At 55.5% G+C, this 126,529-nt stretch overlaps 5 protein-coding genes across 9 annotated transcripts; 3 read left to right on the forward strand and 2 right to left on the reverse strand.

Moving 5' to 3' along the window:
• Nucleotides 1–83: 83 nt before the first annotated feature.
• Nucleotides 84–20,035, forward strand: PIP5K1A (phosphatidylinositol-4-phosphate 5-kinase type 1 alpha). Of its 4 annotated transcripts, XM_072114414.1 has the most exons (17): nucleotides 84–366; nucleotides 8,067–8,114; nucleotides 8,464–8,510; nucleotides 12,210–12,302; nucleotides 12,377–12,507; nucleotides 12,589–12,706; nucleotides 12,781–12,933; nucleotides 13,020–13,319; nucleotides 13,440–13,645; nucleotides 13,985–14,068; nucleotides 14,142–14,190; nucleotides 14,261–14,345; nucleotides 18,501–18,632; nucleotides 18,710–18,839; nucleotides 18,913–18,972; nucleotides 19,058–19,142; nucleotides 19,225–20,035. In XM_072114414.1, exons 1-17 carry the CDS (start codon nucleotides 324–326, stop codon nucleotides 19,225–19,227), a joined length of 1,767 nt encoding a protein of 588 aa, XP_071970515.1. In that variant the 5' UTR covers nucleotides 84–323; the 3' UTR covers nucleotides 19,228–20,035. The 4 variants fall into 4 exon arrangements, with proteins under 4 accessions (XP_071970515.1, XP_071970517.1, XP_071970518.1 ...); XM_072114416.1 differs by lacking the exon at nucleotides 12,210–12,302; XM_072114415.1 differs by lacking the exon at nucleotides 8,067–8,114 and having other exon boundaries at nucleotides 86–366.
• A 23,833-nt stretch (nucleotides 20,036–43,868) lies between these two features.
• Nucleotides 43,869–47,256, forward strand: PSMD4 (proteasome 26S subunit ubiquitin receptor, non-ATPase 4). The gene is made up of 10 exons (XM_072114418.1): nucleotides 43,869–44,025; nucleotides 45,117–45,257; nucleotides 45,399–45,513; nucleotides 45,592–45,678; nucleotides 45,787–45,855; nucleotides 45,929–46,144; nucleotides 46,216–46,324; nucleotides 46,401–46,532; nucleotides 46,621–46,685; nucleotides 46,797–47,256. Exons 1-10 carry the CDS (start codon nucleotides 44,000–44,002, stop codon nucleotides 46,965–46,967), a joined length of 1,131 nt encoding a protein of 376 aa, XP_071970519.1. The 5' UTR covers nucleotides 43,869–43,999; the 3' UTR covers nucleotides 46,968–47,256.
• A 7,923-nt stretch (nucleotides 47,257–55,179) lies between these two features.
• LOC140068638 (uncharacterized) lies at nucleotides 55,180–65,614 on the reverse strand. Its single transcript, XM_072114021.1, has 6 exons — nucleotides 65,377–65,614; nucleotides 65,157–65,306; nucleotides 64,216–64,338; nucleotides 64,033–64,143; nucleotides 55,653–55,770; nucleotides 55,180–55,576 (listed from the first exon to the last, which is right to left on the reverse strand). The coding sequence occupies exons 1-6, from the start codon at nucleotides 65,440–65,442 to the stop codon at nucleotides 55,542–55,544; spliced, it is 603 nt and encodes a 200-aa protein (XP_071970122.1). The 5' UTR covers nucleotides 65,443–65,614; the 3' UTR covers nucleotides 55,180–55,541.
• A 2,829-nt stretch (nucleotides 65,615–68,443) lies between these two features.
• ZNF687 (zinc finger protein 687) lies at nucleotides 68,444–94,145 on the forward strand. 2 transcript variants are annotated; one of them, XM_072114420.1, is made up of 9 exons: nucleotides 68,444–68,600; nucleotides 89,315–91,485; nucleotides 91,581–91,759; nucleotides 91,846–92,022; nucleotides 92,097–92,274; nucleotides 92,345–92,650; nucleotides 92,740–92,852; nucleotides 92,931–93,069; nucleotides 93,178–94,145. In XM_072114420.1, the coding sequence occupies exons 2-9, from the start codon at nucleotides 89,335–89,337 to the stop codon at nucleotides 93,613–93,615; spliced, it is 3,681 nt and encodes a 1,226-aa protein (XP_071970521.1). In that variant the 5' UTR covers nucleotides 68,444–68,600; nucleotides 89,315–89,334; the 3' UTR covers nucleotides 93,616–94,145. The 2 variants fall into 2 exon arrangements, with proteins under 2 accessions (XP_071970521.1, XP_071970522.1); XM_072114421.1 differs by lacking the exon at nucleotides 68,444–68,600 and adding an exon at nucleotides 76,830–77,187.
• A 4,381-nt stretch (nucleotides 94,146–98,526) lies between these two features.
• LOC140069095 (unconventional myosin-Ie-like) lies at nucleotides 98,527–121,445 on the reverse strand. The gene is made up of 26 exons (XM_072114422.1): nucleotides 121,362–121,445; nucleotides 118,667–118,761; nucleotides 117,104–117,191; nucleotides 116,662–116,751; nucleotides 116,197–116,328; nucleotides 115,049–115,183; nucleotides 114,848–114,980; nucleotides 114,578–114,774; nucleotides 105,673–105,753; nucleotides 103,921–104,007; nucleotides 102,675–102,761; nucleotides 102,432–102,599; nucleotides 102,178–102,263; nucleotides 101,992–102,073; nucleotides 101,170–101,276; nucleotides 100,997–101,095; nucleotides 100,771–100,915; nucleotides 100,584–100,698; nucleotides 100,336–100,505; nucleotides 100,117–100,262; nucleotides 99,903–100,049; nucleotides 99,669–99,826; nucleotides 99,525–99,590; nucleotides 99,254–99,443; nucleotides 98,966–99,147; nucleotides 98,527–98,801 (listed from the first exon to the last, which is right to left on the reverse strand). The coding sequence occupies exons 1-26, from the start codon at nucleotides 121,374–121,376 to the stop codon at nucleotides 98,725–98,727; spliced, it is 3,078 nt and encodes a 1,025-aa protein (XP_071970523.1). The 5' UTR covers nucleotides 121,377–121,445; the 3' UTR covers nucleotides 98,527–98,724.
• Between the last annotated feature and the right edge of the window lie 5,084 nt (nucleotides 121,446–126,529).

Below are 126,529 nucleotides of genomic sequence, written 5' to 3' on the forward strand. Positions count from 1 at the left end.
TGCGGTGTAATAACATGGGGGCGGGGCACTCGTAGCCACGTGCGGCTTCACGGCGTCTTTTCTGGGTCACGTGCCCCGCTGCTATGACGTCACGGGGGTGCGGCCTCTCTCGGCACGTCGTGCGTCACCGATGCCCCGCCTCCCCGGGAATTCGCTCTGCGCACGCGCCGGTGACAGAAACCGCGACCGACGGAATTGTTCGTTAGCGACACCGGGATCTCCCAGAGTGCACCGCGCCCGCAGCACCACCGCACCGACAGCCCGGGCATTGCAGGGGCCCCGGCCTGTGTATGGGCCCCTGAGTGCGGCCCTGCACCACTGACATGGCAACAGCAGAAGCGGAGCCCGAGGGGGGCCCCAGCCCAGGTAAGTGTCCGCGCCCGGGAGGGGAAGTCATAACCGAGGCCCCGGGGTAACTCCTAGCGGGGTCAGTACAGTCCTCAGGGCCCCGGGGGTATCTCCTAGCGGGGTCAGTACAGTCCTCAGGGCCCCGGGGGTAACTCCTAGCGGGGTCAGTACAGTCCTCAGGGCCCCGGGGTAACTCCTAGCGGGGTCAGTACAGTCCTCAGGGCCCCGGGGTAACTCCTAGCGGGGTCAGTACAGTCCTCAGGGCCCCGGGGGTATCTCCTAGCGGGGTCAGTACAGTCCTCAGAGCCCCGGGGGTAACTCCTAGCGGGGTCAGTACAGTCCTCAGGGCCCCGGGGTAACTCCTAGCGGGGTCAGTACAGTCCTCAGGGCCCCGGGGTAACTCCTAGCGGGGTCAGTACAGTCCTCAGGGCCCCGGGGTAACTCCTAGCGGGGTCAGTACAGTCCTCAGGGCCCCGGGGTAACTCCTAGCGGGGTCAGTACAGTCCTCAGGGCCCCGGGGTAACTCCTAGCGGGGTCAGTACAGTCCTCAGGGCCCCGGGGTAACTCCTAGCGGGGTCAGTACAGTCCTCAGGGCCCCGGGGTAACTCCTAGCTGGGTCAGTACAGTCCTCAGGGCCCCGGGGTAACTCCTAGCGGGGTCAGTACAGTCCTCAGGGCCCCGGGGTAACTCCTAGCGGGGTCAGTACAGTCCTCAGGGCCCCGGGGTAACTCCTAGCGGGGTCAGTACAGTCCTCAGGGCCCCGGGGTAACTCCTAGCGGGGTCAGTACAGTCCTCAGGGCCCCGGGGTAACTCCTAGCGGGGTCAGTACAGTCCTCAGGGCCCCGGGGTAACTCCTAGCGGGGTCAGTACAGTCCTTAGGGCCCCGGGGTAACTCCTAGCGGGGTCAGTACAGTCCTCAGGGCCCCGGGGGTATCTCCTAGCGGGGTCAGTACAGTCCTCAGGGCCCCGGGGGTATCTCCTAGCGGGGTCAGTACAGTCCTCAGGGCCCCGGGGTAACTCCTAGCGGGGTCAGTACAGTCCTCAGGGCCCCGGGGGTATCTCCTAGCGGGGTCAGTACAGTCCTCAGGGCCCCGGGGGTATCTCCTAGCGGGGTCAGTACAGTCCTCAGGGCCCCGGGGTAACTCCTAGCGGGGTCAGTACAGTCCTCAGGGCCCCGGGGTAACTCCTAGCGGGGTCAGTACAGTCCTCAGGGCCCCGGGGGTAACTCCTAGCGGGGTCAGTACAGTCCGTACAGTACAGGGTAGTTTGGTTGTGGGTGGGTCCTGCCCTCTGGGGCCCGGGGGTAGGTTAGTTGTGGCTGGGTCCTGCCGTCTGCGGCCTGGGGTAGGTTGGTTATAGGTGGGTCCTGCCCTCTGGGCCCCGGGGTAGGTTGGTTATAGGTGGGTCCTGCCCTCTGGGCCCCGGGGTAGGTTGGTTGTGGCTGGGTCCTGCCCTCTGGGGCCCGGGGTAGGTTGGTTGTGGCTGGGTCCTGCCCTCTGGGGCCCGGGGTAGGTTGGTTGTGGCTGGGTCCTGCCCTCTGGGGCCCGGGGTAGGTTGGTTGTGGCTGGGTCCTGCCCTCTGGGGCCCGGGGTAGGTTGGTTGTGGCTGGGTCCTGCCCTCTGGGGCCCGGGGTAGGTTGGTTGTGGCTGGGTCCTGCCCTCTGGGGCCCGGGGTAGGTTGGTTGTGGCTGGGTCCTGCCCTCTGGGGCCCGGGGTAGGTTGGTTGTGGCTGGGTCCTGCCCTCTGGGGCCCGGGGTAGGTTGGTTGTGGCTGGGTCCTGTCCTCTGGGGCCCGGGGTAGGTTGGTTGTGGCTGGGTCCTGCCCTCTAGGGCCCGGGGGTAGATTGGTTGTGGCTGGGTCCTGTCCTCTGGGGCCCGGGGTAGGTTGGTTGTGGCTGGGTCCTGTCCTCTGGGGCCCGGGGTAGGTTGGTTGTGGCTGGGTCCTGTCCTCTGGGGCCCGGGGTAGGTTGGTTGTGGCTGGGCCCTGTCCTCTGGGGCCCGGGGTAGGTTGGTTGTGGCTGGGTCCTGTCCTCTGGGGCCCGGGGTAGGTTGGTTGTGGCTGGGTCCTGTCCTCTGGGGCCCGGGGGTAGGTTAGTTGTGGGTGGGTCCTGTCCTCTGGGGCCCGGGGTAGGTTGGTTGTGGCTGGGTCCTGCCCTCTGGGGCCCGGGGTAGGTTGGTTGTGGCTGGGTCCTGCCCTCTGGGGCCCGGGGTAGGTTGGTTGTGGCTGGGTCCTGCCCTCTGGGGCCCGGGGTAGGTTGGTTGTGGCTGGGTCCTGCCCTCTGGGGCCCGGGGTAGGTTGGTTGTGGCTGGGTCCTGCCCTCTGGGGCCCGGGGTAGGTTGGTTGTGGCTGGGTCCTGCCCGCTGGGGCCCGGGGTAGGTTGGTTGTGGGTGGGTTTTGCCCTCTGGGGCCCGGGGTAGGTTGGTTGTGGGTGGGTTTTGCCCTCTGGGGCCCGGGGTAGGTTGGTTGTGGGTGGGTCCTGCCCTCTGGGGCCCGGGGGTAGGTTGGTTGTGGCTGGGTCCTGCCCTCTGGGGCCCGGGGGTAGGTTGGTTGTGGCTGGGTCCTGCCCTCTGGGGCCCGGGGTGTTGGTAATGAGGTTGTTTTCCTCCGTCGTCTCCTTCCTGTTATGATCTCATCACCTGGAATCCTCAGACGACTTCTGGTTCAGCGCTGGACGTTACACGGGGCCCCACAACCTCTGCCCCGCCCATGTCACCGCTCAGCCCTGTGTGGGGGTAGTGCAGGAGGGGGGCAGCAGCGAGGGGAGGCAAACAGAAGGGGGGAGGGAGTGTAGGGCAGGATGGAGGGGGGCGTGGGGCAGTACAGTGGCCCCGGGCTTGGAGGGGGGCGTGGGGCAGTACAGTGGCTCCGGGCAGGATGGAGGGGGACGTGGGGGCAGTACAGTGGCCCCTGGAAGGATGGAGGGGGACGTGGGGGCAGTACAGTGGCCCCGGGCAGGATGGAGGGGGGTGTGGGGGTAATACAGTGGCCCCGGGCAGGATGGAGGGGGGCGTGGGGGCAGTACAGTGGCCCCGGGCAGGATGGAGGGGGGCGTGGGGGCAGTACAGTGGCCCCGGGCAGGATGGAGGGGGGCGTGGGGGCAGTACAGTGGCTCCGGGCAGGATGGAGGGGGGCGTGGGGGCAGTACAGTGGCCCCGGGCAGGATGGAGGGTGGCGTGGGGGCAGTACAGTGGCCCCGGGCAGGATGGAGGGTGGCGTGGGGGCAGTACAGTGGCCCCGGGCAGGATGGAGGGGGGCGTGGGGGTAGTACAGTGGCCCCGGGCAGGATGGAGGGGGGCGTGGGGGCAGTACAGTGGCCCCGGGCAGGATGGAGGGGGGCGTGGGGGCAGTACAGTGGCTCCGGGCAGGATGGAGGGTGGCGTGGGGGCAGTACAGTGGCCCTGGGCAGGATGGAGGGTGGCGTGGGGGTAGTACAGTGGCCCCGGGCAGGATGGAGGGGGGCGTGGGGGTAGTACAGTGGCCCCGGGCAGGATGGAGGGGGACGTGGGGGCAGTACAGTGGCCCCGGGCAGGATGGAGGGGGGCGTGGGGGCAGTACAGTGGCTCCGGGCAGGATGGAGGGGGGCGTGGGGGCAGTACAGTGGCCCCGGGCAGGATGGAGGGGGCGTGGGTGCAGTACAGTGGCTCCGGGCAGGATGGAGGGGGGCGTGGGGGCAGTACAGTGGCTCCGGGCAGGATGGAGGGGGGCGTGGGGGCAGTACAGTGGCCCCGGGCAGGATGGAGGGGGCGTGGGTGCAGTACAGTGGCTCCGGGCAGGATGGAGGGGGGCGTGGGGGTAGTACAGTGGCCCCGGGCAGGATGGAGGGTGGCGTGGGGGTAGTACAGTGGCCCCGGGCAGGATGGAGGGGGGCGTGGGGGTAGTACAGTGGCCCCGGGCAGGATGGAGGGGGACGTGGGGGCAGTACAGTGGCCCCGGGCAGGATGGAGGGTGGCGTGGGGGTAGTACAGTGGCCCCGGGCAGGATGGAGGGGGACGTGGGGGCAGTACAGTGGCCCCGGGCAGGATGGAGGGGGGCGTGGGGGCAGTACAGTGGCTCCGGGCAGGATGGAGGGGGGCGTGGGGGCAGTACAGTGGCCCCGGGCAGGATGGAGGGGGCGTGGGTGCAGTACAGTGGCTCCGGGCAGGATGGAGGGGGGCGTGGGGGCAGTACAGTGGCTCCGGGCAGGATGGAGGGGGGCGTGGGGGCAGTACAGTGGCTCCGGGCAGGATGGAGGGGGGCGTGGGGGCAGTACAGTGGCCCCGGGCAGGATGGAGGGGGGCGTGGGGGCAGTACAGTGGCCCCGGGCAGGATGGAGGGGGGCGTGGGGGCAGTACAGTGGCCCCGGGCAGGATGGAGGGGGGCGTGGGGGCAGTACAGTGACCCCGGGCAGGATGGAGGGGGGCGTGGGGGCAGTACAGTGGCCCCGGGCAGGATGGAGGGGGGCGTGGGGGCAGTACATGGATATTAGTACAGGACTAATCGTGTATCAAATATTAACTGCAGCCAGAGTTGTGAACTTGCCCGGGCCCCTGTACTGCCATATGCCCCCCTCTATCCTGCCAGGGCCCCTGTACTGCCATATGCCCCTCTCTATCCTGCCCGGGGCACCTGTACTGCCATATGCCCCCCTCTATCCTGCCAGGGCCCCTGTACTGCCATATGCCCCCCTCTATCCTGCCCGGGGGCCCTGTACTGCCATATGCCCCCCCTCTATCCTGCCCGGGCCCCTGTACTGCCGTATGCCTCCCTCTATCCTGCCCGGGGCCCCTGTACTGCCATATGCCCCTCTCTATCCTGCCCGGGGCCCCTGTACTGCCATATGCCCCCCTCTATCCTGCCCGGGGCCCCTGTACTGCCATATGCCTCCCTCTATCCTGCCCGGGGCCCCTGTACTGCCATATGCCCCTCTCTATCCTGCCCCGGGGCCCCTGTACTGCCATATGCCCCCCTCTATCCTGCCCCGGGGCCCCTGTACTGCCATATGCCCCTCTCTATCCTGCCCGGGGCCCCTGTACTGCCATATGCCCCCCTCTATACTGCCCGGGGCCCCAGTACTGCCATATGCCCCCCTCTATCCTGCCCGGGCCCCTGTACTGCCATATGCCCCCCTCTATCCTGCCCGGGGCCCCTGTACTGCCATATGCCCCCCTCTATCCTGCACCGGGCCCCTGTACTGCCGTATGCCCCCCTCTATCCTGCCCGGGGCCCCTGTACTGCCATATGCCCCCCCTCTATCCTGCCCGGGGCCCCTGTACTGCCATATGCCCCCCTCTATCCTGCCCCGGGCACCCCTGTACTGCCATATGCCCCCCCTCTATCCTGCCCGGGGCCCCTGTACTGCCATATGCCTCCCTCTATCCTGCCCCGGGCACCTGTACTGCCATATGCCCCTCTCTATCCTGCCCGGGGCCCCAGTACTGCCATATGCCCCCCTCTATCCTGCCCGGGGCCCCTGTACTGCCATATGCCCCCCTCTATCCTGCCCCGGGCACCTGTACTGCCATATGCCCCCCCTCTATCCTGCCCGGGCCCCTGTACTGCCATATGCCCCCCTCTATCCTGCCCGGGGCCCCTGTACTGCCATATGCCCCCCTCTATCCTGCCCCGGGGCCCCTGTACTGCCATATGCCCCCCTCTATCCTGCCCCGGGGCCCCTGTACTGCCATATGCCCCTCTCTATCCTGCCCCGGGCACCTGTACTGCCATATGCCCCCCTCTATCCTGCCCCGGGCACCTGTACTGCCATATGCCCCCCTCTATCCTGCCCCGGGCACCCCTGTACTGCCATATGCCCCCCTCTATCCTGCACCGGGCCCCTGTACTGCCGTATGCCCCCCTCTATCCTGCCCGGGGCCCCTGTACTGCCATATGCCCCCCTCTATCCTGCCCCGGGCACCCCTGTACTGCTCTCACCCCCTCCCTCCTACCTGGGCAGGCTCTAGTTAATATGTGCTGCACGGGCTCCGGGGCGGGCTCCTGCCGCATACTTCACATTCTTTCCCTGTTTGGCAGCGCCTGAGACTCGTGTTTCCCGTGACAGCGATGACATCACCGGGTCACATGTCAGGTCTGAGCCTCGTGTCACCTGTACATCAGGTTCTGCAAGTGTCCTGCACCCACACACCCCAATACAGCCGGGTACCGGAGATCCTCCAGGTCCTGTCACCACCCTGCTCCTCCCCTCCGATGGTCTGCGGGGACCTGTCACCACCCTGCTCCTCCCCTCCGATGGTCTGCGGGGTCCTGTCACCACCCTGCTCCTCCCCTCCGATGGTCTGCGGGGACCTGTCACCACCCTGCTCCTCCCCCTCCGATGCTCTGCGGGGTCCTGTCACCACCCTGCTCCTCCCCCTCCGATGGTCTGGGGGGTCCTGTCACCACCCTGCTCCTCCCCCTCCGATGGTCTGGGGGGTCCTGTGGCCACTCTGCTCCTCCCCCTCCGATGGTCTGCGGGGTCCTGTGGCCACTCTGCTCCTCCCCCTCCGATGCTCTGCGGGGTCCTGTGGCCACTCTGCTCCTCCCCCTCCGGTGCTCTGCGGGGTCCTGTGACCACCCTGCTTCTCCCCCTCCGATGCTCTGCGGGGTCCTGTGACCACCCTGCTCCTCCCCCTCCGATGGTCTGCGGGGTCCTGTGACCACCCTGCTCCTCCCCCTCCGATGGTCTGCCGGGTCCTGTGACCACCCTGCTCCTCCCCCTCCGATGGTCTGCGGGGTCCTGTGACCACCCTGCTCCTCCCCCTCCGATGGTCTGCGGGGTCCTGTGGCCACTCTGCTCCTCCCCCTCCAATGGTCTGGGGGGTCCTGTGACCACCCTGCTCCTCCCCCTCCGATGCTCTGCGGGGTCCTGTGGCCACTCTGCTCCTCCCCCTCCAATGGTCTGGGGGGTCCTGTCACCACCAAGCTCCTCCCCTCCGATGGTCTGCGGAGTCCTGTGGCCACTCTGCTCCTCCCCCTCCAATGCCCTGCGGGGTCCTGTCGCCACCCTGCTCCTCCCCCTCCGATGGTCTGCGGGGTCCTGTGGCCACCTTGCTCCTCCCCCTCCAATGGTCTGGGGGGTCCTGTCATCACCCTGCTCCTCCCCCTCCGATGGTCTGCGGGGTCCTGTGGCCACCTTGCTCCTCCCCCTCCAATGGTCTGGGGGGTCCTGTCATCACCCTGCTCCTCCCCCTCCGATGGTCTGCGGGGTCCTGTGGCCACTCTGCTCCTCCCCCTCCGATGCTCTGCGGGGTCCTGTCACCACCCTGCTCCTCCCCCTCCGATGGTCTGCGGGGTCCTGTGACCACCCTGCTCCTCCCATCCGATGGTCTGCGGGGTCCTGTGACCACCCTGCTCCTCCCCCTCCGATGGTCTGCGGGGTCCTGTGGCCACTCTGCTCCTCCCCCTCCGATGCTCTGCGGGGTCCTGTCACCACCCTGCTCCTCCCCTCCGATGCTCTGCGGGGTCCTGTCGCCACCCACCTCCTCCCCCTCCGATGCTCTGCGGGGTCCTGTCACCACCCTGCTCCTCCCCTCCGATGCTCTGCGGGGTCCTGTGACCACCCAGCTCCTCCCCCTCCGATGGTCTGGGGGGTCCTGTCACCACCCTGCTCCTCCCCCTCCGATGGGGGGGGTCCTGTGATATTGTATAGCTTGCAGTTCTCTGGTATCACACCTGGTGGGGTATCATCTCTTGGGCCCAGTCTGATGATGATGATGGTGGTTGTCCTCCTCTGTCTCCCCCCAGCTCGGTGCGGTCTCTGCTGTGGTCTGGGCGGTCTCATCCCCCGCAGAGGTACCCCCTCCCCCCCCCCCCCCCCCCGCATGCTGCATGTCCTGTGCTCCACTAGGGGGCAGTGCTGGCAGTGTGGATCTAGTGCCTCCTGGTGGTATTAGGGGGTAGTACACGACTATTGCCCCGTGTGTGCAGTATGGTGTGACCTCCGGGGGGCGCTATGCCTGGCTGAGGTGCAGCCATTAACCATTTGTGTTCTGCACATAGGATGAGGCTTAACCTGCTGTGATTGGTGGATTAACAGCTCTGCTGGAGGTGTGTTGTCATTAGCATAATAGAAGGCGGAGTTATGTACATGAATGAATCCTGTGAGTGTTTTATATTATAATAATCTACTTGTCTATTACAGGAGCCCCCACCATGAAGAGGAGCATACAGCTGGAGGGCAACATAGGGGTAAGTACCTGCCCTGCACAACCTCTGCTCCACCTGATAGTGGCGCTGTCTATATAATCTGCAGGGGTTTACTGGTACGACATGTCAATAGTGAGTGCAGCTCTGGGGTATAATACAGGATAAGTAATGTCATGTATGTACACAGTGACTGCACCAGCAGCAGAATAGTGAGTGCAGCTCTGGGGTATAATACAGGATGTAACTCAGGATCAGTACAGGATAAGTAATGTCATGTATGTACACAGTGACTGCACCAGCAGCAGAATAGTGAGTGCAGCTCTGGGGTATAATACAGGATGTAACTCAGGATCAGTACAGGATAAGTAATGTCATGTATGTACAGTGACTGCACCAGCAGCAGAATAGTGAGTGCAGCTCTGGAGTATAATACAGGATGTAACTCAGGATCAGTACAGGATAAGTAATGTCATGTATGTACACAGTGACTGCACCAGCAGCAGAATAGTGAGTGCAGCTCTGGGGTATAATACAGGATGTAACTCAGGATCAGTACAGGATAAGTAATGTCATGTATGTACACAGTGACTGCACCAGCAGCAGAATAGTGAGTGCAGCTCTGGGGTATAATACAGGATGTAACTCAGGATCAGTACAGGATAAGTAATGTCATGTATGTACACAGTGACTGCACCAGCAGCAGAATAGTGAGTGCAGCTCTGGGGTATAATACAGGATGTAACTCAGGATCAGTACAGGATAAGTAATGTCATGTATGTACACAGTGACTGCACCAGCAGCAGAATAGTGAGTGCAGCTCTGGGGTATAATACAGGATGTAACTCAGGATCAGTACAGGATAAGTAATGTCATGTATGTACACAGTGACTGCACCAGCAGCAGAATAGTGAGTGCAGCTCTGGGGTATAATACAGGATGTAACTCAGGATCAGTACAGGATAAGTAATGTCATGTATGTACACAGTGACTGCACCAGCAGCAGAATAGTGAGTGCAGCTCTGGAGTATAATACAGGATGTAACTCAGGATCAGTACAGGATAAGTAATGTCATGTATGTACACAGTGACTGCACCAGCAGCAGAATAGTGAGTGCAGCTCTGGGGTATAATACAGGATGTAACTCAGGATCAGTACAGGATAAGTAATGTCATGTATGTACACAGTGACTGCACCAGCAGCAGAATAGTGAGTGCAGCTCTGGGGTATAATACAGGATGTAACTCAGGATCAGTACAGGATAAGTAATGTCATGTATGTACACAGTGACTGCACCAGCAGCAGAATAGTGAGTGCAGCTCTGGGGTATAATACAGGATGTAACTCAGGATCAGTACAGGATAAGTAATGTCATGTATGTACACAGTGACTGCACCAGCAGCAGAATAGTGAGTGCAGCTCTGGAGTATAATACAGGATGTAACTCAGGATCAGTACAGGATAAGTAATGTCATGTATGTACACAGTGACTGCACCAGCAGCAGAATAGTGAGTGCAGCTCTGCAGTATAATACAGGATGTAACTCAGGATCAGTACAGGATAAGTAATGTCATGTATGTACACAGTGACTGCACCAGCAGCAGAATAGTGAGTGCAGCTCTGGGGTATAATACAGGATGTAACTCAGGATCAGTACAGGATAAGTAATGTCATGTATGTACACAGTGACTGCACCTGCAGCAGAATAGTGAGTGCAGCTCTGGGGTATAATACAGGATGTAACTCAGGATCAGTACAGGATAAGTAATGTCATGTATGTACACAGTGACTGCACCAGCAGCAGAATAGTGAGTGCAGCTCTGGGGTATAATACAGGATGTAACTCAGGATCAGTACAGGATAAGTAATGTCATGTATGTACACAGTGACTGCACCTGCAGCAGAATAGTGAGTGCAGCTCTGGGGTATAATACAGGATGTTACTCAGGATCAGTACAGGATAAGTAATGTCATGTATGTACAGTGACTGCACCAGCAGCAGAATAGTGAGTGCAGCTCTGGGGTATAATACAGGATGTAACTCAGGATCAGTACAGGATAAGTAATGTCATGTATGTACACAGTGACTGCACCAGCAGCAGAATAGTGAGTGCAGCTCTGGGGTATATACAGGATGTAACTCAGGATCAGTACAGGATAAGTAATGTCATGTATGTACACAGTGACTGCACCAGCAGCAGAATAGTGAGTGCAGCTCTGGAATATAATACAGGATGTAACTCAGGATCAGTACAGGATAAGTAATGTCATGTATGTACACAGTGACTGCACCAGCAGCAGAATAGTGAGTGCAGCTCTGGGGTATAATACAGGATGTAACTCAGGATCAGTACAGGATAAGTAATGTCATGTATGTACACAGTGACTGCAGCAGCAGCAGAATAGTGAGTGCAGCTCTGGGGTATAATACAGGATGTAACTCAGGATCAATACAGGATAAGTAATGTCATGTATGTACACAGTGACTGCACCAGCAGCAGAATAGTGAGTGCAGCTCTGGAATATAATACAGGATGTAACTCAGGATCAGTACAGGATAAGTAATGTCATGTATGTACACAGTGACTGCACCAGCAGCAGAATAGTGAGTGCAGCTCTGGGGTATAATACAGGATGTAACTCAGGATCAGTACAGGATAAGTAATGTCATGTATGTACACAGTGACTGCACCAGCAGCAGAATAGTGAGTGCAGCTCTGGGGTATAATACAGGATGTAACTCAGGATCAGTACAGGATAAGTAATGTCATGTATGTACACAGTGACTGCACCAGCAGGAGAATAGTGAGTGCAGCTCTGGGGTATAATACAGGATGTAACTCAGGATCAGTACAGGATAAGTAATGTCATGTATGTACACAGTGACTGCACCAGCAGCAGAATAGTGAGTGCAGCTCTGGGGTATAATACAGGATGTAACTCAGGATCAGTACAGGATAAGTAATGTCATGTATGTACACAGTGACTGCACCAGCAGCAGAATAGTGAGTGCAGCTCTGGGGTATAATACAGGATGTAACTCAGGATCAGTACAGGATAAGTAATGTCATGTATGTACACAGTGACTGCACCAGCAGCAGAATAGTGAGTGCAGCTCTGGGGTATAATACAGGGTGTAACTCAGGATCAGTACAGGATAAGTAATGTCATGTATGTACACAGTGACTGCACCAGCAGCAGAATAGTGAGTGCAGCTCTGGGGTATAATACAGGATGTAACTCAGGATCAGTACAGGATAAGTAATGTCATGTATGTATACAGTGACTGCACCAGCAGCAGAATAGTGAGTGCAGCTCTGGAGTATAATACAGGATGTAACTCAGGATCAGTACAGGATAAGTAATGTCATGTATGTACACAGTGACTGCACCAGCAGCAGAATAGTGAGTGCAGCTCTGGAGTATAATACAGGATGTAACTCAGGATCAGTACAGGATAAGTAATGTCATGTATGTACACAGTGACTGCACCAGCAGCAGAATAGTGAGTGCAGCTCTGGAGTATAATACAGGATGTAACTCAGGATCAGTACAGGATAAGTAATGTCATGTATGTACACAGTGACTGCACCCGCAGCAGAATAGTGAGTGCAGCTCTGTGGTGGGGTCCTCTTGTAGTGTAGAGTGGTCTCCCTGCGTCTGAGGGTCTCAGCTGTTTGGGAAGTTTCGGTCCCATAGATGGAGGTATTCGGGTGACCCTGGGTCTGTCTGTCCTTCCCAGATCCCCGATCCCTCGGCTCAGGCTGGAGCACCCACCATGAAGAAGATTGGGCACAGAGGTGTGAACCCTACAGGGGAGACCACATATAAGAAGGTGGGTGCAGAGGCTGTGGCCCCCCACTTTCTGCATGTCTTGAGTAGTAATGTGATCCCCCTCCTCTTCCTCAGACTACGTCGTCAGCTCTTAAAGGGGCGATCCAGCTGGGCATCACGCACACGGTGGGCAGCCTCAGCACCAAGCCCGAGAGGGACGTCCTCATGCAGGATTTCTACGTGGTCGAGAGCATATTTTTTCCGGGGTAAGTGTGCGGCTCCTCCCACATGACTTGACCCCCCCCAGTGCCCGCCCCCTTGTATAATCTTGTGTCGTCTTCCTGCAGCGAGGGCAGTAACCTGACGCCCGCCCATCACTACAACGACTTCCGCTTTAAGACTTACGCCCCGGTGGCTTTCCGATACTTCAGGGAGCTCTTCGGCATCCGGCCTGATGATTACTTGGTGAGTGTGAGCCCCCCGGAGCTGGCACATGGGGGGGCGCTGGAGGTCTGAGCTCTGTCCCTCTCTCCCCGCAGTATTCGCTGTGTAACGAGTCCCTCATCGAGCTCTCCAACTCCGGGGCCAGCGGCTCCATCTTCTACGTCTCCGCAGACGACGAGTTCATCATCAAGACGGTGCAGCACAAGGAGGCCGAGTTCTTACAGAAGCTGCTGCCCGGGTATTACATGGTAAGGAGGGGGCACCCCCAGCCGATGGACCTGGACCCCCCCCCAATCCCTCCACTTACTCCCTACTCTCCTGCCTCCTCCTCCAGAATCTGAACCAGAACCCTCGCACCCTTCTACCCAAGTTCTATGGACTCTACTGCGTCCAAGCCGGCGGAAAGAACATCCGGATCGTGGTGATGAACAACCTGCTCCCGCGATCGGTCAAGATGCACCTGAAGTACGACCTGAAGGGGTCCACCTACAAGAGGCGCGCCTCCCCCAAAGAGCGGGAGAAGAGCTTCCCCACCTACAAGGACCTGGACTTCATGCAGGACATACCCGAGGGGCTCTTCCTGGACCCGGACATGTTCAGCGCCCTGTGCAAGACCATCCAGAGAGACTGTCTGGTGAGAGGGCACCTCAAGATCTCTGCATGCTGTCACTGACTGTTCACTCCTTCCCACAGTGCTGGTGGTTTGTTGCTGTGTGTCGCCCTCAGTCTTGTCTTCCCTGTGTTTCTGGTGCAGGTTCTTCAGAGCTTCAAGATCATGGACTACAGCTTACTGGTGGGCATCCACAACATGGACCATGCCCAAAAGGAGATGACCGTGGTGGACGGCCACACGCAGACCGACACCCGAAAACCGGTGGCGCAGAAAGCACTCTACTCCACCGCCATGGAGTCCATCCAGGGCGAGGCTCGGCGAGGGGGCCCCATAGAGACGGATGATCAGTAGGTCCCCAGTCCTTGTCTCCTCCTCCAGAGGTCGTAATAACGCCTGTATAGATGTCATAGATGCTTGTGCAGGCAGTATGCGTTATAAATAAGCACTGGGCCTTTCTGCGGCTGCAGCCTTGCGCCCTGATGTTTGGTCACGTGACCCGCAGCAGTGTTCTGGTCACATGACCTTACACAGCCGTATCAGGGAGAAGCCATTAGATGTGTTATATGGCATCTATAATAATAAATAAACTAAAAGTAATCAAATAAATGGAGCTGCCCCTGCCTGGCCTGCGGAGGGGGCGTCCGGTGCGAGCTCCGCCTCTATAACGCTGGCGTCTCTGTCCGTAGGATGGGCGGCATTCCTGCTCGTAACGCCAAAGGGGAGCGTCTCCTGCTGTACATCGGGATCATCGACGTCCTGCAGTCCTATAGGTCAGTCCCTCTGCTCCGGGGCGCCCCGGCCTCCCGATGATCCGGGCTCACTCTGTCTTGTGTCTTTTCACAGGTTCATAAAGAAGCTGGAGCACTCCTGGAAGGCGCTGGTGCACGATGGGGTGAGTAGTCCCCGGGGCGATGGGTTCTGTGGTTCTCATGTCCTTGTGGTAACCTGATGTCTCTGTTTAGGACACGGTTTCGGTTCACAGACCGGGTTTCTATGCAGAACGGTTCCAGAAGTTTATGTGTAACACAGTCTTCAAGAAAATACCACGTGAGTATCGGGGGGAGGGGGGTCCCTGAGCCAAAATGTGAGCCCCCCATTCTCTGTACTGGGGGGAGGGGGGTCCCTGAGCCAAAATGTGAGCCCCCCATTCTCTGTACTGGGGGGAGGGGGTCCTGGAGACAAGATGTGAGTGCCCCCCATTCTCTGTACTGGGGGGAGGGGGTCCTGGAGACAAGATGTGAGCCCCCCATTCTCTGTACTGGGGAGAGGGGGTCCTGGAGCCAGGATGTGAGCGCCCCCCATTCTCTGTACTGGGGGAAGGGGGTCCTGGAGCCAAAATGTGAGCCCCCCATTCTCTGTATTGGGGGGAGGGGGTCCTGGAGCCAGGATGTGAGCGCCCCCCATTCTCTGTACTGGGGGGAGGGGGTCCTGGAGCCAGGATGTGAGTGCCCTCCATTCTCTGTACTGGGGGGAGGGGGTCCTGGAGCCAGGATGTGAGCGCCCTCCATTCTCTGTACTGGGGGAAGGGGGTCCTGGAGCCAGGATGTGAGCGCCCCCCATTCTCTGTACTGGGGGGAGGGGGTCCTGCAGCCAAAATGTGAGCCCCCCCCATTCTCTGTACTGGGGGGAGGGGGTCCTGGAGCCAGGATGTGAGTGCCCTCCATTCTCTGTACTGGGGGGAGGGGGTCCTGGAGCCAGGATGTGAGCGCCCTCCATTCTCTGTACTGGGGGAAGGGGGTCCTGGAGCCAAAATGTGAGCCCCCCATTCTCTGTACTGGGGGGTGGGGGTCCTGGAGCCAGGATGTGAGCGCCCTCCATTCTCTGTACTGGGGGAAGGGGGTCCTGGAGCCAAAATGTGAGCCCCCCATTCTCTGTACTGGGGGAAGGGGGTCCTGGAGCCAGGATGTGAGTGCCCTCCATTCTCTGTACTGGGGGGAGGGGGTCCTGGAGCCAGGATGTGAGCGCCCTCCATTCTCTGTACTGGGGGGAGGGGGTCCTGGAGCCAAAATGTGAGCCCCCCATTCTCTGTACTGGGGGGTGGGGGTCCTGGAGCCAGGATGTGAGCGCCCTCCATTCTCTGTACTGGGGGGAGGGGGTCCTGGAGCCAGGATGTGAGCGCCCTCCATTCTCTGTACTGGGGGGAGGGGGTCCTGGAGCCAAAATGTGAGCGCCCCCCATTCTCTGTACTGGGGGGAGGGGGTCCCTGAGCCAAAATGTGAGCGCCCCCCATTCTCTGTACTGGGGGAAGGGGGTCCTGGAGCCAGGATGTGAGCGCCCCCCATTCTCTGTACTGGGGGAAGGGGGTCCTGGAGCCAGGATGTGAGCGCCCCCCATTCTCTGTACTGGGGGAAGGGGGTCCTGGAGCCAAAATGTGAGCGCCCCCCATTCTCTGTACTGGGGGAAGGGGGTCCTGGAGCCAGGATGTGAGCCCCCCATTCTCTGTACTGGGGGAAGGGGGTCCTGGAGCCAGGATGTGAGTGCCCTCCATTCTCTGTACTGGGGGAAGGGGGTCCTGGAGCCAGGATGTGAGTGCCCTCCATTCTCTGTACTGGGGGGAGGGGGTCCTGGAGACAAGATGTGTGCGCCCTCCATTCTCTGTACTGGGGGAAGGGGGTCCTGGAGCCAGGATGTGAGCGCCCCCCATTCTCTGTACTGGGAGAAGGGGGTCCTGGAGCCAGGATGTGAGTGCCCTCCATTCTCTGTACTGGGGGGAGGGGGTCCTGGAGCCAAAATGTGAGCCCCCCATTCTCTGTACTGGGGGAAGGGGGTCCTGGAGCCAAAATGTGAGCGCCCCCCATTCTCTGTACTGGGGGAAGGGGGTCCTGGAGCCAGGATGTGAGCCCCCCATTCTCTGTACTGGGGGGAGGGGGTCCTGGAGCCAGGATGTGAGCGCCCCCCATTCTCTGTACTGGGGGAAGGGGGTCCTGGAGCCTGGATGTGAGCGCCCCCCATTCTCTGTACTGGGAGAAGGGGGTCCTGGAGCCAGGATGTGAGTGCCCTCCATTCTCTGTACTGGGGGAAGGGGGTCCTGGAGCCAGGATGTGAGCGCCCCCCATTCTCTGTACTGGGGGGAGGGGGTCCTGGAGCCAGGATGTGAGCGCCCCCCATTCTCTGTACTGGGGGAAGGGGGTCCTGGAGCCAGGATGTGAGCGCCCCCCATTCTCTGTACTGGGGGGAGGGGGTCCTGGAGCCAGGATGTGAGTGCCCTCCATTCTCTGTACTGGGGGGAGGGGGTCCTGGAGCCAGGATGTGAGCGCCCCCCATTCTTTGTACTGGGGGGAGGGGGTCCTGGAGCCAGGATGTGAGTGCCCTCCATTCTCTGTACTGGGGGGAGGGGGTCCTGGAGCCAGGATGTGAGCGCCCCCCATTCTCTGTACTGGGGGGAGGGGGTCCTGGAGCCTGGATGTGAGCGCCCTCCATTCTCTGTACTGGGGGAAGGGGGTCCTGGAGCCAGGATGTGAGTGCCCTCCATTCTCTGTACTGGGGGGAGGGGGTCCTGGAGCCAGGATGTGAGCGCCCTCCATTCTCTGTACTGGGGGAAGGGGGTCCTGGAGCCAGGATGTGAGCGCCCCCCATTCTCTGTACTGGGGGAAGGGGGTCCTGGAGCCAGGATGTGAGCGCCCCCATTCTCTGTACTGGGGGGAGGGGGTCCTGGAGCCAGGATGTGAGTGCCCCCCATTCTCTGTACTGGGGGAAGGGGGTCCTGGAGCCAGGATGTGAGCCCCCCATTCTCTGTACTGGGAGAAGGGGGTCCTGGAGCCAGGATGTGAGCCCCCCATTCTCTGTACTGGGGGGAGGGGGTCCTGGAGCCAGGATGTGAGCGCCCCCCATTCTCTGTACTGGGGGAAGGGGGTCCTGGAGCCGAGATGTGAGCGCCCCCCATTCTCTGTACTGGGGGGAGGGGGTCCTGGAGCCAGGATGTGAGTGCCCTCCATTCTCTGTACTGGGGGGAGGGGGTCCTGGAGCCAAGATGTGAGCCCCCCATTCTCTGTACTGGGGGGAGGGGGTCCTGGAGCCAGGATGTGAGCGCCCCCCATTCTCTGTACTGGGGGAAGGGGGTCCTGGAGCCGAGATGTGAGCGCCCCCCATTCTCTGTACTGGAGGGAGGGGGTCCTGGAGCCAAGATGTGAGCCCCCCATTCTCTGTACTGGGGGGAGGGGGTCCTGGAGCCAGGATGTGAGTGCCCTCCATTCTCTGTACTGGGGGAAGGGGGTCCTGGAGCCGAGATGTGAGCGCCCCCCATTCTCTGTACTGGGGGGAGGGGGTCCTGGAGCCAGGATGTGAGCGCCCTCCATTCTCTGTACTGGGGGAAGGGGGTCCTGGAGCCAGGATGTGAGCGCCCCCCATTCTCTGTACTGGGGGAAGGGGGTCCTGGAGCCAGGATGTGAGCGCCCCCATTCTCTGTACTGGGGGGAGGGGGTCCTGGAGCCAGGATGTGAGTGCCCCCCATTCTCTGTACTGGGGGAAGGGGGTCCTGGAGCCAGGATGTGAGCCCCCCATTCTCTGTACTGGGAGAAGGGGGTCCTGGAGCCAGGATGTGAGCCCCCCATTCTCTGTACTGGGGGGAGGGGGTCCTGGAGCCAGGATGTGAGCGCCCCCCATTCTCTGTACTGGGGGAAGGGGGTCCTGGAGCCGAGATGTGAGCGCCCCCCATTCTCTGTACTGGGGGGAGGGGGTCCTGGAGCCAGGATGTGAGCCCCCCATTCTCTGTACTGGGGGGAGGGGGTCCTGGAGCCAGGATGTGAGCGCCCCCCATTCTCTGTACTGGGGGAAGGGGGTCCTGGAGCCGAGATGTGAGCGCCCCCCATTCTCTGTACTGGAGGGAGGGGGTCCTGGAGCCAGGATGTGAGTGCCCTCCATTCTCTGTACTGGGGGGTGGGGGTCCTGGAGCCAGGATGTGAGCGCCCCCCATTCTCTGTACTGGGGGAAGGGGGTCCTGGAGCCGAGATGTGAGCGCCCCCCATTCTCTGTACTGGGGGGAGGGGGTCCTGGAGCCAGGATGTCAGTGCCCTCCATTCTCTGTACTGGGGGGTGGGGGTCCTGGAGCCAGGATGTGAGCGCCCCCCATTCTCTGTACTGGGGGGAGGGGGTCCTGGAGCCAGGATGTGAGGGCCCCCATTCTCTGTACTGGGGGAAGGGGGTCCTGGAGCCTGGATGTGAGCGCCCCCCATTCTCTGTACTGACCGTGTGTCCTCTCCACAGTAAAAGCCTCGCCCTCTAAGAAGAGCCGGATCATGCCGGGCATCGTCCGCAGGGCCACGCAGGCCACGGTGCCCACGCAGCTACAACTGACAGGAGAGAACAAGCCGTATCTGAGCCCGGAGGCCGATCAGGGTGAGTGTGCCCCTCGCATCGCCCTCTTTTGGGGGTCGCCTTTCAGTCCTCCAATTGACTGATATCTGTTATCGCAGGAGGGTCGTACGGCCGCCCTGACGTGCTCCCCCGAACCCCTCCAGTGGATGAAGCCGCCAGCGACTCGCTGGCCACCACTCTGTCCACTTCGTCTTTAGGCAGCGGAGGGTTAAACTCGCCAGCACATAGGTAGGTGCTCGCCCCACGGAGCTGCGGGGTTCTGTGCGGCCGCTGAATACTCAGCTTCTGTTTCTGTTTGCAGGGCGGTTGGCGTAGAAGTTCACAAATCTGACACGATGGACGACACAAACGCACGGGAGAGGTGAGTAGCTGCACCACTGGATACTGGTCCTGGGGGTGGTCCTGGTGTGTGGGGTCTGCTGTAATGGTGGGATTCCTCTCTCCAGGGTGGAGGACGCTCACACACAACAGGAGGAGGAGGACGAGGAGCCTGCGCTGGATGCCAGTCAGATAGAGACAGAGATCTGCTTTGTAAGTGGTTCGCAGTCCTCTAGGGGGCGCCACGCTCTCAAGTCTTCTGCTCTGCTCTGATTTGTTATCTTTGTCTTGACAGTGATGGGATCCTCTGCCACCTACTTACCTGGAGCCTAGGAGCCTCTCCTGAGCGAGCCTCTGGGACACTGTATTATTGGACATAATGAGGTGGTGGGCCTGGAGCCCCCCCAACCTCTGCCAGGACCCTGGTGAATGTTACAAACGCGGGGGGGATCAGCTCCTCACGTCCGCCTTATCTGCAGCCCCTCGAGAGGAGTCTCTCCCCCTATTTAATATATTTTTGGAGTAGACTGACGGCTGCAATGACTTTGTGCTGTTCTGGATGCTGCGTTGAGTAAACTTGGACCAAAAAAAAATGATACAAAACTGAAGCATTTGCTGCCTAGGAAGGAAGGAAGGACTCCCTCCTGTGCCAACGGAGGCCATGGCCGCCTCCCGGACCCGCACTCGCCTCCGGCCTTGAGCTGATTCACATTTTTATCTGTCCGTTCAGTCAGAGGTGCAGCAGCTGGGCTCTGTTACAGGGTGTGGGGGTCCGGCACCCCTCCGCCCCCCAGACACGCTCATCGCTGCGTTCCCCACATGACACTGTATTTATTTTGCCTTATCCCCCTACATGTTCGAGGGTCTCGGTGAGAGGCCACATCATGCACCCGGTGCACTTTAGCAGTTGCCACCCGTGTCCCGGACCTCCTCACCCGCCACGTACAGCTGCTGCACCTTCTGGTTCCGGTTCCTCCAGTCTCCGGTCATTCTTTTATATAATCAGTTTCTTCTTACCATCTGGTGTTTTTACTATTTATGAGAGTTTTATTTAAGTGTATGGACTGTATGGGGGGCCGGGCACATAAACTGAGACCTGAAAACTCCATCGCTCTGGGTGTGACCTCTCTGCGGCGGTGGTCTCGTCTGCTGACATGGTCTCTAAAGTCTAATACGCAGAGCTCTGCCTAGTGATGGGCACAGACTACCAGCTCGTCGTAGTCGGGTGTTAAGATGATGAGTCCAATTGTAGAGCTGCTCCATAGGTGCAGTATGGCTCCGTCAGGATATAGTCTGTACCCATGGAGACACGTAGCCTTGTATTGGAGCTGTGACAAAATTGGGGTAGATTGATACTGAATGCTGGGACACGTTAACAAAACCTTCCTAAGCATCATAGAAAGTTAATGTGATCAAACCTCGAGGCCGAGAAGATATCCTAGAAAAATAATCCATGTACGTCTAGGCCGGTGTGAACCTTCTGCAGGACTGATTTGGGGTTGGGCAAGGGGGGGGGGGGTTATCGTCCACATCAGAGAGGAATCTGAGGTAGAGGTGATAACCGCCGCTATGCTGGTCCTTAGTGGTGGATGTATAAGCAGGACCTGGACTACGACATAGAGAAAGGTGGAGGTTGCTGAGCTAGGAATACCTTGACTAAGTCTCCTTAATCGTAGAACCACCAAGTGGAAAACCTGAAAGTCACAGGCTCAAAAATAAAAATCTGTAAATTCCAGGACCATCTAATGCTTATTCTTCTAATGGAATCATCCAATGTATGAAGGGAACGTCTGCTTGGAATTGTTCCTGCCGTCTTTGGTGAAAACCCCCTGGACCTAACATTAAGGTCATCTTCAGCTTGGAGGAACGCCTTGTTTGTCCACTGTGGAAACGTTTGCTCCGTTCAATTCTGCCTGGGACATGATGAGGGCACGTTCTGCTCATTATGTCTCCTACTTATTTACAAAGAATATAGAACAGGATTGGCCAACTAAACCTTCTGGAGCTCCATCAGGGAACCTGAAAAGTTATTAGTGGATGAAGCCTCCACCGAAACCACATTCATTGAGAAAAAGAATTGCCATGTATAAGCTGAGGTCCTGGTTCCTGATCGGGATTGTCATCTGAAAGCCAACAAGTCAAAGCTTGTCTTATGTAACAAAGGGTTCAAAACACAAGACTAAAGAACTGTGGTGCCTGAGCTGGACCAAAGGGCCCCATTATGTATGAAGTCGGTACCTCAACATCTTCACGATGGTCCTAGGGAAAGCCGCTGAAGCGTGAGATTGATGGCAGACGGCAGCCTTCGCGAAGGCCATCAGATCCATGGAAAGGGTAAATGCAGCAGACATGCTGGGAGAGAAGCTTCAAACCACAATACCATGATCCCAACCAGGACGGAAGGACATTATAGGCAAGGGTTAATGTGTGGGTTACAGAGCAGCAGTCCCGCCAGGTACAACTCATTCCAGAAGAGGTCAAAGCCGACCACAACCACAGACTGAATATTCTGCTGGGACAGTAACATTACATCGCCCCCCAAATGGTCGGGTCTATTCATAAAATCAGCGCCCAGAAATCACACAAACACATTTGTCCAAGCGACATTCTGAGCTTCTCATGGCCTCTTCCCATGTGGATGGATTTTGTAAAATTTAGATTAGAATTAAGCAGTGGTCGGAGAACTCCACCTCAACAACAGAAACTGGTGAAGAAATGGCTTCATCCTTTACATAAAACCTGTCTATTCTAGACCTGCAGCTACCCCTATAATAGGTGAACCCCGCGTGGCCTGGGGTGTGCCGGATGTGGACATCCACCAGGCGAGCCTCACTAGCTATGCTATTAAGAGCGACGCTATCATAAGTCAGCTTGTCTCTGGAACCTCCCCTATCCTGGGACCTCGTGACAGCATTGAAGTCCCCTCCAAAGACCACCTGCCGACTTGTAAAAAGGTAGGGCTTGATCCTCATAAAGAGACACTTCCTGTCCCACTTGGACTGGGGACCATAGATGTTAATTAGGCGCAGTTCTTGTCCCTTCATGAGGACATCCAGGATCAGGCACCTCCCCATTTCTAACTCAATAACTCGTCGGCATTCTACCGGTGCGGTGAAAAGGACCGCCACTCCGCTATACGGCTCGGCCGCAAGAGACCAATAGGAAGGCCCGTGTCTCCATTCCCTCTTAGCTTTAAACACGGCCGCCAAATCTGGCAGCCTGGTCTCCTGCAAAAATAAAATGTCGGCTTCAACACGGCCGAGAAAATCAAAGGCCGCAAATCTAGCCGCATCAGACTTAATGCTGGCGACATTAATGGACGCCAGCGTCAACGGAGTGGGTGCCGCCATCATGAGTGATTGAGTTTTTTTTCTTTTTAAACTCATTTATTGAATAATATAAAACAAGTCATTTTTTCTCAGTACAGCATCGTCATCATTGGAGACACCAAGTTGGGGTATAAGGGTATAATAATACAAGGTTGTACTGAAATGTGCATATTCCATAACAACCATAAAAAATAGAGAACAATCAAATACAAATATTGGTTTACACTCATTTGGAGAATCATACATGGATCATTTGAAATCATGGACAGTTGGAATAAGAAATTAGCCGACTACCAATATGCAGGACTGTGTGCATAGCATGAATTTGTTATGTACAACTCTATTTCCCTCATCAAGGGCATCAAGCGAGGAGGACATAGCAGAGGCTGAGTACATAGTAAGGGGCGAATCGCACCATTTCCCCCCATACCTTAGTGAATTTCTCAGGGCGTTTCCTATGCAGAAACACTATCTTCTCCTATGGAATTATTAACTAGGGTTTTCCACCGAGAGCATCTGGGAGGGCGAGGATCCATCCAGCAGAGCGCCACTGCCTTTCGGGCCATAAACACTGCCTCCTGGAGGAAGATTCTAGTGTGATGAGGCCATTGCTCCTCATCCAAGAGCCCAAATAAACATATAGATGTCAATCGGGGTCTCGACTATGTCCGTTAAGGTATCAATTACCTCCTTCCAAAAGGTCTGCAGAAATGGGCATGCCCAAATCATATGCCAGAAAGAGGCAGGTGCGTGATTACACCGGTGGCAGCTGGGGGAAGGAATACGGCTCATCTTATGCAACCGTATTGGAGTGAGGTAGCATTGGTGGATTACATTATATCGTAGTTTGGACCGACCTGCCCCCCAGATGAAGGGGATGAACATGGAATCCATATCTTTGAAAAAGGATTTAGGGATAGGCACAAATACATTAGTGGTCATGTATAAGCACTTAGGCTGCACTACCATCTTGATGAGGTTTATACGTCCTGCCACTGAGAGAGGGAGTTTGGACCAAATTTCAAATTTGGATTTGAAATGAGCGACCAAAGGCCAGATGTTCTTGTCTAGCATCTCTGTTGGTGATCTAGATATGTGAATCCCCACATATTTAAAGGAAACCGCTTTTTTCTTACTACTACCCTTCCCTCTACTGTCTTCTGAAGAGGATTCCTTTTGCCTTCAGAATTGGGGCAACTTCTTTTCAAAGAAATCGAGGTGTCCACATTATTATTATTGGCCCCCAAGGACCCACCCGGACCACCCTCTCCTTCGTCCTTGTCTCCTGACTCTGAGTCAGTCTCCCACTCTGAGGACCCAGCTTCCCCAGAGGATAGAGACTCGGCGCCCCCTACAGGCTGCTCCGCCGCCACCTCCAGAACCCCACCCTCAGCCTCTCTTCCCGAGGAGGCGATCTCATCGAGGGTGAGGAACCGGTTGGAAAGCTCGACCAGAGGGGAGGAAGTTTTCCCTTCCTTAGGTACCTTAGATACGCCGCGCTTTTTTTTTTTCTGCTTGCGCTTATTTTCTAGCCAAATCCTGTTATCCTCATCCATACTCTCATAATGGGAGGACGTGGAGTACATGGCACCTTTCTCGCGCTCCATCCTCCTGACCTCCTCATCCAACTCATCATCCCTCAGGGCCTCAGTAGCATGACCAGCCTCTGAGGAAGGACCAAGGGTCACCCCAGCAACCTGAGGCTTCCCCAGTTCTCTCCCTTTTTGTCTGGCTTCAAGCCGCCTCAACTGAGAAGGTGACTTATTCTTGCTTTTCTTCACAGGCCCCTCAGCTCCTCCACCTCTGCTGGTACCTTCCCCAGCAGAAGCAACCTCATGGCTCTCCTCCACTGGGGTCACAACCGCATTGGCAAAGGAGCGAGGACAACGGCTGAAAGGGTGACCGAGCTCACCACACAGGTTACACCTAATTTCCTTACAGGATGCAGCGAGATGACCTAGCCCACCACACAAAGCGCACTTCTGCACTTGGCAGCTGGCGCTAAAGTGTGTGGGGTCACCGCACCTGTGACAGACCTTCGGCTGCCCCTGGTAGAAAATCAGGATTCTGTCCCGCCCAAGAAAGGCTGAAGAAGGAATGTGGGCGACTGTGCCGCCTGAACACTTCAACTTCATAATGAAGGTCCAGGCTCCAGACCAAATGCCAAATTCATCACGGTTTTTCTGAGGTACCTGAACTACTTCACCATAACGACTGAGCCACGTCATGATGTCCATGCAAGAAAGTGACTCGTTACAGGTCAAAACGGTCACTTTCTTGACTACGTTTTGGTGAGACACTGCTTGCACAGCTCGTTCTTTGCCAGCTCATAATTCGACCAGAAGAGCTCTAAGCCCTCCGGCCGAACAAAGCTGACATCGAACTCCGGAGTACCATAAGGATGTATCAGGGCAAAGATGTCACTAGCCCTGAAGTTCATCTTCAGGAGGAGCTGCACCACCCTTGCATACCTCCCTATAGGGGAGGCTACCACTGGGGGTGCAAATGGACAAGCACTCACACCAGGATCACCCCAATCAGCACCATTCACCACCCCCACACTTACCACACTATGTACATTAGCCCTGCATCAGTCACACCAGCTGGGCCAGGAGGACCTGGAGTTGCCTTGGCGTCACTGGACACTGGGGGTAGAGCCACCTACTAGTGCCCTCTGCCTCACTGGCATTAACCCCTTGTTGTCAAGCAGTTTTATAAAGGTTTGTCCACCGCTGTTCGCTGGATGCAAGAGGCCTCTTATCCTTAAAGACTCCGGACAGTCTCACATCTCCAGAGTCTGATGGAGGAATGGAAAACAACACTTTCTCCGTTGTTTTTCCTGTAGGCTGCTCCGGAGGCTCCGTGTCACCGGCCCCAGCACACCAAGCACTCATTAAATAAATAATAACTATAATAAAATATTGTCAGGATCAGTGGATCCTCTGGACCACCGCGGGAGATGGAACTAGCCGACACCTGGTTTTCACCAGAGCCTGCCGCAAAGCGGGTTGGACTTGCTGCGGCAGGATACCACTAGGTCGTTCCACAGGTGCGACCAGCCCGCGGTGGCAGCCGAGGTCGAGGTACCTTAGCGGCAGGGTCCAGGCAGGGTCAGGGCAGGCGGCAGAGATGCAACGTCAAGTCCAAGGTCAGCAACGGGAGGTCCAGGCAGGTGGGAGCGGGAACACAGGCACACGGAACACAGCAACACGGAGGAACTCGGGTAACACAGGACTCAGGAGCGGGAACACACAGGAATACACAGGAACACAGGAATAATCGCTTGGAAGCTTTCTCTAAGGCTATGAGGCACAAAGATCCGGCAAGGGTTACAGGAAGAAGCAGGCTTATGAAGAATTGGGCAATATGGCCAGTGCCAATTAATAAATTTGGAGAAGATGCCGCGCACGCGCCCTAGCAGTCGGGGACGCGCGCACACAGCAAAGGGGAGCGAGCCAGGAGCCGGGCCGGGTGAGATGCGCTGGCGGGGGCAGGGCGGCACGGGTGAGCCCGCGACCCGCGATGTGGGTCGCGGGACCACCCATGACAGTACCCTTCCCCCCTTGGCCTCCCCCTCCTCCTAGGCTGGAGGAACCTCTGCAGAAGATTACGATCCAATATGTTGTCCTCTGGCTCCCACAACCTTTCTTCAGGCCCGAACCCCCTCCAGTCAACCAAGAAGAACCGCTTCCCCCTCACCGTCTTCATGTCCAAGATCTCTTTTACCTCATAGGTGTTGGTAGAGTCCGCCACTGGAGTAGGAGGAGGATCTTGCTGGGAGAAGCGATTCAAGATGACAGGCTTGAGCAGGGAGACATGAAAGGAGCTCGGGATGCGCATGGTGGGAGGAAGGCGCAGCTTATAGGCCACAGGGTGAATACGCTTCAGCACCTCAAATAGACCCAGATAGCGAGGGCCAAGCTTGTAGCTGGGAATCTTCAACCGGACATATTTTGAAGACAGCCACACTTTATCCAGAACCTCGAAGAAAGAAACGGAGCTCCGCACCAGCGCCAGGGTAAAAATTGTTTCTTGTCCGTCCGGACTTTATTATGTAAATAATTTTAAAATATACATGGCATGTCCCCTAGACCCTAGGAATATTCCTCTATATGGTCTAGGGGACATGCCATGTATATTTTAAAATTATTTACATAATAAAGTCCGGACGGACAAGAAACAATTTTTACCCTGGCACTGGTGGGGAGCTCCATTTCTTTCTTCGAGGTTCTGGATTGTACACTGCGTCAGTGTGGATCTCCTGCACATGCGGATGGGATAAGTTGGTGAGCTACAAAACTTTTTTCTTATTTTTATATTGAGCCACACTTTATCCCTTGGAGAGAAGACGGGAGGAGACCTGCGTTTTTTATCGGCCTGAGTCTTGGTGCGGGCAGACGCCCGAAGCAGGGACTGACGAGTCTGTTCCCAAATAGCTTTAAGGTCTGTTACCAACTCTTCCACAGCAGGAACATCAGCAGACACGGAGAGAGGTAGTGGTGGACGTGGATGTCTTCCATATAGAACAAAGAAGGGTGATGCAACAGCAGACTCCGAATCAGGGGAGTTATATGAAAACTCTGCCCAAGGTAGCAAAGTGGACCAGTTGTCCTGACGGGCAGAGACAAAGTGACGCAGGTAACAGCCCAAAGTCTGGTTAACTCTTTCAACCTGTCCATTAGACTGAGGATGGTACGCAGAAGAGAAGTCCAGTTTTATCTGCAGTTGATTACACAGGGCTCGCCAGAAGCGGGAGACAAACTGGACCCCTCGGTGCGAGACGATGTGCAACGGAAGTCCATGTAGGCAAAAGATGTGGGTGAAGAACTGGCTGGCAAGGTGTGGAGCAGACGGCAGGCCTGGCAGAGGAACAAAATGAGACATTTTGGAAAAACGGTCGGTTACCACCCAGATAACGGTATTGCCAGATGATGGTGGCAGATCTGTAATAAAGTCCATAGCCACGTGAGACCACGGGCTTATTACGAGCAAAAGAGGTACAGGACCACACAAAATCCTGAACGTCCTTGACCAAATCAGGCCACCAATAGAATCGGTAATTTAGGGCCACAGAGCGCTGCACCCCAGGGTGCCCAGCCACACGAGAAGAATGTCCCCAGGTCAGGATCCTCTTTCGAAGTCCAGGTCGCACATAAGTCTTGCCGGGAGGTAATTGCCGGAGGTCCACCAGCGCTGCCAGCACAAGTCTCTCAGGAGGAACAATGTATCTCGGGGCATAGTCCTCCCCCATAACATCCGAAGTACGGGACAAGGCGTCAGCCTTGATGTTTTTCTCGGCAGGACGAAAATGGATTTGGAAGTCAAAACGGGAAAAGAAGAGAGACCACCGGGCTTGACGCGGGTTCAACCGCTGAGCCGACTGTAGGTATTGGAGGTTATTGTGGTCAGTGTAGATGCTGACTGGAAATCTGGCTCCCTCCAACAGATGACGCCACTCCTCCAAGGCAAGCTTGATGGCCAGAAGCTCACGATCTCCAATAGAATAATTTCTCTCTGCAGGGGAGAATATTTTGGAGAAGAAGCCGCAGGATAGAGTTCGGCCCCTAGGCCCCTTCTGAGTAAGGACCGCTCCAGCTCCTACGGAGGAGGCATCAACCTCCACAAAAAATGGCTTCTCGGTATCTGGTCTGGTAAGGACAGATGCAGAAGAAAAAGCAGACTTTAGTCTCGTGAAAGCCTCGTCAGCCGCTGGGGGCCAGGCACGAGAATTGACACCTTTCTTCGTTAGCGCCACCATAGGAGCTACCAGAGTCGAGAAGTGAGGAATGAATTGTCTATAATAATTTGCGAAGCCCAGGAATCTTTGAATAGCCTGCAGTCCCACTGGGCGTGGCCACTGAAGAACTGCAGATAACTTGTCAGGATCCATCTGCAAGCCTTTATCGGAAATAATGTAGCCGAAGAATGGAAGGCTTTTTTGATGAAACAGGCACTTCTCCAGTTTGGCGTAGAGATGGTTGGCCCTGAGGCGGCTGAGCACTTGCCGTACATGGGAATGGTGGGACTCGAGGTCAGCAGAATACACAAGGATGTCATCCAGGTAAACCACAACACAGAGGTACAATAAGTCCCTGAAGATATCGTTGACAAACTCTTGGAAAACGGCTGGAGCATTACAGAGTCCGAAAGGCATAACTAAATATTCAAAATGCCCATCACGGGTGTTAAAGGCGGTCTTCCACTCGTCGCCCCTCCTGATGCGGATAAGATTGTAGGCCCCACGAAGATCCAGCTTGGTAAAGACTCTCGCACCCCGTAGACGATCAAACAGCTCCGTGATCAGCGGCAGAGGATATCGATTCTTAACTGTGACTTTGTTAAGACTCGGACATGGCAGCTGTTTCAGGTACCGAGAGCGGGTACACCCGACCCCGAGGAGGAGAAGATCCAGGCAGCAGGTCGATGGGGCAATCGTAGGGACAATGTGGAGGAAGGGTCTCAGCTTGTTTCTTGGAGAACATATCCGCGAAGTCCTGGTACGGAGCGGGAAGCCCCCCCAAAGGCTTAGAAGACTAGGTAGAAGTCCCGACAGGGAGCGGATGTAGAACCTTCATACAGTGTGATGAACAATCTGGACCCCAGCGGAGAATCTCCCCAGAAGACCAGTCCAGAACAGGGGCATGATGTTGCAACCAGGGGAGGCCCAGCAGGAGAGTGGAAGTGCACTGGGGCAGCACAAAAAAGGAAAGTCTTTCTCTATGTAATGCTCCAACTTGCAGGAGCAGGGGTTCCGTGCGAAACCGGATGGGCAAAGAGAGAATCTGGCCACTGACCGAGGCAATGGACAATGGCTTCTTGAGACGAACCACCGGGAAGTGATGCTGGGAGACCAGGGCAGCATTGTTCCAGGCAAGCTCGGAAGCCAGGGTGCGGAACTGAACTGCGTACTCTCCCACAGATGAGTTGCCCTGGCGCAGGTTCAATAATGCAGACTCCGCAGAGGAAGCTTGCGCCGGTTCCTCGAAGACTGACCGGAACTCTGCCAGAAATTCCGAGAGGGCAGCGACAACCGGGTCATCCCTGTCCCAAAGAGGAGTAGCCCAGGCCAGGGCCTTCCCGGAAAGGAGGCTGAGGACAAATGCCACCTTGGATCGCTCTGTGGAAAATTGCGACGGCATAAGTTCTATGTGCAGGGAGCACTGGGTGATGAAGCCCCTGCACATCTTAGGATCCCCATCATACTTGCCGGGCAAAGAGAGACGTAGCCTGGGTTCAGCAGCAGGAAGATAAGCCGGGGTAGCAGGAGTCGCAGCGGCCGCCTCAGGAGACTGTTGCTGATGCTGGGTAGCTAGCAGCTGTTGCAGCATGGCGGTGACTTGCTCTAGTTGATTCCGTTGTGCAGCAATCTGCCGGGACTGGTGGATCACTATGGTAGTGAGGTCTGGCTGAGTGGGAGGCGGAACCTCGGCGGGATCCATCCTGACAGCATCTTACTGTCAGGATCAGTGGATCCTCTGGACCACCGCGGGAGATGGAACTAGCCGACACCTGGGACCGGAGCCCAAGCAGCACCTGGTTTTCACCAAAGCCCGCCGCAAAGCGGGTTGGACTTGCTGCGGCAGGTTACCACTAGTTCGTTCCCCAGGTGCGACCAGCCCACGGTGGCAGCCAAGGTCGAGGTACCTTAGCGGATGACAGTCTCGTAGTCAGGTCCAGGCAGGGTCAGGGCAGGCGGCAGAGATGCAACGTCAAGTCCAAGTCCAAGGTCAGCAACGGGAGGTCCAGGCAGGTGGGAGCGGGAACACAGGCACACGGAACACAGCAACATGGAGGAACTCGGGTAACGCAGGACTCAGGAGCGGGAACACGCAGGAATACACAGGAACGCAGGAATAATCGCTTGGAAGCTTTCTCTAAGGCCATGAGGCACAAAGATCCGGCAAGGGTTACAGGAAGAAGCAGGCTTATGAAGAATTGGGCAATATGGCCAGCGCCAATTAATGGTGCGCTGGCCCTTTAAATTCGGAGAAGGAGCCGCGCGCGCACAGCGGAGGGGAACGAGCCAGGAGCCGGGCCGGCGCACTGGCGGGGGCAGGGTGGCACGGGTGAGGACAACCCGTGACAAATATACACCAAAATAATAACACCACAACGCCCACCCGCCCAATGGTCACATCAAAACAAAAATAACAGAAAACAAACCATAACCCACTCCCTCTCCATAAATAACTTATCCCACACCCATAAACACGTTTTTTTTTTTAAATACACCAAACCATACATAAGTAATATAAATGACCCCCCCCCCCCCCCCAGACACTGCTCTAAAAGTTGGCGCTAAGTAGTCCAGACCAGTGTCCAAGATTAGTCCATAGTCCAGGAAAGCAATTCCCATCATCCCCCCTCCCGACCTAAGTACACCCCCCCACACACACACTATATACAAAATAAACAAGAAACAAAATATCAGGCATAACAAAACTATAACAAACTACATAAAGCCCAGCTTTGGCGCACGCAAGCCCAACATCACTACATGCCCAGAACACGAAACAAAAATCTACAGTGCAGCATCAGCCCAACACCAAGAGAGGAGATGACAGACTAAGGGACACTAAAGGAGAACCCCCACCAAAGGAGAGAGGCCCTCCCCGTGCCCAGCCCCTCATACTCCAGAGAGCTCACCTTCACCAGGAGGGAGAGGACAGACTAAGGGACACTAAGGAGAGAGGTCCTCCCCGAGCCCAGCCTCTCATACTCCAGAGAGCGCACCTTCACGAGGAGGTAAGAGGACAGACTAAGGGACACTAAGAAGAGAAGTCCTCCCCGTGCCCAGCCTCTCATACTCCAGAGAGCGCACCTTCACCAGGAGGGGGAGAGGACAGACTAAGGGACACTAAGGAGAGAGGCCCTCTCCGTGCCCAGCCCCTCATACTCCAGAGAGCGCACCTTCACCAGGGGGGAGAGGACAGACTAAGGGACACTAAGGAGAGAGGTCCTCCCTGTGCCCAGCCTCTCATACTCCAGAGAGCGCACCTTCACCAGGAGGGGAGAGGACAGACTAAGGGACACTAAGGAGAGAGGTCCTCCCCGTGCCCAGCCTCTCATACTCCAGAGAGCGCACCTTCACCAGGAGGGAGAGGACAGACTAAGGGACACTAAGGAGAGAGGCCCTCCCCGTGCCCAGCCTCTCATACTCCAGAGAGCGCACCTTCACCAGGAGGGAGAGGACAGACTAAGGGACACTAAGGAGAGAAGCCCTCCCCGTGCCCAGCCTCTCATACTCCAGAGAGCGCACCTTCACCAGGAGGGGGAGAGGACAGACTAAGGGACACTAAGGAGAGAAGCCCTCCCCGTGCCCAGCCTCTCATACTCCAGAGAGTGCACCTTCACCAGGAGGGGAGAGGACAGACTAAGGGACACTAAGGAGAGAGGTCCTCCCCGTGCCCAGCCTCTCATACTCCAGAGAGCGCACCTTCACCAGGAGGGAGAGGACAGACTAAGGGACACTAAGGAGAGAGGTCCTCCCCGTGCCCAGCCTCTCATACTCCAGAGAGCGCATCTTCACCAGGAGGGAGAGGACAGACTAAGGGACACTAAGGAGAGAGGTCCTCCCCATGCCCAACCTCTCATACTCCAGAGAGTGCATCTTCACCAGGAGGGGAGAGGACAGACTAAGAGACACTAAAGGAGAACCCCCTCCTAAGGAGAGAGGCCCTCCCCGTGCCCAGCCTCTCAGACTCCAGAGAGCGCACCTTCACCAGGAGGGGAGAGGGCAAAAGGGCACTAAGGAGAGAGGCCCTCCCCGTGCCCAGCCTCTCATACTCCAGAGAGCACACCTTCACCAGGAGGGGAGAGGACAGACTAAGGGACACTAAGGAGAGAGGCCCTCCCGGTGCCCAGCCTCTCATAATCCAGAGAGCGCACCTTCACCAGGAGGGGAGAGGAAACTAAGGGACACTAAGGAGAGAGGTCCTCCCCGTGCCCAGCCTCTCATACTCCAGAGAGCACAACTTCACCAGGGAGGAGAGGACAGACTAAGGGACACTAAGGAGAGAGGTCCTCCCCGTGCCCAGCCTCTCATACTCCAGAGAGCGCACCTTCACCAGGAGGGGAGAGTACAGACTAAGGGACACTAAGGAGAGAGGCCCTCCCCGTGCCCAGCCTCTCATACTCCAGAGAGCGCACCTTCACCAGGAGGGGAGAGGACAGACTAAGGGACACTAAGGAGAGAGGTCCTCCCCGTGCCAAGCCTCTCATACTCCAGAGAGCGCACCTTCACCAGGAGGGGGAGAGGACAGACTAAGGGACACTAAGGAGAGAAGCCCTCCCCGTGCCCAGCCTCTCATACTCCAGAGAGCGCACCTTCACCAGGAGGGGAGAGGACAGACTAAGGGACACTAAGGAGAGAGGCCCTCCCCGTGCCCAGCCTCTCATACTCCAGAGAGCGCACCTTCACCAGGAGGGGAGAGGACAGACTAAGGGACACTAAGGAGAGAGGTCCTCCCCGTGTCCAGCCTCTCATACTCCAGAGAGCGCATCTTCACCAGGAGGGGAGAGGACAGACTAAGGGACACTAAGGAGAGAGGCCCTCCCCGTGCCCAGCCTCTCATACTCCAGAGAGCGCACCTTCACCAGGAGGGGAGAGTACAGACTAAGGGACACTAAGGAGAGAGGTCCTCCCCATGCCCAACCTCTCATACTCCAGAGAGTGCATCTTCACCAGGAGGGGAGAGGACAGACTAAGAGACACTAAAGGAGAACCCCCTCCTAAGGAGAGAGGCCCTCCCCGTGCCCAGCCTCTCAGACTCCAGAGAGCGCACCTTCACCAGGAGGGGAGAGGGCAAAGGGGCACTAAGGAGAGAGGCCCTCCCCGTGCCCAGCCTCTCATACTCCAGAGAGCGCACCTTCACCAGGAGGGAGAGGACAGACTAAGGGACACTAAGGAGAGAGGCCCTCCCGGTGCCCAGCCTCTCATACTCCAGAGAGCGCACCTTCACCAGGAGGGGAGAGGACAGACTAAGGGACACTAAGGAGAGAAGCCCTCCCCGTGCCCAGCCTCTCATACTCCAGAGAGCGCACCTTCACCAGGAGGGGAGAGGACAGACTAAGGGACACTAAGGAGAGAGGCCCTCCCGGTGCCCAGCCTCTCATAATCCAGAGAGCGCACCTTCACCAGGAGGGGAGAGGATACTAAGGGACACTAAGGAGAGAGGTCCTCCCCGTGCCCAGCCTCTCATACTCCAGAGAGCACAACTTCACCAGGGAGGAGAGGACAGACTAAGGGACACTAAGGAGAGAGGTCCTCCCCGTGCCCAGCCTCTCATACTCCAGAGAGCGCACCTTCACCAGGAGGGGAGAGTACAGACTAAGGGACACCAAGGAGAGAGGCCCTCCCCGTGCCCAGCCTCTCATACTCCAGAGAGCGCACCTTCACCAGGGGGGAGAGGACAGACTAAGGGGCACTAAGGAGAGAGGTCCTCCCCTTGCCCAGCCTCTCATACTCCAGAGAGCGCCAGGGGGGAGAGGACAGACTAAGGGACACTAAGGAGAGAGGTTCTCCCTGTTCCCAGCCTCTCATACTCCAGAGAGCGCACCTTCACCAGGGGGGAGAAGACCGACTAAAGGACACTAAGGAGAGAGGTCCTCCCCGTGCCCAGCCTCTCATACTCCAGAGAGCGCACCTTCACCAGGAGGGGAGAGTACAGACTAAGGGACACCAAGGAGAGAGGCCCTCCCCGTGCCCAGCCTCTCATACTCCAGAGAGCGCACCTTCACCAGGGGGGAGAGGACAGACTAAGGGGCACTAAGGAGAGAGGTCCTCCCCTTGCCCAGCCTCTCATACTCCAGAGAGCGCCAGGGGGGAGAGGACAGACTAAGGGACACTAAGGAGAGAGGACCTCCCCGTGCCCAGCCTCTCATACTCCAGAGAGCACACCTTCACCAGGGGGGAGAGAACAGACTAAGGGACACTAAGGAGAGAGGTCCTCCCCGTGCCCAGCCTCTCATACTCCAGAGAGCGCACCTTCACCTGGAGGGGAGAGGACAGACTAAGGGACACTAAAAGAGAACCTCCTCCTAAGGAGAGAGGCCCTCCCCGTGCACAGCCTCTCATACTCCAGAGAGCGCACCTTCACCAGGAGGGGAGAGTACAGACTTAGGGACACTAAGGAGAGAGGCCCTCCCCGTGCCCAGCCCCTCATACTCCAGAGAGCGCACCTTCACCAGGGGGGAGAGGACAGACTAAGGGGCACTAAGGAGAGAGGTCCTCCCCGTGCCAAGCCTCTCATACTCCAGAGAGCGCACCTTTACCAGGGGGGAGAGGACAGACTAAGGGGCATTAAGGAGAGAGGTCCTCTCCGTGCCCTGCCTCTCATACTCCAGAGAGCGCACCTTCACCAGGGGGGAGAGGACAGACTAAGGGACACTAAGGAGAGAGGTCCTCCCCGTGCCCAGCCTCTCATACTCCAGAGAGCACACCTTCACCAGGAGGGGAGTGGACAGACTGAGGGACACTAAGGAGAGAGGTCCTCCCCGTGCCCAGCCTCTCATATTCCAGAGAGCGCACCTTCACCAAGAAGGGAGAGGACAGACTAAGGGACACTAAGGAGAGAGGTCCTCCCCGTGCCCAGCCTCTCATACTCCAGAGAGCGCACCTTCACCAGGAGGAGAAGACAGACGAAAGGACACTAAGGAGAGAGGCCCTCCCCGTACCCAGCCCCTCATACTCCAGAGAGCGCACCTTCACCAGGAGGGGAGAGGACAGACTAAGGGGCACTAAGGAGAGAGATCCTCCCCGTGCCCAGCCTCTCATACTCCAGAGAGCGCACCTTCACCAGGAGGGGAGAGGACAGACTAAGGGACACTAAGGAGAGAGGTCCTCCCCGTGCCCAGCCTCTCATACTCCAGAGAGTGCACCTTCACCATGAGGGTAGAGGACAGACTAAGGGACACTAAGGAGAGAGGTCCTCCCTGTGCCCAGCCTCTCATACTCCAGAGAGCGCACCTTCACCAGGAGTGGAGAGGACAGACTAAGGGACACTAAGGAGAGAGGCCCTCCCTGTGCCCAGCCTCTCATACTCCAGAGAGCGCACCTTCACCAGGAGGGGAGAGGACAGACTAAGGGACACTAAGGAGAGAGGCCCTCCCCGTGCCCAGCCCCTCATACTCCAGAGAGCGCACCTTCACCAGGGGGGAGAGGACAGACTAAGGGACACTAAGGAGAGAGGTCCTCCCTGTGCCCAGCCTCTCATACTCCAGAAAGCGCACCTTCACCAGGAGTGGAGAGGACAGACTAAGGGACACTAAGGAGAGAGGCCCTCCCTGTGCCCAGCCTCTCATACTCCAGAGAGCGCACCTTCACCAGGGGGGAGAGGACAGAATAAGGGGCACTAAGGAGAGAGGTCCTCCCCGTGCCCAGCCTCTCATACTCCAGAGAGCGCACCTTCACCAGGGGGGAGAGGACAGACTGAGGGACACTAAGGAGAGAGGTTCTCCCCGTGCCCAGTCTCTCATACTCCAAAGAGCGCACCTTCACCAGGAGGGGAGAGGACAGACTAAGGAGCACTAAGGAGAGAGGTCCTCCCCAGGCCCAGCCTCTCATACTCCAGAGAGCGCACCTTCACCAGGGGGGAGAGGACAGACTAAGGGACACTAAGGAGAGAGGTCCTCCCCGTGCCCAGCCTCTTAAACTCCAGAGAGCACACCTTCACCATGGAGGAGAGGACAGACTAAGGGACACTAAGGAGAGAGGTCCTCCTCGTGCCCAGCCTCTCATACTCCAGAGAGCGCACCTTCACTAGGAGAGGACAGACTAAGGGACATTAAGGAGAGAGGTCCTCCCTGTGCCCAGCCTCTCATACTCCAGAGAGCGCACCTTCACCAGGGGGGAGAGGACAGACTAAGGGGCACTAAGGAGAGAGGTCCTCCCCGTGCCCAGCCTCTCATACTCCAGAGAGCGCACCTTCACCAGGAGGGAGAGGACAGACTAAGGGACACTAAGGAGAGAGGTCCTCCCCATGCCCAGCCCCTCATACTCCAGAGAGCGCACCTTCACCAGGAGGGAGAGGACAGACTAAGGGACACTAAGGAGAGAGGCCCTCCCCGTGCCCAGCCTCTCATACTCCAGAGAGCGCACCTTCACCAGGAGGGAGAGGACAGACTAAGGGACACTAAGGAGAACCCCCTCCCCGTGCCCAGCCTCTCATACTCCAGAGAGCGCACCTTCACCAGGGGGGAGAGGACAGACTAAGGGGCACTAAGGAGAGAGGTCCTCCCCGTGCCCAGCCTCTCATACTCCAGAGAGCGCACCTTCACCAGGGGGGAGAGGACAGACTAAGGAACACTAAGGAGAGAGGCCCTCCCCGTGCCCAGCCTCTCATACTCCAGAGAGCGCACCTTCACCAGGAGGGAGAGGACAGACTTAGGGACACTAAGGAGAGAGGCCCTCCCCGTGCCCAGCCCCTCATACTCCAGAGAGCGCACCTTCACCAGGGGGGAGAGGACAGACTAAGGGGCACTAAGGAGAGAGGTCCTCCCCGTGCCAAGCCTCTCATACTCCAGAGAGCGCACCTTTACCAGGGGGGAGAGGACAGACTAAGGGGCATTAAGGAGAGAGGTCCTCTCCGTGCCCTGCCTCTCATACTCCAGAGAGCGCACCTTCACCAGGGGGGAGAGGACAGACTAAGGGACACTAAGGAGAGAGGTCCTCCCCGTGCCCAGCCTCTCATACTCCAGAGAGCACACCTTCACCAGGAGGGGAGTGGACAGACTGAGGGACACTAAGGAGAGAGGTCCTCCCCGTGCCCAGCCTCTCATATTCCAGAGAGCGCACCTTCACCAAGAAGGGAGAGGACAGACTAAGGGACACTAAGGAGAGAGGTCCTCCCCGTGCCCAGCCTCTCATACTCCAGAGAGCGCACCTTCACCAGGAGGAGAAGACAGACGAAAGGACACTAAGGAGAGAGGCCCTCCCCGTACCCAGCCCCTCATACTCCAGAGAGCGCACCTTCACCAGGAGGGGAGAGGACAGACTAAGGGGCACTAAGGAGAGAGATCCTCCCCGTGCCCAGCCTCTCATACTCCAGAGAGCGCACCTTCACCAGGAGGGGAGAGGACAGACTAAGGGACACTAAGGAGAGAGGTCCTCCCCGTGCCCAGCCTCTCATACTCCAGAGAGTGCACCTTCACCATGAGGGTAGAGGACAGACTAAGGGACACTAAGGAGAGAGGTCCTCCCTGTGCCCAGCCTCTCATACTCCAGAGAGCGCACCTTCACCAGGAGTGGAGAGGACAGACTAAGGGACACTAAGGAGAGAGGCCCTCCCTGTGCCCAGCCTCTCATACTCCAGAGAGCGCACCTTCACCAGGAGGGGAGAGGACAGACTAAGGGACACTAAGGAGAGAGGCCCTCCCCGTGCCCAGCCCCTCATACTCCAGAGAGCGCACCTTCACCAGGGGGGAGAGGACAGACTAAGGGACACTAAGGAGAGAGGTCCTCCCTGTGCCCAGCCTCTCATACTCCAGAAAGCGCACCTTCACCAGGAGTGGAGAGGACAGACTAAGGGACACTAAGGAGAGAGGCCCTCCCTGTGCCCAGCCTCTCATACTCCAGAGAGCGCACCTTCACCAGGGGGGAGAGGACAGAATAAGGGGCACTAAGGAGAGAGGTCCTCCCCGTGCCCAGCCTCTCATACTCCAGAGAGCGCACCTTCACCAGGGGGGAGAGGACAGACTGAGGGACACTAAGGAGAGAGGTTCTCCCCGTGCCCAGTCTCTCATACTCCAAAGAGCGCACCTTCACCAGGAGGGGAGAGGACAGACTAAGGAGCACTAAGGAGAGAGGTCCTCCCCAGGCCCAGCCTCTCATACTCCAGAGAGCGCACCTTCACCAGGGGGGAGAGGACAGACTAAGGGACACTAAGGAGAGAGGTCCTCCCCGTGCCCAGCCTCTTAAACTCCAGAGAGCACACCTTCACCATGGAGGAGAGGACAGACTAAGGGACACTAAGGAGAGAGGTCCTCCTCGTGCCCAGCCTCTCATACTCCAGAGAGCGCACCTTCACTAGGAGAGGACAGACTAAGGGACACTAAGGAGAGAGGTCCTCCCTGTGCCCAGCCTCTCATACTCCAGAGAGCGCACCTTCACCAGGGGGGAGAGGACAGACTAAGGGGCACTAAGGAGAGAGGTCCTCCCCGTGCCCAGCCTCTCATACTCCAGAGAGCGCACCTTCACCAGGGGGGAGAGGACAGGCTAAGGGACACTAAGGCGAGAGGTCCTCCCCGTGCCCAGCCTCTCATACTCCAGAGAGCGCACCTTCACCAGGAGGGGAGAGGACAGACTAAGGGACACTAAGGAGAGAGGCCCTCCCTGTGCCCAGCCTCTCATACTCCAGAGAGTGCACCTTCACCAGGAGGGAGAGGACAGACTAAGGGACACTAAGGAGAGAGGTCCTCCCCATGCCCAGCCCCTCATACTCCAGAGAGCGCACCTTCACCAGGAGGGAGAGGACAGACTAAGGGACACTAAGGAGAGAGGCCCTCCCCGTGCCCAGCCTCTCATACTCCAGAGAGCGCACCTTCACCAGGAGGGAGAGGACAGACTAAGGGACACTAAGGAGAACCCCCTCCCCGTGCCCAGCCTCTCATACTCCAGAGAGCGCACCTTCACCAGGGGGGAGAGGACAGACTAAGGGGCACTAAGGAGAGAGGTCCTCCCCGTGCCCAGCCTCTCATACTCCAGAGAGCGCACCTTCACCAGGGGGGAGAGGACAGACTAAGGAACACTAAGGAGAGAGGCCCTCCCCGTGCCCAGCCTCTCATACTCCAGAGAGCGCACCTTCACCAGGAGGGAGAGGACAGACTAAGGGACACTAAGGAGAACCCCCTCCCCGTGCCCAGCCTCTCATACTCCAGAGAGCGCACCTTCACCAGGGGGGAGAGGACAGACTAAGGGGCACTAAGGAGAGAGGTCCTCCCCGTGCCCAGCCTCTCATACTCCAGAGAGCGCACCTTCACCAGGGGGGAGAGGACAGACTAAGGAACACTAAGGAGAGAGGTTCTCCCCGTGCCCAGCCTCTCATACTCCAGAGAGCGCGCCTTCACCAGGATGGGAGAGGACAGACTAAGGGACACTAAGGAGAGAGGCCCTCCCCGTGCCCAGCCTCTCATACTCCAGAGAGCGCACCTTCACCAATGGGGAGAGGACAGACTAAGGGACACTAAGAAGAGAGGCCCTCCCCGTGCCCAGCCTCTCATACTCCAGAGAGCGCACCTTCACCAGGTCGGGGGGGAGGACAGACTAAGGGACACTAAGGAGAGAGGTCCTCCCCGTGCCCAGCCTCTCATACTCCAGAGAGTGCACCTTCATCAGGAGCAGAGATGACAGACTTAGGCTACATTCACATGAACGTATGGAGGACGTATATACGGCCGACGTATATACGGCCAATATACGTCCCCCATACACTCCTATGGGAGCACGGCACCCTGCGGGAGCGGTACGGTGCCGCACACGTGCGGCACCGTACCGTTCCATACCCGGGAAAAAGATAGGACATGTCCTATCTTTTCCCATAATATGGCGCCGTGCGCCATAGGTTTCTATGGAGAGGGGCGGGGGTGAGCTGCGCTCACCTCCTCCTCCTCTCCCCGTACACTGCCGTTGCCCGCTACGGTACGGGCGGGCAACGGCAGTGTGAATGTAGCCTAAGGGACACTAAGGAGAGAGGTCCTCCCCGTGCCCAGCCTCTCATACTCCAGAGAGCGCACCTTCACCAGGGAGGAGAGGGCAGACTAAGGGACACTAAGGAGAGAGGTCCTCCCCGTGCCCAGCCTCTCATACTCCAGAGAGCGCACCTTCACCAGGAGGGAGAGGACAGACTGAGAGACACTAAGGAGAGAGGCCCTCCCCGTGCCCAGCCTCTCATACTCCAGAGAGCGCACCTTCACCAGGAGGGAGAGGACAGACTAAGGGACACTAAGGAGAACCCCCTCCCCGTGCCCAGCCTCTTATACTCCAGAGAGCGCACCTTCACCAGGGGGGAGAGGACAGACTAAGGGGCACTAAGGAGAGAGGTCCTCCCCGTGCCCAGCCTCTCATACTCCAGAGAGCGCACCATCACCAGGGGGGGGAGAGGACAGACTAAGGGACACTAAGGAGAGAGGTCCTCCCCGTGCCCAGCCTCTCATACTCCAGAGAGCGCACCATCACCAGGGGGGGAGAGGACAGACTAAGGGACACTAAGGAGAGAGGTCCTCCCCGTGCCCTGCCTCTCATACTCCAGAGAGCGCACCATCACCAGGGGGGGAGAGGACAGACTAAGGGACACTAAGGAGAGAGGTCCTCCCCGTGCCCAGCCTCTCATACTCCAGAGAGCGCACCTTCACCAGGAGGGGAGAGGACAGACTAAGAGACACTAACGAGAGAGGTCCTCCCCGTGCCCAGCCCCTCATACTCCAGAGAGCGCACCTTCACCAGGAGGGAGAGGACAGACTAAGGGACACTAAGGAGAGAGGCCCTCCCCGTGCCCAGCCTCTCATACTCCAGAGAGCGCACCTTCACCAGGAGGGGAGAGGACAGACTAAGGGACACAAAGGAGAGAGGTCCTCCCCGTGCCCAGCCTCTCATACTCCAGAGAGTGCACCTTCACCAGGAGGGGAGAGGACAGACTAGGAGACACTGAGGAGAGAGGCCCTCCCCGTGCCCAGCCTCTCATACTCCAGAGAGCGCACCTTCACCAGGTCACCCAGAATGTTCCTAACCACCTCATCCACCGGGAGGATTTTACGCTGCGTCGATACTAAGCACCGTGCATTCCACGTGTGGTACCTGACCACTAGGCTAACTAGAAATAACGTGCAGCGGTCCCGGCCACCCAGGCCTCTGAATGCTCCATAGGCCCACTCCGCATAGGAGAGACCGGCCAACCCGGGCCAATGGATGGAAGCGCCCACCCGGTTGTACACCTCTGTGTTATAGGGGCACTGAAGCAGGAAGTGGTCCATGCTCTCCAGCAGACCACCGCACTCCTCCCGGGGACAACCCCTTTCCTCAGAGCTCCTACACTTCAGATTGTCCCTCACACACAGCTTTCCATGGAAGCAGCGCCAAGGACTGAGGGGGGGCAGGGGGATATAACGGATAGAGGGGGGAGGGGGAATATATAACGGATAGAGGGGGGGGCAGGGGGAATATATAACGGATAGAGGGGGGTCAGGGGGATATATAACGGATAGAGGGGGGCAGGGGGATATATAACGGATAGAGGGGGGCAGGGGGATATGACAGATAGAGGGGGTGCAGGGGGATATATAACGGATAGAGGGGGGGCAGGGGGATATAACGAATAGAGGGGGGATATAACGGATAGAGGGGGGGCAGGGGGATATGACGGATAGAAGGGGGGAAGGGGGATATAACGGATAGAGGGGGGAGGGGGATATAACGGATAGAGGGGGGGCAGGGGGATATATAACGGATAGAGGGGGGGCAGGGGGATATAACGGATAGAGGGGGGGCAGGGGGATATAACGGATAGAGGGGGGGCAGGGGGATATGACGGATAGAAGGGGGGCAGGGGGATATAACGGATAGGGGGGGGGGCAGGGGGATATAACGGATAGGGGGGGCAGGGGGATATAACGGATAGAGGGGGGGCAGGGGGATATAACGGATAGAGGGGGGGCAGGGGGATATATAACGGATAGAGGGGGGGCAGGGGGATATAACGGATAGAGGGGGGGGCAGGGGGATATAACGGATAGAGGGGGGGCAGGGGGATATAACGGATAGAGGGGGGATATGACGGATAGAGGGGGGGATATAACGGATAGAGGGGGCAGGGGGGGTGTGACGGATAGAGGGGGGCAGGGGGATATAACGGATAGAGGGGGGGGACAGGGGAATTTAACGGATAGAGGGGGGGCAGGGGGTATATAACGGATACAGCGGGGCAGGGGGATATAACGGATACAGGGGGGGGCAAGGGGATATAACGGATAGAAGGGGGCGGGGGGTATATAACGGATAGAGGGGGGCAGGGGGTATATAACGGATAGAGGGGGGGCAGGGGGATATAACGGATAGAGGGGGGGCAGGGGGATATAACGGATAGAGGGGGGGGCAGGGGGATATAACGGATAGAGGGGGGGCAGGGGGATATAACGGATAGAGGGGGGATATGACGGATAGAGGGGGGGATATAACGGATAGAGGGGGCAGGGGGGGTGTGACGGATAGAGGGGGGCAGGGCGATATAACGGATAGAGGGGGGGGACAGGGGAATATAACGGATAGAGGGGGGGCAGGGGGTATATAACGGATACAGCGGGGCAGGGGGATATAACGGATACAGGGGGGGGCAAGGGGATATAACGGATAGAAGGGGGCGGGGGGTATATAACGGATAGAGGGGGGCAGGGGGTATATAACGGATAGAGGGGGGGCAGGGGGATATAACGGATAGAGGGGGGGGCAGGGGAATATAACGGATAGAGGGGGGGGCAGGGGTATATAACGGTTAGAGGGGGGGGCAGGGGGTATATAACGGATAGAGGGGGGGGCAGGGGGTATATAACGGATAGAGGGGGGGGCAGGGGATATGACGGATAGAGGGGGAAAGGGGATATGACGGATAGAGGGGGGGGCAGGGGAATATAACGGATAGAGGGGGGGGCAGGGGTATATAACGGATAGAGGGGGGGCAGGGGGTATATAACGGATAGAGGGGGGGCAGGGGGATATAACGGATAGAGGGGGGGGGCAGGGGAATATAACGGATAGAGGGGGGGGCAGGGGTATATAACGGATAGAGGGGGGGGCAGGGGGTATATAACGGATAGAGGGGGAGGCAGGGGGTATATAACGGACAGAGGGGGGGGCAGGGGAATATAACGGATAGAGGGGGGGGCAGGGGTATATAACGGTTAGAGGGGGGGCAGGGGGTATATAACGGATAGAGGGGGGGGCAGGGGGTATATAACGGATAGAGGGGGAAAGGGGATATGACGGATAGAGGGGGGGGCAGGGGAATATAACGGATAGAGGGGGGGGGCAGGGGTATATAACGGATAGAGGGGGGGCAGGGGGTATATAACGGATAGAGGGGGGGCAGGGGGATATAACGGATAGAGGGGGGGGGGCAGGGGAATATAACGGATAGAGGGGGGGCAGGGGGATATAACGGATAGAGGGGGGGGGCAGGGGAATATAACGGATAGAGGGGGGGGCAGGGAGATATAACGGATAGAGGGGGGGGCAGGGGGTATATAACGGATAGAGGGGGAGGCAGGGGGTATATAACGGATAGAGGGGGAGGCAGGGGGTATATAACGGATAGAGGGGGAAAGGGGATATGACGGATAGAGGGGGGGGCAGGGGGTATATAACGGATAGAGGGGGAAAGGGGATATGACGGATAGAGGGGGGGGCAGGGGGTATATAACGGATAGAGGGGGAAAGGGGATATGACGGATAGAGGGGGGGGCAGGGGGTATATAACGGATAGAGGGGGAAAGGGGATATGACGGATAGAGGGGGGGGCAGGGGGTATATAACGGATAGAGGGGGAAAGGGGATATGACGGATAGAGGGGGGGGCAGGGGAATATAACGGATAGAGGGGGGGGGGGGCTCTCTGGGCCGGATACGGGGCGGGTTCTAGGACTACATTTCCCGGCATGCTGCGCGCAGTGAGGCGGAAGTGGATGTGATTGGTTGTCCTGTGCGTCCAATGATCAGTGAGGTTGTTGCCGGGTCGGTGCACAGTGACAATACGGCAAGATGGTGCTGGAGAGTACGATGGTCTGGTGAGTCCCGGGGCCGCTGTGCGGGGAGGGGAGGGCGGCTGTGGCCGGGGGGAGTGCGCGGGGCTCCGGTTTGGCTGGCGGAGAGGTCAGGGGTCGGTACCGGCTCCGGGAGACGCGCGGCCCGAACCCCTGAGTCATCCCGGCCCAGAACGGCCAATCAGAAGGCGGCTCTCACAGGAAGCTCCCGAGCAGGATATGAAAGGTGCCGTGTGATTGGCTGCGGGAGCTTCTCCTCTACTGTTATATTTCCCTCAGTAATCACACTGCATATATGGGGCAACACTGAGACTCCTCCCCCTGGACTCCTGCGCCTGCTCCCTCCCCCTGGACTCCTGCGCCTGCCTCCCCCTCCCTCGGGCCCTGTACCTGGTGACCCCGGTCTCCCCCCTCCTCTCCCTCGGGCCCTGTACCTGGTGACCCCGGTCTCCCCCCTCCTCTCCCTCGGGCCCTGTACCTGGTGACCCCGGTCTCCCCCCTCCTCTCCCTCGGGCCCTGTACCTGGTGACCCCGGTCTCCCCCCTCCTCTCCCTCGGGCCCTGTACCTGGTGACCCCGGTCTCCCCCCTCCTCTCCCTCGGGCCCTGTACCCGGTGACCCCGGTCTCCCCCCTCCTCTCCCTCGGGCCCTGTACCCGGTGACCCCGGCCTCCCCCCTCCTCTCCCTCGGTCCCTGTACCCGGTGACCCCGGTCTCCCCCCCTCCTCTCCCTCGGTCCCTGTACCCGGTGACCCCGGTCTCCCCCCCTCCTCTCCCTCGGTCCCTGTACCCGGTGACCCCGGTCTCCCCCCCCCTCCTCTCCCTCGGTCCCTGTACCCGGTGACCCCGGTCTCCCCCCCTCCTCTCCCTCGGTCCCTGTACCCGGTGACCCCGGTCTCCCCCCCCCCCCCCCTTCCTCTCCCTCGGTCCCTGTACCCGGTGACCCCGGTCTCCCCCCTCCTCTCCCTCGGTCCCTGTACCCGGTGACCCCGGTCTCCCCCCCTCCTCTCCCTCGGTCCCTGTACCCGGTGACCCCGGTCTCCCCCCTCCTCTCCCTCGGTCCCTGTACCCGGTGACCCCGGTACCAGCCCCCTTACCCCGGTCTCTCCTCTTGCAGTGTGGATAACAGTGAGTTTATGAGAAATGGCGACTTCCTTCCGACGCGGCTCCAGGCTCAGCAGGACGCAGTCAACATTGTGTGTCACTCCAAGACCCGGAGCAACCCAGAGAACAACGTGGGCCTCATCACCTTAGCCAAGTACGTGGGGCCACACATCACACTGTGCATAATGTCTCCATACACTAGTAGTGGTCAGAACTTCTGCTGTTGTAGAGCCGGTCTCACTGGCTGATGGGTTATTTATTAGTCGTGTACTTCATGGTCCTCCCTCTCTTGCAGTAACTGTGAGGTGCTGACCACCCTCACCCCGGACACCGGCAGGATCCTCTCCAAGCTCCACGCCGTGCAGCCGGTGGGCACGATCAGCTTCTGCACGGGGATCCGCATTGCTCATGTGAGTCCTGGGGGGCTGGTGCCTGCAGGGGGCGCTGTGGGTTGCGCTGCGGGTGGTGACGCTTTGTCTCTCCTGCAGTTGGCGCTGAAGCATCGACAGGGGAAGAACCACAAGATGAGGATCATTGCGTTTGTGGGGAGCCCGGTGGAGGACAACGAGAAGGACGTAAGTGACCCCGGGCGGTGGCTGCTATCCCTAAGGGGGGGCGGTGGCTGATACCCCTGGGGGGAGGGGTCGCCCCTTACTGACCCCGGCTCCCGTTATGTTCTGCAGATGGTGAAGATGGCGAAGCGGCTGAAGAAGGAGAAGGTCAGCGTGGACATCATCAACTTTGGAGAGGAGGTAAGTGTCTGCGGAGGCGGAGCATTCCCTGGGAGGTGAACACGGGGTTAATGATCCCTCTGCTTCTGTGCAGGAATCAAACACTGAGAAGCTGACGGCCTTCATCAACACACTGAACGGGAAGGACGGCACGGGGTCCCACCTGGTGACGGTCCCCCCGGGGCCCAGCCTGGCCGACGCACTCATCAGCTCCCCCATCCTGGCCGGGGAGGGCGGGGCCATGCTGGGGCTCGGCGCCAGTGACTTTGAGTTTGGTGTTGATCCCAGTGCAGACCCAGAACTGGCTCTGGTGAGTGTGGGGCCCATGGGGTGTGTCCCCCAATCGCCCAGGTGTGGTCATGTAACCCCCTCTCCCTGCAGGCCCTACGGGTGTCCATGGAGGAGCAGAGGCAGAGGCAGGAGGAGGAGGCGAGACGAGCAGCGGCTGCCTCAGCTGCAGCAGCAGGGATCACCTCTGCAGCGGGAGATGGTGAGCCTGGGGGTGGGCTAGGGGCGGGGGTCTCCAGGGGAAGGGGGCAGCCGCCTCTAACGCTGTCTGTGTGCAGATTCTGATGAGGCTTTGCTGAAGATGACCATCGGGCAGCAGGAGGGCGGGCGCAGCGGCCTGCCAGACTTCAGCAGCATGACGGAGGACGAGCAGATAGCATACGCCATGCAGATGTCTCTACAAGGAGCTGGTATGTAGGGCAGAGGGGGGTGTCTGGGGGAGGGGGGACCACGCCGTATATTGCAGGGGGTGAAACACTCTCGTCTCTTCCCCCACAGAGTTTGGCCAAGCAGAACCAGGTGATCTGGACAGCAGCGCCATGGAGATCCCAGAACCTGCAAAGGTAACACCTCCCCCCTCCCGCAGAGCTGACCACGAGCCGCCTCCCCCCTCCCGCAGAGCTGACTGCGTGCCCCCCCATTATCCATATCCTCACCCCTTCTCCTCCCCACAGGATGAGGATGACTACGATGTTATGCAAGACCCGGAATTCCTGCAGAGCGTTCTGGAGAACCTTCCGGGAGTGGACCCCAACAATGAAGCCATCCGCAACGCCATGGGCTCCCTGGCCTCGCAGGCCACCAAAGACACCAAGAAAGACAAGAAGGAGGAGGAGAAGAAGTAACGGGGCCCGGGGTGGTGGGGCCTGCGGGTTCTAGTACTTAATAAATCACAGTGCACTCTCCATGCAGCCAGGACTGTGGGGAGGGAGGGGTTAATGAGACGGGTGGCTGCACCCCCTGGTGTGTGTGGGGCCCCTCTGAGACATAAAGTGTCTCCATAACATGTTCTGTGCACCCCCAAGGCTTGCTGATGCTTGTAGTGTCTGGGGGTGGGGCTAGGAGGCTGTGGGCGGGGCCAGCCCTTGTTTGTTTACTTGGAGATAACATTACCAATAAATCTTCTATAGATAACGGCGCGTCGCCTCGTGGATCCCACCTGGGGGAGGGGGAGGGGGTGGCGCCCACTCAAGGGTGTGGCCAGTGATGGGTCAGTCCCGGTGTCCCCTTATGGAGAGCAGTGTGTGTTCCTGCATGTGATGATGTGTTGGGATTCCGACTTCACCGCATCATCGGGAGTGCAGACACTGAGACCACAGAGCTTGCAATCGTTTATTGATGAGATGTATAATGTACATGGAGGAGAAGCTATGAAGCTGAGCTGTGATTGGTCAGCGGGAACATAACTCATCTGCTGACGGAGGAGACTGGGGAACAATATTTGTGAGAATTTGAGTCCTCTGCACCCACATTCTCTCTAACTGTGATGTCACATCTCATAGGATACACTGGAGACCCTGCACACAGCACACAGATAGTATAGACAGGCAGTGTGATGTCACATCTCATAGGATACACTGGAGACCCTGCACACAGCACACAGATAGTATAGACAGGCAGTGTGATGTCACATCTCATAGGATACACTGGAGACTCTGCACACAGCACACAGATAGTATAGACAGGCAGTGTGATGTTACATCTCATAGGATACACTGGAGACCCTGCACACAGCACACACAGATAGTATAGACAGGCAGTGTGATGTCACATCTCATAGGATACACTGGAGACCCTGCACACAGCACACACAGATAGTATAGACAGGCAGTGTGATGTCACATCTCATAGGATACACTGGAGACTCTGCACACAGCACACAGATAGTATAGACAGGCAGTGTGATGTCACATCTCATAGGATACACTGGAGACCCTGCACACAGCACACACAGATAGTATAGACAGGCAGTGTGATGTCACATCTCATAGGATACACTGGAGACTCTGCACACAGCACACAGATAGTATAGACAGGCAGTGTGATGTTACATCTCATAGGATACACTGGAGACCCTGCACACAGCACACAGATAGTATATACAGGCAGTGTGATGTCACATCTCATAGGATACACTGGAGACTCTGCACACAGCACACAGATAGTATAGACAGGCAGTGTGATGTCACATCTCATAGGATACACTGGAGACTCTGCACACAGCACACAGATAGTATAGACAGGCAGTGTGATGTTACATCTCATAGGATACACTGGAGACCCTGCACACAGCACACAGATAGTATAGACAGGCAGTGTGATGTCACATCTCATAGGATACACTGGAGGCTCTGCACACAGCACACAGATAGTATAGACAGGCAGTGTGATGTTACATCTCATAGGATACACTGGAGACTCTGCACACAGCACACAGATAGTATAGACAGGCAGTGTGATGTTACATCTCATAGGATACACTGGAGACTCTGCACACAGCACACAGATAGTATAGACAGGCAGTGTGATGTCACATCTCATAGGATACACTGGAGACCCTGCACACAGCACACAGATAGTATAGACAGGCAGTGTGATGTTACATCTCATAGGATACACTGGAGACTCTGCACACAGGACACACAGATAGTATAGACAGGCAGTGTGATGTCACATCTCATAGGATACACTGGAGACCCTGCACACAGCACACACAGATAGTATAGACAGGCAGTGTGATGTCACATCTCATAGGATACACTGGAGACCCTGCACACAGCACACAGATAGTATAGACAGGCAGTGTGATGTCACATCTCATAGGATACACTGGAGACCCAGTACACAGCACACAGATAGTATAGACAGGCAGTGTGATGTCACATCTCATAGGATACACTGGAGACCCTGCACACAGCACACACAGATAGTATAGACAGGCAGTGTGATGTTACATCTCATAGGATACACTGGAGACCCTGCACACAGCACACACAGATAGTATAGACAGGCAGTGTGATGTTACATCTCATAGGATACACTGGAGACCCTGCACACAGCACACAGATAGTATAGACAGGCAGTGTGATGTTACATCTCATAGGATACACTGGAGACTCTGCACACAGGACACACAGATAGTATAGACAGGCAGTGTGATGTTACATCTCATAGGATACACTGGAGACTCTGCACACAACACACAGATAGTATAGACAGGCAGTGTGATGTCACATCTCATAGGATACACTGGAGACTCTGCACACAGCACACAGATAGTATAGACAGGCAGTGTGATGTCACATCTCATAGGATACACTGGAGACTCTGCACACAGCACACAGATAGTATAGACAGGCAGTGTGATGTCACATCTCATAGGATACACTGGAGACTCTGCACACAGCACACAGATAGTATAGACAGGCAGTGTGATGTCACATCTCATAGGATACACTGGAGACTCTGCACACAGCACACAGATAGTATAGACAGGCAGTGTGATGTCACATCTCATAGGATACACTGGAGACCCTGCACACAGCACACAGATAGTATAGACAGGCAGTGTGATGCCACATCTCATAGGATACACTGGAGGCTCTGCACACAGCACACACAGATAGTATAGACAGGCAGTGTGATGCCACATCTCATAGGATACACTGGAGACCCTGCACACAGCACACACAGATAGTATAGACAGGCAGTGTGATGCCACATCTCATAGGATACACTGGAGGCTCTGCACACAGCACACAGATAGTATAGACAGGCAGTGTGATGTCACATCTCATAGGATACACTGGAGGCTCTGCACACAGCACACAGATAGTATAGAAAGGCAGTGTGATGTCACATCTCATAGGATACACTGGAGACTCTGCACACAGCACACAGATAGTATAGACAGGCAGTGTGATGTCACATCTCATAGGATACACTGGAGACCCTGCACACAGCACACACAGATAGTATAGACAGGCAGTGTGATGTCACATCTCATAGGATACACTGGAGACCCTGCACACAGCACACAGATAGTATAGACAGGCAGTGTGATGTCACATCTCATAGGATACACTGGAGACTCTGCACACAGCACACAGATAGTATAGACAGGCAGTGTGATGTTACATCTCATAGGATACACTGGAGACCCTGCACACAGCAAACACAGATAGTATAGACAGGCAGTGTGATGTTACATCTCATAGGATACACTGGAGACTCTGTACACAGCACACACATAGTATAGACAGGCAGTGTGATGTCACATCTCATAGGATACACTGGAGACCCTGCACACAGCACACAGATAGTATAGACAGGCAGTGTGATGTCACATCTCATAGGATACACTGGAGGCCCTGCACACAGCACACAGATAGTATAGAAAGGCAGTGTGATGTCACATCTCATAGGATACACAGGAGGCCCTGCACACAGCACACAGATAGTATAGACAGGCAGTGTGATGTCACATCTCATAGGATACACTGGAGGCCCTGCACACAGCACACAGATAGTATAGACAGGCAGTGTGATGTCACATCTCATAGGATACACTGGAGACTCTGCACACAGCACACAGATAGTATAGACAGGCAGTGTGATGTCACATCTCATAGGATACACTGGAGACTCTGCACACAGCACACAGATAGTATAGACAGGCAGTGTGATGTCACATCTCATAGGATACACTGGAGACCCTGCACACAGCACACAGATAGTATAGACAGGCAGTGTGATGCCACATCTCATAGGATACACTGGAGGCTCTGCACACAGCACACACAGATAGTATAGACAGGCAGTGTGATGCCACATCTCATAGGATACACTGGAGACCCTGCACACAGCACACAGATAGTATAGACAGGCAGTGTGATGTCACATCTCATAGGATACACTGGAGACTGCACACAGCACACAGATAGTATAGACAGGCAGTGTGATGTTACATCTCATAGGATACACTGGAGACTCTGCACACAGCACACAGATAGTATAGACAGGCAGTGTGATGTCACATCTCATAGGATACACTGGAGACCCTGCACACAGCACACACAGATAGTATAGACAGGCAGTGTGATGTTACATCTCATAGGATACACTGGAGACCCTGCACACAGCACACACAGATAGTATAGACAGGCAGTGTGATGTCACATCTCATAGGATACACTGGAGACCCTGCACACAGCACACAGATAGTATAGACAGGCAGTGTGATGTCACATCTCATAGGATACACTGGAGACTCTGCACACAGCACACAGATAGTATAGACAGGCAGTGTGATGTCACATCTCATAGGATACACTGGAGACCCTGCACACAGCACACAGATAGTATAGACAGGCAGTGTGATGTCACACCTCATAGGATACACTGGAGACTCTGCACACAGCACACACAGATAGTATAGACAGGCAGTGTGATGTTACATCTCATAGGATACACTGGAGACCCTGCACACAGCAAACACAGATAGTATAGACAGGCAGTGTGATGTCACATCTCATAGGATACACTGGAGACCCTGCACACAGCACACAGATAGTATAGACAGGCAGTGTGATGTCACATCTCATAGGATACACTGGAGGCTCTGCACACAGCACACAGATAGTATAGAAAGGCAGTGTGATGTCACATCTCATAGGATACACTGGAGACTCTGCACACAGCACACAGATAGTATAGACAGGCAGTGTGATGTCACATCTCATAGGATACACTGGAGACCCTGCACACAGCACACACAGATAGTATAGACAGGCAGTGTGATGTCACATCTCATAGGATACACTGGAGACCCTGCACACAGCACACAGATAGTATAGACAGGCAGTGTGATGTCACATCTCATAGGATACACTGGAGACTCTGCACACAGCACACAGATAGTATAGACAGGCAGTGTGATGTTACATCTCATAGGATACACTGGAGACCCTGCACACAGCAAACACAGATAGTATAGACAGGCAGTGTGATGTTACATCTCATAGGATACACTGGAGACTCTGTACACAGCACACACATAGTATAGACAGGCAGTGTGATGTCACATCTCATAGGATACACTGGAGACTCTGCACACAGCACACAGATAGTATAGACAGGCAGTGTGATGTCACATCTCATAGGATACACTGGAGACCCTGCACACAGCACACAGATAGTATAGACAGGCAGTGTGATGTTACATCTCATAGGATACACTGGAGACTCTGCACACAGCACACAGATAGTATATACAGGCAGTGTGATGTCACATCTCATAGGATACACTGGAGACTCTGCACACAGCACACAGATAGTATATACAGGCAGTGTGATGTCACATCTCATAGGATACACTGGAGACCCTGCACACAGCACACAGATAGTATAGACAGGCAGTGTGATGTCACATCTCATAGGATACACTGGAGGCCCTGCACACAGCACACAGATAGTATAGACAGGCAGTGTGATGTCACATCTCATAGGATACACTGGAGGCCCTGCACACAGCACACAGATAGTATAGAAAGGCAGTGTGATGTCACATCTCATAGGATACACTGGAGGCCCTGCACACAGCACACAGATAGTATAGACAGGCAGTGTGATGTCACATCTCATAGGATACACTGGAGGCCCTGCACACAGCACACAGATAGTATAGACAGGCAGTGTGATGTCACATCTCATAGGATACACTGGAGACTCTGCACACAGCACACAGATAGTATAGACAGGCAGTGTGATGTCACATCTCATAGGATACACTGGAGGCCCTGCACACAGCACACAGATAGTATAGACAGGCAGTGTGATGTCACATCTCATAGGATACACTGGAGGCCCTGCACACAGCACACAGATAGTATAGACAGGCAGTGTGATGTTACATCTCATAGGATACACTGGAGGAGCTGCACACAGCACACACAGATAGTATAGAGAGGCAGTGTGATGTTACATCTCATAGGATACACTGGAGACTCTGCACACAGCACACAGATAGTATAGACAGGCAGTGTGATGTTACATCTCATAGGATACACTGGAGACTCTGCACACAGCACACACAGATAGTATAGACAGGCAGTGTGATGTCACATCTCATAGGATACACTGGAGACTCTGCACACAGCACACAGATAGTATAGACAGGCAGTGTGATGTTACATCTCATAGGATACACTGGAGACTCTGCACACAGCACACACAGATAGTATAGACAGGCAGTGTGATGTTACATCTCATAGGATACACTGGAGACTCTGCACACAGTACACACAGATAGTATAGACAGGCAGTGTGATGTCACATCTCATAGGATACACTGGAGACCCTGCACACAGCACACACAGATAGTATAGACAGGCAGTGTGATGTCACATCTCATAGGATACACTGGAGACCCTGCACACAGCACACAGATAGTATAGACAGGCAGTGTGATGTTACATCTCATAGGATACACTGGAGACCCTGCACACAGCACACAGATAGTATAGACAGGCAGTGTGATGCCACATCTCATAGGATACACTGGAGGCTCTGCACACAGCACACACAGATAGTATAGACAGGCAGTGTGATGTCACATCTCATAGGATACACTGGAGACTCTGCACACAGCACACAGATAGTATAGACAGGCAGTGTGATGTCACATCTCATAGGATACACTGGAGACCCTGCACACAGCACACAGATAGTATAGACAGGCAGTGTGATGTTACATCTCATAGGATACACTGGAGACTCTGCACACAGCACACAGCACACAGATAGTATAGACAGGCAGTGTGATGTCACATCTCATAGGATACACTGGAGACCCTGCACACAGCACACAGATAGTATAGACAGGCAGTGTGATGTTACATCTCATAGGATACACTGGAGACCCTGCACACAGCACACAGATAGTATAGACAGGCAGTGTGATGTCACATCTCATAGGATACACTGGAGGCTCTGCACACAGCACACAGATAGTATAGACAGGCAGTGTGATGTCACATCTCATAGGATACACTGGAGACCCTGCACACAGCACACACAGATAGTATAGACAGGCAGTGTGATGTCACATCTCATAGGATACACTGGAGACTCTGCACACAGCACACAGATAGTATAGACAGGCAGTGTGATGTCACATCTCATAGGATACACTGGAGGCTCTGCACACAGCACACAGATAGTATAGACAGGCAGTGTGATGTCACATCTCATAGGATACACTGGAGACCCTGCACACAGCACACAGATAGTATAGACAGGCAGTGTGATGTCACATCTCATAGGATACACTGGAGACCCTGCACACAGCACACAGATAGTATAGACAGGCAGTGTGATGTCACATCTCATAGGATACACTGGAGACCCTGCACACAGCACACAGATAGTATAGACAGGCAGTGTGATGTCACATCTCATAGGATACACTGGAGACCCTGCACACAGCACACAGATAGTATAGACAGGCAGTGTGATGTTACATCTCATAGGATACACTGGAGACCCTGCACACAGCACACAGATAGTATAGACAGGCAGTGTGATGTCACATCTCATAGGATACACTGGAGACCCTGCACACAGCACACAGATAGTATAGACAGGCAGTGTGATGTCACATCTCATAGGATACACTGGAGACCCTGCACACAGCACACACAGATAGTATAGACAGGCAGTGTGATGTTACATCTCATAGGATACACTGGAGACCCTGCACACAGCACACAGATAGTATAGACAGGCAGTGTGATGTTACATCTCATAGGATACACTGGAGACTCTGTACACAGCACACAGATAGTATATACAGGCAGTGTGATGTCACATCTCATAGGATACACTGGAGGCTCTGCACACAGCACACAGATAGTATAGACAGGCAGTGTGATGTTACATCTCATAGGATACACTGGAGACCCTGCACACAGCACACAGATAGTACAGACAGGCAGTGTGATGTTACATCTCATAGGATACACTGGAGACCCTGCACACAGCACACAGATAGTATAGACAGGCAGTGTGATGTCACATCTCATAGGATACACTGGAGACTCTGCACACAGCACACAGATAGTATAGACAGGCAGTGTGATGTCACATCTCATAGGATACACTGGAGACCCTGCACACAGCACACAGATAGTACAGACAGTGCACAGGGAGTTCTTCACATTGGGGATGTTCTTGGTTCTCCCCATTGGTTGCAGAGGATGGGAGGGGGTGGGGCTGTACTGTAGGCCGGCCCCTGCGGTTCTTGTGGGATGACTACATCCAGGAGGTTTATGTTGCGTGAAGGCCTCTAATCCTACTACTACTGCTGAGCTCTGACCCGCAGGAGGCTGCTGGTACTGGTCCTGGTTCTGGTCCTGTATGGGTCAGGCAGAAAGACTGGTGCGCCCTCTGCTGGAGGCTGCAGGAACAACAACTGTTATTACAAGATCCGGCTCTGCCCCATGCAAACCCATAACTCCCTCCCTACCACTTACCTGGGAGGGGGCTCAGCAGGTAAGTCGGCTTGTTGTTACACAGCAGAGAGACCAGGCTTCCCAGAGATCCTACTCCCACCACCTGCACGTCCAGGGACAGCCCCAGGGTGACGTTCCTCTGGATGGAGAGGAGGATGAGAGTAGTAGTGCAGGTGGTAGTGTAGTGGTTGTTATACATGTTGCAGTGTGGGGGTAGTATGTGGGGGTGTAGCGGTAGTATGTGGGGGTGTAGCGGCAGTATGTGGGGGTGTAGCGGCAGTATGTGGGGGTGTAGCGGTAGTATGTGGGGGTGTAGCGGTAGTATGTGGGGGTGTAGCTGTAGTATGTGGGGGTGTAGCGGCAGTATGTGGGGGTGTAGCGGTAGTATGTGGGGGTGTAGCTGTAGTATGTGGGGGTGTAGCGGCAGTATGTGGGGGTGTAGCGGTAGTATGTGGGGGTGTAGCGGTAGTATGTGGGGGTGTAGCTGTAGTATGTGGGGGTGTAGAGGTAGTATGTGGGGGTGTAGCGGCAGTATGTGGGGGTGTAGCTGTAGTATGTGGGGGTGTAGCTGTAGTATGTGGGGGTGTAGCGGTAGTATGTGGGGGTGTAGCTGTAGTATGTGGGGGTGTAGCGGCAGTATGTGGGGGTGTAGCGGCAGTATGTGGGGGTGTAGCTGTAGTATGTGGGGGTGTAGCGGCAGTATGTGGAGGTGTAGCTGTAGTATGTGGGGGTGTAGCTGTAGTATGTGGGGGTGTAGCTGTAGTATGTGGGGGTGTAGCGGCAGTATGTGGGGGTGTAGCTGTAGTATGTGGGGGTGTAGCTGTAGTATGTGGGGGTGTAGCGGTAGTATGTGGGGGTGTAGCTGTAGTATGTGGGGGTGTAGCGGCAGTATGTGGAGGTGTAGCTGTAGTATTTGGGGGTGTAGCTGTAGTATGTGGGGGTGTAGCGGCAGTATGTGGAGGTGTAGCTGTAGTATGTGGGGGTGTAGCGGTAGTATGTGGGGGTGTAGCTGTAGTATGTGGGGGTGTAGCTGTAGTATGTGGGGGTGTAGCGGTAGTATGTGGGGGTGTAGCGGCAGTATGTGGAGGTGTAGCTGTAGTATGTGGGGGTGTAGCTGTAGTATGTGGGGGTGTAGCGGCAGTATGTGGGGGTGTAGCTGTAGTATGTGGGGGTGTAGCGGCAGTATGTGGGGGTGTAATATGTGGGGGTGTAGAGGTAGTATGTGGGGGTGTAGCTGTAGTATGTGGGGGTGTAGCTGTAGTATGTGGGGGTGTAGAGGTAGTATGTGGGGGTGTAGCGGCAGTATGTGGGGGTGTAGCTGTAGTATGTGGGGGTGTAGCGGCAGTATGTGGGGGTGTAGCTGTAGTATGTGGGGGTGTAGCGGCAGTATGTGGGGGTGTAGCTGTAGTATGTGGGGGTGTAGCGGTAGTATGTGGGGGTGTAGCGGTAGTATGTGGGGGTGTAGCGGTAGTATGTGGGGGTGTAGAGGTAGTATGTGGGGGTGTAGCTGCAGTATGTGGGGGTGTAGCTGTAGTATGTGGGGGTGTAGCGGTAGTATGTGGGGGTGTAGCGGCAGTATGTGGGGGTGTAGCGGCAGTATGTGGGGGTGTAGCGGTAGTATGTGGGGGTGTAGCTGTAGTATGTGGGGGTGTAGCTGTAGTATGTGGGGTTGTAGCTGTAGTATGTGGGGGTGTAGAGGTAGTATGTGGGGGTGTAGCTGTAGTATGTGGGGGTGTAGAGGTAGTATGTGGGGGTGTAGAGGTAGTATGTGGGGGTGTAGCTGTAGTATGTGGGGGTGTAGCTGTAGTATGTGGGGGTGTAGCGGCAGTATGTGGGGGTGTAGCGGCAGTATCTGGGGGTGTAGCTGTAGTATGTGGGGGTGGGGGTGTAGCTGTAGTATGTGGGGGTGTAGCGGCAGTATGTGGGGGTGTAGCTGTAGTATGTGGGGGTGTAGCTGTAGTATGTGGGGGTGTAGCGGCAGTATGTGGGGGTGTAGCTGTAGTATGTGGGGGTGTAGCGGCAGTATGTGGGGGTGTAGCGGCAGTATGTGGGGGTGTAGCTGTAGTATGTGGGGGTGTAGAGGTAGTATGTGGGGGTGTAGCTGTAGTATGTGGGGGTGTAGCTGTAGTATGTGGGGGTGTAGCTGTAGTATGTGGGGGTGTAGCTGTAGTATGTGGGGGTGTAGCGGTAGTATGTGGGGGTGTAGCGGTAGTATGTGGGGGTGTAGCGGCAGTATGTGGGAGTGTAGCTGTAGTATGTGGGGGTGTAGCGGCAGTATGTGGGGGTGTAGCTGTAGTATGTGGGGGTGTAGCTGTAGTATGTGGGGGTGTAGCGGCAGTATGTGGGGGTGTAGCGGCAGTATGTGGGGGTGTAGCTGTAGTATGTGGGGGTGTAGCTGTAGTATGTGGGGGTGTAGAGGTAGTATGTGGGGGTGTAGCTGTAGTATGTGGGGGTGTAGCGGTAGTATGTGGGGGTGTAGCGGTAGTATGTGGGGGTGTAGCGGCAGTATGTGGGGGTGTAGCTGTAGTATGTGGGGGTGTAGAGGTAGTATGTGGGGGTGTAGCGGCAGTATGTGGGGGTGTAGCGGCAGTATGTGGGGGTGTAGCGGTAGTATGTGGGGGTGTAGAGGTAGTATGTGGGGGTGTAGCTGTAGTATGTGGGGGTGTAGCGGTAGTATGTGGGGGTGTAGCGGCAGTATGTGGGGGTGTAGCTGTAGTATGTGGGGGTGTAATATGTGGGGGTGTAGAGGTAGTATGTGGGGGTGTAGCTGTAGTATGTGGGGGTGTAGCTGTAGTATGTGGGGGTGTAGAGGTAGTATGTGGGGGTGTAGCGGTAGTATGTGGGGGTGTAGAGGTAGTATGTGGGGGTGTAGCTGTAGTATGTGGGGGTGTAGCTGTAGTATGTGGGGGTGTAGCTGTAGTATGTGGGGGTGTAGCGGCAGTATGTGGGGGTGTAGCGGCAGTATGTGGGGGTGTAGCGGTAGTATGTGGGGGTGTAGCTGTAGTATGTGGGGGTGTAGAGGTAGTATGTGGGGGTGTAGCTGTAGTATGTGGGGGTGTAGCGGTAGTATGTGGGGGTGTAGAGGTAGTATGTGGGGGTGTAGCTGTAGTATGTGGGGGTGTAGCGGTAGTATGTGGGGGTGTAGCGGTAGTATGTGGGGGTGTAGCGGCAGTATGTGGGGGTGTAGCTGTAGTATGTGGGGGTGTAGCTGTAGTATGTGGGGGTGTAGAGGTAGTATGTGGGGGTGTAGCGGTAGTATGTGGGGGTGTAGCGGTAGTATGTGGGGGTTTAGCTGTAGTATGTGGGGGTGTAGCGGTAGTATGTGGGGGTGTAGCTGTAGTATGTGGGGGTTTAGCTGTAGTATGTGGGGGTGTAGCGGCAGTATGTGGGGGTGTAGCTGTAGTATGTGGGGGTGTAGCGGTAGTATGTGGGGGTGTAGCGGCAGTATGTGGGGGTGTAGCTGTAGTATGTGGGGGTGTAGAGGTAGTATGTGGGGGTGTAGAGGTAGTATGTGGGGGTGTAGAGGTAGTATGTGGGGGTGTAGCGGTAGTATGTGGGGGTTTAGCTGTAGTATGTGGGGGTGTAGCGGTAGTATGTGGGGGTGTAGCTGTAGTATGTGGGGGTTTAGCTGTAGTATGTGGGGGTGTAGCGGTAGTATGTGGGGGTGTAGCTGTAGTATGTGGGGGTGTAGAGGTAGTATGTGGGGGTGTAGCTGTAGTATGTGGGGGTGTAGCGGTAGTATGTGGGGGTGTAGCTGTAGTATGTGGGGGTGTAGAGGTAGTATGTGGGGGTGTAGCGGTAGTATGTGGGGGTGTAGCTGTAGTATGTGGGGGTGTAGAGGTAGTATGTGGGGGTGTAAAGGTAGTATGTGGGGGTGTAGCTGTAGTATGTGGGGGTGTAGAGGTAGTATGTGGGGGTGTAGCTGTAGTATGTGGGGGTGTAGCTGTAGTATGTGGGGGTGTAGCTGTAGTATGTGGGGGTGTAGAGGTAGTATGTGGGGGTGTAGAGGTAGTATGTGGGGGTGTAGCTGTAGTATGTGGGGGTGTAGCTGTAGTATGTGGGGGTGTAGAGGTAGTATGTGGGGGTGTAGCGGTAGTATGTGGGGGTGTAGCGGTAGTATGTGGGGGTGTAGCTGTAGTATGTGGGGGTGTAGCGGCAGTATGTGGGGGTGTAGCTGTAGTATGTGGGGGTGTAGCGGTAGTATGTGGGGGTGTAGAGGTAGTATGTGGGGGTGTAGCTGTAGTATGTGGGGGTGTAGAGGTAGTATGTGGTGTTGTAGCTGTAGTATGTGGGGGTGTAGAGGTAGTATGTGGGGGTGTAGCTGTAGTATGTGGGGGTGTAGCTGTAGTATGTGGGGGTGTAGCGGTAGTATGTGGGGGTGTAGCTGTAGTATGTGGGGGTGTAGCGGTAGTATGTGGGGGTGTAGCTGTAGTATGTGGGGGTGTAGCTGTAGTATGTGGGGGTGTAGCTGTAGTATGTGGAGGTGTAGCTGTAGTATGTGGGGGTGTAGCGGCAGTATGTGGGGGTGTAGCGGCAGTATGTGGGGGTGTAGCTGTAGTATGTGGGGGTGTAGCTGTAGTATGTGGGGGTGTAGAGGTAGTATGTGGGGGTGTAGCGGCAGTATGTGGGGGTGTAGCGGTAGTATGTGGGGGTGTAGCTGTAGTATGTGGGGGTGTAGCGGCAGTATGTGGGGGTGTAGCGGCAGTATGTGGGGGTGTAGCTGTAGTATGTGGGGGTGTAGCTGTAGTATGTGGGGGTGTAGCTGTAGTATGTGGGGGTGTAGCGGTAGTATGTGGGGGTGTAGCTGCAGTATGTGGGGGTGTAGCGGTAGTATGTGGGGGTGTAGCTGTAGTATGTGGGGGTTTAGCTGTAGTATGTGGGGGTGTAGCTGTAGTATGTGGGGTGTAGCGGTAGTATGTGGGGGTGTAGCTGTAGTATGTGGGGGTGTAGCTGTAGTATGTGGGGGTGTAGCGGTAGTATGTGGGGGTGTAGCGGCAGTATGTGGGGGTGTAGCGGTAGTATGTGGGGGTGTAGCGGTAGTATGTGGGGGTGTAGCGGCAGTATGTGGGAGTGTAGCTGTAGTATGTGGGGGTGTAGCGGCAGTATGTGGGGGTGTAGCTGTAGTATGTGGGGGTGTAGCTGTAGTATGTGGGGGTGTAGCGGCAGTATGTGGGGGTGTAGCGGCAGTATGTGGGGGTGTAGCTGTAGTATGTGGGGGTGTAGCTGTAGTATGTGGGGGTGTAGAGGTAGTATGTGGGGGTGTAGCTGTAGTATGTGGGGGTGTAGCGGTAGTATGTGGGGGTGTAGCGGTAGTATGTGGGGGTGTAGCGGCAGTATGTGGGGGTGTAGCTGTAGTATGTGGGGGTGTAGAGGTAGTATGTGGGGGTGTAGCGGCAGTATGTGGGGGTGTAGCGGCAGTATGTGGGGGTGTAGCGGTAGTATGTGGGGGTGTAGAGGTAGTATGTGGGGGTGTAGCTGTAGTATGTGGGGGTGTAGCGGTAGTATGTGGGGGTGTAGCGGCAGTATGTGGGGGTGTAGCTGTAGTATGTGGGGGTGTAATATGTGGGGGTGTAGAGGTAGTATGTGGGGGTGTAGCTGTAGTATGTGGGGGTGTAGCTGTAGTATGTGGGGGTGTAGAGGTAGTATGTGGGGGTGTAGCGGTAGTATGTGGGGGTGTAGAGGTAGTATGTGGGGGTGTAGCTGTAGTATGTGGGGGTGTAGAGGTAGTATGTGGGGGTGTAGAGGTAGTATGTGGGGGTGTAGCGGCAGTATGTGGGGGTGTAGCGGCAGTATGTGGGGGTGTAGCGGTAGTATGTGGGGGTGTAGCTGTAGTATGTGGGGGTGTAGCTGTAGTATGTGGGGGTGTAGAGGTAGTATGTGGGGGTGTAGCTGTAGTATGTGGGGGTGTAGAGGTAGTATGTGGGGGTGTAGCGGTAGTATGTGGGGGTGTAGCGGTAGTATGTGGGGGTTTAGCTGTAGTATGTGGGGGTGTAGCGGTAGTATGTGGGGGTGTAGCTGTAGTATGTGGGGGTTTAGCTGTAGTATGTGGGGGTGTAGCGGCAGTATGTGGGGGTGTAGCTGTAGTATGTGGGGGTGTAGCGGTAGTATGTGGGGGTGTAGCGGCAGTATGTGGGGGTGTAGCTGTAGTATGTGGGGGTGTAGAGGTAGTATGTGGGGGTGTAGAGGTAGTATGTGGGGGTGTAGAGGTAGTATGTGGGGGTGTAGCGGTAGTATGTGGGGGTTTAGCTGTAGTATGTGGGGGTTTAGCTGTAGTATGTGGGGGTGTAGCGGTAGTATGTGGGGGTGTAGCTGTAGTATGTGGGGGTTTAGCTGTAGTATGTGGGGGTGTAGCGGTAGTATGTGGGGGTGTAGCTGTAGTATGTGGGGGTGTAGAGGTAGTATGTGGGGGTGTAGCTGTAGTATGTGGGGGTGTAGCTGTAGTATGTGGGGGTGTAGCTGTAGTATGTGGGGGTGTAGAGGTAGTATGTGGGGGTGTAGCGGTAGTATGTGGGGGTGTAGCTGTAGTATGTGGGGGTGTAGAGGTAGTATGTGGGGGTGTAAAGGTAGTATGTGGGGGTGTAGCTGTAGTATGTGGGGGTGTAGAGGTAGTATGTGGGGGTGTAGCTGTAGTATGTGGGGGTGTAGCTGTAGTATGTGGGGGTGTAGCTGTAGTATGTGGGGGTGTAGAGGTAGTATGTGGGGGTGTAGAGGTAGTATGTGGGGGTGTAGCTGTAGTATGTGGGGGTGTAGCTGTAGTATGTGGGGGTGTAGCGGTAGTATGTGGGGGTGTAGCGGTAGTATGTGGGGGTGTAGCGGTAGTATGTGGGGGTGTAGCTGTAGTATGTGGGGGTGTAGCGGCAGTATGTGGGGGTGTAGCTGTAGTATGTGGGGGTGTAGCGGTAGTATGTGGGGGTGTAGAGGTAGTATGTGGGGGTTTAGCTGTAGTATGTGGGGGTGTAGCGGCAGTATGTGGGAGTGTAGCTGTAGTATGTGGGGGTGTAGCGGTAGTATGTGGGGGTGTAGCGGTAGTATGTGGGGGTGTAGCGGCAGTATGTGGGGGTGTAGCTGTAGTATGTGGGGGTGTAGCGGCAGTATGTGGGGGTGTAGCTGTAGTATGTGGGGGTGTAGAGGTAGTATGTGGGGGTGTAGCTGTAGTATGTGGGGGTGTAGCTGTAGTATGTGGGGGTGTAGCTGTAGTATGTGGGGGTGTAGAGGTAGTATGTGGGGGTGTAGAGGTAGTATGTGGGGGTGTAGCTGTAGTATGTGGGGGTGTAGCTGTAGTATGTGGGGGTGTAGAGGTAGTATGTGGGGGTGTAGCTGTAGTATGTGGGGGTGTAGCGGTAGTATGTGGGGGTGTAGCTGTAGTATGTGGGGGTGTAGCGGTAGTATGTGGGGGTGTAGCTGTAGTATGTGGGGGTGTAGCGGTAGTATGTGGGGGTGTAGCTGTAGTATGTGGGGGTGTAGCGGTAGTATGTGGGGGTGTAGCGGTAGTATGTGGGGGTGTAGCGGTAGTATGTGGGGGTGTAGCTGTAGTATGTGGGGGTGTAGCGGCAGTATGTGGAGGTGTAGCTGTAGTATTTGGGGGTGTAGCTGTAGTATGTGGGGGTGTAGCGGCAGTATGTGGGGGTGTAGCGGCAGTATGTGGGGGTGTAGCGGCAGTATGTGGGGGTGTAGCTGTAGTATGTGGAGGTGTAGCGGCAGTATGTGGGGGTGTAGCGGCAGTATGTGGGGGTGTAGCTGTAGTATGTGGGGGTGTAGCGGTAGTATGTGGGGGTGTAGCGGTAGTATGTGGGGGTGTAGCGGTAGTATGTGGGGGTGTAGCTGTAGTATGTGGGGGTGTAGCGGCAGTATGTGGGGGTGTAGCGGCAGTATGTGGGGGTGTAGCTGTAGTATGTGGGGGTGTAGCTGTAGTATGTGGGGGTGTAGCTGCAGTATGTGGGGGTGTAGCGGCAGTATGTGGGGGTGTAGCAGCAGTATGTGGGGGTTTAGCTGTAGTATGTGGGGGTGTAGCTGTAGTATGTGGGGGTGTAGCTGTAGTATGTGGGGGTGTAGCGGCAGTATGTGGGGGTGTAGCTGTAGTATGTGGGGGTGTAGCTGTAGTATGTGGGGGTGTAGCGGCAGTATGTGGGGGTGTAGCGGCAGTATGTGGGGGTGTAGCTGTAGTATGTGGGGGTGTAGCTGTAGTATGTGGGGGTGTAGCTGTAGTATGTGGGGGTGTAGCGGCAGTATGTGGGGGTGTAGCGGCAGTATGTGGGGGTGTAGCTGTAGTATGTGGGGGTGTAGCGGCAGTATGTGGGGGTGTAGCGGCAGTATGTGGGGGTGTAGCGGCAGTATGTGGGGGTGTAGCGGCAGTATGTGGGGGTACTATGTGGTGGTAGTATTACTATGCTGTGGTACTCACCAGCACGGCCTGGAAGTAGTCCTCCAGCTCCTGGCAGGGGGGCAGGCTCTCGCTGGCGTCCATTCTCCGGACCACACATCCCTCCGGCTGCCCGTGATAGACCATCAGGTGCTGGGGGGGGGACAGGGGGCGCAGTGTGAGTGCACCCCAATAACGCTGGAGCCCCCTCCCCCTCATACTCACATTTCTGAGGTCACAGGTGATCCCGGGCGCGGCCCCCTGCTCACTCAGCTCACTGAACGCCAGCAGCAGCGACGCCTCGTTCTGTACATTCAACTGGGGGGGCAGGAAGCCGGGGGCTCCCCCCTGCACCGACATACAACAGCGTCACATCCTGGGGTACCCCACAATACTGCCCGTGTGTTACCCCACCAGTAACTGAGACCCCCAATACCCCACCAGTAACTGAGACCCCCAAATACTGCCCCGTGTGTTACCCCACCAGTAACTGAGACCCCCAAAACCCCTCCAGTAACTGAGACCCCCAAATACTGCCCCATGTGTTACCCCACAAGCAACTGAGACCCCCAATACCCCACCAGTAACTGAGACCCCCAAAACCCCACCAGTAACTGAGACCCCCAAATACTGCCCCGTGTGTTACCCCACAAGCTACTGAGACCCCTAAATACTGCCCCGTGTGTTACCCCACAAGCTACTGAGACCCCTAAATACTGCCCCGTGTGTTACCCTACCAGTAACTGAGACCCCCAATACCCCACCAGTAACTGAGACCCCAATACCCCACCAGTAACTGAGACCCCAATACCCCACCAGTAACTGAGACCCCAATACCCCACCAGTAACTGAGACCCCCAAAACCCCACCAGTAACTGAGACCCCCAAATACTGCCCCATGTGTTACTCCACAAGCAACTGAGACCCCCAATACGCCACTAGTAACAGAGACCCCCAATATTGCCCCATGTGTTACCCCACCAGTAACTAAGACCCCCAAATACCCCACCAGTAACTTAGACCCCCAATACTGCCCCGTGTGTTACCCCATAAGCTAATGAGACCCCCAAATACTGCCCTGTGTTACCCCACCAGTAACTGAGACCCCCCTTAAATACTCCCCCCCCCCCTCTTTAGATGGGAGTCCCCATATAAGAGAGACTTACCTGGCTGCAGTGGAGCCTCCCCAGGTAGGTGGCCAGCAGGACCCCCAGGACACTGATGGCCAGGGTGGTCACAGCCCCAATGGTCATTATCAGCAGCTTACGGCCCGAGGGGGGAGGGGGGGCCGGGACCTCCAGACCGACCGGGAAAGACTGGAAAACACAAGGCAGCGTGACCCCACAGCCGGAGCCTCCCCACACAGGGGTATAAGGGGCTACTTACATATGGGGGGGTCTTCAGCTGGACCCTGGGGGGCCAGGGCTCTGGGGGCTTCTCCTCACTGGACATGGCGGTGTACGCAGATCCTGGGGTAAGGTGTGTGAGGGTTATATAGGGAGCCCCCCCTGCCAGGTGAGAGGGGAGGGGTATATAGGGAGCCCCCCCTGCCAGGTGAGAGGGGAGGGGCTGGGGGCGGGCCCTGCATACATATACATAGCATATATACACCTATATATTACCTGTAAGGACCCCCAGGACGCCCCCCCTCCCCGGCACAGTATGCAGCCCCCCGCCCCCACGCCTCGGATAATGTTCCTGCAGTGACAATAATGCGCCTGGTCCTGCCGGACACCTGAGCCCCCCGGACCACCCCTCACACAACGCTCCTCTGTTCCTGCTCCCATGAATGGGCCCACTGTCACCAGGAACAAGACCCAGAAGAAAGGAACCGCGATACTGCTGAGCCACGAGGGGGTGACCCACCCTGCAACGCATAATGCTGTCACCCCCAAATCACAGCTAAACCCCCTGCACTAATGTCCCCACAGCTGTTCCTTCTCAAGCTTATGTCATGTCCCCCACATCATTACACCAGCAGGGGGCAGTGTCCTCCTATCACTCCTAGGGGTGACTGTCCTATACCATGGCCCCCACATCATCACACCAGCAGGGGGCAGTGTGTCCTCCTATCACTCCTAGGGGTGACTGTCCTATACCATGGCCCCCACATCATCACACCAGCAGGGGGCAGTGTCCTCCTATCACTGCTAGGGGTGACTGTCCTATACCATGGCCCCCACATCATCACACCAGCAGGGGGCAGTGTCCTCCTATCACTCCTAGGGGTGACTGTCCTATACCATGGCCCCCACATCATCACACCAGCAGGGGGCAGTGTGTCCTCCTATCACTCCTAGGGGTGACTGTCCTATACCATGGCCCCCACATCATCACACCAGCAGGGGGCAGTGTCCTCCTATCACTCCTAGGGGTGACTGTCCTATACCATGGCCCCCACATCATCACACCAGCAGGGGGCAGTGTCCTCCTATCACTCCTAGGGGTGACTGTCCTATACCATGGCCCCCACATCATCACACCAGCAGGGGGCAGTGTCCTCCTATCACTCCTAGGGGTGACTGTCCTATACCATGGCCCCCACATCATCACACCAGCAGGGGGCAGTGTCCTCCTATCACTCCTAGGGGTGACTGTCCTATACCATGGCCCCCACATCATCACACCAGCAGGGGGCAGTGTCCTCCTATCATTCCTAGGCGTGACTGTCCTATACCATGGCTCCTCCGCATCATCACACCAGCAGGGGGGAGTGTGTCCTCCTATCACTCCTAGGGGTGACTGTCCTATACCATGGCCCCCACATAATCACACCAGCAGGGGGCAGTGTCCTCCTATCATTCCTAGGCGTGACTGTCCTATACCATGGCTCCTCCACATCATCACACCAGCAGGGGGCAGTGCACTCCTATCACTGCTAGGGGTGACTGTCCTATACCATGGCCTCCACATCATCACACCAGCAGGGGGCAGTGTGTCCTCCTATCATTCCTAGGCGTGACTGTCCTATACCATGGCTCCTCCACATCATCACACCAGCAGGGGGCAGTGTCCTCCTATCACTGCTAGGGGTGACTGTCCTATACCATGGCCCCCACATCATCACACCAGCAGGGGGCAGTGTCCTCCTATCACTGCTAGGGGTGACTGTCCTATACCATGGCCCCACATCATCACACCAGCAGGGGGCAGTGTCCTCCTATCACTGCTAGGGGTGACTGTCCTATACCATGGCCCCACATCATCACACCAGCAGGGGGCAGTGTCCTCCTATCACTACTAGGGGTGACTGTCCTATACCATGACCCCTACATCATCACACCAGCAGGGGGCAGTGTGTCCTCCTATCACTGCTAGGTGTTACTGTCCTATACCATGGCCCCCATATGATTACACCAGCAGGGGGCAGTTTGTCCTCCTATCATTCCTAGGGGTGACTGTCCTATTCCATGCCCCCCCCACACAACATTACACCAGCAGGGGGCAGTGTGTCCTCCTATCACTCCTAGGGGTGACTGTCCTATACCATGGCCTCCACATCATCACACCAGCAGGAGGCAGCGTGTCCTCCTATCACTGCTAGGGGTGACTGTCCTATACCATGGCTCCCACATCATCACACCAGCAGGGGGCAGTGTGTCCTCCTATCACTCGTAGGGGTAACTGTCCTATACCATGGCCCCCACATCCTCACACCAGCAGGGGGCAGTGTGTCCTCCTATCACTTCTAGGGGTGTCCTCCTATACCATGTCCCCACATCATCACACCAGCAGGGGGCAGTGTCCTCCTATCACTTCTAGGGGTGACTGTCCTATACCATGGCCCCCACATCATCACACCAGCAGGGGGCAGTGTGTCCTCCTATCACTCCTAGGGGTGTCTGTCCTATACCATGGCCCCCACATCATCACACCAGCAGGGGGCAGTGTGTCCTCCTATCACTCTAGGGGTGACTGTCCTATACCATGTCCCCACATCATCACACCAGCAGGGGGCAGTGTCCTCCTATCACTACTAGGGGTGTCCTCCTATACCATGGCCCCCACATCATCACACCAGCAGGGGGCAGTGTCCTCCTATCACTCTTATAGCGGGTTACACTCCCCTGACCAGTCTATGGAGACACAACATGGCGGGAGGTCAGGGAGACGCTGCTGTCCCCCCCACCACTATCCTCCACCTGTCACTGTCCGGTCTAAGATGCTGTCAATAAAGTTTATACGTGCAAAAAAGTTGAGGCGTGATGTGGTAATGTTGGTCAGCAGGGGGCGGGTCTGACACAAGACTGACGCGAATATGCACCAATAGGCTAAATAGAAGCGGCTCTCATCCAATCAGACGGCGACAGGATGGGCGGGAATATTGCTTCTGCTGACTGATGCAATTTCCAGCCGCGTACGGTAGGCGGAGCCAGATCAATGGCAGATTGAGATCCAATCAGATCCAAGTGTCGGGACGCTGGAGGCGGAATCTTCTGTGAGTGACGTGCCTAGCAGCCAATAGCGCGTCCGTGTGCCTGGACTGGTTACCGAGCGGCAGCGGGCGGTGACTGGAGCTCGGAGAAGCAGGAAGCGGAGCGGGAGGCTGGCGCTCGGCTCTCTGACACAGCGGCGCCGCCAGCAGCGGGGAGGACACCTGTCAGCAGCAGGTAGGTGCTCCTGGGAGTTTGGCTAATGGGCGGCGGCTCCTCTGGGGCGGGGCTACATGGAATTGTTCAGGGGAGGAGTCTGGGATGGGTCACATGTGGGGATAAGTGTTCAGTGAATTCGGGTAGTGGTCAGGTGACTGGCATAGGGGAGGAGCCTCTGGGAGTGGAGCATGATGGGTAGCGGAGGCCGCACACCACAATGTGTGTATCCAGGGGTCAGCCGCGACCTGAGGAGGATTGTGACTATAAATAAAGCTTTATTATTAGGCTAATGTCTCGGCGGAGCAGCTCCTCAGGGGCGGAGCCTTACACATGGATATTTAGATTACTGGTAGCTCCACCCATAGCATGTGATATCATCAGTGTTCGTGAGCTTGGATTGGTCAATCAAAGGGCAATGATGTGATAGCTGTGATGTGATTGGTTGCTGTGGCTCCTCCTCCATCTCAGCTGCAGCTGCAGACCTGTGACCCTGTGTGTATTGGGGTCCCCTGACTGCGCCCCAACGTCACATACAAGCGTCACATCTCAGACGCCCTGCCCCCTCCAGAGCTCAGGGGCTCTCCCCGAGCACCAAGACAACAATGCGGGGGCGGCCACAGCCAAGAGACTCCCTGAGGAGCAGCTGGTAGGGATCACACTGCAGGGAGGAGACGGTGCTGGAGCTTCTGTGAGGACAAGACTGAGGGGAGGACACAAGAGCTTACAGTCTATGAGGATGAGGGGGTGACACAAGAGCTTACAGTCTATGAGGATGAGGGAGGACACAAGAGCTTACAGTCTATGAGGATGAGGGGGTGACACAAGAGCTTACAGTCTATGAGGATGAGGGAGGACACAAGAGCTTACAGTCTATGAGGATGAGGGAGGACACAAGAGCTTATAGTCTATGAGGATGAGGGGGTGACACAAGAGCTTACAGTCTATGAGGATGAGGGGAGGACACAAGAGCTTACAGTCTATGAGGATGAGGGGGGTGACACAAGAGCTTACAGTCTATGAGGATGAGGGGGTGACACAAGAGCTTACAGTCTATGAGGATGAGGGGGTGACACAAGAGCTTACAGTCTATGAGGATGAGGGAGGACACAAGAGCTTACAGTCTATGAGGATGAGGGGGGGACACAAGAGCTTACAGTCTATGAGGATGAGGGGGTGACACAAGAGCTTACAGTCTATGAGGATGAGGGGTGACACAAGAGCTTACAGTCTATGAGGATGAGGGGGTGACACAAGAGCTTACAGTCTATGAGGATGAGGGGGGGACACAAGAGCTTACAGTCTATGAGGATGAGGGAGGACACAAGAGCTTACAGTCTATGAGGATGAGGGGGTGACACAAGAGCTTACAGTCTATGAGGATGAGGGAGGACACAAGAGCTTACAGTCTATGAGGATGAGGGGAGGACACAAGAGCTTACAGTCTATGAGGATGAGGGGGGTGACACAAGAGCTTACAGTCTATGAGGATGAGGGGGTGACACAAGAGCTTACAGTCTATGAGGATGAGGGGTGACACAAGAGCTTACAGTCTATGAGGATGAGGGGGTGACACAAGAGCTTACAGTCTATGAGGATGAGGGGGGGACACAAGAGCTTACAGTCTATGAGGATGAGGGAGGACACAAGAGCTTACAGTCTATGAGGATGAGGGGGTGACACAAGAGCTTACAGTCTATGAGGATGAGGGAGGACACAAGAGCTTACAGTCTATGAGGATGAGGGGAGGACACAAGAGCTTACAGTCTATGAGGATGAGGGGGGTGACACAAGAGCTTACAGTCTATGAGGATGAGGGGGTGACACAAGAGCTTACAGTCTATGAGGATGAGGGAATGACACAAGAGCTTACAGTCTATGAGGATGAGGGGGGACACAAGAGCTTACAGTCTATGAGGATGAGGGGGTGACACAAGAGCTTACAGTCTATGAGGATGAGGGGGGACACAAGAGCTTACAGTCTATGAGGATGAGGGGGTGACACAAGAGCTTACAGTCTATGAGGATGAGGGGGTGACACAAGAGCTTACAGTCTATGAGGATGAGGGGGTGACACAAGAGCTTACAGTCTATGAGGATGAGGGAGGACACAAGAGCTTACAGTCTATGAGGATGAGGGGGGGACACAAGAGCTTACAGTCTGTGAGGATGAGGGGGTGACACAAGAGCTTACAGTCTATGAGGATGAGGGGTGACACAAGAGCTTACAGTCTATGAGGATGAGGGGTGACACAAGAGCTTACAGTCTATGAGGATGAGGGGGTGACACAAGAGCTTACACTCTATGAGGATGAGGGGAGGACACGAGCTTACAGTCTATGAGGATGAGGGGAGGACACAAGAGCTTACAGTCTATGAGGATGAGGGGGGACACAAGAGCTTACAGTCTATGAGGATGAGGGGGACACAAGAGCTTACAGTCTATGAGGATGAGGGGGTGACACAAGAGCTTACAGTCTATGAGGAGGAGGGGGGGGACACAAGAGCTTACAGTCTATGAGGATGAGGAGGTGACACAAGAGCTTACAGTCTATGAGGATGAGGTGGTGACACAAGAGCTTACAGTCTATGAGGATGAGGGGGACACAAGAGCTTACAGTCTATGAGGATGAGGGGGACACAAGAGCTTACAGTCTGAGGATGAGGGGTTGACACAAGAGCTTACAGTCTATGAGGATGAGGGGTTGACACAAGAGCTTACAGTCTATGAGGATGAGGGGAGGACACAAGAGCTTACAGTCTATGAGGATGAAGGGGACACAAGAGCTTACAGTCTATGAGGATGAGGTGGTGACACAAGAGCTTACAGTCTATGAGGATGAGGGTGACACAAGAGCTTACAGTCTATGAGGATGAGGGGGTGACACAAGAGCTTACAGTCTATGAGGAGGAGGGGGACACAAGAGCTTACAGTGTATGAGGATGAGGAGGTGACACAAGAGCTTACAGTCTATGAGGATGAAGGGGACACAAGAGCTTACAGTCTATGAGGATGAGGGTGACACAAGAGCTTACAGTCTATGAGGATGAAGGGTGGACACAAGAGCTTACAGTCTATGAGGATGAGGGGGTGACACAAGAGCTTACAGTCTATGAGGATGAGGGTGACACAAGAGCTTACAGTCTATGAGGATGAGGGTGACACAAGAGCTTACAGTCTATGAGGATGAGAGGAGGACACAAGAGCTTACAGTCTATGAGGATGAGGGGGTGACACAATAGCTTACAGTCTATGAGGATGAGGGGGTGACACAAGAGCTTACAGTCTATGAGGATGAGGGGGGTGACACAAGAGCTTACAGTCTATGAGGATGAGGGGGTGACACAAGAGCTTACAGTCTATGAGGATGAGGGAATGACACAAGAGCTTACAGTCTATGAGGATGAGGGGGGACACAAGAGCTTACAGTCTATGAGGATGAGGGGGTGACACAAGAGCTTACAGTCTATGAGGATGAGGGGGGACACAAGAGCTTACAGTCTATGAGGATGAGGGGGTGACACAAGAGCTTACAGTCTATGAGGATGAGGGGGTGACACAAGAGCTTACAGTCTATGAGGATGAGGGGGTGACACAAGAGCTTACAGTCTATGAGGATGAGGGAGGACACAAGAGCTTACAGTCTATGAGGATGAGGGGGGGACACAAGAGCTTACAGTCTATGAGGATGAGGGGGTGACACAAGAGCTTACAGTCTATGAGGATGAGGGGTGACACAAGAGCTTACAGTCTATGAGGATGAGGGGTGACACAAGAGCTTACAGTCTATGAGGATGAGGGGGTGACACAAGAGCTTACACTCTATGAGGATGAGGGGAGGACACGAGCTTACAGTCTATGAGGATGAGGGGAGGACACAAGAGCTTACAGTCTATGAGGATGAGGGGGGACACAAGAGCTTACAGTCTATGAGGATGAGGGGGACACAAGAGCTTACAGTCTATGAGGATGAGGGGGTGACACAAGAGCTTACAGTCTATGAGGATGAGGGGGTGACACAAGAGCTTACAGTCTATGAGGATGAGGGGTGACACAAGAGCTTACAGTCTATGAGGATGAGGGGGTGACACAAGAGCTTACACTCTATGAGGATGAGGGGAGGACACGAGCTTACAGTCTATGAGGATGAGGGGAGGACACAAGAGCTTACAGTCTATGAGGATGAGGAGTTGACACAAGAGCTTACAGTCTATGAGGATGAGGGGGTGACACAAGAGCTTACAGTCTATGAGGATGAGGGGAGACACAAGAGCTTACAGTCTATGAGGATGAGAGGGTGACACAAGAGCTTACAGTCTATGAGGATGAGGAGTTGACACAAGAGCTTACAGTCTATGAGGATGAGGGGGGACACAAGAGCTTACAGTCTATGAGGATGAGGGGGGGGACACAAGAGCTTACAGTGTATGAGGATGAGGAGGTGACACAAGAGCTTACAGTCTATGAGGATGAGGTGGTGACACAAGAGCTTACAGTCTATGAGGATGAGGGGGACCCAAGAGCTTACAGTCTATGAGGATGAGGGGGACACAAGAGCTTACAGTCTGAGGATGAGGGGGTGACACAAGAGCTTACAGTCTATGAGGATGAGGGGGTGACACAAGAGCTTACAGTCTATGAGGATGAGGGGAGGACACAAGAGCTTACAGTCTATGAGGATGAAGGGGACACAAGAGCTTACAGTCTATGAGGATGAGGTGGTGACACAAGAGCTTACAGTCTATGAGGATGAGGGTGACACAAGAGCTTACAGTCTATGAGGATGAGGGGGACACAAGAGCTTACAGTGTATGAGGATGAGGAGGTGACACAAGAGCTTACAGTCTATGAGGATGAAGGGGACACAAGAGCTTACAGTCTATGAGGATGAGGGTGACACAAGAGCTTACAGTCTATGAGGATGAAGGGTGGACACAAGAGCTTACAGTCTATGAGGATGAGGGGGTGACACAAGAGCTTACAGTCTATGAGGATGAGGGTGACACAAGAGCTTACAGTCTATGAGGATGAGGGTGACACAAGAGCTTACAGTCTATGAGGATGAGGGGGTGACACAAGAGCTTACAGTCTATGAGGATGAGGGGGTGACACAAGAGCTTACAGTCTATGAGGATGAGGGGGGACACAAGAGCTTACAGTCTATGAGGATGAGGGGAGGACAGAAGAGCTTACAGTCTATGAGGATGAAGGGTGGACACAAGAGCTTACAGTCTATGAGGATGAGGGGGTGACACAAGAGCTTACAGTCTATGAGGATGAGGGTGACACAAGAGCTTACAGTCTATGAGGATGAGGGTGACACAAGAGCTTACAGTCTATGAGGATGAGGGGGTGACACAAGAGCTTACAGTCTATGAGGATGAGGAGGTGACACAAGAGCTTACAGTCTATGAGGCTGAGGAGGTGACACAAGAGCTTACAGTCTATGAGGCTGAGGAGGTGACACAAAAGCTTACAGTCTATGAGGATGAGGGGTGACACAAGAGCTTACAGTCTATGAGGATGAGGGGGGACACAAGAGCTTACAGTCTATGAGGATGAAGGGGACACAAGAGCTTACAGTCTATGAGGATGAGGGGTGACACAAGAGCTTACAGTCTATGAGGATGAGGGGTGACACAAGAGCTTACAGTCTATGAGGATGAGGGGGAAACACAGGAGCTTACAGTCTATGAGGATGAGGAGGGGACACAAGAGCTTACAGTCTATGAGGATGAGGGGGACACAAGAGCTTACAGTCTATGAGGATGAGGGGGGGGACACAAGAGCTTACAGTCTATGAGGATGAGGGGGTGACACAAGAGCTTACAGTCTATGAGGATGAGGGGGGGACACAAGAGCTTACAGTCTATGAGGATGAGGGGGGGGACACAAGAGCTTACAGTCTATGAGGATGAGGGGGTGACACAAGAGCTTACAGTCTATGAGGATGAGGGGGGGACACAAGAGCTTACAGTCTATGAGGATGAGGGGGACACAAGAGCTTACAGTCTATGAGGATGAGGGAATGACACAAGAGCTTACAGTCTATGAGGATGAGGGGTGACACAAGAGCTTACAGTCTATGAGGATGAGGGGGGACACAAGAGCTTACAGTCTATGAGGATGAAGGGGACACAAGAGCTTACAGTCTATGAGGATGAGGGGTGACACAAGAGCTTACAGTCTATGAGGATGAGGGGTGACACAAGAGCTTACAGTCTATGAGGATGAGGGGGAAACACAAGAGCTTACAGTCTATGAGGATGAGGAGGGGACACAAGAGCTTACAGTCTATGAGGATGAGGGGGGGGGACACAAGAGCTTACAGTCTATGAGGATGAGGGGGGGGGACACAAGAGCTTACAGTCTATGAGGATGAGGGAATGACACAAGAGCTTACAGTCTATGAGGATGAGGGGGGACACAAGAGCTTACAGTCTATGAGGATGAGGGGTGACACAAGAGCTTACAGTCTATGAGGATGAGGGGATGACACAAGAGCTTACAGTCTATGAGGATGAGGGGTGACACAAGAGCTTACAGTCTGAGGATGAGGGGCGACACAAGAGCTTACAGTCTATGAGGATGAGGGGGGGACACAAGAGCTTACAGTCTATGAGGATGAGGGGAGACACAAGAGCTTACAGTCTATGAGGATGAGGGAGGACACAAGAGCTTACAGTCTATGAGGATGAGGGGGTGACACAAGAGCTTACAGTCTATGAGGATGAGGGGGTGACACAAAAGCTTACAGTCTATGAGGATTAGGGGGGACACAAGAGCTTACAGTCTATGAGGATGAGGGGGTGACACAAGAGCTTACAGTCTATGAGGATGAGGGGGGGGACACAAGAGCTTACAGTCTATGAGGATGAGGGGGTGACACGAGAGCTTACAGTCTATGAGGATGAGGGGGTGACACGAGAGCTTACCGTCTATGAGGATGAGTTTCATACGGAGTGGTCAGTGGGGGATCGCCTCGTAGGGAGGGGTCAGTGGGGGATCGCCTCGTAGGGAGGGGTCAGTGGGGGGTCGCCTCGTAGGGAGGGGTCAGTGGGGGATCACCTCGTACCGAGGCGTCAGTGGGGGGTCGCCTCGTAGGGAGGGGTCAGTGGGGGGTCGCCTTGTAGGGAGGGGTCAGTGGGGGATCGCCTCGTAGGGAGGGGTCAGTGGGGGGGTCGCCTCATAGGGAGGGGTCCGTTGGGGGTCGCTTCGTAGGGAGGGGTCAGTGAGGGGGTCGCCTCGTACGGAGGGGTCAGTGAGGGATCGCCTCGTAGGGAGGGGTCAGTGGGGGGTCGCCTCGTAGGGAGGGGTCAGTGGGGGGTCGCCTCGTAGGGAGGGGTCAGTGGGGGGTCGCCTCGTAGGGAGGGGTCAGTGGGGGATCGCCTCGTACCGAGGGGTCAGTGGGGGATCGCCTCGTACCGAGGGGTCAGTGGGGGATCGCCTCATACGGAGGGGTCAGTGGGGGATCGCCTCGTAGGGAGGGGTCAGTGGGGGATCGCCTCGTAGGGAGGGGTCAGTGGGGGGTCGCCTCGTAGGGAGGGGTCAGTGGGGGGTCGCCTCGTAGGGAGGGGTCAGTGGGGGATCGCCTCGTAGGGAGGGGTCAGTGGGGGGTCGCCTCGTAGGGAGGGGTCAGTGGGGGGTCGTCTCGTAGGGAGGGGTCAGTGGGGGGTCGTCTCGTAGGGAGGGGTCAGTGGGGGGAACGCCTCGTAGGGAGGGGTCAGTGTGGGGAACGCCTCGTAGGGAGGGGTCTGGGTTGGTGCAGTAACGGTGGGGAACTTGTTGCACACTAGGGATCGTGTCATTGAGTGAATCTGTAGGGATCACGGTGTAAGGACCCGTCTGCGGGGTTTGTTGCGTAAGGACTAGTTTTTGGGGACCGTGTCACAAGGGGGGGCTGTGTGAGAATGCAGAACTGGTGGGGAGCTCTGTGTAAGGACCGGGCTGCGGGGGGTCCTCTGTGTAAGGACCGGGCTGCGGGGGGTCCTCTGTGTAAGGACCGGGCTGCGGGGGGTCCTCTGTGTAAGGACCGGGCTGCGGGGGGTCCTCTGTGTAAGGACCGGGCTGCGGGGGGTCCTCTGTGTAAGGACCGGGCTGCGGGGGGTCCTCTGTGTAAGGACCGGGCTGCGGGGGGTCCTCTGTGTAAGGACCGGGCTGCGGGGGGTCCTCTGTGTAAGGACCGGGCTGCGGGGGGTCCTCTGTGTAAGGACCGGGCTGCGGGGGGTCCTCTGTGTAAGGACCGGGCTGCGGGGGGTCCTCTGTGTAAGGACCGGGCTGCGGCTTCTGTGTTCTCAGCTCAAGCTCTCCAGTCCTTGTGTATAATCTGCATTCTGTGCATCCTGGCCTCCAGCAACCAAGGGGTTAAGTTGATTGCTTGCTCTCCTCCCAGAATGCTGTGCAGCAGCTGCATGTTTTGCTGTGTTGGGGCCGCCCTGACCCCGTGATGTCACTGTCACATGACTTTGGCTGCTGTGTAGCCAGGCCGCTGCAGCCTGCTGAGCGTGAGACCTTGCAGGACCCCTGGGGGCCACTACATCCTGTGTGCACTGCTGAAGGGTCAGCTCCCCGGACAAGCACAGGATAAGGTCCTGAGTGTTTACCCTCGTAAGCTAAGAATTTCCCTCACTTCCTGTTATACCCCCCCCCCCCCCTCCTGGGAACAGGTGTGTGCTGGGAATGTGATAGCACCGGGTCAGGACACCAACCCCCATCCTCCGCAGAGACACCCAGCGTCTCTCTGACTTTCCCCCATCTCCTTTTCTTTTCTCTCTTGCACTTTCTGGTACTTTCTCGCTCTCACTTCTCTCCTGGTTTTTTTACTTTTTTAAAACCTGTAATGATCTCTCCCCTGTAAGGGGGGTCCTAGGACCCTGTGTTATGAGATGAGGCCGGTGCTCTCTCCTGGGTGTCTTGTTGTGGAGCACGCTCCTGGGTGATGCCGGTGCTCCCTCCTGGGTGTCTTGTTGTGGAGCGTGCTCCTGGGTGAGGCTGGTGCTCCTGGGTGAGGCCGGTGCTCCCTCCTGGTTGTCTTTTTGTGGAGCGTGCTCCTGGGTGAGGCCGGTGCTCCCTCCTGGGTGTCTTGTTGTGGAGCGCGCTCCTGGGTGAGGCCGGTGCTCCCTCCTGGGTGTCTTGTTGTGGAGCGCGCTCCTGGGTGAGGCCGGTGCTCCCTCCTGGGTGTCTTGTTGTGGAGCGCGCTCCTGGGTGAGGCCGGTGCTCCCTCCTGGGTGTCTTGTGGAGCGCGCTCCTGGGTGAGGCCAGTGCTCCCTCCTGGGTGTCTTGTGGTGGAGCGCGCTCCTGGGTGAGGCCGGTGCTCCCTCCTGGGTGTCTTGTGGTGGAGCGTGCTCCTGGGTGAGGCCGGTGCTCCCTCCTGGGTGTCTTGTTGTGGAGCGCGCTCCTGGGTGAGGCCGGTGCTTCCTCCTGGGTGTCTTGTTGTGGAGCGCGCTCCTGGGTGAGGCGCTCCTGGGTGAGGCCGTTGCTCCCTCCTGGGTGTCTTGTTGTTGAGCGCGCTCCTGGGTGAGGCCGGTGCTCCCTCCTGGGTGTCTTGTTGTGGAGCGCGCTCCTGGGTGAGGCCGGTGCTCCCTCCTGGGTGTCTTGTTGTGGAGCGCGCTCCTGGGTGAGGCCGGTGCTCCCTCCTGGGTGTCTTGTTGTGGAGCGTGCTCCTGGGTGAGGCCGGTGCTTCCTCCTGGGTGTCTTATTGTGGAGCGTGCTGCTGGGTGAGGCTGGTGCTCCTGGGTGAGGCCGGTGCTCCCTCCTGGGTGTCTTGTTGTGGAGCGCGCTCCTGGGTGTCTTGTTGTGGAGCGTGCTCCTGGGTGAGGCCGGTGCTCCTGGGTGAGGCCGGTGCTCCCTCCTGGGTGTCTTGTTGGGAAGCGCGCTCCTGGGTGAGGCCGGTGCTCCCTCCTGTGTGTCTTGTTGTGGAGCGCGCTCCTGGGTGAGGCCGGTGCTCCCTCCTGGGTGTCTTGTTGTGGAGCGCGCTCCTGGGTGAGGCCGGTGCTCCCTCCTGGGTGTCTTGTTGTGGAGCGCGCTCCTGGGTGAGGCCAGTGCTTCCTCCTGGGTGTCTTGTTGTGGAGCGCGCTCCTGGGTGAGGCCGGTGCTTCCTCCTGGGTGTCTTATTGTGGAGCGTGCTCCTGGGTGAGGCTGGTGCTCCCTCCTGGGTGTCTTATTGTGGAGCGCGCTCCTGGGTGAGGCCGGTGCTCCCTCCTGGGTGTCTTGTTGTGGAGCGCGCTCCTGGGTGAGGCCGGTGCTTCCTCCTGGGTGTCTTGTTGTGGAGCGCGCTCCTGGGTGAGGCCCGTGCTCCCTCCTGGTTGTCTTGTTGTGGAGCGCGCTCCTGGGTGAGGCCGGTGCTTCCTCCTGGGTGTCTTGTTGTGGAGCGCGCTCCTGGGTGAGGCCCGTGCTCCCTCCTGGTTGTCTTGTTGTGGAGCGCGCTCCTGGGTGAGGCCGGTGCTTCCTCCTGGGTGTCTTGTTGTGGAGCGTGCTCCTGGGTGAGGCCGGTGCTCCCTCCTGGGTGTCTTGTTGTGGAGCGCGCTCCTGGGTGAGGCCGGTGCTCCCTCCTGGGTGAGGCCGGTGCTCCCTCCTGGGTGTCTTGTTGTGGAGCGCGCTCCTGGGTGAAGCTGGTGCTCCCTCCTGGGTGTCTTGTTGTGGAGCGTGCTCCTGGGTGAGGCCGGTGCTCCCTCCTGGGTGTCTTGTTGTGGAGCGCGCTCCTGGACGAGGCCGGTGCTTCCTCCTGGGTGTCTTGTTGTGGAGCATGCTCCTGGGTGAGGCCGGTGCTCCCTCCAGGGTGTCTTGTTGTGGAGCGCGCTCCTGGGTGAGGCTGGTGCTCCTGGGTGAGGCCGGTGCTCCCTCCTGGGTGTCTTGTTGGGAAGCGCGCTCCTGGGTGAGGCCGGTGCTCCCTCCTGTGTGTCTTGTTGTGGAGCGCGCTCCTGGGTGAGGCCGGTGCTCCCTCCTGGGTGTCTTGTTGTGGAGCGCGCTCCTGGGTGAGGCCGGTGCTCCCTCCTGGGTGTCTTGTTGTGGAGCGCGCTCCTGGGTGAGGCCAGTGCTTCCTCCTGGGTGTCTTGTTGTGGAGCGCGCTCCTGGGTGAGGCCGGTGCTTCCTCCTGGGTGTCTTATTGTGGAGCGTGCTCCTGGGTGAGGCTGGTGCTCCCTCCTGGGTGTCTTATTGTGGAGCGCGCTCCTGGGTGAGGCCGGTGCTCCCTCCTGGGTGTCTTGTTGTGGAGCGCGCTCCTGGGTGAGGCCCGTGCTCCCTCCTGGTTGTCTTGTTGTGGAGCGCGCTCCTGGGTGAGGCCGGTGCTTCCTCCTGGGTGTCTTGTTGTGGAGCGCGCTCCAGGGTGAGGCCCGTGCTCCCTCCTGGTTGTCTTGTTGTGGAGCGCGCTCCTGGGTGAGGCCGGTGCTTCCTCCTGGGTGTCTTGTTGTGGAGCGTGCTCCTGGGTGAGGCCGGTGCTCCCTCCTGGGTGTCTTGTTGTGGAGCGCGCTCCTGGGTGAGGCCGGTGCTCCCTCCTGGGTGAGGCCGGTGCTCCCTCCTGGGTGTCTTGTTGTGGAGCGCGCTCCTGGGTGAAGCCGGTGCTCCCTCCTGGGTGTCTTGTTGTGGAGCGTGCTCCTGGGTGAGGCCGGTGCTCCCTCCTGGGTGTCTTGTTGTGGAGCGCGCTCTTGGACGAGGCCGGTGCTTCCTCCTGGGTGTCTTGTTGTGGAGCATGCTCCTGGGTGAGGCCGGTGCTCCCTCCAGGGTGTCTTGTTGTGGAGCGCGCTCCTGGGTGAGGCCGGTGCTCCCTCCTGGGTGTCTTGTTGTGGAGCGCGCTCCTGGGTGAGGCCGGTGCTCCCTCCTGGGTGTCTTGTTGTGAAGCGCTATTGGGTGAGGCCGGTGCTCCCTCCTGGGTGTCTTGTTGTGGAGCGTGCTCCTGGGTGAGGCCGGTGCTCCCTCCTGGGTGTCTTGTTGTGGAGCGCGCTCCTGGGTGAAGCCGGTGCTCCCTCCTGGGTGTCTTGTTGTGGAGCGTGCTCCTGGGTGAGGCCGGTGCTCCCTCCTGGGTGTCTTGTTGTGGAGCGCGCTCCTGGACGAGGCTGGTGCTTCCTCCTGGGTGTCTTGTTGTGGAGCATGCTCCTGGGTGAGGCCGGTGCTCCCTCCAGGGTGTCTTGTTGTGGAGCGCGCTCCTGGGTGAGGCTGGTGCTCCTGGGTGAGGCCGGTGCTCCCTCCTGGGTGTCTTGTTGGGAAGCGCGCTCCTGGGTGAGGCCGGTGCTCCCTCCTGTGTGTCTTGTTGTGGAGCGCGCTCCTGGGTGAGGCCGGTGCTCCCTCCTGGGTGTCTTGTTGTGGAGCATGCTCCTGGGTGAGGCCGGTGCTCCCTCCAGGGTGTCTTGTTGTGGAGCGCGCTCCTGGGTGAGGCTGGTGCTCCTGGGTGAGGCCGGTGCTCCCTCCTGGGTGTCTTGTTGGGAAGCGCGCTCCTGGGTGAGGCCGGTGCTCCCTCCTGTGTGTCTTGTTGTGGAGCGCGCTCCTGGGTGAGGCCGGTGCCCCCTCCTGGGTGTCTTGTTGTGGAGCGTGCTCCTGGGTGAGGCCGGTGCTCCCTCCTGGGTGTCTTGTTGTGGAGCGCGCTCCTGGGTGAAGCCGGTGCTCCCTCCTGGGTGTCTTGTTGTGGAGCGTGCTCCTGGGTGAGGCCGGTGCTCCCTCCTGGGTGTCTTGTTGTGGAGCGCGCTCCTGGACGAGGCCGGTGCTTCCTCCTGGGTGTCTTGTTGTGGAGCATGCTCCTGGGTGAGGCCGGTGCTCCCTCCAGGGTGTCTTGTTGTGGAGCGCGCTCCTGGGTGAGGCTGGTGCTCCTGGGTGAGGCCGGTGCTCCCTCCTGGGTGTCTTGTTGGGAAGCGCGCTCCTGGGTGAGGCCGGTGCTCCCTCCTGTGTGTCTTGTTGTGGAGCGCGCTCCTGGGTGAGGCCGGTGCTCCCTCCTGGGTGTCTTGTTGTGGAGCGCGCTCCTGGGTGAGGCCGGTGCTCCCTCCTGGGTGTCTTGTTGTGGAGCGCGCTCCTGGGTGAGGCCGGTGCTTCCTCCTGGGTGTCTTGTTGTGGAGCGCGCTCCTGGGTGAGGCCGGTGCTTCCTCCTGGGTGTCTTATTGTGGAGCGTGCTCCTGGGTGAGGCTGGTGCTCCCTCCTGGGTGTCTTATTGTGGAGCGCGCTCCTGGGTGAGGCCGGTGCTCCCTCCTGGGTGTCTTGTTGTGGAGCGCGCTCCTGGGTGAGGCCGGTGCTTCCTCCTGGGTGTCTTGTTGTGGAGCACGCTCCTGGGTGAGGCCCGTGCTCCCTCCTGGTTGTCTTGTTGTGGAGCGCGCTCCTGGGTGAGGCCGGTGCTTCCTCCTGGGTGTCTTGTTGTGGAGCGCGCTCCTGGGTGAGGCCCGTGCTCCCTCCTGGTTGTCTTGTTGTGGAGCGCGCTCCTGGGTGAGGCCGGTGCTTCCTCCTGGGTGTCTTGTTGTGGAGCGTGCTCCTGGGTGAGGCCGGTGCTCCCTCCTGGGTGTCTTGTTGTGGAGCGCGCTCCTGGGTGAGGCCGGTGCTCCCTCCTGGGTGAGGCCGGTGCTCCCTCCTGGGTGAGGCCGGTGCTCCCTCCTGGGTGTCTTGTTGTGGAGCGCGCTCCTGGGTGAGGCCCGTGCTCCCTCCTGGTTGTCTTGTTGTGGAGCGCGCTCCTGGGTGAGGCCGGTGCTTCCTCCTGGGTGTCTTGTTGTGGAGCGTGCTCCTGGGTGAGGCCGGTGCTCCCTCCTGGGTGTCTTGTTGTGGAGCGCGCTCCTGGGTGAAGCCGGTGCTCCCTCCTGGGTGTCTTGTTGTGGAGCGTGCTCCTGGGTGAGGCCGGTGCTCCCTCCTCGGTGTCTTGTTGTGGAGCGCGCTCTTGGACGAGGCCGGTGCTTCCTCCTGGGTGTCTTGTTGTGGAGCATGCTCCTGGGTGAGGCCGGTGCTCCCTCCAGGGTGTCTTGTTTTGGAGCGCGCTCCTGGGTGAGGCCGGTGCTCCCTCCTGGGTGTCTTGTTGTGGAGCGCGCTCCTGGGTGAGGCCGGTGCTCCCTCCTGGGTGTCTTGTTGTGAAGCGCTACTGGGTGAGGCCGGTGCTCCCTCCTGGGTGTCTTGTTGTGGAGCGTGCTCCTGGGTGAGGCCGGTGCTCCCTCCTGGGTGTCTTGTTGTGGAGCGCGCTCCTGGGCGAGGCCGGTGCTCCCTCCTGGGTGAGGCCGGTGCTCCCTCCTGGGTGTCTTGTTGTGGGGCGCGCTCCTGGGTGAAGCCGGTGCTCCCTTCTGGGTGTCTTGTTGTGGAGCGTGCTCCTGGGTGAGGCCGGTGCTCCCTCCTGGGTGTCTTGTTGTGGAGCGCGCTCCTGGACGAGGCCGGTGCTTCCTCCTGGGTGTCTTGTTGTGGAGCATGCTCCTGGGTGAGGCCGGTGCTCCCTCCAGGGTGTCTTGTTGTGGAGCGCGCTCCTGGGTGAGGCCGGTGCTCCCTCCTGGGTGTCTTGTTGTGGAGCGCGCTCCTGGGTGAGGCCGGTGCTCCCTCCTGGGTGTCTTGTTGTGGAGCGCGCTCCTGGACGAGGCCGGTGCTTCCTCCTGGGTGTCTTGTTGTGGAGCATGCTCCTGGGTGAGGCCGGTGCTCCCTCCAGGGTGTCTTGTTGTGGAGCGTGCTCCTGGGTGAGGCTGGTGCTCCTGGGTGAGGCCGGTGCTCCCTCCTGGGTGTCTTGTTGGGAAGCGCGCTCCTGGGTGAGGCCGGTGCTCCCTCCTGTGTGTCTTGTTGTGGAGCGCGCTCCTGGGTGAGGCCGGTGCTCCCTCCTGGGTGTCTTGTTGTGGAGCGCGCTCCTGGGTGAGGCCGGTGCTCCCTCCTGGGTGTCTTGTTGTGGAGCGCGCTCCTGGGTGAGGCCGGTGCTTCCTCCTGGGTGTCTTGTTGTGGAGCGCGCTCCTGGGTGAGGCCGGTGCTTCCTCCTGGGTGTCTTATTGTGGAGCGTGCTCCTGGGTGAGGCCGGTGCTTCCTCCTGGGTGTCTTGTTGTGGAGCACGCTCCTGGGTGAGGCCCGTGCTCCCTCCTGGTTGTCTTGTTGTGGAGCGCGCTCCTGGGTGAGGCCGGTGCTTCCTCCTGGGTGTCTTGTTGTGGAGCGCGCTCCTGGGTGAGGCCCGTGCTCCCTCCTGGTTGTCTTGTTGTGGAGCGCGCTCCTGGGTGAGGCCGGTGCTTCCTCCTGGGTGTCTTGTTGTGGAGCGTGCTCCTGGGTGAGGCCGGTGCTCCCTCCTGGGTGTCTTGTTGTGGAGCGCGCTCCTGGGTGAGGCCGGTGCTCCCTCCTGGGTGAGGCCGGTGCTCCCTCCTGGGTGAGGCCGGTGCTCCCTCCTGGGTGTCTTGTTGTGGAGCGCGCTCCTGGGTGAAGCCGGTGCTCCCTCCTGGGTGTCTTGTTGTGGAGCGTGCTCCTGGGTGAGGCCGGTGCTCCCTCCTCGGTGTCTTGTTGTGGAGCGCGCTCTTGGACGAGGCCGGTGCTTCCTCCTGGGTGTCTTGTTGTGGAGCATGCTCCTGGGTGAGGCCGGTGCTCCCTCCAGGGTGTCTTGTTGTGGAGCGCGCTCCTGGGTGAGGCCGGTGCTCCCTCCTGGGTGTCTTGTTGTGGAGCGCGCTCCTGGGTGAGGCCGGTGCTCCCTCCTGGGTGTCTTGTTGTGAAGCGCTACTGGGTGAGGCTGGTGCTCCCTCCTGGGTGTCTTGTTGTGGAGCGTGCTCCTGGGTGAGGCCGGTGCTCCCTCCTGGGTGTCTTGTTGTGGAGCGCGCTCCTGGGTGAGGCCGGTGCTCCCTCCTGGGTGAGGCCGGTGCTCCCTCCTGGGTGTCTTGTTGTGGAGCGCGCTCCTGGGTGAAGCCGGTGCTCCCTTCTGGGTGTCTTGTTGTGGAGCGTGCTCCTGGGTGAGGCCGGTGCTTCCTCCTGGGTGTCTTGTTGTGGAGCATGCTCCTGGGTGAGGCCGGTGCTCCCTCCAGGGTGTCTTGTTGTGGAGCGCGCTCCTGGGTGAGGCCGGTGCTCCCTCCTGGGTGTCTTGTTGTGGAGCGCGCTCCTGGGTGAGGCCGGTGCTCCCTCCTGGGTGTCTTGTTGTGAAGCGCTACTGGGTGAGGCCGGTGCTCCCTCCTGGGTGTCTTGTTGTGGAGCGCGCTCCTGGGTGAGGCCGGTGCTCCCTCCTGTGTGTCTTGTTGTGGAGCACGCTCCTGGGTGAGGCCGGTGCTCCCTCCTGGATGTATTGTTGTGGAGCGCGCTCCTGGGTGAGGCCAGTGCTCCCTCCCGGGTGTCTTGTTGTGGAGCGCGCTTCTGGGTGAGGCCGGTGCTCCCTCCCGGGTGTCTTGATGTGGAGCGCGCTCCTGGGTGAGGCCGGTGCTTCCTCCTGGGTGAGGCCGGTGCTCCCTCCTGGGTGTCTTGTTGTGGAGCGCGCTCCTGGGTGAGGCCGGTGCTCCCTCCTGGGTGTCTTGTTGTGGAGCGCGCTCCTGGATGAGGCCGGTGCTCCCTCCTGGATGTATTGTTGTGGAGCGCGCTCCTGGGTGAGGCCGGTGCTCCCTCCCGGGTGTCTTGTTGTGGAGCGCGCTCCTGGGTGAGGCCGGTGCTCCCTCCTGGGTGTCTTGTTGTGGAGCGCGCTCCTGGGTGAGGCCGGTGCTCCCTCCTGGATGTATTGTTGTGGAGCGCGCTCCTTGGTGAGGCCGGTGCTCCCTCCCGGGTGTCTTGTTGTGGAGCGCGCTTCTGGGTGAGGCCGGTGCTCCCTCCCGGGTGTCTTGTTGTGGAGCGCGCTCCTGGGTGAGGCGCTCCTGGGTGAGGCCGGTGCTCCCTCCTGGGTGTCTTGTGGTGGAGCGCGCTCCTGGGTGAGGCCGGTGCTCCCTCCTGGGTGTCTTGTGGTGGAGCGCGCTCCTGGGTGAGGCCGCTGCTCCCTCCTGGGTGTCTTGTTGTGGAGCGCGCTCCTGGGTGAGGCCGGTGCTCCCTCCTGGGTGTCTTGTTGTGGAGCGTGCTCCTGGGTGAGACCGGTGCTCCCTCCTGGGTGTCTTGTTGTGGAGCGCGCTCCTGGGTGAGGCCAGTGCTCCCTCCTGGGTGAGGCCGGTGCTCCCTCCTGGGTGTCTTGTTGTGGAGCGTGCTCCTGGGTGAGGCCAGTGCTCCCTCCTGGGTGTCTTGTTGTGGAACGTGCTCCTGGGTGAGGCCGGTGCTCCCTCCTGGGTGTCTTGTTGTGGAGCGCGCTCCTGGGTGAGGCCGGTGCTCCCTCCTGGGTGTCTTGTTGTGGAGCGTGCTCCTGGGTGAGGCCGGTGCTTCCTCCTGGGTGTCTTGTTGTGGAGCGCGCTCCTGGGTGAGGCCCGTGCTCCCTCCTGGTTGTCTTGTTGTGGAGCGCGCTCCTGGGTGAGGCCGGTGCTTCCTCCTGGGTGTCTTGTTGTGGAGCGTGCTCCTGGGTGAGGCCGGTGCTCCCTCCTGGGTGTCTTGTTGTGGAGCGCGCTCCTGGGTGAGGCCGGTGCTCCCTCCTGGGTGAGGCCGGTGCTCCCTCCTGGGTGTCTTGTTGTGGAGCGCGCTCCTGGGTGAAGCCGGTGCTCCCTCCTGGGTGTCTTGTTGTGGAGCGTGCTCCTGGGTGAGGCCGGTGCTCCCTCCTCGGTGTCTTGTTGTGGAGCGCGCTCTTGGACGAGGCCGGTGCTTCCTCCTGGGTGTCTTGTTGTGGAGCATGCTCCTGGGTGAGGCCGGTGCTCCCTCCAGGGTGTCTTGTTGTGGAGCGCGCTCCTGGGTGAGGCCAGTGCTCCCTCCTGGGTGTCTTGTTGTGGAGCGTGCTCCTGGGTGAGGCCGGTGCTCCCTCCTGGGTGTCTTGTTGTGGAGCGCGCTCCTGGGTGAGGCCGGTGCTCCCTCCTGGGTGTCTTGTTGTGGAGCGTGCTCCTGGGTGAGGCCGGTGCTTCCTCCTGGGTGTCTTGTTGTGGAGCGCGCTCCTGGGTGAGGCCCGTGCTCCCTCCTGGTTGTCTTGTTGTGGAGCGCGCTCCTGGGTGAGGCCGGTGCTTCCTCCTGGGTGTCTTGTTGTGGAGCGTGCTCCTGGGTGAGGCCGGTGCTCCCTCCTGGGTGTCTTGTTGTGGAGCGCGCTCCTGGGTGAGGCCGGTGCTCCCTCCTGGGTGAGGCCGGTGCTCCCTCCTGGGTGTCTTGTTGTGGAGCGCGCTCCTGGGTGAAGCCGGTGCTCCCTCCTGGGTGTCTTGTTGTGGAGCGTGCTCCTGGGTGAGGCCGGTGCTCCCTCCTCGGTGTCTTGTTGTGGAGCGCGCTCTTGGACGAGGCCGGTGCTTCCTCCTGGGTGTCTTGTTGTGGAGCATGCTCCTGGGTGAGGCCGCTGCTCCCTCCAGGGTGTCTTGTTGTGGAGCGCGCTCCTGGGTGAGGCCGGTGCTCCCTCCTGGGTGTCTTGTTTTGGAGCGCGCTCCTGGGTGAGGCCGGTGCTCCCTCCTGGGTGTCTTGTTGTGAAGCGCTACTGGGTGAGGCTGGTGCTCCCTCCTGGGTGTCTTGTTGTGGAGCGTGCTCCTGGGTGAGGCCGGTGCTCCCTCCTGGGTGTCTTGTTGTGGAGCGCGCTCCTGGGTGAGGCCGGTGCTCCCTCCTGGGTGAGGCCGGTGCTCCCTCCTGGGTGTCTTGTTGTGGAGCGCGCTCCTGGGTGAAGCCGGTGCTCCCTTCTGGGTGTCTTGTTGTGGAGCGTGCTCCTGGGTGAGGCCGGTGCTCCCTCCTGGGTGTCTTGTTGTGGAGCGCGCTCCTGGACGAGGCCGGTGCTTCCTCCTGGGTGTCTTGTTGTGGAGCATGCTCCTGGGTGAGGCCGGTGCTCCCTCCAGGGTGTCTTGTTGTGGAGCGCGCTCCTGGGTGAGGCCGGTGCTCCCTCCTGGGTGTCTTGTTGTGGAGCGCGCTCCTGGGTGAGGCCGGTGCTCCCTCCTGGGTGTCTTGTTGTGAAGCGCTACTGGGTGAGGCCGGTGCTCCCTCCTGGGTGTCTTGTTGTGGAGCGCGCTCCTGGGTGAGGCCGGTGCTCCCTCCTGTGTGTCTTGTTGTGGAGCACGCTCCTGGGTGAGGCCGGTGCTCCCTCCTGGATGTATTGTTGTGGAGCGCGCTCCTGGGTGAGGCCAGTGCTCCCTCCCGGGTGTCTTGTTGTGGAGCGCGCTTCTGGGTGAGGCCGGTGCTCCCTCCCGGGTGTCTTGATGTGGAGCGCGCTCCTGGGTGAGGCCGGTGCTTCCTCCTGGGTGAGGCCGGTGCTCCCTCCTGGGTGTCTTGTTGTGGAGCGCGCTCCTGGGTGAGGCCGGTGCTCCCTCCTGGGTTTCTTGTTGTGGAGCGCGCTCCTGGATGAGGCCGGTGCTCCCTCCTGGATGTATTGTTGTGGAGCGCGCTCCTGGGTGAGGCCGGTGCTCCCTCCCGGGTGTCTTGTTGTGGAGCGCGCTCCTTGGTGAGGCCGGTGCTCCCTCCTGGGTGTCTTGTTGTGGAGCGCGCTCCTGGGTGAGGCCGGTGCTCCCTCCTGGATGTATTGTTGTGGAGCGCGCTCCTGGGTGAGGCCGGTGCTCCCTCCCGGGTGTCTTGTTGTGGAGCGCGCTTCTGGGTGAGGCCGGTGCTCCCTCCCGGGTGTCTTGTTGTGGAGCGCGCTCCTGGGTGAGGCGCTCCTGGGTGAGGCCGGTGCTCCCTCCTGGGTGTCTTGTGGTGGAGCGCGCTCCTGGGTGAGGCCGGTGCTCCCTCCTGGGTGTCTTGTGGTGGAGCGCGCTCCTGGGTGAGGCCGCTGCTCCCTCCTGGGTGTCTTGTTGTGGAGCGCGCTCCTGGGTGAGGCCGGTGCTCCCTCCTGGGTGTCTTGTTGTGGAGCGTGCTCCTGGGTGAGACCGGTGCTCCCTCCTGGGTGTCTTGTTGTGGAGCGCGCTCCTGGGTGAGGCCAGTGCTCCCTCCTGGGTGAGGCCGGTGCTCCCTCCTGGGTGTCTTGTTGTGGAGCGTGCTCCTGGGTGAGGCCAGTGCTCCCTCCTGGGTGTCTTGTTGTGGAGCGTGCTCCTGGGTGAGGCCGGTGCTCCCTCCTGGGTGTCTTGTTGTGGAGCGCGCTCCTGGGTGAGGCCGGTGCTCCCTCCTGGGTGTCTTGTTGTGGAGCGCGCTCCTGGGTGAGGCCGGTGCTCCCTCCTGGGTGTCTTGTTGTGGAGCGTGCTCCTGGGTGAGGCCAGTGCTCCCTCCTGGGTGTCTTGTTGTGGAGCGTGCTCCTGGGTGAGGCCGGTGCTCCCTCCTGGGTGTCTTGTTGTGGAGCGCGCTCCTGGGTGAGGCCGGTGCTCCCTCCTGGGTGTCTTGTTGTGGAGCGTGCTCCTGGGTGAGACCGGTGCTCCCTCCTGGGTGTCTTGTTGTGGAGCGCGCTCCTGGGTGAGGCCGGTGTTTCTGTATCTCCCGGTTAGGGGCTTCTGGTTCTGTTTCTGCTTTGTTGTATGTCCTGTGCCGCTCCCCCTCAGCCCGGTTCTCCCGAGTTCTGTGGAAGCGCCCCCTCAGGGGGTCATGTTATCCCTGCGGCACCTCCGGCCTCTTGACATTTGCAGGACAAAGCCAGGTCTGTCCCCAGCCAGGAATGTGGTCCATCCAGCCGCGGCCCAGAGACCTAGAGATCCTATTGCAGATAGTACAGATGGGAGGGGGGATCCTCAGGACATGCGGCAGGATCCGGCCTAGTGCACGGCCTAGCTGACATGTCCTGCAGCACAGGTGGTGGGCAGGCATTAACCCCATCAGTGCTGAATGTGCCCCACTGCCTGCCACACACCCTGCACACCCTGCTCTTATGTTGGGGCTAATGTCTTGCTGTTTTCTCTCCTAGCCCCGTCCGGGAAGTTAACCATGGGCGACATGAAAACTCCGGACTTCGATGATCTCTTGGCTGCATTTGATATTCCAGATATGGACGCAAATGATGCGATTCACTCGGGGCCCGAGGATTCAGAGGGACAAGGGAAACCTTCATCAGGAGAGGCCACGAGCGCTGAGCATGGTGTCCCACCGGCAGACATCACCACAGTCAGTGTCATCGTGAAGAACACCGTGTGTCCCGAGCAGCCGGACTTACTGGACATTCACGGGAAGGAGGCATCGGGTCTGGGGTCTCGACTGATTCAGAATGGATTTACCAGCCCCGAGGCGTCTCGGACATTGGCGACTGCTGCAGCAGCTTCTAATGGTGGCGAGAATTGGACGCCCCAAGCAAAAGCAAGCAAAACCTTAAATCTGTTCACAGAATTCACCCCGGTGGATGATCCCATCGACAGCCGCGTGGCAGAAATGATTGACAGGCCAAGAGATATTAAACTGAAGGAAAGACCCATGTTTGATTCCCCAGAGCAGGTTCTCTGTCCTCCTCCAGCCGAACCATCAGTGGATGAGGGTCACGGTCTACCCAGGGTTATCCCCCCACCCTTTACCATTAGTAAAATTGCGGGGGGCGTTGGGTCGTTGGCGCTGTGTCTGGGGACACACAGCATTAAGGAAGAACCTCGTGAGGAGACTACCGGGAGCCCATCAAGGGAGAGCACCCCTTCTACTCAATTCACGGATCCCCCGATACCTGCATGGAGGAGCCCCGAGCACAAACCTGATCTTGATGCCATTAAAATTGCCGAAAAATCCTGCAAACTGAATGATGGTGAATGTGCAGTCCCCATACCTCCAGCAAAGCCTGAACCCCAAGCAGATCTCCCAAAAGACACCAATACCAGCGCTGAACCTGACGCCCCTAGTGTAAAAGAGGAGCCACATTGGAGCCCGCAGAGCTTACCCAGCGACCTGGAGGAGGAGGAGGAGGAGGGCATCAGCTCCCCATCATCGAGCTCCTCAAGACCCCTCAAAGTCCGGATCAAAACCATAAAGACACAGTCTGGGAGCATCACTCGGACGGTCACACGAGTGTCCTCAGACTCTTCTGTTCAGATGTCCGAGGAATCTCCCCAGCCGCCCGAGTCCAGCCAAGAGAACGCCACAGACCCAAAAGAAGATGTCCCCATGTCATCGCCCAAGGAGAAACCAGATATGCAGAGTCCATCGAAAGTGGACGCTGCTCAGGTGGTGAAACTTCCACTGAGCAATGGAGTGAAGCTACCGGGCTCTATACTGCCCGTATCCACCATCCAGAATGCCAGCAGCGTCATGCTCATGGCCGCCAGCGTGGCTCAGCAAAACGCAGTGGTCCTGCCCTCTAAGGCCAACAAAGTTATGACCAAGAACATCATCCATCTGGTGCAGCAGCCTTTATCCACCACGGCCCCCCTCACTAGTGTCAACATGGCCACCCAGGTGGCTACAACCTCTACTGTTAGCACCACCAACAGCCCACAACGCAGCGCTACCGTAGTCATGGTGCAGTCCCAAAAACCGACACCTGCAGTGGCCGGCACCGTCATCTCTCGCACACAGTCCAGTCTGGTGGAGAATTTTAATAAAATCCTCAACAGTAAGAACCTGCTCCCCACATACAAACCAAACCTCACCCCTCCGGTGGAGTCCAGCCTCAGCCTCCCTCAGTTTGGTTTCCGCTGCTTAGAATGTGGAGACTCGTTTGCGTTGGAGAAAAGCTTGGCACGACATTACGACCGTCGGAGCATGAGAATCGAGGTGACCTGCAACCATTGTACCAAACGCTTGGTGTTCTTCAATAAGTGCAGTCTGCTCCTTCATGCCCGCAAGCACAAGGACAACGGGCTGGTCATGCAGTGTTCACACCTGGTCATGAGGCCCATCGCCTTGGAGCAGATGATTGGGCAGCCGGATGTCACGCCGCTCGTGTCTGTCGCTGTTCTGACGCCAGGGAACGCAGCCACGCCCGGCCCGGCTCAGGACACTGCAGCCACCGCCAGCCCGACGGGAGACTCCGCCATCCTCCCGGAGCACTCCACCTACTCCACCTTCCGGTGCCTGGAGTGTAAAGAGCAGTGCAAGAACAAGGCCGGCCTGGCCCTTCACTTCCAGCAGATCTCTGCAACAGCGTCCAGCGGCACGACGGTAGGTGATGCAGCGCTGACATTGGGGGCTGAATGAAGAATGAAGGTAGGTCGATTGCAGGCACTTAGTGGCAATACCCTCATTGTCTCTTTTAGGTGTGTTCCCTCTGTCCCATGATGATGCCAAATCGATGCAGCTTCGAGGCCCACCAGCGCATGCACAAGCAAACCCCTCCCAACGTCTGCCCAGAGTGTGGGGGCAACTTCCGCATTGAAAACTTTCAGACTCACCTGAAGGAGACCTGTCTACATTTCTCACGGAGAATCGGCTACAGGTGCTCTCTTACAGTGCCAGTTTTCTGTAGTAAGGGTTCTGTGTACTGCGCACCCCTATCACTGTCCCCCGTTTGTCCCCATGCAGGTGCCAGAGCTGCACAGTGGTCTTCGGAGGAATTAACTCCATCAAGTCGCACATCCAGACGCTTCATTGTGAGGTCTTTCACAAGTGCCCAGTTTGCCCTATGGCCTTTAAATCTGCACCCAGTGCGCACACCCACATCTGCACCCAGCACCCGGGCTTCAACAATCAACAGGCCAAGTAAGAGGAGGCTTCTGGTCTGCGGGTGGAGGGGGTAATATCTGATGCTCTGATTGTCTCTCTTCTTTCCCCAGGATGATCTACAAATGTGCGATGTGTGACACCGTTTTTACCCACAAACCTCTGCTCTGCTCCCATTTGGATCATGCCCATTTTGACACACAGTTGGGTAACCAGAGGGTGAGCGTCTTTAAATGCCCTGACTGCCCCCTGTTATTTGCCCAGAAGCGCACCATGCTGGAGCACCTGAAGGTAGGTCCTTGAATATGTGCAGCCGACCTCTTAGTACGGAGCGGATACTTCATATCCCATCTCCTTATAGACGACACATAACAGTGTGGTGAAGGAGGACCCCCCGCAGTCCCAGGAGCTTCTCACTCCTAAGCCGGAGCCCATGGAGATTCCAGTCAGTAAGCAGTCTGATCCAGAACCCGAGCCCGAGGTGGAAGATTCGTCATCGTCAGATGCACCCAGTTCCCCTGAAGTAAAGAAGAAAAGTAAACCAAAAGAGGTCCAGAAGCCGGGCGCCCCCCGACAGAGGAGCAACTGCTGCACCTGTGGGATCTGTCACTCCTGGTTCCCCGAGAGGGAAGAGTATGTGCTGCACATGAAGAGGGAGCATGGAAAGGTCAGGGTTCAGGAGGAAGGGCAGGGCCTAGTGGGGTCTGCAGGGGGGATCCAGATGTTTATTCTCCATTTTCTGCGTTTTTTTTCTAGTCTGTAAAGAAGTTTCCGTGTCGTCTCTGTGAGCGCTCCTTCTGCTCGGCCCCCAGTCTGCGGCGGCACGTCAGAGTCAATCATGAAGGCATTAAGCGGGTTTACCCCTGCAGGTAGGTCCACGCTGGGCTCTGTGCTCGTTACCTCCTTCAGTAAGTGGTTCTCATGTCCTATTACTAACCCTACACCAGGTACTGCACGGAAGGAAAGCGCACCTTCAGCAGTCGCCTTATTCTGGAGAAGCACATCCAGGTGCGGCACGGCATCAAAGTGACGGACCAGCCGCGGAGTCAGGAGGTCCTGGTGCCACGTCACAGCAGTAAATCCCAGGTAGGATAATAGGGATCTCTACAGCCATCAAACTTACCTTCATCAGCACCCCCGTAGGTAATGCCTATGTGGTTTGCATAGTTCTAATCCTCTGAAAACACCCCACAGGTCTCCTCAAAGAAAAGAAAACTTTCCTCTGAGGACTCCGGCAGCGACGAGCCGGTGAAAAGCAAGCCGGTCCTTCAGAAACCCAAGCGGAGCTTCCAGTGCCGAGCCTGTGGCTACAAGGCCAGCAGCCTGGCTGACTTCAGGCAGCACATCCCTCAGCACTGCACCAGCGAAAGCTCGCACCAGTGCCGGGAGTGCGGCATGTGCTTCACCTCGCAGGGATCTCTGAGCCGCCACCGCTTCATGACGCACAAAATGAAGGACGTGGCCGAGGAGGAGCCGGAGCCCGCCAACAAGACGGAAGAGTCTCCCGACGGGAAGCTCACCTGCCAGGTCTGCAATAAAAGCTTCGACAGTCAGCTCAACCTCAACACCCACTTCCGCACACATGGTATGGCCTTTATCAAACAGCGGCAGAGCAGCGGAACGGACACCTGAGGGACCGGGGGGTGCGGGATGACACTGGCGGGGGTCTGCGCCCTCCGCAAGTCTGATCTACGGTTACAAAACCCAACAAGTGCCTTACTACGGTGACACAGACTATGCCTCGGGGGTCCACGGAGCCCACTCTGCGGGGGGCATCCTGTATATTATGTACAGTCATTAGAAATCTATTTTTCGGGGCCCCTTCTCCAGGGGACCTTTTTTTAAGCTTCTGTACTTGAGGTCTTATTTATATGATGTATTAGCCGCTTCCGCTATGTTCTCTGTGAGAGCTCAGGAAGAGCTTTGTATCTCAGCCCTTGGCCAGCAGGAGGCGATGCTGGGATCCCCTCTCCCGGATCCTTACTGGTGGGTGACATACCCGGGGGCTCTTGTAGGGGGCTGCAGGGGAAGGGGCGTCCTGCTCCGCCCTCTGGTTTTTATTGTAAATGTGGTTTGCAGTTTTGGTTTTATTACATTAATGTTTTTTTATATGAAGCTCAACCAATCACTTGTACAAGAAATAAAGCCCCGCCTCCCTCGTCTCCCAGGTGCAGGAGTATGGCTTAGCGAGGGGTCTCTAGAGAGACCTCACAGGTATTAGACTGGTCTGGGGTGAGGAGCAGAGTTCAATGTGTATCACGAGAGAGAGAGACGGGAAATAACTGCAGCACGAGAGGAGAGAGAGACGGGAAATAACTGCAGCACGAGAGGAGAGAGAGACGGGAAATAACTGCAGCACGAGAGGAGAGAGAGACGGGAAATAACTGCAGCACAAGAGGAGAGAGAGACGGGAAATAACTGCAGCACGAGAGGAGAGAGAGACGGGAAATAACTGCAGCACGAGAGGAGAGAGACGGGAAATAACTGCAGCACGAGAGGAGAGAGAGACGGGAAATAACTGCAGCACGAGAGGAGAGAGAGAGACGGGAAATAACTGCAGCACGAGAGAGAGAGAGACGGGTAATAACTGCAGCACGAGAGAGAGAGACGGGTAATAACTGTAGCACGAGAGAGAGACGGGTAATAACTGCAGCACGAGAGAGAGAGAGACGGGAAATAACTGCATCACGAGAGGAGAGAGAGACGGGAAATAACTGCAGCACTAGAGGAGAGAGAGATGGGAAATAACTGCAGCACTAGAGGAGAGAGACGGGAAATAACTGCAGCACGAGAGGAGAGAGAGACGGGAAATAACTGCAGCACGAGAGAGAGACGGGTAATAACTGAAGCACGAGAGGAGAGAGAGACGGGAAATAACTGCAGCACGAGAGAGAGAGACGGGAAATAACTGCAGCACGAGAGGAGAGAGAGACGGGAAATAACTGCAGCACGAGAGGAGAGAGAGAGACGGGAAATAACTGCAGCACGAGAGGAGAGAGAGACGGGTAATAATCGCAGCACGAGAGAGCGAGAGAGAGACGGGAAATAACTGCAGCACGAGAGAGCGAGAGAGAGACGGGAAATAACTGCAGCACGAGAGAGAGACGGGAAATAACTGCAGCACGAGAGAGAGAGACGGGAAATAACTGCAGCACGAGAGGAGAGAGACGGGAAATAACTGCAGCACGAGAGAGAGACGGGTAATAACTGCAGCACGAGAGAGAGAGACGGGTAATAACTGCAGCACAAGAGGAGAGAGACGGGAAATAACTGCAGCACGAGAAGAGAGAGACGGGTAATAACTGCAGCACGAGAGAGAGAGAGACGGGTAATAACTGCAGCACGAGAGAGAGAGACGGGTAATAACTGCAGCACGAGAGAGAGAGAGACGGGTAATAACTGCAGCACGAGAGAGAGAGAGACGGGTAATAACTGTAGCACGAGAGAGAGACGGGTAATAACTGCAGCACGAGAGGAGAGAGACGGGTAATAACTGCAGCACGAGAGAGAGACGGGTAATAACTGTAGCACGAGAGAGAGAGAGACGGGTAATAACTGTAGCACGAGAGAGAGACGGGTAATAACTGCAGCACGAGAGAGAGAGAGACGGGTAATAACTGCAGCACGAGAGAGAGACGGGTAATAACTGCAGCACGAGAGAGAGAGAGACGGGTAATAACTGTAGCACGAGAGAGAGACGGGTAATAACTGCAGCACGAGAGAGAGAGAGACGGGAAATAACTGCATCACGAGAGGAGAGAGAGACGGGAAATAACTGCAGCACTAGAGGAGAGAGAGATGGGAAATAACTGCAGCACTAGAGGAGAGAGACGGGAAATAACTGCAGCACGAGAGGAGAGAGAGACGGGAAATAACTGCAGCACGAGAGAGAGACGGGTAATAACTGAAGCACGAGAGGAGAGAGAGACGGGAAATAACTGCAGCACGAGAGAGAGAGACGGGAAATAACTGCAGCACGAGAGGAGAGAGAGACGGGAAATAACTGCAGCACGAGAGGAGAGAGAGAGACGGGAAATAACTGCAGCACGAGAGGAGAGAGAGACGGGTAATAATCGCAGCACGAGAGAGCGAGAGAGAGACGGGAAATAACTGCAGCACGAGAGAGCGAGAGAGAGACGGGAAATAACTGCAGCACGAGAGAGAGACGGGAAATAACTGCAGCACGAGAGAGAGAGACGGGAAATAACTGCAGCACGAGAGGAGAGAGACGGGAAATAACTGCAGCACGAGAGAGAGACGGGTAATAACTGCAGCACGAGAGAGAGAGACGGGTAATAACTGCAGCACAAGAGGAGAGAGACGGGAAATAACTGCAGCACGAGAAGAGAGAGACGGGTAATAACTGCAGCACGAGAGAGAGAGAGACGGGTAATAACTGCAGCACGAGAGAGAGAGACGGGTAATAACTGCAGCACGAGAGAGAGAGAGACGGGTAATAACTGCAGCACGAGAGAGAGAGAGAGAGACGGGTAATAACTGTAGCACGAGAGAGAGACGGGTAATAACTGCAGCACGAGAGGAGAGAGACGGGTAATAACTGCAGCACGAGAGAGAGACGGGTAATAACTGTAGCACGAGAGAGAGAGAGACGGGTAATAACTGTAGCACGAGAGAGAGACGGGTAATAACTGCAGCACGAGAGAGAGAGAGACGGGTAATAACTGCAGCACGAGAGAGAGACGGGTAATAACTGCAGCACGAGAGAGAGAGAGACGGGAAATAACTGCAGCACGAGAGGAGAGAGAGACGGGAAATAACTGCAGCACGAGAGAGCGAGAGAGAGACGGGAAATAACTGCAGCACGAGAGAGAGACGGGAAATAACTGCAGCTCGAGAGAGAGAGACGGGAAATAACTGCAGCACGAGAGGAGAGAGACGGGAAATAACTGCAGCACGAGAGAGAGACGGGTAATAACTGCAGCACGAGAGAGAGAGACGGGTAATAACTGCAGCACAAGAGGAGAGAGACGGGAAATAACTGCAGCACGAGAAGAGAGAGACGGGTAATAACTGCAGCACGAGAGAGAGAGAGACGGGTAATAACTGCAGCACGAGAGAGAGAGACGGGTAATAACTGCAGCACGAGAGAGAGAGAGACGGGTAATAACTGCAGCACGAGAGAGAGAGACGGGTAATAACTGTAGCACGAGAGAGAGACGGGTAATAACTGCAGCACGAGAGAGAGAGAGACACGGGTAATAACTGCAGCACGAGAGGAGAGAGACGGGTAATAACTGCAGCACGAGAGAGAGACGGGTAATAACTGTAGCACGAGAGAGAGAGAGACGGGTAATAACTGTAGCACGAGAGAGAGACGGGTAATAACTGCAGCACGAGAGAGAGACGGGTAATAACTGCAGCACGAGAGAGAGAGAGACGGGTAATAACTGCAGCACGAGAGAGAGACGGGTAATAACTGCAGCACGAGAGAGAGAGAGACGGGAAATAACTGCAGCACGAGAGAGAGAGAGACAGGAAATAACTGCAGCACGAGAGGAGAGAGAGACGGGTAATAACTGCAGCACGAGAGAGAGAGAGACGGGAAATAACTGCAGCACGAGAGAGAGAGACGGGTAATAACTGCAGCACGAGAGAGAGAGAGAGACGGGTAATAACTGCAGCACGAGAGGAGAGAGACGGGTAATAACTGCAGCACGAGAGGAGAGACGGGTAATAACTGCAGCACGAGAGAGAGAGACGGGTAATAACTGCAGCACGAGAGAGAGAGACGGGTAATAACTGCAGCCCCTCCTGCTCTGTGCTCGTTACCTGAGGTCCCCCCCCCCTTTGCGCTCGTTACCTGCAGAATAGATACCTGTCCTCACACTCATCAATTACACTCTATCCTCTCCACCATGGCCGAGACCACAGAGCAGGACACCAGGGGCACAAAGCTGGGGTGTGCAGGACAGTGGGCAGCAGCTTGGCGAGAAACACAAGATGATGGTCAATATTCCCGCGTTTTGGGGCTCGATGTAAGACTTCATGGGATCAGAAAAAGGTCAGGAATCAGCCCAGAAATACACAAGTTTATGAATGAGCTCCACTCCACAGTGTTTGGAGGAAGCAGATGGGACCCATGTATTGCAAGATTCTGGCCATCAACCCTCAGTAGAGCATTGAAGATGGGTTGTTGATGGGTCTTCCAGAAGGACAATGACCCAAAACACACAACCAGGACAACAGAGAAGCAGCTCCAGAAGAGACATCAAGGTTCTGCGGTTGCTTAGCCAGCCTTCAGACCGGAACCCAATCCAAATTCTATGGAGGAGCTGAAACTCAATGTTACCCAGCGACAGCCCCGAAACCTGAAAGATCTGGAGAAGATACTGAATGAAAAAGCCACAACCCCGGCTACAATCTACAAGAGACGTACGACCTCGAAAAAAAAATTACCTCCCCATTCTGTAAATTGGCATTGTATCAAATCCTTATGGTTGGTAGTTTAGGCAGTGATGGAATTGGGATGCGTAACACTGAGAGACATCCATCGTTCGGCTGCAGAGTAGAAGCGAGTACTAGTACGGCTGGGGGAAGATTTATTGGCACTTCCATAAATAGGAGGATCTGCCCTCGGCACGAATATAAAAACACATGATAAAAACAGGGTCAGCGTCCTGGAAGGACCCAGGAGACGTCCGGCCGCCATTATATAAAAACTTTGTTCAGAGCTTGTGACACGGGAGTCCTGTCCAGCAGACGAGCCCTCCGCACAGGTGGTCAAATCTTCTCCACATAATTCCCTGGAAATAGACCGTCCCGACCTCGAATTCTGCCTTGCCACCAGCCTGAAGGATCTGCAGGAGAGGAAGATGGAATTAAGTCAATCACGGATCCCATCCAACCCTCGGTGAAAAGGAATCAAAGCAACTAAGAACTTCTCCCAACACTGGAAGAGGATTTTGTACGTCGCCCAAGCACCAAATCATGTATGTACAACAATCAGCTGTGACTAGCGCACCTTCTCGGACTATCTCCAGGATGTCCTCGGCATTGAAGCTTAGCTCATCTGTGTCCTGTGCGTCGTAGGCATACAACGCACGGCAGCGGGGTAGTTGAGGCTGAGGCTTGGGTTTTGGCGTTGGCTTGGATCTCCCTCCACCTGGCACCGGTTTTACTTCCTTTGAGAGCCTCCGCTGGAGTCTAAAAGACAATACTCACATGAAAGCAACAGCTCCCTATGTGCTGTGTTCTCAATCCTCGTCCATTGTTCTCTTTGGTCCAATAACCCTCCTTGCACCATTCTTACCCTGCAACTCCCTGATCGGGAACATTCATGAAGCCCAGGTCCATGTTGGCAGGTGTGACTTTGGCCCTAGGACTGGCGCCTTGTCGAGGTAGACTCGGCTGCTCCACGCTGCTCTGTCTGGAAGTGAATGACATTCTTTGGGTATGTCGGAGACGCGGGTTCCTGCTGCCTCCGTTGGCTGTTGCTGCTCCTAGGACCCAGATGAAATACGTTACTGCATGTCGTAGACGGATGAGCCTCTAGGAGGGATCCCTGGTTGTAGGTCACTCACCACGACCTGTTGCTTTACCCCGACCATCCAGATACTGGCTTTTTCGGTTATCTTTCCTAGTGGGCCCTATAGAGAGGAGAGAGAAAGGAATGTATTTCTTCCAATTGTCCCCCCACATCCGCTCTCTACAAATCAAGATCTTACTAGAGTTTGCCGGTAATCCTGCCCCGATGCTGACCACCAGCGCCTTTCCAGATATTTTGAGTGAAGCAACATCGCCCCCTCCGGGCTGAAACTGTATCTGCCGAGACCCGGCAGCTCCCCATGGTGTCCAACCTTCTTTCTTCACCTTAAACTCCAGCCTATAATGGGAGGAAACCTAAATCCTTTTGTATCTCTAGGAAAAATTATTCAGAGTCAATCTTTTACAAAACTTACTGGTTGCTGAATCTTAGCGGCAGCTTCTTTTGTGTGCTCTCCTCAAAGCGCTTATAGAGAAGGCTTAGGAACTCCGTCTTAAAGACGCTCTCCAGGACACTGTCGTACTGCGCCTCGTGGATAATTAGGAAGTCGTCCTGCAGAGAGCTGTGGAGAGTCCGACATTACAGGTAGATCCACGTATATTGATTTAGTGGCTAGAGCCTTTAGTTACCTTAAAGACACAGACTGGATATCCTTCAGCTCGATCTTCCTCTTCAGAACCTCTTTTATTTGTCCCTTCTCTGGACCTTGTTTTACTTTCTCTCGACCAATCAGGTACAGAAACTTGGGAGTCAACACCAGGTCTCGCTTCAGCGTCTACATCAGATGGAGATTGTTAATGGTATCGTCCCTCATGGCAGTGACAGAGCGCACGGGCCGGGGGCTTTACCTTGAAGCGTCGATCATACTTCACCACCGTTTCCGCAAAGTCAATGCGCTCTCTGCGTCCTACAAACTGGCGCAGCTCTGGCCTTCCATCCAAACCAATGTAATCTCCAACAAAGTTCCTGTTGATGCTGTTCCTCCGTCTTTCCTTCTTGTTCAGGACGACACTGGAAGCTGGAGCCAGACAGGATTTAGGTTGTGACCGCGGTCAGACATAGATCACCAGGTGCCCTCTACCCGTCCTCGACCTACCTTCTTCTCTCATGCGGATGTACTTGCGTACCGCTGTGTGCTTGCGCCAGGCTTTCTGAATCACCCGTGCAAAGCCGTCATATTTCCTCTCCCTCATTTCTTCTAACAAGAAGAGCTACGTACACGATACATCTATGAGGTGCTGAACGTACACCATGCCTATACAAAAGCCCACTCCACTACTTACAGATTCTGGGGCTTTGATGAACACCTTGGTTTTGCCCAGCTGGTACTGATCAGAGTCCATGTTGACTGATTTGAGAAGGTGCAGAACCCCTTTCTTCTCATCTCCTCTCCATTCTGGCCAGGTCTCCCGTGTCAATATGGCATACCTACAGATAGAAAAGCCATGAACCTGCCGATACCAGTGAAGTCTACACCAATCTATGTACATGCAGCTCATCGCTATATACCGGTTCAGGAACTTCTGGAAGATTCTACGATACGCGTAGCCTGCACGTCTCACACGGATGTTCTCCCGGAGACCTAAATATTCCACCTGATGTTTCACTCTATGAGGAAAGAATACTGGGAATGAGATACCTTGTGTACGGAGTGGCAGACTAAACCCCTCAAGTCCAGCTACCTGCTGTCCTCCCAGTCCCGAGGTTTCTTGGTTTCGTTGGGTTTGATGCAGCGTATGTAGTGGGGAGTGCACTTCATTAATGTTTGTACCAAATCATTGGCTTGTTTCTATAGGGAGAGATAATATTTAGGTCCCTATTAACATAAAGAAGGGTTCAGAGCCCCCACAGCAAAGACCTCAGCGCCCCCTCTATACCCCAGACGTCTGTAATACAGATGCAAGATACAGATGGACCCTGAAACTGAAATAAGGACCTTTGTTTCTTAGACCGGGTCTGAACCTAAGAGCCTTCTCTACAACACTCCGATAGAGAGACGCAGAACTGTACATAGAGACCCAGACACCAAACCTACAGACCCAACAAAGCCACACCGAACCCTACAGACATACCCAAAAATAGAGGCACAGACTCCGATAGACGCAGTACTGTACGTACAGACCCAGACACCAAACCGACAGACCCAACAAAGTGACACCGAACCCTACATACATATCCAAAAATAGAGGCACAGAAACCTCATCAGACTCCGACAGAGAGACGCAGTACTGTACACACCCCAACATACCCAAAAAACATACAGCCCCATTATGTGCAGACCCGTGGTACCAAAATGTACGTAGACATTCCGACAGAGACTCTGAACCGCACCTACACACCTCGAAAACGTAACACAGAAGCCAACCCAGATAAACATCCAGGAACATTACGAAGAACCTCAGAGAAACTGACGTGTAGCCCAAAAGAGAAACTATGGGACCCAACAGAATCACAGGAAGACCCCACTATAGACCGCATAGACCCCTACAGAGGGGGAGGGTCACCTTGATCTTGCTGCTGGCTGTGGTCGGACGTCCCTTCTTATCTGCGTTGAGGTTTTCTGGGAAGCGATCTCTGATGAAGGGTCTGGACCACAGAAGACAGGAGGCAGATGTGATGGATTACATGATCCCACTGTCCCCAATTCAGCTACTAAACTTAAGTTATGGACAGGTAAGTTACGGACTTACAGTTCACTGCTTTGCATCAGTTCAATGAGGTCGGTAAATAAGACGTCTCTGTTCCGCTCACAAAATCCCTCGGCGGTGTAAGAGACCTGGATAAGGAGGATCACAGAAGGGTTAAAATTCTTCCACCATATAGTAAATAATAGCGCCCTCCACAGTGCAGCGTGATCCACAACACCACCCAAATCATCCCTCACCCAAGTCCTAACAAACCAATTCCCGCAGGACCTCCCCAGAAGCTCCAGGTTCTGCCTCACCTTCCCGGCATAGTGATGGATGATGAATCCTTTATTCCAGCTGTTAAAGTGCTCGTGGGTCCCGATGGCCGCCTGGAGCTTCTGCAGCAGCGTCTGGTCGGCGCCTTCTCCCTTCGCGTGCATGGTGGCACAGACGTCGTCCAAGACGCTCATGATACCTGGAGGACTCTGGAAAGGCAGAACGTGGGTGATAGAAGATGGCGGAAGTCTCCAGAAGGAAGGCGCAGGCACAGATGTACTTACCAATTTGTTCTCGATCAGGTCACATACTATTTTGTTGTTAAAATACTCAATGGGACTCCAGCGGATCCCCTCCTGCACATACTCCTCCTGGAAGAGAAGAGGAATGGGTCAGCCGGACCACCACCAGAGGAGACGCTGTAGCCCCAGAGCAGGGGTCAGCCGGACCACCACCAGAGGAGACGCTGTAGCCCCAAAGCAGGGTTCAGCCGGACCGCCACCAGAGGAGACGCTGTAGCCCCAGAGCAGGGGTCAGCCGGACCACCACCAGAGGAGACGCTGTAACCCCAGAGCTGGGGTCAGCCGGACCACCACCAGAGGAGACGCTGTAGCCCCAGAGCAGGGGTCAGCCGGACCACCACCAGAGGAGACGGTGTAGCCCCAGAGCAGGGGTCAGCCGGACCACCACCAGAGGAGACGCTGTAGCCCCAGAGCAGGGGTCAGCCGGACCACCACCAGAGGAGATGCTGTAGCCCCAGAGGAGGGGTCAGCCGGATCACCACTAGAGGAGACGCTGTAGCCCCAGAGCAGGGGTCAGCCGGACCACCACCAGAGGAGACGGTGTAGCCCCAGAGCAAGGGTCAGCCGCACCACCACCAGAGGAGACGCTATAGCCCCAAAGCAGGGGTCAGCCGGACCACCACCAGAGGAGACGCTGTAGCCCCAGAGCAGGGGTCAGCCGGACCACCACCAGAGGAGACGCTGTAGCCCCATAGCAGGGGTCAGCCGGACCACCACCAGAGGAGACGCTGTAGCCCCAGAGCAGGGGTCAGCCGCACCACCACCAGAGGAGACGCTGTAGCCCCAGAGCAGGGGTCAGCCGGACCACCACCAGAGGAGACGCTGTAGCCCCAGAGCAGGGGTCAGCCGGACCACCACCAGAGGAGACGCTGTAGCCCCATAGCAGGGGTCAGCCGGACCACCACCAGAGGAGACGCTGTAGCCCCAGAGCAGGGGTCAGCCGCACCACCACCAGAGGAGACGCTGTAGCCCCAGAGCAGGGGTCAGCCAGACAACCACCAGAGGAGACGCTGTAGCCCCAGAGCAGGGGTCAGCCGCACCACCACCAGAGGAGACGCTGTAGCCCCAGAGCAGGGGTCAGCCAGACAACCACCAGAGGAGACGCTGTAGCCCCAGAGCAGGGGTCAGTTACACCATCACCAGAGGAGACGCTGTAGCCCCAGAGCAGGGGTCAGCCGCACCACCACCAGAGGAGACAGCAGGCCCTGGGCGTGGACAGACACCTCACCTGCTCGGCCTTCAGTGTCAGCTCGATGAAGATCTGCTGGAGCTTTTCATTCACAAAATTTATACAGAATTGTTCAAACCCATTTTTCTGTCAAGGAATAAAAAAAACTTCAGGATTAACCTGAGAATCACCCGCAATACCCCACAGCCTCAGGCACACCAGCAATACCCCCCCCCCCCCACAGCCTCAGGCACACCAGCAATATCCACCCCGCCACAACCTCAGGCACACCAGCGATACCCCCCTCCCCCACAACCTCAGGCACACCAGCGATACCCCCCCCCCCCGCCCACAACCTCAGGCACACCAGCAATACCCCCCCCCACAACCTCAGGCACACCAGCAATACCCCCACACACACACACACAACCTCAGGCACACCAGCGATTTCCCCCCCCCCCCCCCCCACAACCTCAGGCACACCAGCAATACCCCCCCCCCCCCACAACCTCAGGCACACCAGCAATACCCCCCCCCCCACAACCTCAGGCACACCAGCAATTCCCCCCCCCCCCACAACCTCAGGCACACCAGCAATTCCCCCCCCCCCCCACAACCTCAGGCACACCAGCGATACTCCCCCCCCCCCCACAACCTCAGGCACACCAGCGATACTCCCCCCCCCCCCACAACCTCAGGCACACCAGCAATACCCCCCCACAACCTCAGGCACACCAGCAATACCCCCCTCCCCCACAACCTCAGGCACACCAGCAATACTCCCCCACCCCCCAACCTCAGGCACACCAGCAATACTCCCCCCCCCCCCAACCTCAGGCACACCAGCAATACCCCCCCCCCCCACAACCTCAGGCACACCAGCAATACCCCCCCCCCCACAACCTCAGGCACACCAGCAATTTCCCCCCCCCCCCACAACCTCAGGCACACCAGCAATTCCCCCCCCCCCCCACAACCTCAGGCACACCAGCGATACTCCCCCCCCCCACAACCTCAGGCACACCAGCGATACTCCCCCCCCCCCCCACAACCTCAGGCACACCAGCAATACCCCCCCCACAACCTCAGGCACACCAGCAATACCCCCCTCCCCCACAACCTCAGGCACACCAGCAATACTCCCCTCCCCCACAACCTCAGGCACACCAGCAATACTCCCCCCCCCCACAACCTCAGGCACACCAGCAATACTCCCCCCCCCCCACACACAACCTCAGGCACACCAGCAATACCCCCCCCCCCCACAACCTCAGGCACACCAGCAATACCCCACCCCCCAAAACCTCAGGCACACCAGCAATACTCCCCTCCCCCACAACCTCAGGCACACCAGCAATACTCCCCTCCCCCACAATCTCAGGCACACCAGCAATACCCCCCCCCCCAGCCTCAGGCACACCAGCAATACCCCCCCCCCCAGCCTTAGGCACACCAGCAATACCCCCCCCCCAGCCTCAGGCACACCAGCAATACCCCCCCCCCCAGCCTCAGGCACACCAGCAATACCCCCCACACACAACCTCAGGCACACCAGCAATACCCCCCCCACACAACCTCAGGCACACCAGCAACACCCCCCACACCCCCCAGCCTCAGGCACACCAGCAATACCCCCCACCCCCCACAACCTCAGGCACACCAGCAATACCCCCCCCCCAACCTCAGGCACACCAGCAATACTCCCCTCCCCCATAATCTCAGGCACACCAGCAATACTCCCCTCCCCCATAATCTCAGGCACACCAGCAGTACCCCCCCCCCCCCATACATCATCAGTGATACAAGTCGTACCTGAAAGATCTCAAATCCATAAATATCTAGGACCCCGATGTTATATTCTTCTATGTCCTTCCGCATCGCTTTATTAACAGCCTGGAGAGACAGAAAGTAATGTATAGGGCAGCACGGTATGTATACATGGGGGCGGGAGAAATGTGTGTCCCCGCCTCTTATACATGGGGGCGGGAGTAATGTGTGTCCCCGCCTCTTATACATGGGGGCGGGAGTAATGTGTGTCCCCGCCTCTTATACATGGGGGCGGGAGTAATGTGTGTCCTCGCCTCTTATACATGGGGGCGGGAGTAATGTGTGTCCCCGCCTCTTATACATGGGGGCAGGAGTAATGTGTGTCCTCGCCTCTTATACATGGGGGCGGGAGTAATGTGTGTCCCCGACTCTTATACATGGGGGCGGGAGTAATGTGTGTCCCCGCCTCTTAGACATGGGGGCGGGAGTAATGTGTGTCCCCGCCTCTTAGACATGGGGGCGGGAGTAATGTGAGTCCCCGCCTCTCACACATTGGGGGCTGGTGTAATGTAAGTCCCCGCCTCTCACACATCAGGGGAGGGTGTCATGTGAATCCCCGCCTCTCACACATCAGGGGCTGGTGTAATGTGAGTCTCTGCCTCTCACACATCGGTGGCTGGTGTAATGTGAGTCCCTGCCTCTCACACATCGGTTGCTGGTGTAATGTGAGTCCCCGCCTCTCACACATCGGGGGCTGTTGTAATGTGAGTCCCCGCCTCTCACATATCAGGGGCTGGTGTAATGTGAGTCCCCGCCTCTCACACATCGGGGGCAGGAGTAATGTGAGTCCCCGCCTCTCACACATCGGGGGCAGGAGTAATGTGAGTCCCCGCCTCTCACACATCGGGGGCAGGAGTAATGTGAGTCCCCGCCTCTTATACATGGGGGCGGGAGTAATGTGAGTCCGCGCCTCACACACATCGGGGGCTGGTGTAATGTGAGTCCCCGTCTCTCACACATCGGGGGCTGGTGTAATGTGAGTCCCCGTCTCTCACACATCGGGGGCTGGTGTAATGTGACTCCCCGCCTCTCACACATCGGGGGCTGGTGTAATGTGAGTCCCCGCCTCTCACACATCGGGGGCTGGTGTAATGTGAGTACCTGCCTCTCACACATCGGGGGCTGGTGTAATGTGAGTCCCCGCCTCTTATACATGGGGGCGGGAGTAATGTGAGTCCGCGCCTCTCACACATCGGGGGCTGGTGTAATGTGAGTCCCCGTCTCTCACACATCGGGGGCTGGTGTAATGTGAGTCCGCGCCTCTCACACATCGGGGGCTGGTGTAATGTGAGTCCCCGTCTCTCACACATCGGGGGCTGGTGTAATGTGAGTCCCCGTCTCTCACACATCGGGGGCTGGTGTAATGTGACTCCCCGCCTCTCACACATCGGGGGCTGGTGTAATGTGAGTCGTTGTCTCTCACACATCGGGGGCGGGTGTAATGTGAGTCCCTGCCTCTCACACATAATAGAATGTACAGGGGTACAGTATATAATAGAATGTACAGGGGTACAGTATATAATAGAATGTATGGGGTACAGTATATAATAGAATGTATGGCGATACAGTATATAATATAACGTATAGGGGTACCGTATTTAATAGACTGTATAGGGGTACAGTATATAATTTAATGTATAGGGCTAAAGTATATAATAGAATGTATAGGGGTACAGTATATAATTTAATGTATAGGGCTAAGTGTATAATAGAATGTATGGGGGTACAGTATATAATAGACTGTATAGGGGTACACTGTATATTAGAATGTATGGGGTACAGTATATAATAGAATGTATGGTGATACAGTATATAATATAACGTATAGTGGTACAGTATATAATGGAATGTATAGGGGTACAGTATATAATGGAATGTATAGGGGTACCGTAAATAATAAAATGTATAGGGGTATAATATATAATAAAAAAAGTATAGGGGTACATTATATAATTTAATGTATAGGGGTAAAGTATATAATAGAATGTATAGGGGTACACTGTATATTAGAATGTATGGGGTACAGTATATAATTGAATGTATAGGGGTACAGTATATAATAGAATGTATAGGGGTACAGTATATAATAGAATGTATAGGGGTACAGTGTATAATAGAATGTATAGGGGTACAGTATATAATAGAATGTATAGGGGTACAGTATATAATAGAATGTATAGGGGTACAGTGTATAATGTATAGGGTAAAGTATATAATAGAATGTATAAGGGTACAGTATATAATAGAATGTAGGCGGTACAGTATATAATGTATAGGGTAAAGTATATAATAGAATGTATAGGGTACAGTATATAATAGAATGTATGGGGTACAGTATATAATAGAATGTATGGGGTACAGAATATAATAGAATGTATAGGGGTACAGTGTATAATGGAATGTATGGGGGTACAGTATATAATAGAATGTATAGGGATACACTGTATAATAGAATGTATGGCAGTACAATATATAATATATCGTATAAGGGTACAGTATATAATTTAATGTATAGGGGTACACTGTATATTAGAATGTATGGGGTACAGTATATAAAAGAATGTAAAGGGGTACAGTGTATAATAGAATGTATAGGGGTACAGTATATAATGTATAGGGGTAAATATATAACAGAATGTAAGGGGGTAAAGAATATAATAGACTGTATGGGGGTACACTGTATAATAGAATATATGGCAGTACAGTATATAATAGAATGTATAGGGGCACAGTATATAATAGAATATATAGGGGTACAGTATATAATATATCCTATAGGGGTACAGTACATAATAGAATGTATGGCAATACAGTATATAATATATCGTATAGGGGTACAGTATATAATGGAATGTATAGGGGTATCGTATATAATAAAATGTATAGAGGTATCGTATATAATAAAATGTATAGGGGTATCGTATATAATAGAATGTATGGGGGTACAGTATATAATAGAATGTACAGGGGTACAGTGTATAATAGAATGTATAGGGTAAATTGTATAATAGAATGTATAGGGGTACTGTATATAATAGAATGTATAGGGGTAAAGTATATCATAGAATGTATAGGGTTACAGTATATAATGTATAGGGGTACAGTATATAATAGAATGTATGGGGTACAGTATATAAAAGAATGTATGGGGTACAGTATATAATAGAATGTATGAGGTGCAGTATATAATAGAATGTATAGGGGTACAGTATATAATAGAATGTATGGGGGTACCGTATATAATTTAATGTATAGGGGTATCGTGTATAATAAAATTTATAGGGTATAGTATATAATAGAACGTATAGGGGTACCGTATGTAATAGAATGTATAGGGGTACAGTATATAATTTAATGTATAGGGGTAAAGTATATAATAGAATGTATGGGTACAGTATATAATAGAACGTATGGGGTACAGTATATAATAGAACGTATGGGGGCTAGAGTACATAATAGAATGTAAAGGGGTACAGTATATAATATAATGTATAGGGGTAAGTATATAATAGAATGTATAGGGGTGCACTGTAAAATAGAATGTATGGGGTACAGTATATAATAGAACGTATGGGGGCTACAGTACATAATAGAATGTAAAGGGGTACAGTACGTAATAGAACGTAGGTGGTACAGTATATAATAGAATGTATAGGGGTACCATGTATAATAGAATGTATAGGGGTACCATGTATAATAGAATGTATAGGGGTACAGTATATAATAGAATTTATAGGGTACAGTATATAATAGAATGTATAGGGGTAAGTATATAATAGAATGTATAGGGGTACAGTATATAATAGAATGTATAGGGGTACAGTATATAATAGAATGTATAGGGGTACAGTATATAATAGAATGTATAGGGGTACAGTATATAATAGAATGTATAGGGGTAAGTATATAATAGAATGTATAGGGGTACAGTATACAATAGAATGTATAGGGGTACAGTATACAATAGAATGTATAGGGGTACAGTATACAATAGAATGTATGGGGGTACAGTATATAATAGAATGTAAAGGGGTACAGTATATAATAGAATGTATAGGGGTACAGTATATAATAGAATGTATAGGGGTACAGTATATAATAGAATGTATAGGGGTACAGTATATAATAGAATGTATAGGGGTACAGTATATAATAGAATGTATAGGGGTACAGTATATAATAGAATGTATAGGGGTACAGTATATAATAGAATGTATAGGGGTACAGTATATAATAGAATGTATAGGGGTACAGTATATAATAGAATGTATAGGGGTACAGTATATAATAGAATGTATAGGGGTACAGTATATAATAGAATGTATAGGGGTACCATGTATAATAGAATGTATAGGGGTACCATGTATAATAGAATGTATAGGGGTACAGTATATAATAGAACGTATGGGGTACAGTATATAATAGAATGTATAGTGGTACAGTATATAATAGAATGTATAGGGGTACAGAATATAATAGAATGTATAGGGGTACAGTATATAATAGAATGTATAGGGGTACCATGTATAATAGAATGTATAGGGGTACAGTATATAATAGAACTTATGGGGTACAGTATATAATAGAATGTATAGTGGTACAGTATATAATAGAATGTATAGGGGTACAGTATATAATAGAATGTATAGGGGTACAGTATATAATAGAAAGTATAGGGGTACAGTATATAATAGAATGTATAGGGGTACAGTATATAATAGAATGTATAGGGGTACCATGTATAATAGAATGTATAGGGGTACAGTATATAATAGAATGTATGGGGTACAGTATATAATAGAACATATGGGGGCTACAGTACATAATAGAATGTAAAGGGGTACAGTATATAAAAGAATGTATAGGGGTACCATGTATAATAGAATGTATAGGGGTACCATGTATAATAGAATGTATAGGGGTACAGTATATAATAGAATTTATGGGGGTACAGTATATAATAGAATTTATGGGGGTACAGTATATAATAGAATGTATAGGGGTAAGTATATAATAGAATGTATAGGGGTACAGTATATAATAGAATGTATAGGGGTACAGTATATAATAGAATGTATAGGGGTACCATGTATAATAGAATGTATAGGGGTACAGTATATAATAGAATTTATGGGGGTACAGTATATAATAGAATTTATGGGGGTGCAGTATATAATAGAATGTATAGGGGTGAAGTATATAATAGAATGTATAGGGGTGAAGTACATAACATAATGTATGGGGGTACAGTAAATAATAGAATGTATAGGGGTACCGTATATAATAGAATTTATGGGGGTACAGTACATAATATAATGTATGGGGGTACAGTAAATAATAGAATGTATAGGGGTACAATGTATAACAGAATGTATAGAATGTATAGGGCAACAGTATATAACAGAACGTATAGGGGTACAGTATATAATAGAATGTATAGGGGTACAGTATATAATAGAATTTATGGGGGTACAGTATATAATAGAATGTATAGGGGTACAGTATATAATAGAATGTATAGGGGTACAGTATATAATAGAATGTATAGGGGTACCATGTATAATAGAATGTATAGGAGTACAGTATATAATAGAATTTATGGGGGTACAGTATATAATAGAATTTATGGGGGTGCAGTATATAATAGAATGTATAGGGGTACAATGTATAACAGAATGTATAGAATGTATAGGGCAACAGTATATAACAGAACGTATAGGGGTACAGTATATAATAGAATGTATAGGGGTACAGTATATAATAGAATTTATGGGGGTACAGTATATAATAGAATGTATAGGGGTACAGTATATAATAGAATGTATAGGGGTACAGTATATAATAGAATGTATAGGGGTACAGTATATAATAGAATTTATGGGGGTACCATACATAATATAATGTATGGGGGTACAGTAAATAATAGAATGTATAGGGGTACAATGTATAACAGAATGTATAGAATGTATAGGGCAACAGTATATAACAGAACGTATAGGGGTACAGTATATAATAGAATGTATAGGGGTAAGTATATAATAGAATGTATAGGGGTACAGTATATAATAGAATGTATAGGGGTGAAGTACATAACATAATGTATGGGGGTACAGTAAATAATAGAATGTATAGGGGTACCGTATATAATAGAATTTATGGGGGTACAGTACATAATATAATGTATGGGGGTACAGTAAATAATAGAATGTATAGGGGTACAATGTATAACAGAATGTATAGAATGTATAGGGCAACAGTATATAACAGAACGTATAGGGGTACAGTATATAATAGAATGTATAGGGGTACAGTATATAATAGAATTTATGGGGGTACAGTATATAATAGAATGTATAGGGGTACAGTATATAATAGAATGTATAGGGGTACAGTATATAATAGAATGTATAGGGGTACCATGTATAATAGAATGTATAGGAGTACAGTATATAATAGAATTTATGGGGGTACAGTATATAATAGAATTTATGGGGGTGCAGTATATAATAGAATGTATAGGGGTGAAGTATATAATAGAATGTATGGGGGTACAGTAAATAATAGAATGTATAGGGGTACAATGTATAACAGAATGTATAGAATGTATAGGGCAACAGTATATAACAGAACGTATAGGGGTACAGTATATAATAGAATGTATAGGGGTAAGTATATAATAGAATGTATAGGGGTACAGTATATAATAGAATGTATAGGGGTGAAGTACATAATATAATGTATGGGGGTACAGTAAATAATAGAATGTATAGGGGTACCGTATATAATAGAATTTATGGGGGTACAGTACATAATATAATGTATGGGGGTACAGTAAATAATAGAATGTATAGGGGTACAATGTATAACAGAATGTATAGAATGTATAGGGCAACAGTATATAACAGAACGTATAGGGGTACAGTATATAATAGAATGTATAGGGGTAAGTATATAATAGAATGTATAGGGGTACAGTATATAATAGAATGTATAGGGGTACAGTATATAATAGAATTTATGGGGGTACAGTATATAATAGAATGTATAGGGGCACAGTACATAATATAATGTATAGGGGCACAGTATATAATATAATCTATAGGGGTGCAGTAAATAATAGAATCTATAGGGTGCCGTATATAATAGAATCTATGGGGTGCCGTATATAATAGACCGTATAGGGGTACAGTGTATAATAGAACGTATAGGGGTACAGTATGTAATAGAACTTATGGGGGTACAGTATATAATAGAACGTATGGGGGTACAGTATATAATAGAACGTATGGGGGTACAGTATATAATAGAATGTATAGGGGTACAGTAAATAATAGAACGTATATGGGTAAAGTATATAATAGAATGTATAGGGTAAAGTATATAATAGAATGTATAGGGGTACAGTATATAACTGAATGTATGGGGGTACAGTATATAATAGAATGTATGGGGGTACAGTATATAATAGAATGTATAGGGGTACAGTATATAATAGAATGTATGGGGGTACAGTAAATAATAGAATGTATAGGGGTACCGTATATAATAGAATTTATGGGGGTACAGTAAATAATAGAAAGTATAGGGGTACAATGTATAACAGAATGTATAGAATGTATAGGGCAACAGTATATAACAGAACGTATAGGGGTACAGTATATAATAGAATGTATAGGGGTAAGTATATAATAGAATGTATAGGGGTACAGTATATAATAGAATTTATGGGGGTACAGTATATAATAGAATTTATGGGGGTACAGTATATAATAGAATGTATAGGGGTAAGTATATAATAGAATGTATAGGGGTACAGTATATAATAGAATGTATAGGGGTACAGTATATAATATAATGTATGGGGGGTACAGTAAATAATAGAATGTATAGGGGTACAATGTATAACAGAATGTATAGAATGTATAGGGCAACAGTATATAACAGAACGTATAGGGGTACAGTATATAATAGAACGTATAGGGGTACAGTATATAATAGAACGTATGGGGTACAGTATATAATAGAATGTATAGGGGCACAGTATATAATAGAATGTATAGGGGCACAGTATATAATAGAATGTATAGGGGCACAGTATATAATAGAATCTATAGGGGTGCAGTATATAATAGAATCTATAGGGTGCAGTATATAATAGAACGTAAAGGGGTACAGTGTATAATAGAACGTATAGGGGTACAGTATGTAATAGAACTTATGGGGGTACAGTATATAATAGAACGTATGGGGGTACAGTATATAATAGAACGTATGGGGGTACAGTATATAATAGAATGTATAGGGGTACAGTATATAATAGAACGTATATGGGTAAAGTATATAATAGAATGTATAGGGTAAAGTATATAATAGAATGTATAGGGGTACAGTATATAACTGAATGTATGGGGGTACAGTATATAATAGAATGTATGGGGGTACAGTATATAATAGAATGTATAGGGGTACAGTATATAACTGAATGTATGGGGGTACAGTATATAATAGAATGTATGGGGGTACAGTATATAATAAAATGTATAGGGGTACAGTATATAACTGAATGTATGGGGGTACAGTATATAATAGAATGTATGGGGGTACAGTATATAATAGAATGTATAGGGGTACAGTATATAATAGAATGTATGGGGGTAAAGTATATAATAGAATGTATGGGGGTACAGTATATAATAGAATGTATGGGGGTACAGTATATAATAGAATGTATGGGGGTACAGTATATAATGTATAGGGGTACAGTATATAATAGACAGGGCTGTATAATTGGTGGTAAAGTAATTTTAGGATCAGCCCATAAAATACTCTGCGACCCCTATAGATTCTATACTGTGCTCATATCATGGGGCGGGGCTTCGGTTGTCCTCACCTCTACCAGGTAATCGAAGAGTCGCGTGTACAGGGCCTTGGAGAGGGCGTCCCGGGTGAAGCACGCCTGCTCCACGTTCAGGGTCACGTCGATGACCTCCGACCTGCCGCCCCATTTACTGTCCATTTTTCGACTGGTCAACTTCTCTCTCAGCCGCGACTGGTCAATGCCGAGGAGGTAGGCGGGGAAAGCCAGGACTGCGGGGAGAGGGAAGGGTTAATGCGCGGCCCCCCCAGCCCCCCGCAACCCCCCCGTGCACCTCTCACTCACAGTCCTCGCTCTCCACCACCGCGTAGTTACCGCTCTCCCGAAAACAGATGTTCCCCAGGTGCAGGATCCCGGCCACAATCTGCAGGACCGAGGCCTGAGCCTCATGGGAGAGGCCCACCACGTCCATGGCCGCCTGCGGGAGGAGGAGGAGCTTAGAAGGTCAGGGGCCACCGGCGGGGGTCCTTACCGAATATCACCCACCATGGTCTCCGCAAACTCCTGCCGGTCACTGACGTCCTCCACCTTGTAGACGGCCGATTGGTTCAGATAGAAGTAATAATCCGGAGCCGTGACCCCCAGGTTCTCCCGATCCTCCGGGCTGACCCCCTCCAAGAGCTGCAGGGGGGGGAAGTGCAAGGGGTCACCGCAGGGGAGGGGCCCTGAGACCAACCGCTAAGGGGGAGGAGCCCGGAGCCCCAACCGCTAAGGGGGAGGAGCCCCGAGCCCCAACCGCTAAGGGGGAGGAGCCCGGAGCCCCAACCGCTAAGGGGGAGGAGCCCGGAGCCCCAACCGCTAAGGGGGAGGAGCCCCGAGCCCCAACCGCTAAGGGGGAGGAGCCCCGAGCCCCAACCGCTAAGGGGGAGGAGCCCCGAGCCCCAACCGCTAAGGGGGAGGAGCCCCGAGCCCCAACCGCTAAGGGGGAGGAGCCCCGAGCCCCAACCGCTAAGGGGTAGGAGCCCCGAGCCCCAACCGCTAAGGGGTAGGAGCCCCGAGCCCCAACCGCTAAGGGGTAGGAGCCCCGTGCCCCAACCGCTAAGGGGTAGGAGCCCCGAGCCCCAACCGCTAAGGGGTAGGAGCCCCGAGCCCCAACCGCTAAGGGGTAGGAGCCCTGAGCCCCAACCGCTAAGGGGGAGGAGCCCTGAGCCCCAACCGCTAAGGGGGAGGAGCCCTGAGCCCCAACCGCTAAGGGGTAGGAGCCCTGAGCCCCAACCGCTAAGGGGGAGGAGCCCTGATCCCAACCGCTAAGGGGGAGGGGCCCTGAGCCCAACCGCTAAGGGGGAGGAGGCCCTGATACCAACCGCTAAGGGGGAGGAGCCCTGATACCAACCGCTAAGGGGGAGCAGGCCCTAATACCAACCGCTAAGGGGGAGGAGGCCCTGATACCAACCGCTAAGGGGGAGGAGCCCTGATACCAACCGTTAAGGGGGAGCAGGCCCTAATACCAACCGCTAAGGGGGAGGAGCCCTGAGCCCAACCGCTAAGGAGGAGGAGTCCCTGAGCCCAACCGCTAAGGGGGAGGAGTCCCTGAGCCCAACCGCTAAGGGGGAGGGGCCCTGAGCCCAACCGCTAAGGGGGAGGAGTCCCTGAGCCCAACCGCTAAGGGGGAGGGGCCCTGATGCCACGCCTACCTGGTAGAAGATGTGGAAGTTCCTTTCCCCCGAGTTCTGACTGACGACCCGTGACTTCTCCAAGAGGAAATTAGAAATCTTCCCCCCGTCCGGTTCTCCTCCGCGGCTGAACTGGATCTCAAAGTATTTACCCTGCGGAAAAGGAGGAGGAGGAGGAGGAGGAGGAGGAGGAGGATGGGACAACACTGCAGAGCATCACTTAATCTGCATAATATTACACCAGGACAGACCTGCAGAGCATCTACCATATATTCTGCAGCACATCACTCCCCCTGCAGAGGATTGCACTATTGGCCCCTCTGCAGAGCATCTACCATATATTCTGCAGCACATCACTCCCCCTGCAGAGGATTGTACTATTGGCCCCTCTGCAGAGCATCTACCATATATTCTGCATCACATCACTCCCCCTGCAGAGGATTGTACTATTGGCCCCTCTGCAGAGCATCGCCTCCTGACACTCACGAATCTGCTGGAGTTGTTGTTCCTCACGGTCTTGGCGTTCCCGAAGGCTTCGAGCAGCGGGTTGGACTTGAGGATGATGTCCTTCACTTGCTGCGAGAAGAGAGAGAAGAAGAGATGAGCTGCAGGAGGGAGAGGGACCCGGCCCCCCCCCCTGATCCCCCCCCTGACCCCCATCCCGACCCCCCCCCTGACCCCCATCCCGACCCCCCCCCTGACCCCCACCCTGACCCCTCCCCCGATCCCCATCCCGACCTCCACCCTGATCCCCCCCCCTGACCCCCATCCTGACCTCCACCCTGACCCCTCCCCCGATCCCCATCCCGACCCCGATCCCCACCCCGACCCCCACCCCAGCCTCCACCCCGACCCCCCCCCCTGACCCCCATCCCGACCTCCACCCTGACCCGACGCCCACCCCGACCCCCACCCTGACCCCCCGTACCTGCACTTTGGCCCCTCCGCCGGACACTTTGGAGACGTAGCCCATGATGTACTTTGCTGCGACCGTCTTCCCGGCTCCGCTCTCCCCGCTGCAGGAATAGAAGATGTGAGAGCCCCCCCTTATACTGCCTCACCCCCTCCCCTTATACTGCCTCACCCCCCCCCTTATACTGCCTCACCCCCCCCCTTATACTGCCTCACCCCACATCTAGCCCCCCCCCTTATACTGCCTCACCCCCCCCCTTATACTGCCTCACCCCGCATCTAGCCCCCCTTATACTGCCTCACCCCGCATCTAGCCCCCCCCTTGTACTGCCTCACCCCGCATCTAGCCCCCCCCTTGTACTGCCTCACCCCGCATCAAGCCCCCCCCCCTTGTACTGCCTCGCCCCGCATCTAGCCCCCCCCTTATACTACCTCACCCCGCATCTAGCCCCCCCCTTGTACTGCCTCGCCACACATCTAGCCCCCCCCCTTATACTGCCTCACCCCGCATCTAGCCCCCCCCTTATACTGCCTCACCCCCCCCCTTATACTGCCTCACCCCACATCTAGCCCCCCCCTTATACTGCCTCACCCCACATCTAGCCCCCCCCCTTATACTGCCTCACCCCACATCTAGCCCCCCCCTTATACTACCTCACCCCACATCTAGCCCCCCCCTTACACTGCCTCACCCCACATCTAGCCCCCCCCCTTATACTGCCTCACCCCGCATCTAGCCCCCCCTTATACTGCCTCACCCCACCATCTAGCCCCCCCTTGTACTGCCTCGCCCCGCATCTAGCCCCCCCTTGTACTGCCTCACCCCACATCTTGCCCCCCCTTGTACTGCCTCGCCCCGCATCTAGCCCCCCCTTGTACTGCCTCGCCCCGCATCTAGCCCCCCCTTGTACTGCCTCGCCCCGCATCTAGCCCCCCCTTGTACTGCCTCGCCCCGCATCTAGCCCCCCCTTGTACTGCCTCGCCCCGCATCTAGCCCCCCCCTTGTACTGCCTCGCCCCGCATCTAGCCCCCCCTTGTACTGCCTCGCCCCGCATCTAGCCCCCCCTTGTACTGCCTCGCCCCGCATCTAGCCCCCCCCTTGTACTGCCTCGCCCCGCATCTAGCCCCCCCTTGTACTGCCTCGCCCCGCATCTAGCCCCCCCTTGTACTGCCTCGCCCCGCATCTAGCCCCCCTTGTACTGCCTCGCCCCGCATCTAGCCCCCCCTTGTACTGCCTCGCCCCACATCTAGCGCCCCCCCCCTTGTACTGCCTCGCCCCGCATCTAGCCCCCCCTTGTACTGCCTCGCCCCGCATCTAGCCCCCCCTTGTACTGCCTCGCCCCGCATCTAGCCCCCCCCCTTGTACTGCCTCGCCACACATCTAGCCCCCCCTTGTACTGCCTCGCCCCGCATTTAGTGCCCCAAGGACTCCCCTTGTACTGTATGTCCCCACGGGGGTCTCCCCCTGTCCTGTATGCCCCCACCCCCGGGTCTCCCCCTGTCCTGTACGCCCCCCCCCCCCGGGGTCTCCCCCTGTCCTGTACGCCCCCCACCCCAGGTCTCTCCCTGCAGGACGCACCTGATGATGACGCACTGGTTCTCTCCGTCGATCAGCATGTTGCGGTACATGGCGTCCGCCAGGGCGTAGATGTGGGGGGGATTCTCATATTGAGCCTGTGAAGGATTACACAGCGTCAGGCGGCCCCCCATTCATCACCCCCCAGGAGTCACACTGCAGTACCGGCTCCGACCACAGGGGGCGACAGAGCGCAGGAGAAAACACCAGGTCACATGACACAGAGGCGCAGGGGCCACCAATCAGAACGCAGGAGAAAACACCAGGTCACATGACACAGAGGCGCAGGGGCCACCAATCAGAACGCAGGAGAAAACACCAGGTCACATGACACAGAGGAGCAGGGGCCACCAATCAGAACGCAGGAGAAAACACCAGGTCACATGACACAGAGGAGCAGGGGCCACCAATCAGAACGCAGGAGAAAACACCAGGTCACATGACACAGAGGCGCAGGGGCCACCAATCAGAACGCAGGAGAAAACACCAGGTCACATGACTCAGAGGAGCAGGGGCCACCAATCAGAGCGCAGGAGAAAACACCAGGTCACATGACACAGAGGCGCAGGGGCCACCAATCAGAACGCAGGAGGAAACACCAGGTCACATGACACAGAGGCGCAGGGGCCACCAATCAGAACGCAGGAGGAAACACCAGGTCACATGACACAGAGGCACAGGGGCCACCAATCAGAACGCAGGAGGAAACACCAGGTCACATGACACAGAGGAGCAGAGACCACCAATCAGAGCGCAGGAGAAAACACCAGGTCACATGACACAGAGGCGCAGGGGCCACCAATCAGAACGCAGGAGAAAACACCAGGTCACATGACACAGAGGCGCAGAGACCACCAATCAGAACGCAGGAGAAAACACCAGGTCACATGACACAGAGGCGCAGGGGCCACCAATCAGAACGCAGGAGAAAACACCAGGTCACATGACACAGAGGAGCAGGGGCCACCAATCAGAACGCAGGAGAAAACACCAGGTCACATGACACAGAGGAGCAGGGGCCACCAATCAGAACACAGGAAAAAACACCAGGTCACATGACACAGAGGAGCAGAGACCACCAATCAGAGCGCAGGAGAAAACACCAGGTCACATGACACAGAGGCGCAGGGGCCACCAATCAGAACACAGGAGGAAACACCAGGTCACATGACACAGAGGCTCAGGGGCCACCAATCAGAACACAGGAGGAAACACCAGGTCACATGACACAGAGGAGCAGGGGCCACCAATCAGAACGCAGGAGGAAACACCAGGTCACATGACACAGAGGCGCAGAGACCACCAATCAGAACGCAGAAGAAAACACCAGGTCACATGACACAGAGGCGCAGGGGCCACCAATCAGAACGCAGGAGAAAACACCAGGTCACATGACACAGAGGAGCAGGGGCCACCAATCAGAGCGCAGGAGAAAACACCAGGTCACATGACACAGAGGAGCAGGGGCCACCAATCAGAACGCAGGAGAAAACACCAGGTCACATGACACAGAGGAGCAGGGGCCACCAATCAGAACGCAGGAGGAAACACCAGGTCACATGACACAGAGGCGCAGGGGCCACCAATCAGAACGCAGGAGGAAACACCAGGTCACATGACACAGAGGCGCAGAGACCACCAATCAGAACACAGGAGGAAACACCAGGTCACATGACACAGTGGTGCTTGCGTGGGGGGGGGGGGGGGAGTCACGTCCTCTGACCCGAGGGGAAACTAAAACCAAAATATTCTACAACTGCACGAAGAGTCCAAAATCCGGACCACCCAAACATCTGACATACAGAGCGAGGGGTACACACAGCCCCAGCCAGACCACCACATACACCGCCGCGGGTACAGGGCACACAGGGGGGTACAGGGCACACAGGGGGGTACAGGGCACACAGGGGGGTACATAGAGGGAAACACAGGCGGGTACAGGGCATACAGGGGGGTACAGGGCACACAGAATGGTTCAGGGCACACAGGCGGGTACATAGAGGGGAACACAGGCGGGTACAGGGCATACAGGGGGGTACAGGGCACACAGAATGGTTCAGGGCACACAGGCGGGTACAGGGCATACAGGGGGGTACAGGGCACACAGGCGGGTACAGGGCACACAGGCGGGTACAGGGCACACAGGCGGGTACAGGGCACACAGGCGGGTACAGGGCACACAGGGGGGCACACAGGGGGGCACACAGGGGGCACACAGGGGGGTACAGAGCACACAAGGGGTACAGAGCACACAGGGGGCACACAGGGGGTACAGAGCACACAGGGGGTACAGAGCACACAGGGGGTACAGAGCACACAGGGGGTACAGAGCACACAGGGGGGCACACGGGGGTACAGAGCACACAGGGGGGCACACAGGGGGTACAGAGCACACAGGGGGGCACACAGGGGGTACAGAGCACACAGGGGGGCACACGGGGGTACAGAGCACACAGGGGAGCACACAGGGGGGCACACAGGGGGTACAGAGCACACAGGGGGGTACAGAGCACACAGGGGGGTACAGAGCACACAGGGGGGTACACAGCAAACAGGGGGTACAGAGCACACAGGGGGGCACACAGCAAACAGGGGGGTACACAGCAAACAGGGGGGTACACAGCAAACAGGGGGGTACACAGCAAACAGGGGGGTACAGGGGGCGCTGCGGGTACACTAGCATGAGATCTGTACTCACCGCTCCCTGGTACATCTCTATCTCCTTATCGGTGAAATACGGCAACTGCTTGAAGGGGTTCACAGAGATGAGAACCGGACCAATGTATGTCTGATAGGATAAGGAAAAGGAGACCCCAATACAGGACCCTACACCATGACCCTACACCATGACCCTACACCATGACCCTACACCATGACCCTACACCATGACCCCAATACCGGACCCTACACCATGACCCTACACCATGACCCCAATACCGGACCCTACACCATGACCCTACACTATGACCCTACACTATGACCCTACACCATGACCCCACAGAGACCCCAATACAGGACCCTATACCATGACCCTATACCATGACCCTACACCATGACCCTACACCATGACCCTACACCATGACCCCAATACCGGACCCTACACCATGACCCTACACTATGACCCTATACTATGACCCTACACCATGACCCCACAGAGACCCCAATACAGGACCCTACACCATGACCCTACACCATGACCCTACACCATGACCCTACACCATGACCCTACACCATGACCCTACACCATGACCCTACACCATGACCCTACACCATGACCCTACACCATGACCCTACACCATGACCCTACACCATGACCCTACACCATGACCCTACACCATGACCCTACACCATGACCCTACACCATGACCCTACAACATGATCCCACAGAGACCCCAATACAAGACCATATACCATGACCCTATACCATGACCCTACACCATGACCCTACACCATGACCCTACACCATGACCCTACACCATGACCCTACACCATGACCCTACACCATGACCCTACACCATGACCCTACAACATGATCCCACAGAGACCCCAATACAGGACCCTACACCATGACCCTACACCATTACCCTACACCATGACCCCACAGAGACCCCAATACAAGACCATATACCATGACCCTACACCATGACCCCACAGAGACCCCAATACAGGACCCTACACCATGACCCTACACCATGACCCCACAGAGACCCCAATACAGGACCCTACACCATGACCCTACACCATGACCCTACACCATGACCCTACAACATGATCCCACAGAGACCCCAATACAAGACCATATACCATGACCCTACATCATGACCCTACACCATGACCCCACAGAGACCCCAATACAGGACCCTACACCATGACCCTACACCATGACCCTACACCATGACCCTACACCATGACCCTACACCATGACCCTACACCATGACCCTACACCATGACCCTACACCATGACCCTACACCATGACCCTACAGAGACCCCAATACAGGACCCTACACCATGACCCTACACCATGACCCTACACAATGACCCTACACCATGACCCTACACCATGACCCTACACCATGACCATACACCATGATCCCACAGAGACCCCAATACAGGACCATATACCATGACCCTACACCATGACCCCACAGAGACCCCAATACAGGACCCTATACCATGACCCCACAGAGACCCCAATACAGGACCCTATACCATGACCCTACACCATGACCCCACAGAGACCCCAATACAGGACCCTATACCATGACCCTACACCATGACCCCACAGAGACCCCAATACAGGACCCTATACCATGACCCTACATCATGACCCTACACCATGACCCCACAGAGACCCCAATACAGGACCCTATACCATGACCCTACACCATGACCCTACACCATGACCCTACACCATGACCCTACACCATGACCCTACACCATGACCCTACACCGTGACCCTACACCGTGACCCTACAGAGACCCCAATACAGGACCATATACCATGACCCTACACCGTGACCCTACACCGTGACCCTACACCATGACCCTACACCATGACCCTACACCATGACCCTACACCATGACCCTACACCATGACCCTACACCATGACCCTACAGAGACCCCAATACAGGACCCTACACCATGACCCTACACCATGACCCTACACCATGACCCTACACCATGATCCCACAGAGACCCCAATACAGGACCCTATACCATGACCCCACAGAGACCCCAATACAGGACCCTATACCATGACCCTACACCATGACCCCACAGAGACCCCAATACAGGACCCTATACCATGACCCTACACCATGACCCCACAGAGACCCCAATACAGGACCCTATACCATGACCCTACACCATGACCCTACACCATGACCCTACACCATGACCCTACACCATGACCCTACAGAGACCCCAATACAGGACCCTATACCATGACCCTACACCATGACCCTACACCGTGACCCTACACCGTGACCCTACACCATGACCCCACAGAGACCCCAATACAAGACCATATACCATGACCCTACACCATGACCCTACACCATGACCCCACAGAGACCCCAATACATGACCCTACACCATGACCCTACACCATGACCCTACACCATGACCCTACAACATGACCCTACAACATGATCCCACAGAGACCCCAATACAGGACCCTACACCATGACCCTACACCATTACCCTACACCATGACCCCACAGAGACCCCAATACAAGACCATATACCATGACCCTACACCATGACCCCACAGAGACCCCAATACAGGACCCTATACCATGACCCTACACCATGACCCCACAGATACCCCAATACAGGACCCTACACCATGACCCTACACCATGACCCTACAACATGATCCCACAGAGACCCCAATACAAGACCATATACCATGACCCTACATCATGACCCTACACCATGACCCCACAGAGACCCCAATACAGGACCCTACACCATGACCCTACACCATGACCCTACACCATGACCCTACACCATGACCCTACACCATGACCCTACACCATGACCCCAATACAGGACCCTACACCATGACCCTACACCATGACCCTACACCATGACCCTACAACATGATCCCACAGAGACCCCAATACAGGACCCTATACCATGACCCTACACCATGACCCTACACCATGACCCTACACCATGACCCCAATACAGGACCCTATACCATGACCCTACACCATGACCCCACAGAGACCCCAATACAGGACCCTATACCATGACCCCACAGAGACCCCAATACAGGACCCTATACCATGAGCCTACACCATGACCCCACAGAGACCCCAATACAGGACCCTATACCATGACCCTACACCATGACCCCACAGAGACCCCAATACAGGACCCTATACCATGACCCTACACCATGACCCTACACCATGACCCTACACTATGACCCTACAACATGATCCCACAGAGACCCCAATACAAGACCATATACCATGACCCTACATCATGACCCTACACCATGACCCCACAGAGACCCCAATACAGGACCCTATACCATGACCCTACACCATGACCCTACACCATGACCCTACACCATGACCCTACAGAGACCCCAATACAGGACCCTATACCATGACCCTACACCATGACCCTACACCGTGACCCTACACCGTGACCCTACACCATGACCCCACAGAGACCCCAATACAAGACCATATACCATGACCCTACACCATGACCCCACAGAGACCCCAATACAGGACCCTATACCATGACCCTACACCATGATCCCACAGAGACCCCAATACAGGACCCTATACCATGACCCTACACCATGACCCCAATACAGGACCCTATACCATGACCCTACACCATGACCCCAATACAGGACCCTACACCATGATCCCACAGAGACCCCAATACAGGACCCTATACCATGACCCTACACCATGACCCCAATACAGGACCCTATACCATGACCCTACACCATGACCCCAATACAGGACCCTACACCATAACCCCAATACAGGACCCTACACCATGACCCTACACCATGACCCCAATACAGGACCCTACACCATGACCCTACACCATGACCCCAATATAGGACCCTATACCATGACCCTACACCATGACCCCACAGAGACCCCTATACATGACCATATACAAGCTGTAAATCAAGAGCCATAATGGCTCAAAGATACAAAATAACTTATTTTACCTCCTCCTCCTCCTGTGTAGCTGTTATACCTCCTCCTCCTCCTGTGTAGCTGTTATACCTCCTCCTCCTCCTGTGTAGCTGTTATACCTCCTCCTCCTCCTCTGTGTAGCTGTTATACCTCCTCCTCCTCCTCCTGTGTAGCTATTATACCTCCTCCTCCTCCTGTGTAGCTGTTATACCTCCTCCTCCTCCTCTGTGTAGCTGTTATACCTCCTCCTCCTCCTGTGTAGCTGTTATACCTCCTCCTCCTCCTCCTGTGTAGCTGTTATACCCCTCCTCCTCCTCCTGTGTAGCTGTTATACCTGCCTCCTCCTCCTCCTGTGTAGCTGTTATACCTCCTCCTCCTCCTCTGTGTAGCTGTTATACCTCCTCCTCCTCCTCTGTGTAGCTGTTATACCTCCTCCTCCTCTGTGTAGCTGTTATACCTCCTCCTCCTCCTCTGTGTAGCTGTTATACCTCCTCCTCCTCCTCTGTGTAGCTGTTATACCTCCTCCTCCTCCTCTCTGTGTAGCTGTTATACCTCCTCCTCCTCCCTCTGTGTAGCTGTTATACCTCCTCCTCCTCTGTGTAGCTGTTATACCTCCTCCTCCTCCTCTGTGTAGCTGTTATACCTCCTCCTCCTCCTCTGTGTAGCTGTTATACCTCCTCCTCCTCCTCTGTGTAGCTGTTATACCTCCTCCTCCTCCTGTGTAGCTGTTATACCTCCTCCTCTGTGTAGCTGTTATACCTCCTCCTCCTCCTCTGTGTAGCTGTTATACCTCCTCCTCCCTCCTGTGTAGCTGTTATACCTCCTCCTCCTCCTCTGTGTAGCTGTTATACCTCCTCCTCCTCCTGTGTAGCTGTTATACCTCCTCCTCTGTGTAGCTGTTATACCTCCTCCTCCTCCTCTGTGTAGCTGTTATACCTCCTCCTCCTCCTCTGTGTAGCTGTTATACCTCCTCCCTCCTCCTCCTTGTGTAGCTGTTATACCTCCTCCTCTCTCTCTCTGTGTAGCTGTTATACCTCCTCCTCCTCCTCCTCTGTGTAGCTGTTATACCTCCTCCTCCTCCTCTGTGTAGCTGTTATACCTCCTCCTCCTCCTGGTGCATCACCTCCTCTGTGTAGCTGTTATACCTCCTCCTCCTCCTCCTCTGTGTAGCTGTTATACCTCCTCCT

This window comes from Engystomops pustulosus, chromosome 7 (genome assembly GCF_040894005.1).
Source record: "Engystomops pustulosus chromosome 7, aEngPut4.maternal, whole genome shotgun sequence".
Classification (NCBI taxonomy): Eukaryota; Metazoa; Chordata; class Amphibia; order Anura; family Leptodactylidae; genus Engystomops; species Engystomops pustulosus.

What these genes read in the sequence shown, in the direction of transcription:
- ZNF687 (XM_072114420.1), top strand. Translation starts at nt 89,335, where the DNA reads ATGGGCGACATGAAAACTCCGGACTTCGATGATCTCTTGGCTGCATTT. An exon ending in TCACGGAGAATCGGCTACAG is followed by an intron (nt 91,760 to 91,845) that starts GTGCTCTCTTAC and finishes GTCCCCATGCAG; the next exon opens with GTGCCAGAGCTGCACAGTGG. An exon ending in TGAAGAGGGAGCATGGAAAG is followed by an intron (nt 92,651 to 92,739) that starts GTCAGGGTTCAG and finishes TTTTTTTTCTAG; the next exon opens with TCTGTAAAGAAGTTTCCGTG.
- LOC140069095 (XM_072114422.1), bottom strand. An exon ending in AACCAGTGCGTCATCATCAG is followed by an intron (nt 117,192 to 118,666) that starts GTGCGTCCTGCA and finishes CTATTCCTGCAG; the next exon opens with CGGGGAGAGCGGAGCCGGGA. An exon ending in CTGATGCAAAGCAGTGAACT is followed by an intron (nt 102,074 to 102,177) that starts GTAAGTCCGTAA and finishes TCTGTGGTCCAG; the next exon opens with ACCCTTCATCAGAGATCGCT.
- LOC140068638 (XM_072114021.1), bottom strand. Translation starts at nt 65,442, where the DNA reads ATGTCCAGTGAGGAGAAGCCCCCAGAGCCCTGGCCCCCCAGGGTCCAG. An exon ending in AGCTGAAGACCCCCCCATAT is followed by an intron (nt 65,307 to 65,376) that starts GTAAGTAGCCCC and finishes TGTGTTTTCCAG; the next exon opens with TCTTTCCCGGTCGGTCTGGA. An exon ending in ACTACTTCCAGGCCGTGCTG is followed by an intron (nt 55,771 to 64,032) that starts GTGAGTACCACA and finishes CTCTCCATCCAG; the next exon opens with AGGAACGTCACCCTGGGGCT.
- PSMD4 (XM_072114418.1), top strand. Translation starts at nt 44,000, where the DNA reads ATGGTGCTGGAGAGTACGATGGTCTG. An exon ending in GGCCTCATCACCTTAGCCAA is followed by an intron (nt 45,258 to 45,398) that starts GTACGTGGGGCC and finishes CCTCTCTTGCAG; the next exon opens with TAACTGTGAGGTGCTGACCA. An exon ending in CACCTCTGCAGCGGGAGATG is followed by an intron (nt 46,325 to 46,400) that starts GTGAGCCTGGGG and finishes GTCTGTGTGCAG; the next exon opens with ATTCTGATGAGGCTTTGCTG.
- PIP5K1A (XM_072114414.1), top strand. Translation starts at nt 324, where the DNA reads ATGGCAACAGCAGAAGCGGAGCCCGAGGGGGGCCCCAGCCCAG. An exon ending in CGGTCTCATCCCCCGCAGAG is followed by an intron (nt 8,115 to 8,463) that starts GTACCCCCTCCC and finishes TGTCTATTACAG; the next exon opens with GAGCCCCCACCATGAAGAGG. An exon ending in TGCTGCCCGGGTATTACATG is followed by an intron (nt 12,934 to 13,019) that starts GTAAGGAGGGGG and finishes CTCCTCCTCCAG; the next exon opens with AATCTGAACCAGAACCCTCG.